This window comes from Oryzias latipes, chromosome 8 (assembly GCF_053564925.1).
Source record: "Oryzias latipes strain Hd-rR chromosome 8, Olatipes_Hd-rR_3.1".
Classification (NCBI taxonomy): Eukaryota; Metazoa; Chordata; class Actinopteri; order Beloniformes; family Adrianichthyidae; genus Oryzias; species Oryzias latipes.
The window spans coordinates 5,128,577-5,250,472 of NC_136244.1; the positions used below are offsets into that span (position 1 = coordinate 5,128,577).

General features: G+C 41.0%; 8 protein-coding genes, 3 long non-coding RNA genes and 1 pseudogene across 40 annotated transcripts; 8 read left to right on the forward strand and 4 right to left on the reverse strand.

Moving 5' to 3' along the window:
* The first annotated feature begins 26,284 nt into the window (after nucleotides 1-26,284).
* On the forward strand, nucleotides 26,285-31,318 carry LOC144994225 (uncharacterized). Of its 5 annotated transcripts, none has more exons than XM_078951284.1 (10): nucleotides 26,287-26,564; nucleotides 26,649-26,774; nucleotides 26,863-26,985; nucleotides 27,058-27,427; nucleotides 27,505-27,627; nucleotides 27,708-27,830; nucleotides 29,566-29,863; nucleotides 29,946-29,993; nucleotides 30,083-30,246; nucleotides 30,325-31,318. In XM_078951284.1, the coding sequence occupies exons 2-9, from the start codon at nucleotides 26,724-26,726 to the stop codon at nucleotides 30,165-30,167; spliced, it is 1,221 nt and encodes a 406-aa protein (XP_078807410.1). In that variant the 5' UTR covers nucleotides 26,287-26,564; nucleotides 26,649-26,723; the 3' UTR covers nucleotides 30,168-30,246; nucleotides 30,325-31,318. The 5 variants fall into 5 exon arrangements, with proteins under 5 accessions (XP_078807409.1, XP_078807410.1, XP_078807411.1 ...); XM_078951285.1 differs by having other exon boundaries at nucleotides 26,292-26,564; nucleotides 27,196-27,427; XM_078951283.1 differs by having other exon boundaries at nucleotides 26,285-26,564; nucleotides 26,863-27,427.
* A 321-nt stretch (nucleotides 31,319-31,639) lies between these two features.
* LOC144994234 (uncharacterized) lies at nucleotides 31,640-37,499 on the reverse strand. The gene is made up of 4 exons (XM_078951328.1): nucleotides 37,349-37,499; nucleotides 32,727-33,261; nucleotides 31,875-31,908; nucleotides 31,640-31,803 (listed from the first exon to the last, which is right to left on the reverse strand). Exons 1-4 carry the CDS (start codon nucleotides 37,350-37,352, stop codon nucleotides 31,708-31,710), a joined length of 669 nt encoding a protein of 222 aa, XP_078807454.1. The 5' UTR covers nucleotides 37,353-37,499; the 3' UTR covers nucleotides 31,640-31,707.
* A 1,128-nt stretch (nucleotides 37,500-38,627) lies between these two features.
* Nucleotides 38,628-44,357, reverse strand: LOC101157458 (low-density lipoprotein receptor). 19 transcript variants are annotated; one of them, XM_023958024.2, is made up of 11 exons: nucleotides 44,328-44,346; nucleotides 43,184-43,215; nucleotides 42,974-43,099; nucleotides 42,765-42,887; nucleotides 42,326-42,692; nucleotides 42,126-42,248; nucleotides 41,923-42,045; nucleotides 40,080-40,377; nucleotides 39,950-39,997; nucleotides 39,697-39,860; nucleotides 38,628-39,618 (listed from the first exon to the last, which is right to left on the reverse strand). In XM_023958024.2, exons 3-10 carry the CDS (start codon nucleotides 43,022-43,024, stop codon nucleotides 39,776-39,778), a joined length of 1,218 nt encoding a protein of 405 aa, XP_023813792.2. In that variant the 5' UTR covers nucleotides 43,025-43,099; nucleotides 43,184-43,215; nucleotides 44,328-44,346; the 3' UTR covers nucleotides 38,628-39,618; nucleotides 39,697-39,775. The 19 variants fall into 19 exon arrangements, with proteins under 19 accessions (XP_023813792.2, XP_078807423.1, XP_078807422.1 ...); XM_078951297.1 differs by lacking the exon at nucleotides 44,328-44,346 and adding an exon at nucleotides 43,557-43,696 and having other exon boundaries at nucleotides 42,974-43,070; XM_078951296.1 differs by lacking the exon at nucleotides 44,328-44,346 and adding an exon at nucleotides 43,525-43,656.
* On the forward strand, nucleotides 44,128-53,925 carry LOC144994229 (uncharacterized). 4 transcript variants are annotated; one of them, XM_078951313.1, is made up of 10 exons: nucleotides 44,128-44,269; nucleotides 47,350-47,667; nucleotides 47,791-48,161; nucleotides 48,284-48,360; nucleotides 48,431-48,546; nucleotides 48,645-48,793; nucleotides 48,878-49,242; nucleotides 49,434-49,624; nucleotides 49,692-50,034; nucleotides 50,151-53,925. In XM_078951313.1, the coding sequence occupies exons 7-10, from the start codon at nucleotides 49,048-49,050 to the stop codon at nucleotides 50,529-50,531; spliced, it is 1,110 nt and encodes a 369-aa protein (XP_078807439.1). In that variant the 5' UTR covers nucleotides 44,128-44,269; nucleotides 47,350-47,667; nucleotides 47,791-48,161; nucleotides 48,284-48,360; nucleotides 48,431-48,546; nucleotides 48,645-48,793; nucleotides 48,878-49,047; the 3' UTR covers nucleotides 50,532-53,925. The 4 variants fall into 4 exon arrangements, with proteins under 4 accessions (XP_078807439.1, XP_078807442.1, XP_078807440.1 ...); XM_078951316.1 differs by having other exon boundaries at nucleotides 49,509-49,624; XM_078951314.1 differs by having other exon boundaries at nucleotides 44,144-44,269; nucleotides 47,257-47,667.
* LOC144994227 (protein KRI1 homolog) lies at nucleotides 50,893-92,910 on the reverse strand (annotated as a pseudogene). Its single transcript, XR_013657661.1, has 12 exons — nucleotides 92,848-92,910; nucleotides 62,040-62,094; nucleotides 61,811-61,960; nucleotides 61,663-61,740; nucleotides 61,471-61,583; nucleotides 61,137-61,365; nucleotides 60,913-61,065; nucleotides 60,766-60,841; nucleotides 60,451-60,560; nucleotides 51,787-51,861; nucleotides 51,424-51,480; nucleotides 50,893-51,205 (listed from the first exon to the last, which is right to left on the reverse strand). The product of XR_013657661.1 is annotated as a protein KRI1 homolog (transcript).
* On the forward strand, nucleotides 62,089-63,586 carry LOC144994239 (uncharacterized). The gene is made up of 4 exons (XR_013657671.1): nucleotides 62,089-62,388; nucleotides 62,505-62,555; nucleotides 62,646-62,698; nucleotides 63,374-63,586. It is a non-coding gene; the product is annotated as an uncharacterized LOC144994239 (long non-coding RNA).
* On the forward strand, nucleotides 74,942-77,683 carry LOC144994222 (zinc finger protein 862-like). Its single transcript, XM_078951244.1, has 2 exons — nucleotides 74,942-77,037; nucleotides 77,310-77,683. Exon 1 carries the CDS (start codon nucleotides 75,041-75,043, stop codon nucleotides 76,793-76,795), a length of 1,755 nt encoding a protein of 584 aa, XP_078807370.1. The 5' UTR covers nucleotides 74,942-75,040; the 3' UTR covers nucleotides 76,796-77,037; nucleotides 77,310-77,683.
* On the forward strand, nucleotides 79,790-83,066 carry LOC144994226 (uncharacterized). Of its 2 annotated transcripts, none has more exons than XM_078951305.1 (6): nucleotides 79,790-79,900; nucleotides 79,985-80,130; nucleotides 80,225-80,348; nucleotides 80,540-80,730; nucleotides 80,798-81,140; nucleotides 81,257-83,066. In XM_078951305.1, exons 1-6 carry the CDS (start codon nucleotides 79,805-79,807, stop codon nucleotides 81,635-81,637), a joined length of 1,281 nt encoding a protein of 426 aa, XP_078807431.1. In that variant the 5' UTR covers nucleotides 79,790-79,804; the 3' UTR covers nucleotides 81,638-83,066. The 2 variants fall into 2 exon arrangements, with proteins under 2 accessions (XP_078807431.1, XP_078807432.1); XM_078951306.1 differs by having other exon boundaries at nucleotides 80,615-80,730.
* On the forward strand, nucleotides 89,831-96,081 carry LOC144994240 (uncharacterized). The gene is made up of 5 exons (XR_013657673.1): nucleotides 89,831-90,539; nucleotides 91,272-94,782; nucleotides 94,899-94,949; nucleotides 95,040-95,092; nucleotides 95,778-96,081. It is a non-coding gene; the product is annotated as an uncharacterized LOC144994240 (long non-coding RNA).
* On the reverse strand, nucleotides 93,432-94,134 carry LOC144994236 (protein KRI1 homolog). Its single transcript, XM_078951337.1, has 3 exons — nucleotides 94,057-94,134; nucleotides 93,865-93,977; nucleotides 93,432-93,759 (listed from the first exon to the last, which is right to left on the reverse strand). Exons 1-3 carry the CDS (start codon nucleotides 94,057-94,059, stop codon nucleotides 93,432-93,434), a joined length of 444 nt encoding a protein of 147 aa, XP_078807463.1. The 5' UTR covers nucleotides 94,060-94,134.
* Nucleotides 96,082-101,778: 5,697 nt separating the features above from the next.
* On the forward strand, nucleotides 101,779-106,488 carry LOC111947830 (uncharacterized). Its single transcript, XR_002873773.2, has 4 exons — nucleotides 101,779-102,039; nucleotides 104,996-105,125; nucleotides 105,862-105,898; nucleotides 105,971-106,488. It is a non-coding gene; the product is annotated as an uncharacterized LOC111947830 (long non-coding RNA).
* Nucleotides 106,489-106,974: 486 nt separating this feature from the next.
* On the forward strand, nucleotides 106,975-111,493 carry LOC105355355 (uncharacterized). Of its 3 annotated transcripts, XM_078951258.1 has the most exons (7): nucleotides 106,975-108,080; nucleotides 108,179-108,327; nucleotides 108,412-108,557; nucleotides 108,652-108,775; nucleotides 108,967-109,157; nucleotides 109,225-109,567; nucleotides 109,684-111,493. In XM_078951258.1, the coding sequence occupies exons 2-7, from the start codon at nucleotides 108,232-108,234 to the stop codon at nucleotides 110,062-110,064; spliced, it is 1,281 nt and encodes a 426-aa protein (XP_078807384.1). In that variant the 5' UTR covers nucleotides 106,975-108,080; nucleotides 108,179-108,231; the 3' UTR covers nucleotides 110,065-111,493. The 3 variants fall into 3 exon arrangements, with proteins under 3 accessions (XP_078807384.1, XP_078807382.1, XP_078807383.1); XM_078951256.1 differs by having other exon boundaries at nucleotides 106,975-108,327; XM_078951257.1 differs by having other exon boundaries at nucleotides 106,975-108,327; nucleotides 109,042-109,157.
* The last annotated feature ends 10,403 nt before the right edge of the window (nucleotides 111,494-121,896 follow it).

Sequence of the window (121,896 nt, forward strand, 5' to 3'; positions counted from 1 at the left end):
GGACACCGACAGATTCATCGGGCTGCAGAGATCCTGCAAACCAACCATCAATAAATAAAACTTTAATAAATTGTAAATCAAACAAATGAGCTTCCAGACATTTGGAACGTTGTCAATAAACATTCAGCTCACCTGTTCACTTGAGTTTAGTCGGTGTGCTCTGCTGCTGCGCGGCGTTCACCTGCTGCTCTGCATGCTCACTTCCACGCGTGTTAGACACGGTATTAAACAATCATGGACACGCTTTTGTTGAATTTCTTAAAGACTCTAAATGTTGTGTTTTGAATGGGAGGGTAAATCCAGAGAACGATGGCTTCACCTCTGTGTCCTTTAAGGGTAAAGCTGTGGTGGATTACATTGTCACCCCGCACACTGGTTTAAACGAATGTGTTGAATTTAAAGTTCTCACCTCTTTGGAGCTGATAAAAAGCAACGAGTCTGATCTGATGAATCTCATTGAGGACAGAAGTAAACTGCCTGATCATTCAGTGCTCTATTTGCGTCTTAAAACTATTGAAACAAATTTTTCAAATAATATGCAAGTTGGTTTCCAAAATAAAAAGTCAATTAGAAAACTGCCTGTTAATTTTCTGGAGTCAGAAGTCTGTTGTGAGTCTTCAGCTGAGGGAAGGTAAACCAACACAGGAAAATCTGAACCATTGTTATGGATGGTTTTGTGATGTTTCATATAAAGAATTGGATAAAAATAGACCAAAACAGAGATATAAAAGCAATAAAGGAATATGTAAAAGAAAACAACCTTACTAGAACAATGAACTGCAGAGTCTATGGGGAAAATTGTGTTTATCAGAGAAAAAGTATTTAAAATGCAAAGAAATGGTTCTGAAAAGAGAACTTCTTTCTGTGTTTAAAAACTGTCAGTCATTTTGATAAAAAGTTAAGATTATTTAAAAGACGTTTCAGGAGGGGTAAAGCTCTTCAACTACAACTGCATTTGCAAAATAATAAATCACAGTTATTTTGGAGGGAAATAAATAAACTCGGACCTAAAAGTAGAAGGCCAATTCTACATGAGATTTTAACAGACTCTGGAGAATCTGTTTTTCTAACAGAGCAAGTGTTAAACAAGTGGGAGTCAGATTATAAGAACTTGTTTACCTGTAATAGTAGTTCCCACTTGTTTGATGACCAGTTTTTTCTGAATATGTGCAAATCCAAAAAACTGTTTGAAGACAATAGTTTTAAAATTTCTCTGAACTACTCTGACAAAATAAATCAAGATATTACAATTGAGGAAGTTCTAAAAGTCACTGAGAAAACTATACTTCATAAAGCGGCTGGTGTGGATGAACTATCAAACGAGGTTCTTAGGTGTCCTAAATTGTTAAAAACTTTACATTGCCTCTTTAGATTCTGTTTTAAGAATGGCTTTATACCATCTATTTGGTATAAATCGATCATCAAGCCGATTCCAAAAACCCCTCAAGCAGACCCAAGAGTCCCTCTGAATTATAGAGGCATTAGCCTTCTGAGTACCGTGTATAAAGTGTTTTCTAGTATTTTAAATAATCGGTTATCTGAATACCTAGAAACAAACAAAGTCCTTGTAGAGAAGCAGAATGGATTCAGGAGAAATAGAGCGTGTATTGACATTATTTATGTTCTGTCCTCGGTGGTGAGAGCTAGACTGCAAGAAAGTAAAAGTACCTTTATTTGTTTTGTGGATTTAAAAAAAGCATTTGACTCGATAGATAGATATCTTCTTGAATATAAATTACTTATGTATGGCATTAATGGTCAATTTTATAAAGCAATTAAAGCTCTGTACAAGGCTCCATTAGCCTGTGTGCAGGTGAATGACCTAAAAACAGGATGGTTTTCCACACCATTTGCAGTTAAACAAGGAGATGTTCTTTCACCAACTCTTTTTGCTATCTATGTCAACGATTTAGCTGAAGAAATTAAGAAAACTAACTTGGGTATTGATATCAATAGTTGGAACTTGAGCATATTACTTTATGCTGATGATATTAATTTGATAGCGGATGAGGAAATAAAATTACAAGGAATGTTAAATACAATGAATGACTGGTGTAACAAATGGAGACTCACTATCAATAATGATAAAACACAAATCATTCATTTTAGAAAGCCTTTAGTACCTCAAAGTAATTTTCTGTTTTATTTTGGTAAAACTACTCTTATGTATACTGATACCTATAAATATCTTGGTTTTGTTTTTCATAAAAATATGATGTTCTCAGAAGGGAAGCAGCTGTTATCAGATTCTGCTGGGAGGGCACTTGGCGCTGTGATAAATAAGATGAAGCTCTGTCCTGAGTTGAGTTTTGACACGTTTAGTAAATTGTACGATGCCATGGTGGGATCTGTGATATTTTATTCTGCAGGAGTCTGGGGTTATGAAGACGCTCCTGAGTGTGATAAGGTTCAATACAGGGCAATGAGATATTTTCTGGGTGTACACAGGTTCACCACTAAAGCCGCCATTGAGGGGGACATGGGGTGGGAACCTTGTGTGATCAAACAAAGAGCAGAAGTTCTCAGATTATGGAACCGGTTGGTGACTTTACCTGCAGAGAGACTTGCACGTAAAATATTTGATTGGGATAGAGCTCATATTTATCCCTGGTGTAATGATGTATTTAACATCTGTGAACCTACAATCATTATTTTTTAATTGCTTGAAATGTAAGATAGATAATGTTAAGGAAACTTTAGTTGGTTATTATGAAAAAGACTGGAAAATGAAACTGCTTCAAAAACCAAAATTACGAACTTATTTGCAAATTAAGGACACATTTTCTGCTGAGCCATATGTTATATATAACTTAAAAAGAGGACAAAGATCCTTATGTGCTCAACTGAGAGCAGAAGTGCTCCCCCTACAGGTGGAAGTAGGGCGCTTTAAAGGCATTCCTGAGGAGGAAAGACTCTGTGAGGTCTGTGAGCTGCAAGTGGTGGAGGATGAATTTCATTTTTTGTTTTATTGTCCTTTGTATGAAAAACAGAGACTTTGTATGCATGACGTCATAGAAAAGAAATGTCCTGATTTGTTTTGGTTATCTGAAGACAAAATTTTACGTTGGCTTTTTGAAAATTAAATATTTTGTTTGGCAAATTTTGTCAAAGGCATGGACAAAAAGAATGGACACTTTGTATTCTGTTAGACTCTGATTAGGGGGGTTATTGGATTTTTTTTTGTGATGGGGATGTATCTTTATGTATTGTGTATTTTGTCTTTCAGTGTCATATTAGCCAGTGTGGGCTGGGCACATTAGTGCATGACACTCAAATCAATCAAATCAATCAATCAATCAATCCACAATAATCCTGTGAGTTTTTGCGACTTTAATCTCGAAACTTTATTTTGCCTTTTATCTCGACACGACAAGTTTTTTCTCGAAACTTTGGCCAGAGTTTTTTTCCTCACCGTGGCCCTAAAACTCCATCGTAAGTAAGGCATATATTTTCATTGTAGGTATTTTAGTTTTTCATTTTTTGAAGTTTATCCAATAATTATCTTTGGGACAATCAGTTAATTATAAATGTTATTCCTTCTGCGCCACATAGGATTATTCCACATTAAAAGCAATCTTTTAATATAGTAAGCAACCGACACACAGAAACTTTTCTTTGTGGTTCTTATCAGTTTGATCTTGAAGTTCCTAGAAGTTGTTGGTGTAAAAACCAAAAAAGGTCAAACAGTTTTCAAAGTCTGGATTGATCAAATAAATTGTGTGTATGATCAAGATATCCAGCTTTATGCACAATTCTGACGGCTGGCTTTTGAAGTAAACAGAGAGGATGCAGTGAACTCTTAGAATTATTTCTCCAAATTTCTATACAGTAGTGAAATATGGTCATGTTAAGGAGCAGTGCAATAAATATCTACCGTTGTATTCTAATATATGTTTAGGTTTATTTCTTTAGTTTCCCCACTGTCATATCTTAAGAGTTTTTCCTCTTCGTTCCCATCAGAGAGAAGGATTGAGTGTGGGATCCTTTCCATGGTGGATTTTTGTCTTCCCTGATTTTGCACTCTGGAATTCCTGCTGCCAACTCTGGATCCACGTTGACAAAATAGTAATTGAGGCTGTTTGCTGCTTCGTTGATGTCCTAGCTTTGACCCTTCTCATCTGTACAGTCATCTGGGTATGTTGGCTTTTTCTGTCCCATTGGTAAAGATGTTAGTTCATATTTCCCAAACTCGCTCCATGTTGCTTTTCATTTCATTCAGATTATTGAAGTACACTTTTTTTACTGGCCACCATGCTCTCACCTGCAAACCCAATCCAGGCGACGTAACAAGATCTTGATGGTCACTACTTTTAGAAGGGATTCTGAAAAGCTATTTATCTGGCTTGTCACTTAGAGCTTGTCTGCCATTGGGGGGGGGGCACAGCTGCGTTGGGGAACCATTTGATGGTTTGACCACCAATCCAACCCTTTTATGCTGAGTGACAAAAACAGGGAGGGTCCCATTTTTAGAGTTCTGGATTTGAACTCACGACTTTCCAGTCAATGGGCAGACACTCTTCCACAAGGCCACTGAGCTCCTACAGACCAGCTATATCCTGCAGGTGGGTTACCCACAGCCCTGCAGTGGAATGGCCTCAGGGAACAAAGACTGTTTCCCCGTTCTTTAGTTCTCTCTAAACTTTAACTGTAGAAGTCACTGCCTCTGAATACTGACTGATGGACAGATCTTTATTTTGTGGAAGGAAGTGGCTTTTTACACAATAAATTTCATGGCTTTATATCGTAAGGAATTACTCTACAGCTTGATTTGAAGTTGTGTTTTTTTCTTAACAGCAGTTTACAAGCATTTGCAGCCTTGGAACACAGATATGCCTTACTGCCTGGTATCTTAGCTACCAAATAAAACAAGTTTCTATTTAAAAATCCTACTGTCTGAAATCTCTAAAACTAAACTGATGAAATAAAAAAACACTACATGAAATATACTTCTATTATTTGATGTATTTAGATTGCTTTTAATATGGAATAATCCTATGTGGCGCAGAAGGAATAATATTTATAATTAACTGATTGTCCCAAAGATAATTATTGGATAAACTACAAAAGAAAGAAAAACTAAAATACCTACAATGAAAAGATATGCCTTACTAAATGTTGTTTTGGCAACTAAATAAAACATGTTCCCTTTAAAGGGCCTACTATTCCTAAATCTCTAAAACTAAACTCATTAAATAAATAAATAGAAATAAATAAAACTAGAAGGAGCTGCATTTCCAGAAGAAAATGCAGGGTTGAATGCTATAATGCTGAATGAAAGCTGAATTTGCTGAAGAAATGGCTGAACAGAGCTGAAAGAGCTCAACATTTTAAAAGTAAAATGGTTATAGTAGGTAAAAAACTGTGAAAAAAGTTAAAAAAAAAAGATTTCCTTTGTATTTCAATGAAGCAAAAATCCTGGAATATCTTTAAAAGTTAAAAGATTTGAAAAAAAGTCCTAGCAGGAATAAGCTGAAAAAGTTGAACATTGTAATAGTAGAATGGCTGAAATAGGTCAAAATTTGTAGGACTTAAGCATGAAAGCTGAAATTGTTGAAAAAATGGCTGAATTGTTGAAAATTTAAAGATGTTGCTAAAATGGCTAAAAGTACTAGCATTGGAATCAGCATCATCAACTGACTCCAAAAAAACACGTTGTTTGAGAGTATTATATTGGTAAAAGCTACATGTGCTAAGTTGATAGAAAATCCACTCTTTTCAAAATGGCGGCTTTTCTATTGATTTTATCTCCATAGCAACCATTTTATGTTTGGGTCGCCTGGAGATGAGGAACAAATCAACGTCGGTTTCAGATGAATCGGAAAAAGTAAACTTTTGGACGTCCTTAGCAACGAGCTTTGTTTGCTAACCACGCCCACATTCCTTATATGTCCAGATCCAGTGAAGTTCAATATGTTCAGTTCCAGCCATGGATGAAGTTTATTGCAACATTTGCTTCAGATTTAGTCAAAAAATGCCCACCAAACAGTAGGTTGTGTTGCCATCCCATAATAATTTCAAAACGTATGTTGAAGTCCAAAGCCTTGTGAGCATTTCAATGTTTGAACGGTGCCTCTAGCTGAAAGCTTGTTAAAGTTATAATGCTTGAAACCAACAAAGGTTTTCAAGGATTCTCCATGTATTTAAATGAAGCAAAAATCTTGGAAAATCCTGGAAAATCTTGGAATATCTTGAAAAGTTCAAAGATTTGAAAGACTAAAAGTCGTAGCTGAAATGAATAAGCTGAAAGGGTTGAACATTGTAATAGTAGAAGGATTAAAATACGTGAAAGTTTGAAGAAGTTTAAAATTGCCTCACATTTTGGCACAAAATGGCCGCCAAACTGTAGGTGGTGTTGCCATCCCATAATAATTTTTAAACCTTATGTTGAAGTCCAAAACCTTGTGAACATTTCAATATTTGAACGGTGTCTCTAGCCAAAAGAATGTTAAAGTTACAATTGTTTAAAGAAGCAAAGGTGTGGCCAATGGAGCAAAAAGATTGGAAAATCTGGGAATATCCGGGAATATCTGGAAAAGTTCAAGGATTTGAAGGACCAAAAGTCATAGCTGAAAGGAATAAGCTGAAAGGGTTGAACATTGTAATAGTAGAAGGATTAAAATACGTGAAAGTTTGAAGAAGTTTAAAATTGCCTCACATTTTGGCACAAAATGGCCGCCAAACTGTAGGTGGTGTTGCCATCCCATAATAATTTTGAACCTTATGTTGAAGTCCAAAACCTTGTGAACATTTCAATATTTGAACGGTGTCTCTAGCCAAAAGAATGTTAAAGTTACAATTGCTTAAAGAAGCAAAGGTGTGGCCAATGGAGCAAAAACATTGGAAAATCTGGGAATATCCGGGAATATCTGGAAAAGTTCAAAGATTTGAAGGACCAAAATGTCATAGCTAGAATAAGATGAAAGAGCTGAACATTTTCATAGTCGAACGGTTAAAATAGGTGAAAAATTGTAGAAGGAGTTTAACTGTGAATTTCTGAACGAAAAATTCTCCATGTATTTCAATGGAGCAAAAATTCCCGGAAAACCTGGAATATCTTAAAAAGTAAAAGGATTTGAAAAACCAAAAGTCATAGCAGAAATAAGATGAAAGAGATGAACATTTTAAAAGTTGAATGGTTAAAATCGGTTAAAAATTGTAGAAGGAGTTAAACGCCAAAAAACGGCGGAAGATACTATAATAAATAAAGAGAAACAGAAAAACAAAGGGTTGAATGCTTTACAGCATTCAACCAATCAAAATAATTAGGGACACAGTTAAATTTGATTAAAATCCTGTTGTTCTAAGCTTTATTTTCATGACAGTAAAGTCAAAACGTAAGAATAAATACCCAAACCCACAGGGATAAAAAGCTAAACTCATAAACTACAAAAAATGAAGAACTAAACTAAAAACATCTCTCTCTAAGCAGTGAAAACATGTCGTATGCTGCAATCAACATGAAAGCAGATGTACAGCCTACACTAAAACCGTACATCACTTTAGCAAATACAGATGTTTTCTGTGAACCACTGGCTGGTTGGGAAGAGTTCTTTCTGAGAAGTTCTTCCCTAAGTAAAGCGTTCTGTTTTCTTTCCTCTTCAAGTTCTTCCCTAAATAAATGGTTCTGTGTTGTTAACTCTTGAATTATTTGAGAGTTCAAATGATTAATTTGATTAAATTGGTCCTGTATTCTTTGCATTTCAAGATTATCAAAAGATTGAAAAAACATTTTTTCTTTTTGAATGAGTATCTTTGTCATTGAATTGAATTGAATTGAATGTGTTGTCTTGTCTCTCGTTAGCTCTTTATTTTTTGAGTCTCTTCCGTATCTTTTAGCTTCTCTTGCAATCAGAACATGTATAAACTGTCTTCGTTGACAATGTTTCTTGAGTTAGGATGTATGTCAAATGACATCAAATTATGTCATCAAAACCAGAATGAGTGTGTGTGATGTCATCAAAAAACTATCTGATGTCATAAAAACAGGAAAAGTATCATGGCCCTTTGCTGTGTGTGTGATGTCATCAAGATTTAAAAAAAACACCACAGCCTTGGTTAACTGTACTTCACACTGCAGCGGTTAGATAACGTTCAGGTGATGAATGACCTCGGTTCCCACATCAGACATCATCAGCTGATCCCACATCAGACAACACATGTATTTTAGACATCAAACTACTCTCTTCAGATTCCATCAGATTAGGTCACAAATCAAAGCTTTTTGGGAACTTCCTGCCCTTTCTCTCCCACTTCCCCTCTGCAGACTCCTCCCAGCAGTTTGTTTTCCTCCAAACTGTCTGCAGGTTCCTGAACAGATCTTCCAAAAGCCAGAAGGGATGCAGAGTCGTCTAGTAAGTTTAGTGAATTTTGTCTCAAAACCTTCCAGCTTAGGCTACGTTCACACTGAAGGCTGAAATGACCCAATCTGATGTTTTTTGCCCCATGCGACCTGTATCTGATCTTTTCATGACAGGCTGAACGACAGAGATCCGATCTTTTCAAATGCGACCCAGGCCACTTGGGTATCTGGTCCTGAATCCGATATGTATCCGATCTTTTGAAAAGCGACTGCTGTCTGAACGACCAGGCCACATGAATCTGACCCGTACGTCATCGATATGCTACAAACGTCATCATTCTGTGTTGAAGTAGGCGGGAACGAGAACATAAACATTAACCATGGTGGACGATGCTGCTGAGACCAGTCAGTGGAAGGGAAGCGAGGTCACCGATTGGATTCCTATTTGGGGTTTCACCCCTATTCAGGCCAAACTCTTGGGCTCTTATCGGAACCGGGCGGTTTTTGTAAATATTTCCAGCGAAATGGCCAAGCGTGGTGTTGACCCTTCCCTGCGATGACGTTTTTCTTTACGACCGTGGTCAAAAGCGCGGGGGACAGAAGGTGAATGCTCCCTCGGGGTTCACTTCCCCGGTCTGACCCTCACAATCTCCAGAGCAGGTTAATAAAGAGTCAATAGCATTTATTCTGGGGGAAACCTTCTTTTATCACAGTTCTCCTTCCTCCTTAACACACAACATGAATGCACATAAACACATAAACATCCCCATTCCACAACAGTGGGTACAGACGATCCCGGCTCCAATGCCTTCTTAAAATGAGAACATTGTAATTGTGCTGGCTCCTTTGTGAAAATAAATGTAATAATGCAAATGAGCTCAGCTGTTGACAAAGATAAAGTTGTCTATCTATCTATCTATCTATCTATCTATCTATCTATCTATCTATCTATCTATCTATCTATCTATCTATCTATCTATCTATCTATCTATCTATCTATCTATCTATCTATCTATCTATCTATCTATCTATCTATCTATCTATCTATCTATCTATCTATCTATCTATCTATCTATCTATCTATCTATCTATCTATGATTCATGCTTTTATTTTCAGTCGTTTAGATGATTGTAATGCCCTGCTCTGTGGTTTACCCAAAAAGCCTATCTCAAATCTACAACTATTGCAGAACTCAGTGGCACGAGGTCCAGAGGGCGGGAACACATGACACCGGTTTTTAAATCGCTGCATTGGCTTCCTGTGCATTTCAGGATTGATTTTAAAATTCTTTTAATGGTTCATAAATGTTTTTATGGTCTTGGGCCTTCTCATTTAAATGATATTCTTTTTAAATATGAGCCCTCGTGGACCATGAGGTCCTCCAGTGCGGGCTTCTCAGTTGTTCCTGAGGTGAGGACCAAAATTTATGGTGAGGCTTCGTTCTGCCATTACGGTCCTCACCTGTGGAACAGCCTGCAGGCTAGTTGGCTTTTAGTTTTAGTATAGGCTATTTATTTATTTCATTTCATTTTATGCATCGTATTCTCAATTTTATGTTTTTATATACATCTTATGTCTTTAATTTTAGTATCTTATCATGATTTTAGCTTTAGTATTTCTTGCAACGATCTTTTCTTCCAGGGCTTGCCGGCTTGGTCGGTGGTTGTTGCTGCAGTTGTCGCCCTTGCTGGGGCGGCTGGAGTCTTGAGTTTTGAGCCAAGGCGCACTTCCTCCTTGACAAAACTGCCACGGCACACCGGCATCCAAAAATGAACAAAGGAGAAACTCATAGTCTGTATTGATGGACAGTCCCTCCAATCTCACCTGCATTTTGGTGATAGTTGTGGCAGAAAAAGCTGGAAGTTGCTGCTGTTTTTTCTAAAAGTTGAGTTAGTTTTCTGTAATAATTTTCAACTACATCATGTAAAATTTCACCCTGGTAGTTGTTTTTCCTCCAGTTTATTAACATGCAAGTTTATGTAACCTCACAAAAAAAAAATCTTTCTACAAAGTGATTCATGTTTATATATATGTATTCTTATGTTGGTGCAAAGGAAACAGTAATTTTTGAACAATATGATCACAATAAGTTTGATAAATTTGACACAAAAACTAACATTAAGTTTTCTGTAGCAACACAAAAAGTGAACATTTATTTATTTGTTTAAACTTTATTTAAGGGACAGTGCACATTAATGAACATCTACCAACCAATGATAGGCGTAAACATGCTGGATTACAGCAATGATGCTTATTTGCATCCATAGTCCCTAGGCAGGAAACATAAAACAGGACAAAACAAAAGACAGAGTCACAGATACAATAAGAACACAAAAAGGTGGTACATTATGAGAGTTAAAAGTCCGTGGCTACAGGACTGGTTTGCTTTCAGCCACTGCTTGAGCTTTTGAAGGCCTGTAATGTTTGACACTCCCTGATGTACAGTGGAAGACTGTTCCAGAGTTTACTGGCCTTTACAGAAAGAGCGTTTTGTCCAAAGCCTGTTTTTCTGTATGGAACCTCACAGTCCCCTCGAGACGAGGCCCTCGTCCTGAGAGCGCTGTGAGCCCTTTTTTTAAAACAGTCAGACATGGGAGGCGGAGCAAGTCCATGTAACACCTTGTACATCAAACAAGCAAATTTAAAAAATTTAAAATTCTCAAAGCTTAACCACCTGTACTTTTTCAAGATATTACAAACATGGAATGACATTGGTTTTCTATCTAAGACCTTAAGTGATTTTTTATAAACAGTGATGAAAGTCAGGCAAGGAAAAAATCCCTGAACTTTTCTTTAAGCGATATGGCGGGCGTGGAGAAAATTTTTTTTTAAAATACATGGTCGTAGATGCATTCTGGTACATTCTGGCAGCTAGTTATTCACTTCTTAATCAAGAAACTAAGACTAATTGGAGCATCATGATTTGTCATTCAAACCCCTAGTTTGACTTGCCATTAAAGACTTGCTGGTCCTAAAAAAGAATTTGGATAATTGCTAAAAGTAACACAATCCTACAATCTATGCTTTTCCTTAAAGCTGCAAAACATACAATTGCTAAAATATAGTAACATCAAAGCCCCAAATGGCAAAAAGAACACCAGTAACTATGATGTTCCATGAAAGTACCTCATTTATTTGAAGCATTTCTGCTTTAGAAATACTGTTTTCTCAAACTATCACTGCATCAAAATATAGGATCTGCTTTAAACTATCTTTCTAAACATAATACAGAAATTCTTTAACACCACTACTTAGTAATCTGGGAAATATCAAAACAAACATACAAACAAAATTATTCATTGTAAACATTCTTTTTTAAGGGAGTGTGGGTGTTAGAGTTATATAATTATCATTTGCTTGCACACTATAATCTCCATAATATGATTGTCTCATTTCTATCTTTCAGTAAGAAAACAATGACCTGAAAAGTTCTGATTATAAGAGAATATGATGTTCCTGTTGTTTTTGATTAAATGACCCACATTCATGTCTGCAACCTTCAGTTTTCAATAAAAGAAAGCTTCATGCGTCAGGATGGCAGAACTCCTCTGTGACAGTTGGCGCTGTCACAGACCAATTCTCCTTCTGCAGAAGTCTAGCAAAAGTTCTCATCTCCTGTGTGGTTCTTCTCTTTATTAAGGAAAAAGTCAGAACCCTGACAGTGGGTCCAAACCACCAAATACTTATCTTTATAATTAATGACAATAATATGTTTTTTAGCAAAACTGAACTAAATAATGGTAATTAGGAATAAATACAAATAAATTAGATAGAGAAATGTATTCCAATGTTTCCGTTTTGATCAATGTGGTCGGTTATTTTGCATTCAGATCAAGAAAATCTATAAGGTGGGGTTTCAAACAATGTATAAGCATGTTTCATACCATGGTCCGGTTGAATACTCGATTCTGATTGGCTGCTGGGTGTTTATTAAAACCTGATTCTGGTCACCTATCTTAACTTATTGTATCACTGCGCCGGTTTCTTTAAAACAATCTTTTGCTTCATCATTTGGATAAAAACAAGGAGTAAGAGGAGAACTTTCTCTCTGAACTGATGCTTTATTCAACCCATCGGGACGATCAGCATATATATATCGCCGAATCTTGACTGCAGCGGTGGTGCTGCGCGACGCACTATGTGTTACGTGATGCGGCGCGATATAGTCCGTTTTTTGTGAGAAAAGCAATCCAAATCGGAAAAAAATAACAAATAGGACTAAAAACTGGTTGATATGTATTGCTTTTGTGAGTGCCCATGGTATAAGCGGGTTAATGGCCTAAGTGTGTGTTATTACTTTAACGCACTTCGCGGAGGCAACCGTCCGACGCGAAAAAAGTAATAATAACGCGCACTTCGTCAGCCATTACCCTTACTTAATCTCTGCATAATTTCCACCGTAACTAATTGTATTAGAATGGAGAGTGAAATTCTGAACAACAACAATTGTACTCACCTCCAACATTTGTTTTGCGAACGTACGTTGAAAAGAAATCGCCATATTTGTCTTTTTCCTCCATCCAAGACCACTTAAATTTGTATTTATCTTCTTCTCACAACTGAGGTCGTGACCACGCTCAATAATGATGATGCCCGCCATTATTTTAACACAAATTTAATCGCAAACTCTTCAGATTTGTTTGTGGAAGTTTAGCGTGGGTTCGCTGACCAAGTGGTACAGACAGAGCCAATCAGAGCCGTAAATGCATCCAAAAGCAACTAAAACGTCCCGTCATTGGACAATTCGGCTGGGAAGACAAGACAGCCGGGCCCATAGAGAAAGCGATCCACGGAGAAATATAGAAAATAAAGCGAAAATTCGCCAATTTCAGACATTTTTTTCATCCGGCGAGCGATTTGTCCGTAGAGATCAGGTCTTTATTTACCGGAAGATACGATCGGTTTGCTCGAAAACCCGGATTTCCGGGAATTCCCCGGAAGACTTTCATCACTGTATAAAGTGATTCTATGGTTTTGCTCGTATTTACACCTGTCAAGGACCAACATGTAATACAGTATTCAATATGTGATAGAATCATTGAATGCAAAAACATTCTAGCAGCTCCAAGTGTTATGAATGGTCGTATTTGTTTAAAATTATTCAAATTGAATTTTACTGTATTCGATATTTTTTTAATATGGCTCTTTAAGCCTAGAAGTGGAATCAAGGTGCGTCGCCTCAACCCAGACCTGCTGGATTTGTGCCCATTATAGAAGAGTATTTTTGCACATTAGTCACAATGAACAGAGTCCAGCTCCTTTCCATCTTTATGACAAACAATTGAGAAACTTCTCCAAATGTCAGACTTTCCTTGCTTAGCTTATGTGCTGTAAAAACCTCGTTTGAGGTTCTTTTCTACATCATCTAATGACATCTTCTCCATCATGTCGCGAGGCAACCTCCCTATCTCACAGTGTTTTTTTTAGCCGCCCATTCCCGCCCTCAGCAAAATTCAAACCCACCTGGATACTGCCCACCTGTGGATAAATTCTAGGGCATCCAGCATCAGGAAGCTACAAGTAGCCTATAATGAGGCCTAAGGATTTTATTCAAAGAGCCTCGGTGGTGGAGCACGAGCACTCCAAACCTGGAGCTGCTGTGTACAGTAGGCCAGATAGGAGACATGTCTGAGTAATCCCTGTACATTCAGCAGGAAAACTCTGAAAGAAGACGGGTCACATCTTCTTTCATCACTCAGGAGGGGGGGCATCTTCTGCAGAGCAGCCTTCGCATGTTTATTGCAGTAAATGGCTTTTTCTTTAAAATCCCTAATGATTAACCCCTCGATGGTCCTAACCCGGCTCACGGCAACGTAAACCTGCCCAGCAGCAAAGATCTTGTTAAAGGAGACCACAGCCTGGTCCACGGTCAGGCCTTGCACCTTGTGGACGGTACAAGCCCATGCCAGCTTGAGTGGGAACTGTCTCCTCATCCCCCCCTTTTTGAAAAGAGAACTCCCTTTAGAACAGAGCAGGAATGTTATCTGTTCAATGAGTTCACATCAGGGTTCCTGGAAGTTTCTTCAAGTTCAATTGAAGACTTTTTGAGACCTTTTTAGAAAATTCAGACCAATGTCTCTGCCTGTTTCCCAGGACCTCTGACAAAGAAAATGAAATCCTGTAATGTCCCTTCAGTAAATTCTTCAACAAACTAAACCACAGCACTTGTGAAAGAGGAACTAAATCCACATGGTTGGTCAACAGCATGTTTGCAGTCCAGCCAGGGGTCTGACCTGGGTACCACCTCCATGTTGTATGATGTCATCACCACCAGCTCATGTCACTGTCATTATTTCTTCATGTCAGGTGTGTTTGAGAGATTCTTCAGATTTATTTTTTAAATGACTTTTTCTCTTTTCCTGACAAGAACTGTGACACACAGAACTTTCCAGGCTCAGCCCTGACATTTTCCGACTTTTGAAGGCTTTTTCAGGTATAATGTCCACATTCCTAAATGTAATGTTTTTGAGACTTTTTAGGAGCCCACAGGAACCATGCTACACACTCACATCCACACATAACACAACCATGCTGAGAGTCTGCACTGCATGACTTTGGAGTGACCTGGTTCAGGATTGCACACCTCCCCGCTGTTCCCGTGTCACTGACACATGACTGTCCACAGGTGAAGGCCTGGGCCCTGGTCTGTGTGCTGCTGGGTATAGGAGGGGTCCATGTTCATTGTTAGATGGACAGATCTGAAGAAAAAGAATGGACAGAAATGACATTCATGTCCAGCCACAATATTTCTGAGATGACAATCTTTTCCGGTTCCGGGTTATGGCGAGACGCGTGGTCGCGGCTCTCTGCGGATACTATCTTCAAATTACTTAAGAAGTTGATTTTCACCAAAAAGAGAGCTGACCATGGCCCCTAAGAAAACCCAGGAATACGAAGACCTCAAAAAGACTCTTGATGTTATTCAATCACCGCTGAAATCTTTTATGGATCAGGTGTCGGCTAAGCTAACGCCACTTTGGGAAATGATGGAAGAGTTCTGAAGATTTCGGGCTCAAAACGAGCAACGAGAAAACCGGGTTGACATTCTGGAGAAAAGACTGGACGATGTGGAACAACAAGTAAGGATGAATAATGTCATTCTCACTGGATTACCGATCAAACCTCGAGCGAAGCTGAATGCAGCAGGAGCTAGCACTGCTAATGCTAGCGCTAGCATAGCGAGCGGTGGAGAATCTCTGGAGCAGCAAATACATTCATTTCTCACATCTAAAGGGATTTCCCTGGATCTCAACACCATTGAGACCTGCCACCTGCTCCCCAGGAGAAAGGAGACGGATAAACCAGCGATCCTCATCAGGTTTGTGAATCATAATGACAAGCTAGCTCTGATGACCCAAAGGAAACACCTGAAAGGTTCGGCTGCTTATCTGAACAACCATCTGACCAGAAGGAATGCTGAAATCTCAAAACATGCATGGCTTCTCAGGAAGCGTAAGCAGATTGAGAACACTTGGGTTAAAGGCTGCAGGATTTACGTCAAACCACTCGGTCCACCGGACCGGACCAAGGTTCTGGTTGTGAACACCATGAAGGACTTTGAGAAGTGTCTTTTCACGGTCGTCTGAAACAACATGGAGTAATAAACCAAAGAGCCAAATAATTTCAAGAAATATGACGCCTGGATTCCTCACTTTCTCTGTATGTCTGACGTCACCTGAATAACAGCAGAGCTCTGACATGCAGACAACTTGACCTCAACTTTCACCGCAGCTGATATCAGCTGAAGAAGGATATGGACCTGAATCTGGAATCTAATGTCTGCAGACATAACATGGAAGAGAACTATTAACTGTTTTGAACCCAGAAGGACAGCTGTTATTCAGTAGAAGAAGAAATGCCAACCTTGGACAATCGACAGATTATGGACCCTTTTATTTTCCCTTACAGCATTACTTTATTATATATATATATATATATATATATAAAGTAAAACAAATGATTAATCACTTATTGAAAACGGTTAAATTGATCGATATTTAATGATATTACTTCACTTGCTCCAAAAATTGATAAATTGATTCAAAAATCTTTCCTAATGTAACATAATTTTGCACATGTTTTTAACTTTTGATACTTGATGAAATTTAGCTATGAAAATTCCTGAAACAGTGTTATAATAGTATTATGTTTTAATCATATGAATGACTTTTATAAGTAACATAATCTGCATATATTTTAGATGACTGATCTGCATTTGCCATGTTGATTTCTGAAATAGTTATTTTTTTAATTCTGTCTAAAAAAAGCTAGGAACCAGATAATGATAAATCATGTAATAAAATGGTTATAGTATAACGGGGTGGGATTATAGAAGTTCGCTTCCTTCCACTCCCTTTCAAGCAATATTTATTAATATGAATAATTATCCTAAGTTTGATTAGTTACTGTATGAATGTATAACTGATGATTATATTGCTTTTGTGTATTATTTCTACTTAATTGCTTGAAATAAACCATTTCAAATCAAATCAAATCAAATCAAATCAAAACAATGGCAATTTCTAAAGAAAAGACACAAGTGTTGAACCAATACAGCAGTGAATTAGATATTTAGCAAGTGTGAATAAATTGTTAGTAATATTTGGGAATAATTAATATAAACTGTCCTTAAATCTATACTAAATGACTAAAAAGAGCCGTTTCAACATGAAATTGGTTTCTGCTTTTAAAAATTCTGCAATATTAGATATTTTTGTTACAGACTCTATGTTAATATAGTTACCATTTATGTTGATCTCACAAAGATTTACATATTTCATTTACATTTACAGGTATATTTAAATATTTACATATTTATAGGCTCAAAATTTAAATAGAAATCATTCTTCTAAACTACAATGATTATTTGCTTTTTTCACTCTGTAGTACATTTTGTTGTCCACTAGATGGTGCCAATGAGTACATGAAGCTCATATAGATGTATATTTAGGCAAACTTCAACTATACTTTAATATTGATAATTTAAGCACTGTACATCGTCATACTAGTGAGAAAAATAATAAAAGACTGAGAACTAATTGCCCAGGCGGTCATGATAAACTTTAATTGACATCACAGCTGTTTTCAGAATCACTCAGTCTGCCTATTTAACGGGAGACAATTAGTGACCAGGAGTACTTTGCCTGGAGTACCAGGCAAAGTACTCAGCGCATGCGCCGACCAATTAGCGGACGTCTTCACCAGTATCTTTAATCAGTCCCTACAACAGTGCAGTATCCCAGCCTGCTTCAAAACCTCCACCATAATTCCGGTTCTCAAAAAGTCAGCAGCAGACAGCCTCAACGACTACAGGCCAGTCGCCCTCACGCCTGTAATCATGAAGTGTTTTGAAAGACTGATAGCAAAACACATCAAAGATAATCTCCCACCCACCCTCGACCCGCTTCAGTTTGCCTACAAACCAAATCGCTCAACAGATGATGCTATTTCCACCACTCTTCACTCTGCCCTGAGCCACCTGGACCACCCAGGGAACTACGTTAGGCTGCTCTTTCTGGACTTCAGCTCAGCCTTTAACAACATCATCCCAGACATCCTGACAGAGAAACTGCTTCACCTGGGCCTTTCTTCCCCCATCTGCTCATGGATTAAAGACTTTCTGTCAGAACGACCACAATCTGTTAAACTTGGACCCCACCTTTCCTCCACCATCACCATCAGCACAGGATCACCACAAGGATGTGTACTGAGCCCTCTCCTCTTCACGCTCTACACATCGGACTGCACGCCAACCCACCCCTGCAACACCATCATCAAGTTTGCTGATGACACCGCTGTGGTCGGGCGCATATCAGGGGAAGATGAGACTCTCTACAGGGATGAAGTCAGCAGACTGGAAAAGTGGTGTTCAGGAAACAACCTCCACCTGAACACCACCAAAACGAAAGAAATAATCCTGGACTTCAGAAAGGGGAAAGTGGACCCGCCCCCACTTTATATAAATGGGGTCAGCGTGGACAGGGTTCACTCCATCCGCTACCTAGGTGTGCTGATCACAGAGGACCTCTCCTGGACTGCAAACACCACTGCGGCAGTAGGGAAGGCCCAGCAGCGTCTCCACTTTCTGAGAATACTCAGGAGGAACAACCTGGACAAGAAGCTGCTGGTGACCTTTTACAGAGCCACCATCGAGAGCATCCTCACGTACTGCATCACAGCCTGGTATGCAGGATGCTCGGCCGCAGACAGGAAGGCGCTGCAGAGGGTGATCAACACGGCCCAGAAAATCACCGGCTCCCCCCTGCCCAGCCTAGAGGACATTGCTAGCTCTCGCTACACGAGCAGAGTCAGGCAAATCATCAAGGACTCCCACCATCCAAACCACCACCTGTTCCAACTGCTACCGTCAGGCCGACGGTACAGATCCCACAAGGCTCGCACAAATAGACTAAAGAACAGTTTTTTTCCCAGAGCAGTCAACCTCCTAAATAAATGTGAATCCCACAAAAACTGTAACTCGTGCAATATCTGAAACCAATGTGCAATATTAACAATTCCCAGTGCAATATAATGCAATTTAGAATAGTTATGTAGCTTTGTACATATGTATATTTTCAGTTAAACACAATTGTATTGTTCTTTAGAAGATTATCTATTTTATTGTTTAAGCAGCTGGAGAGCACCAGAAATTTCGTTGTCACAAGTTTCTTGTGTTACAATGACAATAAAGGCTTTCTGATTCTGATTCTGACGTTGCTGTTTGGTGAAAAGGTGTGAACCAAACTGAACATGGACAACAGAAAGGAGATAAGTGTCCCAGGACATTAGAAACTAAATGATGGACAAACATGGTAAAGGCTATAAAACCATCTCTAAGCAGCTTGAAGTTCTTGTGACCACAGTGGCACATATTATTCAGAAGTTTAAGACCCACGGGACAGTAGCCAACCTCCCTGGACGTGGAAGGAAGAGGAACATTGATGACAAATTGAGGAGACGGATAGTTGGTGTGAAGAAACTGGATTTTCTAGAAAGGACTGTATTTTATTAGTTCGTAACCCCGTCAGTTTCTTACACACAGAAATAATGAATAACGATTCAGAGACAGTTACTTAGCTTTTGTGGAGGTTTTACTTCGCACAAACACGAAGGGGACAGACAGATGAACATGGTGCATTCATAGTCCGAACCAACGAGCTCAGGGATGGGGTTGGTATAAAAACCCTGCATTGGCATATTCAGAAGATCATCCGATGGACCTCGTGTGAAAATCACGCCCACAGGTTACTGCTGGAGAGAAGCTCCAAGGCTAAAGTGAAGATAAGTCTGAGGCCTGCTCAGCAGAAAACACATGCACAGAGAACAATAGTTTGGCTGTGCTTTCTTCAAATGTAATATAATTTTGAGATGACAATACATGCTCAGTGAATTAAGTTTAAACCATTAGTTAATAAAAGTTAAAGGCAGTTTCTAACTATTCTTTACAGTTGGACAGTATCCAAAGAGCCCAGAACAACCTCCAAAGACATTAAAGGTGAACTTCTAGATCAAGGTACATCAGTGTCAGATAACACCATTCGTGGTTGTTTGAGCCAGAGTGGTCTTCATGGGAGACGACCAAGGAGGACACCACTGTTGAAAGGAAATCATAAAAAAGCCAGACTGGAATTTGCAAAAATGCATGTTGACAAGCCACAAAGCTTCTGGGAAAATGATGAGACCAAACTGGAGCTTTTTGGTAAGACACATCAGCTCTATGTTGGTAGACTCAAACATGAAGCATCAACCAAAAGAACACTGCCCCTACTGTGAAACATGGAGGAGGCTCAGTTCTGTTTTGGGGCTGCTTTGCTGCATCTGCCACAGGGTGTCTTGAAGTTGTGCAAGGTCAAATGAAATCTCCAGATGATCAAGGCATTTTGGATAGAAATGTGCTGCCTTGTGTCAGAAAGCTTGGTCTCAGTGGCAGGTCATGGGTCTTCCAACAGGACAACCATCCAAAACACACAGCCAAAAAAACCCAAGAATGGCTGAGAGAAAAGCGTTGGACTATTCTGAAGTGGCCTTCTCTGAGCCCAGATCTGAATCCCATTGAACATCTGTGGAAGGAGCTGAAACATGCCATTTGGAGAAGACACCCATCAAACCTGAGACAACTGGAGCAGTTTGCTCATGAGGAGTGAGCCAAAATACCTGTGGACCGGTGCAGAAGGCTCATTGACAAATACAGAAACTGTTTAATAGCAGTGACTGTCTCAAAAAGTTGTGCAACAAAATATGAAGTAATGGGACCATCATTTTTGTCCAGCCCAATTTCATTAGTTTGTTTTATAATAATTCTGTTAATCAACAACTCAAAAGTAATGGCTGATTGTGATTATTTAATTTTCAATAAATTTTAATTTATTGTTACTTTTGAACGTTTCAAGTAATTTCAGTGAGCATTGAGGACTTTCTTCCTTTAACTGAGGGGTACCAACAATTTTGTCCACCACTCTTGGCACCATCTAGTGGACATAAAATGTACCACACCCCGAGTGAAACAGCTAATTATAATTGTGGCTCAAAATAAATGTTTTCTGTTTAACTTGTGAGCAAATAAATATGTAAATCTTTGAAGTTGAAACTGGCCCTTTTAGTTATTTAGTAATAAATAATTATTTCTGCAACATTTTTCAGAAACAAAAAAAAGTCTCAAACAAACATATGAGGGAGATTGAAGAGTAGGGATGGGTACCGTGCCCCGGTATTGAACCAGCCCCGGGGCCGCATTCTTCAAGACCGCAGTATCGTTAAGATCTGACCTGAACGGTTCTGCTATCGGTACTGGAGAAGTTACTTTTTCTTTTTTGTGTGTCCCACAAAATATAAGCGTTATCTGCCATATTTATCTCACCAAGTCAGTCAATTTTCCGTTAATTAATGATTATATTAATTTCGGTATTCTCGTTAAAGAGGAGAGCGTTGTCTGTCTATTTGTGTGCATGGGGGGCGGGGCTGTTGTTCAGACAGCACGCGCAGCGCGCGCACACACACAAGACAAGGCAGCACACACACAGTCAGTGGCGACACGTGAGCGCCCTAGACTAAGAACTAACGTTTCTGCGTAAAAATTATTAAGTTTGCCTACCATGCTGTCACCTTGATGACCGTATGTTGCACTGTTTGTGCAGAACAGGCTGGGGCAGCGGGAGGGAGGGGGGGGGGGGGGGGCGTTGCACGCAGAGCATACAACAAACAGGTAGAGAGGCGGGGCTTAGACTCACCGCTTATGATTCCAGACCCGCGACAAACTATCAGCTAATACTTAATAATAATTAATAACTAATGATAGTTGTCATCCGTAAAATTAATATCATTTATTGGGTTTACTGGATTTAAAGAAAAATAAATGGAGTTGGCAATAGAAAGGAGTCTGCATCAAAGTGAATTTGTTTCCATCATTTAACTTAACTTAACTTAACTTAACTTAACTTAACTTAACTCTGGTGTTTGACAGACAGAAAAGTCTATTCAAAGTTGTGGAAAATGGACAAAAGATCAAATGAAACATCACACTCATAAATAATAAAAACAATTAAATTAAATAATTAAATAAATATCCTGTCTGGAACATTCTCATGTATAAAGTAAAATGTTTTGCTAAAAAAAACAATGTTGTTGCATAATGAGGAAATAAAACACTTTATGTTCTTAATTTGTTATTTATTTATTTTTTTTCGTCCTCAAAAAGTATCGATAAGAGTACCGATAAGAGTACCGGATCGATAAGCAGTATCGATAAGAGTAGTAGTATCGTTAAAACCTTAACGATACCCATCCCTATTGAATTGCCACATAGTTCTTAGCTTATAAGTTGGACAATCAGATAGATTAGAAATCATTCAATCATCTTCTATTCCGTTTATTCCCTTTCGGGGTCACAGGGCTGCTGGAGCCTATCCCGGGCCCTTTTGGGTGAAGGCAGGGGACGCCCTGGACAGGTCACCAGTCTGTTGCAGGGTAAAATGTCCACAATCACACACCCATTCACTCTCACACCTATGGACAATTTAGAGTTGCCAATTAACCTATGAAGCATGTTTTTGGATGGTGGGAGGAGGCCGGAGACCCCAGAGAAAACCTGCACATGAACGGGGAGAACATGCAAACTCCACACAGAGATGCCCTCCCCCCCATTGATGCTGTGTTATTCATGTCATGTTCAGTCGAAAAATCTATATTCTAAATCTAAAGAGCAGGAAAGATGTCAGATTTTATCTGCCCCCAGCTGCTCAGGAACTTTGCAGAGCATCTCTGTGATGTACTCACATGTACACTGTAGTACCAAAAGTATACGCTCACCGGCCTGTACTCACATGAACTGAAGTGTCGTCCCAGCACTGACCCATAGAGTTCAGTACGGTGTGGATCCACCTCCTGCAGCGATTACAGCTTCAACTCTTCTGGGAATGATGTCCACAAGGTTGAGGAGTGTTTGGAGGAGTCCCTGACCTTTCTTCCTAAAGGTCATTGGTGAGGTCACACACTGATGTTGGTGGAGAAGGCCTGGTGTTCTATGGGGTTCAGGTCAGGACTCTGTGCAGGTCAGTCCAGGTCATCCCACCAGACTCTGACTTGTTGGAAGAGGAAGGGATCCAGTCCAAAGTGCAGCACCTGGCAAATGGAGCCCCCCCTTGAAGATTCTTAGAGGCAGAAACACACATCATGAAAACACAAACCTCCTCCAAATATCATTCCTATCAATTCAAAGAGAACAGCAGAGTGTACCTGTCCTCTGGAGCTGGAACAATGTTTGCTGAGGATGGTGCTGACTGTGGGTCCTGGATGGAGCTGAACGTCTGTGTGTAGCGTCTGGCCCAATTGTTCAAATCCGGCATCCTAACTCTGGAAAAGTCGACTCTGAGAGAATCCAGCAGCTGCAGGTTGATGATGACTGGAAAAGACAAACACATTTATCAAATACACACATTTCAGGTGTGTCTAAACACCTTCTCCTTCTGCAGTCTGTGTTCAACCTGAAACCCTCTAAAATCTGTCAAACAGAACAGAAGACAGTCTTTCCTTTCTATGTCGCATTTCATCTTTCCCGGTTTAGATCATTATTTCTGAGCGATTATGCTGCTTTTTTTAAACAGTGCATCCTGTTCTGTGTCCTGATTGGCTGGAGACCCTGTCAATCAATGTCCTCAGTCCGTGACATGTCTCCTGTGCAGAAATGCAGAGCTCTTCAGATCAGAAATCTGTGATCAGATCTTTGTTTTTATTCTAAGTTCCTGGACCTGATTTCTATGAAGGTTTGAGAATGTAAACAAGAGAAAAGGGTGAAAATGTACATGTCTGTGTGAGAAAAGTATATTTAGGCAGTGAGGAGTTTTACTGCCATAAAACATTTGTAATCATTCTCTGTGGATTTTACAGATCATGATTGTTCTTAGAACGTAAGTCCTGCAATGAACGAGGAACTCTGTACTGGTGAAAAGGTAACAGATATATGATTAGCTGCGGCAGAAGACAGAGAAATGAGCTTTTTTCATTATTACTGGATGAGAAACAGGCGCACAGAACATAACGCAGCTGCTCAAACTGTGAGACGCGTGATGAGCTCAAAGTTACTCCAGAATTATGACGGGAGAGGATCCATTATTTATGTTATTTTATTTTATTAAATCTATCAGTATATTTTTACTGAATTTTTGTCTTTGAATATCAAAGAGTGCTATTTAGTCATTGCTTTATTTTCTAAATAATGTTTATTTTGTTAAAAGGATCATGATTGAATTAAACTTTATACAGTAATTTACAACTCCTGAAGGAACCAAAGGGCTTCACGATTTAAAAACAAATGATCTAAAATGGGAACAAAAGTTTTAAACTAAAAATTTTAGAATGTTCTGTTTTAGAATATAAGTTTTCAATCCCAATGTTTTCATCTACATTCCATGTTATTGTCACTCCACGCATCTGCTCCTGCTCCGGGGCCTGTTGCACAAAAGTAGGATAAGGGATTAAGCCAGGATATCTTGGTGATCCTGGCTCAATTGATCCCCAATCCGGTTGCACTAAAGCTGGATAGGGGGCAGGAGGATATGTTATGGTATAAGTTACCATGGAGATTTATTCTGTGGAGCTAGCCTGCTCCAGACCAGGCTAAATTCCAAGATCTATTTAATCTCATCCCTAATGTCAGTCAGCTGTCGCCACAAATGGAAACCAATAGTTATTTCACTGCTCACTATACATTGTTATCACATATAACTAGACCCCCTGTCATTATTTAAACGTTTGTGATCATTAATTTCAATCATTTTGGATAAATAATGAGTTTTAGATGATGTTGCTATCATTAGATAATTTACAGTTTCCCATAGACTATAAGGCTATATATAAAATGATAGAATATTAGGGCCACAGAGGGAAAAAAAAGACAAGTCATAATATTGTAACCAGTTGTTTTAAAGGAGGACAGTTGTTAAAATGACAGATGTGGGGCATTTCGTGAAATTGTCCTTCAGTATGGTTTCATAAACGAAGACATGCTGATGTATCAGAATATGAAGTATCACATTTTCATAACTATCAAAACTGTAAAAAGAATATGTTGCTTTTCTGCAGAAAGAACCAGTCTCATAAATTTATGACTTTATCCTTTTTCCTCAGTGGGGCCCTAGTACTCTGTCATACAAAATAATACACATTCCATATGAATATGAAAACACAATGTGTAACATTATGTTCCTTTATTGAATAAGGACAAAACAAAGCAGGTAAACTACACTCAAAAACGTTCACTTTGAATGAACATAAAAAAATTATGGAAATGATTTCCACACGATTAGACAGCGTTACTTGAACAAAAATGAATCATATTGGTCCTACTTAATGTACTTAGGCTCAAACTAATAAATTTAAGTTGATTCAATCTAAATACTGCAGTTGGACCCAACTTTAAATTAATATTGTTGCTCACTCTCAAAAGATAAAAGTTGATCCAACTTAATTGAATCACTCTAATTGGTCACACCTCATTAAATTAAGTTTATTCAACTTAAATTTGTATGACTACCTAACACAATTCATGTTGACATTACTTAATTTTTTGCTTTAATTTTATTTATACATCTGACAATGATAAGGTTTTCCAAAGTTTCAACCAATGGGTCTTTTAATTTTCACATCAAAGACATGAAATGCGCAGTAATATCCCACATGACAAGACAGGAGTTCAAATAATGCAAATTCTGTTTTAAGTTACCTGAACAGTTTACCGCACAAGGGGTTTGGTCATCATCCTCTCCCACACTCTAACTCATGGTGCAGAAAAGAAATAAACATATCAGTTTAAATCACTAGTTAAAACAGAGTAAAACAGCTAGACAATAAAACCCATGGACAAAAACTCACACTTAGACCCCAATCTGCCCAGATAGACAAAGAAAATGGAATCCCACAATTCCTTGCGATTACTAATTCATCCAATTTAACGGTATCATATTGGATCAACATGATTGAAATGAGTAACTTTTAAATGGAATATTTTTATGTACGATCGACATGATTCATTCACGTAAGATTAACAAACATAACATTTTCTGGTTGAAATGACAAGTCACATTTTCATAAAATTAATTGGCTGGTAATTTCATTAAAAAAATCTTGAGTGTGCTTTATCACTGTGGCGGTGTTGCCTTTCTTCTTAATTATATCTTTTATCTCCTCGTATGCCTCCATGAGGATTTGTGCTTCCGACGGGGAAAGGTACGCGGCTCTAGTTGCCATGGTAAATCAGTTTATCTGTGATCTGTGGAGGGGTCTGTTTGAGTGAGCCGTGAGCGCGCACCTATCCAGGATTGGTTACACCTGGCTTGATGAATCCGTGTCTGCTCATCCTGGCTTGGTCTTTTTGCAACCGATTAAGCCTGGACGCACATGTTTTGGATTCATTGAGCTCAGCTCAGTCATTTATCCCGGATGTCTTAATTCTACTTTTGTGCAACAGGCCCCTGTATCTCACATGTCCTCTCATTTCAGTTTTCTTGACCTTCCCTCAGTGTGTTCACCTGCCCTCCCTGATGTGCGCACCTGTTTGTAATTTTTTAATCAATCCTCATGCTTATAGTCTGCGTCTCCCCTGCCCTTGTTGCCAGATTGTTTTGTGCTGTTCACAGAGTTACATTAATCTTTTGTCTTAAGAGCGAAGTAACAATTAAATTCGAGTTTTCATTGGAAAATCCTGCGTCCTGCATTTTGTGTCCACCTCGTATCCTGACAGAGCCCTGCAGATACTAAGATAAGCAGCTAGAGGTACTGATATTTGAAAAAGCATTTGTTGTTTTCTGCAAGAACTACGCTAAAACAGAGGTTTTTATTTTACGTTGTGAATTGCAGATGCATTAACAACATGTGGACTCGGCCAGTTCCAGTGTGGAAATGGGAGATGCATCACGATAAGATGGATATGTGATGGCGGCGTCGACTGTGGAAATGGCACCGATGAACTTCCAAGCACCTGCTGTGAGTATCCCATGACATTACAGCGTCTCCGCCCCCTAGAGTGTATGAGCTGCCTTTTTTTTGTGTATTTTTTTTTTTATATCTATAGTGGCAAGAACATGTAAACCTACAGAGTTCAATTGTGGAGACCGCTTTCACCTGTGTTTACCGAGCTCCTGGCTCTGTGATGGTAAAGCTGACTGTGAGAACAGAGCTGATGAGAGGGGCTGTGGTAGGCTTGCACTTCATCTTAATGCACATCTGCGCTCGTCTGCCTCTCTCTGACCTCTCAAACACTAAACAGTGTTTAGCCTCAGACTTGCGCTGCGAGAATGGCCAGTGCGTCTCAGCTTCCTTTGTGTGTGACGAAGATGAGGATTGCGATGATGGGAGTGATGAGGCCTCCTGCCCTCCCATCACCTGCAGCTCTGCATCCTTCCAGTGCAACAACAGCATCTGCATCCCTCGCCAGTGGGCCTGTGACGGTTACAACAACTGCCCTGATGGCTCTGACGAGTGGCCCCAGAGCTGCCACGCCGAATCCCCCGTGACGCTCGCCTCTCATCAGTGCCACTCGATGGAGTTCCACTGTGGCAGCGGAGAGTGCATCCACGGCAGCTGGAAGTGTGATGGAGATGCTGACTGCTTGGATGGATCTGATGAAGCTGGCTGCAGTAAGTTTGTGGTTCCAAACGTCATGTCCTGCATTTCTTCACTGCCCCTTTACTTACTACAGTCGCTTTGCCCTTAGCTCGCTCCACCTGCCGTCCAGATGAGTTTGAATGTGGCGATGGAACCTGCATCCACGGCAGTCGCCAGTGCAACCAGCAGTACGACTGCAGAGACACGACTGACGAATCCGGCTGTGTCAACGGTAAGAGGACCCTCCCACGCTCCATAGTCCCACTGAAAAGCTGTACCTTTTTCACTCATCATTTCATTTGGCTTGCACAGTGACCCGCTGTGAGGGCCCGGACAAGTTCAAGTGCCGCAGTGGGGAGTGCATAACCATGGAGAGAGTGTGTGACAGCAAACGGGACTGCAGGGATTGGTCAGATGAGCCTCTTCGGGAATGTGGTGGGTGCAGCTTTTCACAACTTTCTGGTTAATTACTAGTTTATGCATTTACCTCGGGTCCTGCGTGTCCTTAGAGTTGTAATTATATCCTCATAAAAAGGCCTCTTTTTCTTTGCAGGCTCTAACAAATGTCTTTACAACAATGCTCTCACATTTGCAATAGCAAATGTGCCTGCAATTGGTAGCAGGCACCACATATTTTTATAGAGGCATCTGATTATTTTTTACTTTTATTTTAGTTTTTTACTTGAATAACTTGCAGTATAGAAAAAATAGCATGAAAAAAGAAAATAAGATGATGAATAGGCCTGCACAATATAGCGCAAATTTATCGCTATCGCAAAATCCAGCTTTGTAATATGCACATCGCAAAAGACGGCAAATATTGCAATAAATCGTAAACCTTGAATGTGTTTAAAAAATCTAATGGCAGCTTGAACCATTTAACAAATTAAATAAATCCCATTATGCATTTGACCAATCAGATGGAGGCCTATTATGTTAGATGCTTGTCACCTATGTCGACGAGGGTCATTTGGAGTATAAATTTTAAAGTGTTTCAATGAAATGGGAATGGTTATTTGGTTATTTTGCTATTTGTCTATATACCGCAAATTATATCGTTATCGCAATTTTAATCTCTAATATCGCATATCATGAGTTTTCCTCATACCGTGCAGCCCTAATCAAGAACATGTTAAAAAAAGGTAGCCTAAAAGTCTATGGGATTTTGGCATCATGACACCAGCAAGTACTTCCTGGGAGAACGGCCAAGATGGCGTCTGCGTAGGTACGTACCTTCTGAGCTCCTGCAAAAGTTATCGGACATAACATCTATTTTGGAATCATGACACCAGCAAGTACTTCCTGTTTGGAAAACCGGGGGGACGGGTCACCTAGTCCAGTTCTCATATACAGTCAATGATCCATACCCAGTCTTGCAATGGTTGTAATGCAGTTTTGTGCATTTTATTGTTTCATGTGGAGATTACTTTTTGCACACAACCAGGTTCTCTGTGCTCAAAATTGGGGGTCAAATCTGGCTCTTACCCTTTAAAACCAGAGCTGTCACCGGTGACAGGAAAATAAACACACGCTCTTTGACCTGTCGCAGATCTTCAACCGTTTACGCAATTAATGGAATTCTAACAGATTCTGTTCGGCACAGAGAGAAGAGAGGCGTGCTTCTCTCTGCATGCAGCACCTTACATTAGTGAATAGTTTACGCAATTAACGTAAATCAGCTGAAAATAGCACAAACAGTAGTTTGCATGATAACGTTCAATTCGCTCAAAAATACCAGCTAAATACGAGCTTTAGCTGGTATTTTTGTTAGAACTGAGCGACTTTACGAGCTAAATCGGGACAAGGAAGTGAAGACTTTAACCACTTCTCATTGGTCAGACTGATGACATGTGATTAAGCCCCCCTAGAATGATTGGTGGAGACAGTTAAAGGGACGGGACTTTTCCAAAATACAGCTGAAGCTGCAGCTGAATCGTACCGTCATTCTTATCAAAATGTCTTTAATAAAATAAACGCAAAGAAAAAGTATTTCACGATCTTTTCTATTCCTAACTCCTCAATGTTTTATCAGGGCCTGTTTGGATGAACAGAGCTGAAATCCTGGAGATGGGAAATGTGTTTAGATCAGTTAATGAGGGCAATTTCTGGTTGAAAAACACTGTGGTAGATGATTTAAATAATGAATTCATGTAATGTTTTTGCATTTCAGAGGCACCAACACCTGCAGGACCATCGCAGTCAGAATCTCCATCCGCCTCCACAACCCGTCTGCCTCTCAGGACGTCACCTAGAGCCACGTTGAATCCCAGACTCCACCACAGCAGCGCCGGTGGTGATCACCAGTACCACCCCCAGGGCTGTAACCCACACCACCCCAAGGTCACAGACACAGAGGACCACCAAGCCTTCAATCAGGAGCACCATACCACTCCCAAAGACCACTACTCCCAGGCTGATCGATCTGAAAGTCCTGCAGACCTTCACAGAGGCTCCAACCACCTCTCTGGGTAAGCTGTCAAAGCAGTTCATCTGCTGACGTTTCGCATTGACTTCTTTCTCAGCTGTACATAACAATCCTTTCCCTTTTAGAAAGCAAACGTGGGCTTGGTGTGACTCTTTACTCGGTCCTCCCTCTGGGTGAGTTGTTGCAGCAGCTGCCGAAACACTGAGCTGTTGCTCACCCTCAACATGTGACGTCTTACCCCCAATATCTGTTCATCCAACAGCGGTTCTCTCTCTGTTGGCTGTTGGTGGCGTGCTGCTGTGGAGGAACTTCAGGTTGAGAAGCTCCAACACCATCCACTTTCATAACCCTGTTTATCAGAAAACCACAGAGGACCAGGTGCACATTTGGAAAAGCAACAGCCTTGACGGTTACTCCTACCCAAAAGTAAATGTTACAAAAACTTTGTAGATACCGCCCTGCAAAATACTTTATCTAACATTCTTTTCTTTGCTTTTTGATCAGAGGCAAGTTGTGAGCGTGGACGAAGAAACCGACAATCCCACCTTCACTGAAAACTGAATGCTGTCATAAGGTGGATTTGATGATGATGATCAGCGTTTTTACCTCAAATGAACAAAGAGGTGAAGCCTGAATGTTCCAACCACTGAATCCTCACAAACAGATGGTTTGTCTGCAGCGCAACAAGTTTTAATCCCACAAGAAAACATCTGAATGCTCATCAAACATCATTAATTTCTCAGGTTGATTTTTCCTCTCTTGATGTTCAGACTCTGATAGTTGATGAGGGGAAAAGTCTTATGTTGCTGATCAGGGAACAGTTTTGGTTTATACACAACAAACCACTTTTCTTTTTTCAGACGAAGATGGATAAATTGTATTTTTAAAGCACATGAAGTCAAAGATGAATGTAACCTCACAGAAAACACTCATCATCATGTGGTTGTGCCTTGATTATACCATCCTCTGTCTGGGCTCCCAGATGTTCCCTCTGCATCTGTAAGAGCTTCCACTCTCCACATGCTTGTCGGTGGATTGGACAGAAACCTTTAAATGATTCTTTTTTCATGTTGTTAAAAAGCTTTGATGCCACCAAACCGCTGTACCGTGGCACATGTATTTGTGTCCCCGTCATGCCAGCATTCCTGTTCAAATGGCTCTTGGGTCTCCCCGGTGTTTGCGTGTTTGGCTTTTTTTCCCCTTCAAATTCTCCTTGTCTGGGAACAGGTACAGGGAGGCAACAACACCCCCCCCCCCCCCCCCCCCCTTTGGATCTGTATTTGTGTTGTGGGAGTAAATAAGCATGAATGGTTGAAAAGTGAGGGTGAAACAACGGACGAGGGTTTCTGGGTTTGTCAGCTTGTGAGGACTAAACGGCACATGAATTCTGTTTCCATTCAGCTTGTAAATATGTTTATAAGTGTACAGAAATGTGTTCTGTACTGGTTTTGTTAATGATTGAATGTTCTGTAAATAAATGCTGCTATTTATTATAGAATTTGATATTTCTGGTTTTATCGTGGCTGCACGGTTGAGCAGTGCTTATCGCGCTTGCCTGACATAGAAGACCTCTGGTTCAAGTCCCGGCTGGTGGACCTGGAACAGGACGTGCTCTGTCCAAAAAACATGCTTCATAGGTTAATTGGTTACTCTCCTCTTTTCTTTTTCTTTTTTTTTGGTCCATGTGTGGATGGGTGTGTGTGTGTAATTGTGGCCCTGTGACAGACTAGCGTCCAGGGTGTGCCTAGCCTTTGCCCACAAGTGGTTGGATAGGCTCCGGCAGCCCGTAACCCCGAAAGGGACAAAACGGATATGAATGTATCAAATAAGAATAAATTTAATTAAAGTAAATGTCAAAATAATTAAATTGAATAAATAAATGAAAAACTATGAGGGGCGCAGAAAACGCCAAAAAATGATAATGGCCGCCCCCAGCAGGAGAGGCCAGAGAAGGTCCTCCGGCCTTGGTGGTCGGATGCCATCCTAGAGACAAAAAAAAAGTAATCAGGCATCAATTTTAATAGCAGAAGATGACTGACTACTGCTAGACCCACCGGCACTCCTGGACCCCTCGGCTCGTATTGTAGTCTAAACAAAGTAGACAAAGTTTTCAGTTAATACAAAATAGTTTTCATTCCAAAATGATTCAGAACATGTAAGGTGGTAAATGCAGCTGAAAATCAGAGCTAAAGAGCTGCTCACGCCCTCATGAATCAGTGAAAATGAAGACACAAGGACAATGTTTTGAAATATGTTTGTATAGATTATAGAAAACAAGAAAGCAAATGAAAATTAACAAAGTCAAATAACATTACTTTGAAAAAGTTGATTAACAAACATTACTTTTTTTAAATATACTGTAGCATTGCAACACAAAAATAGGATTGACATTTCACTGTTGGGATAAAAGACAGTAAATGCTTCCAAATTAGACACCAATATTAATGGTCCAGTATTTCATTATGTTTCCAGGTGAGCACATAATAGTTTGATTTGTATGTATTTGGTTTTGCACAACATTTGTGGTGAATGATATATTAGATGACTACAAATATGCCGGTGATTTCCGATTACTCAGGTGTGTGGCTGATTACAGCTAGTGACAGCACAAAGAGGGGGAGACAGAGCCAAACAAGAAGGGAGGATATTACGGAATTTCAGAAGGTCTTCCCTATTCTTGGAAAGTGTTACGATATCAGCCTCAACTAAGAAGCCGTTGTCCATCTGAACGTGGACAAACACACAAATTTGAGAAAGTAAGTAAAACCCTGATTGATTTTGTAAATACTCTAATTTAACGCTGAGTATTACAATACAGTATGACATTTAACAGCAACCGTTAAAAATCCAGATAACCTTGTTAACCAAGTTCAACAAGAAGAAAGTCAGGCGGGAAGTCTACTTACTGCAGGGTTAAGATATATCTTCCCCCCTGGTCCTCACGGGGAGGGTGTTCTTGCAGGGCCCCCGCCTCTTCACGTGGAGGCCGTTCCTGGTTGGCCCCCGCCTCCCCGCGTGGAGGCCATTCCTGGTGGGCCCCCGCCTCCGCGCGCTGAGGCCATTCCTGGTGAGCCCCCGCCTCTTCACGTGTAGGCCATTCCTGGTGGGCCCCCGCCTCTTCACGTGTAGGCCATTCCTGGTGGGCCCCCGCCTCTCCGCAAGGAGGCCATTCCTGGTGGGCCCCCGTCCCTTCATGTGGAGGCCGTTCCTGGTGGGCCCCCGCCTGCACGTGGGGAGGCCACTCTTGCAGGGCCCCCGCCTCCACGCGGGATGGCCGCTGCTGCAGGGCCCCCGCCTGCACGCGGGGAGGCCGGTCCTGGTTGGCTCCCGGCTCTTCGTGGCGTCGCCGCTCTTGGTCGGCCCCCGCCTCTTCGCTCGGAGGCCTTGCCTGGTGGGCCCCCGCCTCTTCGCGGACATTCTTCACATTCTGTGAATTCATTTCTGAAAGACAAAATCCAGATGTCATTTTTTTCATACTCTGCTGGCAAGGATGGCGGATGCATAAGTATGTTAAACGTGGTGGATTTTCAAGGAAAATGATTAAACCAGTGCTTAGACCAGTGCTTCTCAATTATTATTGTTTCGCGCCCCCCCCCCCCCCCGACCCCACACACACTTGCGCGGCGACAATATATTAGATTAGTATATACAAAATTTGCGTAAGTGTACCTAAAATTGTATCATTTAACATTAACAAAAGAAAAAATGTATATAAATGCACTTTCAACAAATATTAACTTTATTTTGCCACACAGAAACCCTGTTGTAGTTTAAAACAGAAAGAAGCTTAACGTGCCAGAAATAAAATGTCAGTTCTTATTCAAACTAGAGACATTTTGACCAACTGAACCATTTGATACTGAGAAAAATAATTCAATCAATAAATAATACTAAATTCACACTTTTATTTCAGACTCAGATGTGGTCCATAGGAAAAAAAAGATACAAATACAGTATACATAATAAAAAGTAAAAAGATATAAATTAAAAGGAGTATAATCGCTGTATCCAGTGTTTCCTCAGGGCAGAAGTGTAGCGGCATGAGCTTCTTTTGGGATCAGTCAGAGACATGATAATTGAGTTCTTAGATTTGTCCAGGTGTTCCATGAGGCTGTACGTTAGCTTACGCAGTAGAGCTTCACAGGTGGTGGGGATGTGAGCATCCACAAACAGCTGACTGGCTCTGTACCACCTGGGCACCTGTAGCAGAAGCCTAAAAGCATCATTATAGGCTACTAAGAATTTGCGGAATGTCCCACGTCCATAGTTCCACCAAAGAGGGGCCGTATACAGAGGAGTGCAGTAAGCTCTGAACAGCGAACACTTCAATTGAAGTGAACATGCACTGAATTTTCTCATCAGCACATTTGCCTGAGCATAGAGTTTACAGTACTGTCTCTGAATGTCTCTAACATCATTAATGAAATGTCCAAGATATTTGATAGATGAGGTTTGTTCCAGAGTCGTTCCACAAAGCTTAAAAACAGGAAAGTTTACATTTCTGTCATCTTTGGTCCTTACAATCATTACTTTGCTTTTAGAGGGATTGTAGTTTATATCAAAGTCTCTGCCATAGTCAGAACAAACTTTTAAAAGTGTTTGTAACCCAGCACTGTAGGGGCTAAAAATGACAAGGTTATCAGCATACATGAGATGGTTAAAGGTTTGACATCCAACAACACACCCAGTTTTGCACAGATTCAGATTAGTGGATAGGTCATGAATACACACATTGAATAGAAATGGAGAGAGGATCCCCCCCCCCCTGTTGAACACCATTGCTTACATAAAAAGGCTCTGATAAGACATTGCCCCATTTGACTACCATTGTTTGATTAGCATACCAGAAAGCCAGGAATCGTACAAGATATTTGGGCACTCTTCGATTAATTAGCTTCTGAAAAAGCTCGAGGTGGTTGACCCTGTCAAAGGCCTTAGTGGCATCAATAAAACACAAAAATACAGATTTATTCAGATGCAGGTATTTCCCAACTATTTCCTGTAATGCGTAAATACACATATCAGTGCCGAGGCTTTTTTTAAAACCAAATTGATTCTCACTTGTTAAAAGATGCACTTCGAGTCTAGTCAATAAAACATATTCTAAAAGTTTTGAAATGTTGCTGGAAAGGGCAATCGTCGGTAATTCAACAGACTATTTAAACTGGCAGTCTTGTCTTTGATGACAGGAATCAATAGAACTGAGAGAATTGAATCAGGCAGGACTCCATGGGTTAGAAAGCCAGTGAAACACATGGCCAGCAGGGGCAGTAATTTAAAACTTGAATATTTTAAATGCTCGACTGAGATGTCATCTAGACCAGTGTTTTTCAACCAGTGTAGTGTGCCGCGGGAGATGGTCAAGTGTGCCGTGGAAAATTGCCCTACTTCACTGATCTAAAAACATTTTCCATTTCCAGGAAATCAGCTCTTTGTTCATCCAAACAGGCCCTGATAAAACACTGAGTAGTTAGGAATATAAAAGGTTATAAAATTACTTTTTCTTTGTGTTTATTTAATTCTATTAAAGACATTTTGATAAGAATGACGGTACCGCGATAGCTTCAGCTATAACTGTGTAAGGAAAAGTCCCGCCCTTTTAGCTGTCTCCGACAATCATTCTTGAAGGCTTAATCACATGTCATCAGTCTGACCAATCAGAAGTGCTTAAAGTCTTCACTTCCTTGTTCTTAATTCTGCTGATAAAGTCGCTCAGTTCTAACAAAAATACCAGCTAAAGCTTGTATTTAGCGGTGTAGCTTTCCACAGAGTCCGGTGTCAGACCGTGGAACAAGTGAACAAAACAATGAAGCTCAGACACGCGAGTCTTTCTGCCCTTTTTTGGCAGTTTTCACACTACATCTCCCATGATGCATTGGCTTAAAGGGACAGCGCACAATGAGTCGTCCTTGTGAAATGTCTTGAAACCACAACAAACAGTTTCTAAATTTTTCTAATTTAACTTTTATTTCATCTCTTAGAAAAAAACACCTGTAACTTCCTGCTTTTTCTGCCACAATTATCATAAAAATCCACGTGAGATTGAGAGGGGGGGGCTGTAGATCAATACAGACCATGAATTTCTGCTTTTTTTTTTTTTTTTTGGACGCTGGTGTGCCGCGGGATTTTGGTCAAGGTTAAAGTGTGCCGTGGCTCAAAAAAGGTTGAAAAACACTGATCTAGACCACATGCTTTGCCTTCTTTTATCTTTGAAATTGCATCTTGAATCTCACTTGCACGAATAACCATTGTGTCGGTAAAATCCACATTGTCAATAGAAACTGCATGACTTTTTACTGAATTAAGCAGGTCAGAGTAATGCTTACGCCATAAATCAGCAAATTTTATCAGCACCACATACACCTTCAATGTTGGATGGCAATGAAGTTTTACGATTGTTCACAGCATTAACTTCCTTCCAGAATTTATGGTTATCATTTTTTTGTAGACCTCTGGCCAGAGAGTCTGCTCTCATCATGTTTTCTTGCCTTTTGATAATGCGAAGTGAATATTTAAATCTCGCAGTAGTCATTTTCTTGCTCTCAAACAAGGCACCTTGTCGAGGCTTCCCAGCTTCATGCCAGAGTCTGAAAGCATCCCTGGCTGCAGCATGATGTTCAGCTACAAAGTCATTCCAGCCTGGCTTGACAGTCCAGCTTTTATGACTCCTGCTTCGTAGGCAAAGACTACTATCTTTTACAGCTTTGACTATATTTTCATAGAGTTTACACAATTCATCACAATGAGTAGTATTTTTGCAGTTTGGATCACAGAATGCCAGTGCATCCCTGGGCAATTTTACAGCCTGCAGCTGAGCATCGGTGGTTGCTGTGTATTTATTGATGTCCTCATTTGTAACTTTGGACCAATCAAGTTTATCTGTAAGAGCGTTATTTTCTTTCATCACAAGAGATGGTACATTTGCCACATTTAAGGAGAAGACTACTGGTATGTGATCTGAGGTAGCTAAATTATACAGGATTTCTATGTTTCTCAAAGAAGCATGAGCATCCAATGTAAATTGATCTGAAACATTAACACAGCAGAACAAAAAAATGTAACGTTTTTAGTCTGAAGAAATAGATAAAAACATTGTGCTGATTTTTTGTCTAAATGATGAGCAGCTCCCTTCCGCGTGCCCGGGAGTCAGAGCCCACACTACCCCTCCCCTTTCGTTCTCATTCGCGCAGCTGCGTGTGACACGAGACAGCCAGGAGCAGCTTCACGAACAGGGATTCACAGGTTTCAGTCTGTTACAAACTCTGTGATAGAACAGATGATAGGAACCGAATAGGAATCAGATTTATTTCTAAGCACTGAGCCGCTGTCACGTTAAATGACAGCGGCTCAGTGCACATGTAATACGGGACAATTGCCCGTATTACCTGTGCCTAAAACCGCCACCAACGCCCCCCCCCCCCCCCCCCCCCCCCCCCCCCCCCTGGCCCCACTCTATTTGAGAAGCACTGATTTAGACCCACATACAAGTACGGAAACAGATCATCTTTCACAACAAGAAGTGTCTTACCCATGTCGCCTGATGACAGTTTTTGACCAGTTGAGAATTGTAAATGAAAAAAACTACAGTTGCTAAGGACTTTTTTGATAAATGCAGTTGGACACAGTGACTGTTAAATAAATACATTTCCATCCGTTTTCCTGAATGTTAAACTTACCCGTTTGTAATCGGAAATCACCGCCATATTTGTAGTCATCTAATACATCATTTACCACAAATGTTGTGCAAAACCAAATAAATACAAATCAAACTATTATGTGCTCACCTGGAAACATAACAATGAAATACTGGACCATTAATATTGGTGTCTAATTTGGAAGCATTTACTGTCTTTTATCCCAACAGTGAAATGTCAATCCTATTTTTGTGTTGCAATGCTACAGTATATTTAAAAAAAAGTAATCTTTGTTAATCAACTTTTTCAAAGTAATGTTATTTGACTTTGTTAATCTTCTTTTGCTTTCTTATTGTTTTCTATAATCTATACAAACATATTTCAAAACATTGTCCTTGTGTCTTCATTTTCACTGATTCATGAGGGCGTGAGCAGCTCTTTAGCTCTGATTTTCAGCTGCATTTACTACCTTTTATGTTCTGATAAATCATTTTGGAATGAAAACTATTTTGTATTAACTGAAAACTTCATTGTCTTTGTTTAGACTACAATACGAGCCACCGTTTGAGCCGAGAGCCGAAAGAGAGCCGGCAGATGTAAGGGTCTAGCAGTAGTCAGTCATCTTCTGCTATTAAAATTGATGCCTGATTACTTTTTTTTTGTCTCTAGGATGGCATCCGACCGAGGCCTGAAGACCTACTCTGGCCTCTCCTGCTGGGGGGCGGCCTTTATTATTTGCTGGCATTTTCTGCGCCCCTCTTGATTTATTGTTTTTATTTATTTAATTATTTTGACGTTTACATTTTTATCAATTTAATTTATTCTTATACATCGATACATTCATATCCGTTTTGTCCCTTTCGGGGTTACGGGCTGCCGGAGCCTATCCAACCACTTGTGGGCAAAGGCTAGGCACACCCTGGACGCTAGTCTGTCACAGGGCCACAATTACACACACACACACACACACCCATCCACACATGGACAAAATAAAAAAAAATAAATAAAAGAAAAGAGGAGAGTAACCAATTAACCTATGAAGCATGTTTTTTGGACAGAGCACGTCCTGTTCCAGGTCCACCAGCCGGGACTTGAACCAGAGGTCTTCTATGTCAGGCAAGCGCGATAAGCACTGCTCAACCGTGCAGCCACGATAAAACCAGAAATATCAAATTCTATAATAAATAGCAGCATTTATTTACAGAACATTCAATCATTAACAAAACCAGTACAGAACACATTTCTGTACACTTATAAACATATTTACAAGCTGAATGGAAACAGAATTCATGTGCCGTTTTGTCCTCACAAGCTGACAAACCCAGAAACCCTCGTCCGTTGTTTCACCCTCACTTTTCAACCATTCATGCTTATTTACTCCCACAACACAAATACAGATCCAAAGGGGGGGGGGGGGGGGGGTGTTGTTGCCTCCCTGTACCTGTTCCCAGACAAGGAGAATTTGAAGGGGAAAAAAAGCCAAACACGCAAACACCGGGGAGACCCAAGAGCCATTTGAACAGGAATGCTGGCATGACGGGGACACAAATACATGTGCCACGGTACAGCGGTTTGGTGGCATCAAAGCTTTTTAACAACATGAAAAAAGAATCATTTAAAGGTTTCTGTCCAATCCACCGACAAGCATGTGGAGAGTGGAAGCTCTTACAGATGCAGAGGGAACATCTGGGAGCCCAGACAGAGGATGGTATAATCAAGGCACGACCACATGATGATGAGTGTTTTCTGTGAGGTTACATTCATCTTTGACTTCATGTGCTTTAAAAATACAATTTATCCATCTTCGTCTGAAAAAAGAAAAGTGGTTTGTTGTGTATAAACCAAAACTGTTCCCTGATCAGCAACATAAGACTTTTCCCCTCATCAACTATCAGAGTCTGAACATCAAGAGAGGAAAAATCAACCTGAGAAATTAATGATGTTTGATGAGCATTCAGATGTTTTCTTGTGGGATTAAAACTTGTTGCGCTGCAGACAAACCATCTGTTTGTGAGGATTCAGTGGTTGGAACATTCAGGCTTCACCTCTTTGTTCATTTGAGGTAAAAACGCTGATCATCATCATCAAATCCACCTTATGACAGCATTCAGTTTTCAGTGAAGGTGGGATTGTCGGTTTCTTCGTCCACGCTCACAACTTGCCTCTGATCAAAAAGCAAAGAAAAGAATGTTAGATAAAGTATTTTGCAGGGCGGTATCTACAAAGTTTTTGTAACATTTACTTTTGGGTAGGAGTAACCGTCAAGGCTGTTGCTTTTCCAAATGTGCACCTGGTCCTCTGTGGTTTTCTGATAAACAGGGTTATGAAAGTGGATGGTGTTGGAGCTTCTCAACCTGAAGTTCCTCCACAGCAGCACGCCACCAACAGCCAACAGAGAGAGAACCGCTGTTGGATGAACAGATATTGGGGGTAAGACGTCACATGTTGAGGGTGAGCAACAGCTCAGTGTTTCGGCAGCTGCTGCAACAACTCACCCAGAGGGAGGACCGAGTAAAGAGTCACACCAAGCCCACGTTTGCTTTCTAAAAGGGAAAGGATTGTTATGTACAGCTGAGAAAGAAGTCAATGCGAAACGTCAGCAGATGAACTGCTTTGACAGCTTACCCAGAGAGGTGGTTGGAGCCTCTGTGAAGGTCTGCAGGACTTTCAGATCGATCAGCCTGGGAGTAGTGGTCTTTGGGAGTGGTATGGTGCTCCTGATTGAAGGCTTGGTGGTCCTCTGTGTCTGTGACCTTGGGGTGGTGTGGGTTACAGCCCTGGGGGTGGTACTGGTGATCACCACCGGCGCTGCTGTGGTGGAGTCTGGGATTCAACGTGGCTCTAGGTGACGTCCTGAGAGGCAGACGGGTTGTGGAGGCGGATGGAGATTCTGACTGCGATGGTCCTGCAGGTGTTGGTGCCTCTGAAATGCAAAAACATTACATGAATTCATTATTTAAATCATCTACCACAGTGTTTTTCAACCAGAAATTGCCCTCATTAACTGATCTAAACACATTTCCCATCTCCAGGATTTCAGCTCTGTTCATCCAAACAGGCCCTGATAAAACATTGAGGAGTTAGGAATAGAAAAGATCGTGAAATACTTTTTCTTTGCGTTTATTTTATTAAAGACATTTTGATAAGAATGACGGTACGATTCAGCTGCAGCTTCAGCTGTATTTTGGAAAAGTCCCGTCCCTTTAACTGTCTCCACCAATCATTCTAGGGGGGCTTAATCACATGTCATCAGTCTGACCAATGAGAAGTGGTTAAAGTCTTCACTTCCTTGTCCCGATTTAGCTCGTAAAGTCGCTCAGTTCTAACAAAAATACCAGCTAAAGCTCGTATTTAGCTGGTATTTTTGAGCGAATTGAACGTTATCATGCAAACTACTGTTTGTGCTATTTTCAGCTGATTTACGTTAATTGCGTAAACTATTCACTAATGTAAGGTGCTGCATGCAGAGAGAAGCACGCCTCTCTTCTCTCTGTGCCGAACAGAATCTGTTAGAATTCCATTAATTGCGTAAACGGTTGAAGATCTGCGACAGGTCAAAGAGCGTGTGTTTATTTTCCTGTCACCGGTGACAGCTCTGGTTTTAAAGGGTAAGAGCCAGATTTGACCCCCAATTTTGAGCACAGAGAACCTGGTTGTGTGCAAAAAGTAATCTCCACATGAAACAGTCTATTTCAGACTCAAAACCATATTTTTCTGTAAAAATCAGCAGACATCACAGGAGAACATCAGGTCGATTGGATTGGAGGATTTTGTTTAATCATACCTCCATGTTTCTGTTTCAAAGATTTGGAAAAAATGCACAAAACTGTATTACAACCATTGCAAGACTGGGTATGGATCATTGACTGTATATGAGAACTGGACTAGGTGACCCCTCCCCCCGGTTTTCCAAACAGGAAGTACTTGCTGGTGTCATGATTCCAAAATCCCATAGACTTTTAGGCTACCTTTTTTTAACATGTTCTTGATTAGGGCTGCACGGTATGAGGAAAACTCATGATATGCGATAGAGATTCAAATTGCGATAACGATATAATTTGCGGTATATAGACAAATAGCAAAATAACCATTCCCATTTCATTGCAACACTTCAAAATTTATACTCCAAATGACCCTCGTCGACATAGGTGACAAGCATCTAACATAATAGGCCTCCATCTGATTGGTCAAATGCATAATTGGATTTATTTAGTTATTCAAGTAAAAAACTAAAATAAAAGTAAAAAATTATCAGATGCCTCTATAAAAATATGTGGTGCCTGCTACCAATTGCAGGCACATTTGCTATTGCAAATGTGAGAGCATTGTTGTAAAGACATTTGTTAGAGCCTGCAAAGAAAAAGAGGCCTTTTTATGAGGATATAATTACAACTCTAAGGACACGCAGGACCCGAGGTAAATGCATAAACTAGTAATTAACCAGAAAGTTGTGAAAAGCTGCACCCACCACATTCCCGAAGAGGCTCATCTGACCAATCCCTGCAGTCCCGTTTGCTGTCACACACTCTCTCCATGGTTATGCACTCCCCACTGCGGCACTTGAACTTGTCCGGGCCCTCACAGCGGGTCACTGTGGAAGCCAAATGAAATGATGAGTGAAAAAGGTACAGCTTTTCAGTGGGACTATGGAGCGTGGGAGGGTCCTCTTACCGTTGACACAGCCGGATTCGTCAGTCGTGTCTCTGCAGTCGTACTGCTGGTTGCACTGGCGACTGCCGTGGATGCAGGTTCCATCGCTACATTCAAACTCATCTGGACAGCAGGTGGAGCGAGCTAAGGGCAAAGCGACTGTAGTAAGTAAAGGGGCAGTGAAGAAATGCAGGACATGACGTTTGGAACCACAAACGTACTGCAGCCAGCTTCATCAGATCCATCCAAGCAGTCAGCATCTCCATCACACTTCCAGCTGCCGTGGATGCACTCTCCGCTGCCACAGTGGAACTCCATCGAGTGGCACTGATGAGAGGCGAGCGTCACGGGGGCTTCGGCGTGGCAGCTCTGGGGCCACTCGTCAGAGCCATCAAGGCAGTCGTAACCGTCGCAGGCCCGCTGGCGAGGGATGCAGATGCTGTTGTTGCACTGGAAGGATGCAGAGCTGCAGGTGATGAGAGGGCAGGAGGCCTCATCACTCCCATCATCGCAATCCTCATCTTCGTCACACACAAAGGAAGCTGAGACGCACTGGCCATTCTCGCAGCGCAAGTCTGAGGCTAAACACTGTTTAGTGTTTGAGAGGTCAGAGAGAGGCAGACGAGCGCAGATGTGCATTAAGATGAAGTGCAAGCCTACCACAGCCCCTCTCATCAGCTCTGTTCTCACAGTCAGCTTTACCATCACAGCGCCAGGAGCTCGGTAAACACAGGTGAAAGCGGTCTCCACAATTGAACTCTGTAGGTTTACATGTTCTTGCCACTATAGATATAAAAAAAAATACACAAAAAAAAGGCAGCTCATACACTCTAGGGGGCGGAGACGCTGTAATGTCATGGGATACTCACAGCAACTGCTTGGAAGTTCATCGGTGCAATTTCCACAGTCGTCGCCGCCATCACATATCCATCTTATCGTGATGCATCTCCCATTTCCACACTGGAACTGGCCGAGTCCACATGTTGTTAATGCATCTGCAATTCACAACGTAAAATAAAAACCTCTGTTTTAGCGTAGTTCTTGCAGAAAACAACAAATGCTTTTTCAAATATCAGTACCTCTAGCTGCTTATCTTAGTATCTGCAGGGCTCTGTCAGGATACGAGGTGGACACAAAATGCAGGACGCAGGATTTTCCAATGAAAACTCGAATTTAATTGTTACTTCGCTCTTAAGCCAAAAGATTAATGTAACTCTGTGAACAGCACAAAACAATCTGGCAACAAGGGCAGGGGAGACGCAGACTATAAGCATGAGGATTGATTAAAAAATTACAAACAGGTGCGCACATCAGGGAGGGCAGGTGAACACACTGAGGGAAGGTCAAGAAAACTGAAATGAGAGGACATGTGAGATACAGGAAGTAACAAAATAAAAGCTGAAACAAAACCCACTCTCACCCTGGCTCCAATACCTCACAGGCTCGACATACTTAGCCATTTGTTTGCTGGCCCGGTGTAGGTACAATAACCGTTTGGCCTGGAACATCCATTCGGGGTCCTTCAGGGTCCTGGGACTAATGCTGACGTCACATTATGTGATTGGCTGTCCGTTGTCCCGATGACGTGTCAGATAGTGATTGGTCTGGACAAAGTACGACGAAAATATTATGACGTCTGCTGTAAACAAACAAAGCTCCGTTATAGAGCGACATTGTCTTCTAAACGTGCTTTTATTATTGTTATGATTATTATTGAATGCATGTTTGCTTATAGTTTTTATAATCCCTTCGCCCAGTGCTTTATTATTGGCAGAATGGACCCGGAAGCACAACATCTAGCCGTACTAACAACATTTTCAGCCATATTGGCTGAACTTAAGCTGGAATAACAAGCGGATTGTGGCAAAATCCTTTTATAAAAATTACAAAGAATATTGTCAGACACAATTTATGAAGGAAAATAACTTTAGGTTACAAAACGGAATGTGACATTAAAATATGTAGAGCCCGAGCAGATCTCCCCTCTACGTAGTTTGTCCAAGTTGGGCTACCGTAGTGTGACGTTTCCTTCAGTAAATAGGACCCCGAACGGTAGTTCCAGGCCGAACGGTTATTGTACCTACACCGGTCCAGCTCGCTCGAGCAGTACGGAGCACAAGACTTTATCTCTGACTCGTCCGCTCGGGCCACTAAAATATCTAACGGTAATATATTTTACACCTTTTTCAATAAAGTATATTTTGCGAAAACGTGTAGATGTACCTCGTCTTCATCGCTTTGAAAGTTTGACATCCGCTATGATTGTTTTGGTCACGTGGTGCGGACCGTGCTCACCACGTGACCAACAGCGAACTGTGTTCACGCTTTTTTTTATTGATGCAGAACAAAAGTGACATACAGCAAAAGAACAAGGAACAATAAACTGTACATCAAACGTTCAAAATAAACGCCAGGGTATATACAAGCAAGAAAAAAAACTTAAATTATACAGCTGAGCAAGTGTAACCGGCAGGTATGCCTGTGACAGAGGCAGTGGCGCCACCAGGGGGTGGCCAGGGGTGGCCACGGCCACCCCTCTCCGACACCTGGCCACCCCAGTGGCCACCCCAGTAGCCACTATAAGCTGTGGTAGCATCAGTTGTGCGTTTCATCCCAAATGCACAGCCAGCAAGCGGCAAGTCGCTCTGATCACCTAAACCGGCCCACACCCCCTCCCCTCCCTGCTGCCTTTGAGTGCGCAGACATCTACAGAGGAGCCGCTGGACGCAGAATGAATAAGACGCGTGGTTCACTTCCGCGTTCGAACCCTCAGATCCTCCGGGCCGGTCAGACAAAAGAACCAGTCTCAGTCACTAAAGATGAACTTTCTTTATTACTTTTTCCTTAAGTCCAAAACGGCGACTGACCGCGCGTGTATGCGCTCCACACCCTCACACGCGCTATCCCCCCTCTCTTCCTGCTTCGCGCGAGCACCGGTTTCAGCACGCACACACACGCGTGCGCGCGAGAGCGCACGCACGCACACACAATCACACATCCCAAAATGCTACGTTTCTTTTCCTGTTAAATATTTTCCGTGGGTCTTTAACAATCTGTTTACTGTACTTTAGATCTGGATAGATAGATAGATAGATAGATAGATAGATAGATAGATAGATGACTTTATTAATCCCACAATGGGGAAATTTCATTTATCTATGGCAGCAACACGACATTCAGAAATAATCGGTATAATATAACATCAATAAAGGACATCACAAATGACATTTATATTAAATAATTAAAAATATCACTGAAAATTATTATGAAAAATTATTATCAAAAATTAGATTCTTATTACATAAAGAAATAAATATTAAATAAATACAGCTGCAAAGGTGTAAAAAACATGCGGTCTGCAAAACATGTAAACCCGGTGTGCAAATACTTGGTGCAAATACGCCACATCATCAGCGGCGGTGGATGTGTCATTACTTTTTATTAATAATTAAAAAAAGGATGTCCCTGTCACAAGCCACTCATTTTCATGGCACTATTTAAGCACTGGTTGTTGTGTTACCGCAACATTTTGATGTGTTTTTGTTTCCACAGAGTTACCTATAGTCATTAGTTGATGCTTGTGTCTGTCCATTTTCAGAGAATGAAGAGAAATTCAACATATATTCTTATTTTAAGAATAAAAGTGCAGCAGGAGTGAAAGAGATGGTAGGGGAGCAACAGAGGAGTAGTGAGGAGGAGGAAGATGAGACAGAGCAGCATGAATGACAGAAGAGAATAAGGAAGACAAAGATGAGACGGCATCAGAGGAGGGACAGTCAGCATCATTGGTCAGAGAAGCAAGGCAGAACTCAGCATAAGGGGCTCCACCTGTTCCTGGACCAACAGGTGAAGTTAGAATTATGTTACCCTAATAATAAAAACGTTTCATGATTATAAGTCTGAATAGAAATGTCTACAGATATAATTAATAATTAGAATGATATTTTTATTATTATTTCAGAACAACAGATTTTATTTTTTGTTCATTATAGATATCTCTCATTCAAGAGCCGAACACCCCAAGCAGACACACCAAAGCATTAAATATAAACAAAAAAAATATATATATATATCAGTAGTAGTATCTACTAATGGTATCTACTAGTATCTATTAGTTATTATACTAGTAGTATCTACTATAAGTTCATGTTCTACAAAATATCAGTAGGCATTTATCTTTCTGTTGGTTTTCTAAAGGTTGTTTTACTACGTTTGGTAGAATGAATTTTAAAAATATAGCTTATGGTTTTTGTGTGCCACCCCAAGATTTAATGTGGCCCCCCACTGGCCACCCCCATGAAAAATTTCTGGAGGCGCCACTGGACAGTGGGCTGGCTTGACACCAGTGAAGATGTCAGTCTTTCAGGTTGTGGAAGCCTGCAGGGTTGAGCGTTAGACCCTCTTTCAGCTTCCTCCTCTCTCCGACTCCTCACAGCCCAGATCCTGTGCGTCTGTCTTTTTATGTCCCCTTTTTCCAGGGCACGCCTCTCCTCTCCGACCTGCACAGGGGATTTTTATCAGGGCGATATGCAAACTGTCAGATCGCCACAGTATGTGCATGCACATGTTTTTAAAGGCCTAGATGAGGATTTATAAAAGAACAATAAACATATAATATACAGCATTTTGCAAAGAAGTTGCAAAGATATTTGAATTAAACACACTTTGAAGTCTTGCCAGCACCCAAAAATGTCCCCAATATTTTGTAAACAAAGTTTTATACAGTGGGTATTGTCACCAATATCAAACTCGTCAGGTCAGCTCTGGTGATTTGATTGTTCCTTTTTAAGATCTAACTGTATGAGAAGAACCATGTTGTTTAGATCTTCTGTTGCATGGAATCAAGTGTCTGTAAGGACAAGGCTCATTAGTAACAAATATCATTTCAAAAAGATTTTAAAACTAAGAAACATGGACTACTTACAATAACTAACAATTTGAATGATTTGCTGTTATGAAATGTATTATTGTTGATGTTGATATGTTGCTATGTGTCTTGATATGCTGGTACAAAAATGACATTTTTTAACTTATTTTAACATGTGAAGCTTTTAAGGTAAATATGTTGAATTAGTCACTGTATTTTTGTGAAATCATTTTCGGTGTTTGTGAAATTGGTAAAATGTATGTATTTTTTGCATATGGACCCCAGGAAGACTAGCGACCACTTGTGGAAGGTAATGGGGCTCCAAATAAATAAACAAATAAACCCTGTGTAACCACCTATTACTCTTCTATGACACAGACTATATCACAAGCCAAGATGGCAACTCTCATCCGGGTCACAAACCCAAATGCCCCAGCACATCGCCAGCAGGCCAATTTTTGTGGCTTCAAAATTGGGCGGTTTGTATCAGGAGACCAAAAAAGTCTTCCCTCAACTTCCACCAGAGCTGCTCCATCAGTTCACCGCCCTGGGCCATGCAGAAAAACTGCTGTGGGCTGAAGGGATCTCTTCACCATCCCATCAGCAGTGTCTGGGAAGGCTGGTGTTCCCTTTTGGGCAGTACAAGAACGCCCCTTTCCACTGGCTTGTAGCCAATGATGTTGGATACCTGAATTTGTAAGTATTTAACATTAAAATGACCTTTTATGTACTCTACACAACCTTTCACATGCAATGTTAATGATGAATGACACAAATATGTCTGCATTAGACTAAACTTATCGAAATTTCCACCTGCAGCCTAGTTGACAAACACAGAGCGGAGTTGATTAACCCCACTGGAAAAGGAGACATAGGAAACCAGTGGATAAAAGACTGCCTGACGGAGTACGCAGAGAGTTTCCCTCAAGTCTCCATGTTCCTCGAGGCCAACATAGACCGGTGCATCTATGGCCAGAAAGGATTTGAAGACCACACCTTTCAGGAGATGTAGGAGCTCCACTGGCAGTATGCATCCCAAAAGGACAGGCCAGACAAATTTAGCTCAAAGGAGAGGGAGATGATACAAAAAGCAAACAGCTCGGTGAGGAGATGGTTGAACACACTGCTGACCCACATCACCAGCGTGCAGATGAAGAGGTTCCGAAAATACATCACAGAAAAAGGAACAAGTAAGTGTTGTGGCCCTAGACGGCCCAAAAGCAAAGAACGTGTTTGATTTGCACATTGGTAATGTTTCACGACTGAACTTTACAGAGTTTAATGAAATAAAACATTTGCTTTCCTACTGTAGCAACAGCTGAAAATGGGCAATCCATCTGCATGTGCTGCTGATGCTGAGCTGATGGCTGCATTATCAGGCTGTGGAAGGTAAGACACTAAGAGAGTTAAAGAAAAATAAGTACATGTCTTTCTTAATCCCAAATTTTTACTTTCTTAGATTTAGTGACGTCTCAGGAGTCCGAGAGTGCAAGCCAAGGCAGTAGTCGGCCTACTGATATTGTTTCAAAAGAATCCCAGCCCACAAAAAAGCCAAAGCAGAAGTCAGCCAGCCGGGTCAGGTCATCCTCATTTTCCCCCCCGGAAAGAGATGACTGCCTCATCTGCATCTTCCTCCCAGCCTCAGATTTCCTCATCTGCCCCCTTTCATCCAGAGAGGACCTCTCCATCTCTATCCTCCCAGATTAAGATCAGTGGTGCGAGGCCCATGCTGCACTCAGCATCTGTTCTTCAGACCAGTGGGTTGGCCTCCACATCCCAGAGTCACGTTACTCCTGTGGAACTGCCTCAGAGTGACTCACCTGTAAGTTAGTAAATATGACTACTTTAAATCTCTTACATTTAATTCAAACTAGATCACATGTTCTGTATATAATTTGCGATGCAGGTGGAGTTCGAGGGTTGGGTGCGCCTGTGGGAAGACCCCAATAGCATCCTGCCTGCTGACGTCAACTGGCTGAAGGGGGACACAGAGAGAGGACTGTTCACAGCCGTTCAGATATTTAAAGACGTTTTCTGGCCATCTGAAAAGGAGAAGGGTGAAGAAAATCAGACCGGATGTGGTTTTACCCTCCGGAGCCTCCTGGTTTCATCAGCGGTGCTCTGCCAGCTCCACGCCTCTTTTTCAGGAGCCGCGTCTTTGTCTGGCGTCCTGTGGGAGCGTGGAGGTACTCTCTCAAGTGTCCTTGGGGTGATACCTGTGCAGGTGCAGGGCGAGATGTGCACCTCTACAAGTCTGGCTACCATCATCGGGTACGACTCACCTTTTTTTTCTCCTTTTTTTTTTTAAGCAGAGGTGATCAAGACAAAAGATCCAATACTAATGTCCTTTAATGGCTTTCTATACAGCTTTAGTTTTGTTCTGTTTAGTAGGTAAATATAGCCTCCAAGAGGAACACATCTGACATTGCTCAGCTTTGCTTCACGTTTTCTGATCTCTGCAGGTGCGGCACATATGTGACGTATCCAGCTGGTACACAATGCTGACTGAGGTTTTGTTTTGTGGACCGTGCACGAAGGCAACCAGAAATAAAGAGGGGGGCACAGTGGGGCGCTGGCTTGCATGGGATCTTCTCATTCTGTCCCAGCTCAGCGAGGCTCATCCAGCCATGTTCCCTGCAGTTCTCACCTGCAAGTGAGTGTGCCCAGCAGCATGTGAAAGAATTTTAAATGAATCATCTGATGACTCTCTCTTCTCCAAGGCGCGGCGTGGACAAGAACGTTGTTCGCCTTCTGTGGGACAGAACAGAGGGCAACACCACGGTGAAGGTGTGGCGGCAGGTCCAGGAAAACCCCCATGAAGAATATCTTCATCGTAAGGACCTGTACACCACCCTTCTGATGAGCACCGTGGAGCCGCGTGGCATTGTTTCCTCTTTGGGGCACACCTTCCGCCCTCCCCCTCCCCCTCCCTCCAGAGAGTTAGCCTCCACACGACTCCTGCGGCACGCCTTTCTGTTGGCAGAGGCCGACAATGTGCAGCACTACAGGAACCAGATCCTCTCCACCTTTGGCACTGTGCTGAAAATGGATTCCACCAAAAAAGTATTTCAAAGTTTCACTGTATTACCATTTCAGACATATTGCAGTCATTTTCACAACTTATGATGAAATACACCTCATATTGCTGGGGTTTGATGACAAACGATGGCATGTTTCAGGTGGTTAAGAAGCTGTCTGGAGAGGCTCATGGGTCAGCCGAGTGGTTCACCAGTGTTGGGAACGAACACTCCCAAATTGTGACCTTCGTGCTGACCTGCGAGGAATTCACAGACAAGCTTTGGCCTACGTTTCAAGGACTGAGAGGTTTCAGCGGGCCAATCAACCGGCTCCGAAGATCCTGTACATTGATCGGGGGTGTTGCCGCGCTCAAGGCCCAACAGCAGTGGAGACTTTGTTCCAGCCTTGGGTTGACCGTGGGATGGTGGTTCGTCTGGACATCTTCCACTGGATGCACCAGTTCGACGCAGCCATCCAGACCAACAGCCACTCCAAATGCGCTGCGTTCAAGCACTGGCTGGGGCAGTTCTGGCTTACAATAAAAGCGACCTGGATCTGCTGATAAAGGCTGTCAGGGCTAAGGGGGAAGCCTAGAAGTCTTTGTCGGATGACTGCGTTATTCAGCAGCACATCTCAAGGGAGCAGCTGAAGCCAGGGCCGACCCTGGTCTTCCGGGGGCCCTAAGCGAAATTTAATGTGTGGGCCCTCCAACTGATCAGCAGCACCAACAAAACGCAACTGTTGTTGTAATATAACTGAGATCTCTCTATTAATAGATTTTGTGAATGGATTATTGTTGCTGCTGAAGAATTGAACACAGTATACTGACTGAGTGTTGGATGCACATTTAGTGTTGGAAAACCAATTTTAAAAGTGAAAAGAAAAAAACATGAATGACAAATGTATATATATTTTTTTAATGTAACTTTAGGCACTTAGCAAATGACATTCCCAAACTCCAACTTATTAAAAACACCAACTTAATAGAAAATCAAATAACGATAAAACAATCCAAAATAAAGAACACAGCAGCTCAATGAGGGGGTTTCTGGAAAGTCAAAGTCTTTATCAGTATGAAAAGGACCTCTTTGCACCAAATCCATTCTTACTGGATCAGAGAGTGCGGTTGGCCATTCAGCTGGACCAATTGGATTTGAGGTTGGAGGAATTTTGGATCCAGTTGGTTCCTCTTCCAGACACGCCTCTCTTGGAGCCTCTGGAACATCAGAGACAGAACTTCAACAGCAAACAGTGAAAAGTCCAATCAGTCCAACATTCCAATCAAATCTACAGAACAGTTGCTGTGATGCTGGTAGCAGAAGGTTGGAAAGAAGTGCCTTCACTGTGTGTGTGTGCAAATGTATGACTATTTTTCAAGTAGTAATGAAACAATTAGTTTGATTTAGGTTCCATATTGGGTGGATTTGAACTTACCAGCAGCAGCATCAACGTTGTCCATTTCAACAGTAGATGTGGTGACAGGAGTTTCTTCTGCAGATAAAAAACAAGAATCATTATTGTACAATAATCAATGATAAAGCTAATAAAATAACTACAGCAGAATACTAATAATAGTTTAGTGGCTCATTTAAAATCTATGTGCAGGTTTTTTCACAATTTCATGATCCTTTTATATATTTATGAGAGATTTATTGTTTGATTGTGTATTTGCACAAGATCATATTTATTTATTTAAATATGAACAACTCGGGATTCCATACTCTTCAGCTGCTGTTTATGAAAAAGGGGTTATGCAGAAACTGTTGTTTTAATTAATTTACATGCGGTTAAAATGACCTGAGATGACGTCTTCAGTGATGTCAGGAACATCTTGGGATGTGGACGCTGCACAACCTCCAGCACTATTTGATACTTTTTGAGAGCAGAAGAAACTGTGAAAAACATCATCATTATGTAAAACCAAAACTGCCAAATACAAATAAAAAAATAATTGTACCCATTTATAAATAATTAATGTGAACACTAATTTCAGTATAAATGGAAATATAAGCATTTATACACTTCTTTACCTATTATTTTGTATGTTCATAATTTTAAAATCAGTACATTTAATTTGTTTGTCATTTATAAATGAGAACCTGTGAGGAAACTGGATTTTCTAGAAAGGACTGTATAAAATTTTAGTTCGTTACCCCGTCAGTTTCCAGCACACAGAAATAATGAATAATGACTCAGAGACAGTTACTTAGCTTTTGTGGAGGTTTTACTTCGCACAAACACGAAGGGGACAGACAGAAGTACATGGTACATTCAAAGTCCGAACCAACGAGCTCAGGGATGGGCTTTGGTATAAAAACCCTGCATTTGCATATTCAGAAGATGGTCTGAGGATCTTCGTGTGAAAATCACGCCCACAGGTTACTGCTGGAGGGAAGCTCCAAGGCTAAAGTGAAGATAAGTCTGAGGCCTGGTCAGCAGATAACATGCACAGAAAAAGGGAGGATGAGAAGAAACTGTGAGGACAATAGCTTGGTTGTGCTGTCTTAGGATGCAATATAATTTTGAGATGACAATACATGCTCAGTGAATTAAGTTTAAACCATTAGTGTAATAAAAGTTAAAGGCAGTTCCTAACTATTCCTAACATACCCCCCTGTTTGTCATATCAAAATTATATGTGTAAAGACAGCAGAACTCCTGTCATCATCAACCAAATACCATTTCACAAATATTTTCAGTATAGGCAGCATATCGGCTCTGCATCGAAAACAAAAGTGTAGAGGTACATGTAAATACAAAAGAAAACATAAAATCAACGTGAATAAATGAGCACATCAGAGGTGGTAGGTGATACATGAGTGTTGATGCGAAAACCTCCAGGGCTAAACTTATACCATCTGTGTGAAACTTTCATTGAGCAGTCAGGGAGGGCAAAACTCATCAACGACTCTGTGCCCTTCAGCAGTCATCCGTAAGGATACGCATGCATCACCAGTCCAAACCTCGGCACAAAATCATTAATTAAAGTTACATAGAACAAGAAACAAATTAAGAAATAAAGAAAAATAAAGAAAATCAAATCAAACAAAAGAAAAACAATAAAATAAATCTGTAAAGACCAGTTTCAACCACGAGCGGATGCGAATCAGGTTAATTGTAGGCATAATGCTGATAGAGTCGGCCTGACAGCGATCATTCATTTGACACATGGAATCAAACAGGTGACGAAAATAAAAAATAAAAACAAGACACAGAGAACCGGAGTGACTAGTTTTATCAGTACACTCCACCAGAAGTAAACCAATAAAGTGGGGACCCAGACCAGTAGGCATCAGTCATCTGAGAAGAAATGTGTGATTTAAGGGCCTTGACCTCACTGATGATGTGAGTGAGATCTCCAGAGGAAGAGGGAATAAAAGTACAAGATGAAACCACGAGCAACAGCTGGACCCATGTTAGCTGGTTCGAAGCTCACTGTAGCTGGAAGAGAGCAGTGCTAGAGGAAACACACCAGGGAGCGCCCCTCGCCAGGAGTAGTGTCACACTGCGGCGGCTCCGTAGTTGGACTTCAACCAGGGGTGCGTCTCAAAATGTCAGTCTTGTAGGCTCTCAGCAATTTACAGTGGCTTACGTGAATCCAGGAGGGTCAGTCAGCAATGTGTACTGCGGTTGGCATGGTGAGGAGAACCTTGAAGGGTCCTGTCCACCTCAGGTGTGACCAATCAGTCCGTTAAATGGTCTTCAGGGTAAAGCAGGTCACCGACAGGGGCCTTCTGGTCGGGATTCAGAGTCTGTGGGGAGGAGAGAGCTGGAGGCAGACTCAATGCGTTCCTTTGTTCTCAAAGCTTTCTTCAAACAATCATGTAAATCATCAATGGTGTCAGTAGAGCCAGGCATGAGAGTAGAGAAAAAAAAAAATCAGGAAAAAAAAATAAAAGAAATAAAAATTAAAAAATAAAAATTGTGAAAAAAAAACACATCGAAAGTGAAACAGACAAGAACTGCGTCTCATTTCAACAGCAGCATGAACAGGCTGATAACAGTTTGACTAATGCTAATGCTTGGACGGAGGGGAGTGGAGCATACTGCATGTGATTCTGGAGAATTCGCACAAGAGAATCACAGGTGACATTGTTTCAACTATCAGCCGCTCAAGCAGCTGCAGCTTACAGCGAGTGAGTGAGGGTGGGGGGCTGATCAGGTCATAAGGTGGTGAGGTCCAGGGAGAGAAATAATTTCGCTAGAAACAGAAACTAAATGTCCCGAAAATTTTAACCTGTGCTTGGGCCAGCTGGAGTTTAGTTTTACCGCACTTATTGTCCTGAGAGTTGAAACTTAGAAAGATTAGCAGACATGTCCATTAAAAAAAAATGTAAGGATGAGTTAGTGAACCAGAGATCCTTAGGAATGCTTTTAAGGGGTCAATCCTGATTTACAAGCAGAAAAAATGCAGGGACCTGAGAAGTGGGGTCAGAAGGCTGCAATCAAACTTTTTATGAACAGGGGAAAGTGAACTAAAAAAGAGAAATCGGCATGTTTATTCATGAGGGAGGTGTGTCCTGCACAAAATGATCCACTACTGCTTTATAAGAAATGATAATGTCTATAGCTTTTTTCTGAACATCTACCTTAGTCCATGTCCTAAACATTAAAATACACACTAAAATACACAGTAAAACACAGTAAAACACATCCTATCATTATTCGGAGAGCAGAGAAAGCTGTTATATCTGCTTACAACGGAGAAATCACCCCTCCTTTCTGCGAGTCCTCATCAGCCTGTCTGCAGATCAGAGGCACGCGCACTCTGATCTATGAAGCTGTTCCCCCTCCTACTGCTCTGTCCTGCACTCTGATCTGCTTAACTTTCTATGAAATCCATAATCTTTAACCCATTTATCCAAATACTTGATTAATGTCTGCTCCTGACTTTCCACATACTTCCAAACTGTATGAAAAGTTTTCTGGACCTGATCAATGTGCCGTCTTTCTTTTTAGTGAGATTTTGTGAATGAGCCCCACCCATGTAACCCGTTTTATGGATTCTCCAGCGCTGAATCTAATCAGCAGAAAAAGCTTGGAGAATCAGAAAAGAAACCTAATTATTTGTCAACTGAGTCACTATTTTGTTTTAGAACGAGGCATTAAACAAAGCAATCATGAGGCATTAATAAAAGCGAGCACACCCCACAGAAGCCGTCGCAGAAAGCACAGTCAGACACAGACAGAGACATAAAAAACGTTACACACACATGAATTCCCCGGAGCTTCGTTTATTCCCAAACGTCGGTTCACAGAGTCATCGACGCGTCTTCGCCGTTTTGGAAAGTCATGTCCGACCTCATTTTGGAAACTTGGGTAACAGAATTATTTTAGAGTTTTCCATTGGAAATTACGACAAACGGGATCGTTTATGTGCAATCTTCACCTCAGATCGATTAGCATTTTACGTAAATGATTCGCGAATGCACAGAAATACTGGATAATGTAAAAATACGGCCCCAACATCCTCCAAACTTACCTTGTGACTGATGTTGAAGTTCTTCCTCTTTTTCCAGCTCCTGATGATAAAGTATCTTTGGCATGAAGTTCTCTTGTTGTCGCTTTGATCAGTGTGACAAAATGCAGTCGTTTTTTTCTTTTTCCCAGCTTTATTGAAACAAAATGGGCTAGTAAATGCACACTATGCCAGGCTTAGATGCAATGATGTTGACCAATCGTTGCTAAGAATGGCGTAACGTCATTAATTGGGTTGCCAGATTGGTTCAGGTGTGTTGACAAGGTGGATCATTAAAGTGCAGGCCACTTTCTTTTGCACAACATTCAGAGCTATGAAATGGGTTGCCAGATTTGGGTCTTTTTTTATTTTTGTCGCCACTTCGGGGCCCTGGTGGTGACGGGGGCCCTACGCGGCTGCGTAATTTGCGTATAGGGAGGGCCGGCCATGCTGGTGACCTCGGCACATATCTGTTACTGAGGGCAGGAACCAAGCATATTTCTGCAGTACAATATACATGCATATATAGAATCCATTAAATGCATAATAACAAAAACATAGACAATATAATAGAACCCCTGTAATGCATAATGAAAAGATCATAGAAAATCATATGGAACCCCTGTTCACCTCAACACCAGGTACAAAAAAAGGACATCATGTACAGAGCCTGTGAAAGTATTTACCCCCCCCCCCCCGAACCTTTCAACATTTTGCCACATTTCAGGCTTCAAACACAAAGATATAAAGCTGTCATTTTTTGTGAAGAATCAACATCAAGTGGGACACAATACTGAAGTGTAATAAAATTTATTGGATGTTTCAAACTTGTTTAACAACTAAAAACCTGAAATGTTGGACAAAATTATTCAGCCCCATTTACTGTCAGTGCAGCAAAGTCTCTCCTCGTGTTCAAGTGAGGATCTCTGAATGATCCAAAGTTTGACCTAAATGACTTAATGAGGATAAATAGAATCCACCAAGGTCTCCGTATCAATACACCTGATATGTGTCTCAGAGAGAGCATCATGAAGAACTAGGAACACACCAGGCAGGTTCCAGAAAGTCCTTAGCAACCGTTGCTGTTTTTTTACATGAAAAATTCTTAACTGATCAAAACTGACATAGCAGGGTCGAGTGAGCAGGGATCGCAGGTACCAGGATCGACATGGGTAAGCAGAACACATTTATGTTGTGGAAGATGATGGTCTGTTTCTGATTGGACGATAGAATGGGTACCTTAAAAAATAATGCCTGGGGGGTATTCCAGAAAGCAGGTTATGCTAGCTCCCATGGTAAGTAACATATTGTAGTATCACCGGGTTCTGTTGCTTTGTTGATGTTCTATTAGATGCTAAATTGCTCTGTTGATTACGGTGAACAGTGGGCGTGGCAGGAGCCGGGAGGAAAAGCCGCGAGACTAGGGCTGCATTTACCCTGCAGGTCTTGATGCCCAAATTCGATTTTCTGACTGATTTTCTGACAATATCCGATTTTTTTGATGACCCGCTTACATTATCTTTTAAAAGTGACCCGTATCCGATTTTTGCATTTATACTTTACAATGCTGAAACTATCAAACATAGACGTTCTGAGGACAACGTAACGTAGCAGCATTTCCGCCTTCCGCGGACCTGAGCACTGACCGCACGGATTAAAAAAATTATGAGCGAGCAGGCCCTTAATAATAATCATAACAGTAATAAAAGCACATTTAGAAGATGCGTGTTGGTCCAAACGGCAAACGTTTAGCATGGCGAAACCCTCCCCTTTTTGTTGTGTTTCTATTTTGTGAATCAATGCGGTTGTCATGGAGGCAACAGTGATGGAAGGAGGCGTTGCCTTGGGTGCTCCAGGATGAGGCAGGAGAGGGGATGCGCAGGAGAGGAAAAAGGGGGGCTGCTCTGCCAGTTTATGTGCTCTCTCTGAGTTTTGAACGAGGAAGTGTTTGCAGACATTGTGCTTTACTAACAGTTTGATCCAAGCAAAGAAATAAACGGCTTCTAGCCTGTTCCAGAGCAACGGTGTCCCGCTTCATTAGTTACCGTTTGCGTCCTGACCGGGACCGGACCGGAAATAACAGCGGTTTGAAGCCTGAGGCTGAAAGGTAACACGCTGATGGGGCTGTTCTGCAGTTATGTGAGGGTTGTAGGGACACTTAACCCTCTTAGGTGGGGGCAGTGTAGCGACCAGGGGGTTATCCCCGCCTCCAGCGCCTAAGGCTCATGGGAAGTGATGAGTTTTGGGGTGAAACCTTGAGTTTAGAAGGCTGGAAGTTGAACTAACATCCATCCTGTTTTGGCTGTTTGAGAAACTTAATAAATAAACTAAATAAGCTTTTTGCTCTAAAGGAGATATTGTCTCTCTTTCTGATCAATCCGGCCTGAGACTGACCGGGATTGTGCAGTGTATGGGGCACAATTAGCTCTCCAAAGAAGCCTCTTCATGAGCAGCTCAGCTGTTGCTTCCCCGCTCAAGTGTTGGTTAGGCTGGATTGTTATAATACTTTTGCATCCACCATCCTTGCCAGAGTATGAAAAAATGACATCTAGATTTTTGTCTTTCAGAATCAAACACAGGCAGCTGCCCCCCAGAAACATCAAACTCCAGGCGCCTGGAGGAGCCACAAGTGGCTCCACAACCATCAAACTCCAGGCGCCTGGAGGAGCCACAAGTGGCGTCCCAGCTCTCTGTTCAGTAAGTAGACTGCCTGAAAATTAAAAAGCATTTCTAATAATCCATTTTAATTGTCAAATTAGACATTTCTAAATGAATTATGCTACACATTTAGCAGAGAACATTTTGCGGGAGCCGCTTTTGCTTGTGTTGGTTTGCGGCGCCTTCCGTCCGTGAAACCAGGGTTCGAATCCGGGCTGCTCCCTGTTCCCTTCTCTACTTCTGTGCCGGTCCCAAGCCCGGTTGCTTTGAGAAGGTTGCGTCAGGAAGGGCATCCGGCGTAAAACATTGCCAAGTTTACCATGTTCACTGTGGCGACCCCTGATGGGAAAAGCCAATAGAGTAAGAAGATTTAGCATGGAACATTTTGAAAATGAAATGTCAAATACTATTTTCATTATCATTTTAATTAAGTGACAGAATAAGCAGTGTTAAGGAAGGAAATGAAAAAGCATTTTGGCGGATTACTTTATCATTTTAATTTTGAGTCAAAAATGCAGCTTCATTTTGAAAAGGAAAAAGCATTTCTGGTTTTTACTTTACCTTACAATCGCTTCCATATCTTTACTTATTGTTTTCTATAATCTATACAAACATATCTCCAAACATTGTTTGTCCTTGTGTCTTCATTTTCACTGATTCATTAGGGCGTGAACAACATCAGATGTGTCACAAGCCTCTGCCCTGTTCTGGTGAATCATTTTGGAATGACTATTTTGTATTAACTGATAACTTCATTGTCCACTTTGTTTAGACTTACTTACACGACCTATCGTGAGGAGCCGCCGAACGTAAGTGTCTAGCAGTAGTCAGTCCTCTTCTGCTATTAAAATTGATGCCTGATTGCTTTTTTTTGTCTCTAGAATCCCATCCGTCCGGCTACAACAGTTGTCAGAGGGCTGGTGATGACCTGCCTGGCGGGGGCCGCCCTCACGGCATGTCTTATGATGATCCGCTGGTACCGGCACGTGCCTTAATGGTTATCCACTGCTCCCTCTAAGCTACAGGACATGAAAACTTGAATTAGGAATAAAATAAATACATAAAAATTTATTTGGAGCTATTTTTCAATGTGAGTCAGTGAATGTGACTGGTGACTAACTGCTCCAGCCTATTATGCGGTTCACGTACGTAATGACGCAGGTAAACAACGTCACTGACAGCCTCCTTTCATGCCGCGACCAGTGTTTTGGAGGGAAGACACGTGAGTGAGTACCGTTTACGTCGACCCTTTATAACGATGGCAAAACGAACGATCAGCGGCACGTCCTCTCACCGAGCCAAAGTAAAAAAGACATGTGATTCTTTTAAGATAGAATGGCTGTCGGAGTATGTACAAATAGAAGGAAAGGCTGTGAAACTGGGTGACATTTTTTCGTTTTCGAGCGAGAAAGGCTTGCTCTGCAAGACGTGCTGCGAAGCCAAAATAGCAAGCGAGTTTTCGGAGGGAAAAGTGTGGACGACATGGAAGCTAGATTATCTCAAGCGTCACATTCAGCACAAAAGTCATTTGAAAGCAGTGGAAATTGTAAAAAGATGTAAGCTGGGAATGGGGATCGGCACGTTGTTGGGGGAGAGCTCCAAAAACAGAGAGCAGAGGATCGAGCTGTCACTCATAAATAAATCCAACCCCGAGCAAGTTAAAATTCTCATTGACAATATTCTGCTAGCCATCAACATGAACGCCTCCATGCTGTCAGTTCAACAAATTCATGATCACATGGCAAAGTATGTGAGTCTACCAGAAAGCTGGCGAAGCAAAAATTATGCCTTTGAGTTTGTGAATTCCATCAATCAAACAGTGCAGAATGAGACGATGTGTAAAATAAAAAATGCTCCTTGGCACACCCTGATTGTAGATGAGAGCACAGACATAACAGTACACAAAATGCTAGTCCTGTATATTAAATACAGAGAGGAAAACAGCGTCAACCATGCAACTGTGTTTGCTGGCTTAATCCAGCTGAGATCATGCACCGCTCAGGATATTGTACAAGCAATACGTCAGTTTTACACCAAGCATGGGCTGGATATGCAGAGAATGGTGATGCTGACCTCCGATGGTGCCTCAGTAATGTTGGGAAAGCGCAACGGAGTGTGACATGTGACCTTGAGTGCCCACTACCCTCAAAGCAACGGGGAAGCAGAAAGGGCTGTGAGGACCATCAAAGCCCTCCTGAAGAAGGGGGAAGATCCACACAAAGCTGGCAGATCCTCCATCTTCATTTTCCTCTCCTTCTTAATCTTCTTGGATGCAGAGTGTTGGCTGGGGTGCATGAAACACCACTGCCAGCCCATCTCTGCATTGATGAGAAACGCTGACTCACAATAAAGTCTTCGTCATCACAGTGAGGTCCAGACGCCTCCCCGTTGTAGTCTTCCTCTGCATAGTCCTCCTCTTGGTCTTCTCCAGTCCAAGTGTCCCAATTCCAGCGATCTGAGGTAAAAACAAAACATGAATCCGATTTAGAATTGATTTTTGTTTTGTTTTACGTGAGAAACATCGATTTTCTTTAATCTGAATCACAAACTACAATAAATCAGACACATTTGACTGTAAAACAGCAGTAAAACTATGGAAAGACACACACAAGCACAGCAGGAACCTCTAATTCCAGCATGCTGATCTTGTATTGGTTTACCTTCCATTTCATCATCATCCTCAAACTGCGGCTTCTCTTCTTCCTCCTCGCCGTAGTATTCATCGCCAAAGAATTTCTGCAAATAGACTCTACAGTAACTGAAAGGCTAACAGAGGGATTGGGGTTCCAATCGACTCATCCGCTCACCTGCATGAGCCGATCGTGATGCTTCGGATCAAAGTCTCCCTCCAGGTCCTCCTGGCTGAAAGCCAGCTGCTCGTTTCCCGTCAGCTCCTGCAGCTGCTTCAGCTTCTCCATGATCTCGTTCCTCTTCAGCTGCTTGCGCTTCTGCCCCTTCTCCTGCAACCATCACCATCAGCCAGGAGGTTTGGTTTCAACTCTGGAAGACTCCCATCGACTCGCTTCCAAACCTTTTGCTTCCTCTCTTTCACTTCCTCTCTCTTGCGCTTCCTGGAGTCGTCCTTGGAGCGCACGGCCGTGGCAATTTTCCGGGGATAGGTCTTCACGCGTTCCGAGTCGGGCTCTTCGAAGCGGAAGTTGTAGCTTCTCTCAAAGTCTTCCTGGCGTTCCAGAAAAGACTCGCCCTCCTCCTCAGAGTCATCCACGTCCTCCTGAACCACCTCATCGTAGGTCGGGATCCTGAAGGCATCCAGATTACATCATTTAAAAAAAAAGAAATAAATCCAAAAGTTCTGACATTTCTCCAACTAAAACGAAACAGAGGAGCTCTTCTGTGGAACACACCGCTCTTCATCATCATCCTCTTCGTTCAGGTAGCCCTTGTTAAGCACATAGTCTCGGAGGAAGCGCTCCTTCTCCTCCAGCTGCGTGTTGTTCCAGTAGTCTCTTAAGTACTTCTGTCTCCACAGAAAAAGCACAAACATGAGCTGGATAGTCAGAGTCCTCCGCGCGTTTCTTCATCCTGATCAAACTCACCATGTCCTTCACCTCCTCTCCCCCCTCCAGCTCCGCCTAACCTGTCAGCCACTCCACAAAGTCTGCCTCCTCTTCATCCTGAAACAAACGCAGCTCGGTTTTGTTTCAGCCACAGGGAGACGTTCACAGACGGGGCTTCCCATCCGACCTTCTCCTCCTGCGTCTTCATCCTCCTTGTCAGCAGCGTCGACTTCTGTCAATAAAGAGTGAGCAGGAGCGCTGGACGCCTGTAGAAGCTTTCAGCTCACCTGGCTTTCAGCTCCCGCTGCTCCTGGATGTAGCTGGGAGAAGCCGCTCTCTGCGAAGGAGGCGCAGAGAAATATTTATTTACCTCTTTACTCTCTTTAACTCCTGAATCCAAACACTTCAAGTCAAACCTGTCTTCTCTTTGCAGCTTCCTCTTCATCGCTGTCGTCGTCATCTTCGTATTTCCTGCAAAATGAAAACATTTTTACTGAATGACCCGTTTCAAATGCAACACCGAGCTGACACGGTAAACCCCAGACGTCTGCGGACTGTGCGGGCGGGTCAGCGTCGCTCAAGTAACTTTCGGTTTTTTGACCATGGCGCCATAGTAATCATATGCATGTTAAGAGAGTCTTTGCCGCTTGCCATATTTCTGTTCTCCTTTTAGAGTCTAACAGGAAGTCAGAACCGAAGGAGCATCAGACTTTGAATGCCCATAAGCAACTACTTTGTACAACTACAGGACACCTGGCCATACAGGTAATATTACAAAAAACTTTTCAAATCATTTGTAATATATGTAATAAAAAATAAATAAATATCAATCTACATCCATGAGTTAATAAGGAGTTGAAAAACAACCTTTGTTTTTCAAGAGCATGGCACATTCTGACTGCTAATCTGGACCCCCACCCCCAGCTGACAACGTAAGACCAAATGATTAGGTTCAATTTGTCACAAGATTTGGTTGGGTGGTCGTTTGGTTTTATTCTAAATTTTTAATTGGTATGTTTCAGGTGCCACAACATGAGATGGATGTGGAGAAGTGAAGATGATCAAAGAGTATGAGGTATCTTATGATCATCATGACCATATTTCAATGATTGACTAACCTTGTAATATGGTTTTTACTTGTGATATTTTATTGAAGGTAAAATATTCTTTACACGTGATTTTTTTAAAAGAGAAAATAGGTGCATATTTTTTTCTATTAGGTTTTTAACTGATTTTTATATGCATTTTATTCTCTTACCCTTTTTAAATTATCTTTAGCTGTTGATGAATTATTACTGTTATTTTAGGAGCATAATTTTATTTCAGTTATACCTTTTTTTCCCCTGATTTGATCCCCGTTTCTTTTTTTGTTTTTTTTTTGGCTCCAGTGTTTTTCCTCCCATCGGGACATTTCACACTAGGAATAGTTCTGGTTTACCATCACAGTTGCTGTCCCATTGACAGCTCCAGCCTGGTGACTGGAGGGCTCTGCACCACTATGTGCCCAGGCCAGGGTTGTGGGTGTTGACTCTTGGCGTGTACGGCCCCCAAACATGTCTTTGTCTCAGGGTCAGCCCCTGTGAACAATGTTGTGTGACATGAAATAAAAAAAAAATTGTCATATGACTATTGTTTAAATGAAACTAAATTAAGTATACTTTTAATTTTAACATTTTTTACTCTCTTGGCCATTTGTTTTTCTTGAGATCTATTCTTAATTATTTCTAATTACAGTTTTTTTTCTTCTCAGGATGTCAGCCGAGAAGCAGTGAAAGAGGACTGAACTAATCGCTTCAAGATTGTCTTGGTCCTTCCCAATGAAACACAGGACAACCAAGACCCTGTGTATGGGTCAGTCATCATTGAGGGCCCAGAATTTGAAAAATTTAAACATGCATTTGAATTTATTGTTAAATTTTTTTTAAATTCTACACTGTTTTACTTTTGCAGTTGATACTGATCTCTGTACTTCCCTTTTGGCATCCATCTTCTAGACTTATATATATGTTCACTGTTTGGAAATTTGCTAACAAGAGATTATATGGCTGTGTCTGTGTGCAATGTTATGTAGATGTTTTATCTATGCGACTTCTAATGTTAAATAAACATATCTTTCAAATATTCCTTAAGCTGCAAGTATGCGTTTTGTTTTGTCTAGAGACAGCAGAACTGGATGTAGCAGAGATGAAGGGTGCTGAGGTTCTCCTTGGGAGGGACCTGGATGGATCAGGAATGAGCACATCAGAGGGGCAGTACTTGTCAGAGGTTTTGCAGATAGAGTCAGACAGATGTTTTGGGCATGTCCAGAGGTAGAAAGATGCTGAGTCTAGAGCTGCCAGAGGTCTAGAGGAAAATCAAAGACATGAAGGTAGCTGCTGTTAGAGGAGAGGATGCAGAAAAAAAAAGGGTTAGATGGAGGAAACTGATTGGTTGTGGCGACCCCTGAAGAGGAAAACCCAAAAGAAGAAAAAATGAAACTCAGTAAATGTCATATTTGGCGTATTTAGTGCGTCTTTAGCAATTTCAGATTTGGGAAGCAATTGTTTTGGGGTGATACACATCTTTGTTTTCCAAATAAATATCTCACAGTGTGCTTTACAAATGTAAACAATAATATCCCTAACATACAGGAAAAGGTTCACTTTTCCCCACTGTGGAAAAGTGGCAGAAGACTTTGGAAAGGGGGCAAGTTTCTCTTCACCATGGACTTACAGATGCAGAAAAATAAAAAATTAAATAAATAAAAGTAAAAACAATCTGAAGATCTTGATTATAGGCTTACCCAGGGGGGTATTCCAGGAAGCAGGTTATGCTAGCTCCCACGGTAAGTTTGAGGCTAAGGAAGTTGATAACCTCAGTTTTCGGTTCCAGAAATGGAGGTATGTTTCAGGGTACGTCAAGTTGCCATGGCAACTCATGCTCTGAACATAACCTGGTCGGGAGCAGGTTTAGTTGAAGGTTAGTTTGTTTACAGAGAGGGGAAGCAGCATGCCGTGTCCATTTGAAGATGATTTAGTGGATGAAGAAGCTCAGATGATACTTTTTTCACCGTGAGAGGGTGATAAGACCACATATGGATGTTGGAAAATTTAACTTTTTTACTTTGATCTAACTTAGTTATTTGCTTCAGTTAAGATAAATCATTTGTTTTTTTAAGTCAGCTTAAAAATAACACGTAGCTTTCAGACAGTTATTTTACTTTCATTCAAATTAATTCAATTAAGTAGGTGTAACTTTGGGGCTGCCGTTAGATCGGCACCGCAAAGGATTCTGGGATATCATTCCCTTTGCCTGTCTGGACGGATTTGGGTTTAAGTGTGGGTTTTTGACCAAATGTGTTTAGTTGTTTGGCTGTTTTACTGTGTTTTGCCGTGTTTTGCTGATTTATTTTCTCATACTGTGCTTAAGTCTCTGCACCATGAGTAAGAGTGAAGGAGAGGATGATGAGTTTATATAGCACCCCTACCGAGTATTTCTGTAATGATAATGACGGATGATTCTTTAATGAATTTATGCACTACGTGCCAGGGGTTGACATAGCCCAGAAATTTGCACTGGCCCACAGGGCCAGTAGTTTTTGAAACTTACTGGCCCTGCCTGAAAGTTACTGGCCCGACACAGCGCATAGCGGGACCCGCCGCTCCGCAGGTGCTTGCAACTTTAGGGGGGTCTGGGGGCATGGCCCCCCGGAAACTTTTAATATGGTACAATTTGGTGCATTCTGGTGACATCACTTATTTCTACACTTTTCAATGACTGAAAATAGACCATATCAAACTTAAATCTGCTCTAGTCTGTTTTAGATGTTTTGAAGAGAGCACTGCAGTGTAGTAGTTAACACTAGTTAAGAAGTTTTCATGGTGCTTTTAACGGCAAATATCGCAATAAATCATAAACCTTAAATGTGTTAAAACAATCTAATGGCAGCTTGAACCATTTAACGAATCAAATAAATCCCTTAATGCATTTGACCAATCGGATGGACGCCTTCACATTGTTGACCAATCAGATGGAGCCCTGTTATGTTAGATGTTTGTAACCTATGTCAACGTGGGTCATTTGGAGTATAATTTTTAAACTGGGAATGGTTATTTGGTAATTTTGCTGTTTGTTTATATACCGCAAATTATATCGTTATCGCAATTTTAATCTCTGATATCGCATATCACGAGTTTTCCTCATATTGTGCAGGTCTAACTGAGATCATTCAGCTAACTAGAAATACTTACTGCTTACAGTGTTGTAAAGAAAAACAAAATTAAGTAGTTTAACATTCTACTGCATTTGAGTGTGAGATTCCGGTATTTGGAGTTGCCTTTGATTCTTTGACATTCTGTTTAAAGCTTAGTGGATACAGTTTCATCTTCAATGCATTCATTAAATATCTTGCTGTCCATACTACTAATTATACCCATTACTCCATCCAACATATTCCTATCTATTCCTGCCATGTCTTCCACATCTCTGACATGCTTCAGTCTCTCTTCAGTGACGGTGTCGGATTTATAATCAAATGTAATAATAACCCACTGGCTTGTGCCTTCGTTGTTGCTGTTTAACATTGTTTTGTATTGAATCGTTACATTCAATAAAGTTTGAAAGGGTTAGGGTTAGTGAGCGCGTGCCGCGTGGTGCTCGGCAGTGAAAGCCGAGCGCGCGCAGGCGGGAGAGAAGGAGAAGTGATCAAAGGTTTCCCATAGAAACCCTTGAAGTTTGAACACAGGACTAGCAGAAAAACTAAATTATGAAGACGAGGTAAATCTACACGTTTTCGCAAAATTTACTTTATTGAAAAAGGTGAAGAATATATAAACCGTTAAATATTTTAGTGGCCCGAGCGGACAAGTGAAAAGTAAAGTCTTGTGGTCCGCACTGCTCGAAAAACAGGACCGGGCCAGCGGACAAATGGCTATGTCGAGCCCTGCGTGCATTTTTTACCGTCCTTTTTATTATTATAAAAATGGACATATCTGCCGGCTCATACTTAGACATATGAGAGATCAAGAAATATAATTATTTAAGATGGAAAAAATATTAAATGAATTGGAGTAATATGACATGTAGTTAGATAATACATAAATTTGAGTTGTATAAACAATTATTGAGTTTTATAGACGTAAGAAATTAGGTTGATTAAATTTAACTCAATTATTTGTTACTAATAGAAGTATTTCATTTAAGGTAGCAAAATTGGATAAGTTATATATATATATATATATATATATATATACACGTCACAAGGAAAATGGAAATAAGATCAGAAACTTGTGCAGATACTTTGTTCTTCTACTACAAGCAGAAACTCTCTTTTGCGGATGCTGCCGTGTTACTGTTTTGATGGACGTATAATCTACCTACGCCGTCTTTAAAATCTCAGACTCCGTCTCACTAAAGTATTGCGCTCTCTCTGGTTCTCCGCGCGTTTCCATGGTGACTCCGGAAATCGGCAATCTATTGAGAATGTCTTTATGTACCTTCTGTGCACGTGCATTAACCCAGGGTTATACTAAGTCGAGCGTAATTACGCCAACTCATATCCGGTCTTTTGGAACCGACATACCCAGAGTAAGCAAGTTCAGGCGGATTTCAGCCAGAGTTCAGGCTTAAAGTCAGGTTAGTTTAAACATGCTTCCTGGAATACCCCCCTGTACTCATGAATTAGACTCATCTTCCCCCAGGTACCAACAAAGTGCTCTGAGAACTGCTTCCCTTTTCTGATGAACATTGCTTGTGGTCTGTAAAGGAAAAATAAATAAATGTATCACTATAAAACTTAATCTAGTATATTTTGTCCAGTCATCCTAGTGTAACATTGACCCAGTTATTATATCACAGACTCAAATATCTATGCAAAAATACTATTAAAAAAATAGACACTTGCCAAAAGTGAAGCATTAACTTATACTTCAAAAGCCACAGTCCAGTCTAACAAAACTTCCAGCCACTTCTACACAAAGATTTAAAGCCTTCTGGGGTCACATTTTCAGCTTTAGTACAAGTTACACCTTTACTTCCTGCAAGAAGACTCCTAAGTACATTGAGTGGGACCAATATGATTCATTTTTGTTCAAGTAACGTTGTCTAATCATGTGGAAATCATTTCCATAAGTTTTTTATGTTCATTCAAAGTGAACGTTTTTGAGTGTAGTTTACCTGCTTTGTTTTGTCCTTATTCAATAAAGGAACATAATGTTACACATTGTGTTTTCATATTTTAATGGAATGTGTATTATTTTATATGACAGAGTACTAGGGCCCACTAAGGAAAAAAGGATAAAGTCATAAATTTATGAGGCTGGTTCTTTCTGCAGAAAAGCAACATATTCTTTTTACAGTTTTGATAGTTATGAAAATGTGATACTTCATATTCTGGCACATCAGCATGTCTTCGTTTATGAAACCATACCGAAGGACAATTTCACGAAATGCCCCACATCTGTCATTTTAACAACTGTCCTCCTTTAAAACAACTGGTTACAATATTATGACTTGTCTTTTTTTTCCCTCTGTGGCCCTAATATTCTATCATTTTATATATAGCCTTATAGTCTATGGGAAACTGTAAATTATCTAATGATAGCAACATCATCTAAAACTCATTATTTATCCAAAATGATTGAAATTAATGATCACAAACGTTTAAATAATGACAGGGGGTCTAGTTATATGTGATAACAATGTATAGTGAGCAGTGAAATAACTATTGGTTTCCATTTGTGGCGACAGCTGACTGACATTAGGGATGAGATTAAATAGATCCTGGAATTTAGCCTGGTCTGGAGCAGGCTAGCTCCACAGAATAAATCTCCATGGTAACTTATACCATAACATATCCTCCTGCCCCCTATCCAGCTTTAGTGCAACCGGATTAGGGATCAATTGAGCCAGGATCACCAAGATATCCTGGCTTAATCCCTTATCCTACTTTTGTGCAACAGGCCCCTGTTCACGTCGTCTGCGGATGTAAGTTAGTGAAACTCACCCACACCCCCGCTTGCTTTCCTCCCACGTTTTTCTACACAGAGAGCGTGATTATATCGTCGCTATGCAGCACCCGAGCGCGCAGTTTGTCAACTTCACGTGGCGTATTCGTTTAGAGAAACCAGCGAGAAGAGGGGGGGGGGGGGGGGGGGGGGGGGGGTGTCAGATTGTGCCCCGGTCAACTGCCCTACTGCTATAAGAGAGCTGCCTTTACATTTGCGGTGATAAAGTATCACTATAGTGCCAAAAACGCGGCATCTAGCTCTGCTCTACGGATTAGTCTGAAAAACAAGCTAGCTAAAGCTTAGCTATACTCAAGCATGATGCAAAATGACTAATTTGCTGGCTAAAAACAAAACTACGAGGCATTGTTAAGGCTAGTAACTTTGTGGACCAAGGTCAAACAATTGTAAAAGATTAAAGTCAAGTAAAAAGACAAAAAAAAGTTTGAAAACGTTACTTACCAAACCCAGGCAACTTCGATCAACCCGCTCCCTTTTCTGTCTGCAGTGATACTAAGGCACGCGCTTCTGATCTTAAAATGGCGGGTGCATGGTGTGCGCATGCGCAAATTAGATGACGTCATTGCAGGTTGGATGAACATAATTTTTAAAGTTATATTTACAATTTAATAACGTTGTTTTTAAAAAGAAAAAATATGTTTGACTTACTTAAATTAATTAGGTATAACCGAAAAATGTGATTAAAATAATTAAAGTGAACTAAAAAGATATTTGAAGCATTTACTAGAGGCCAGAATCACTTTTTTTAGTGGACAGTTCAGCTTCACCACAACAGTCAGGAAAACGGATGGAAAAGTATTTATTTAACATTCTGTCATGTCACTGTGTCCAACTGCATCGATCAAAAAGTCCTTAGTGTAGGCCATGTGATGTTTGTTGTGTTAATTTCACCAAAATTGCTTTTTTATCTTTAATTTGTTATTTGCATGCGAATGTTTTAAGCGGAGACTTTTATTTTGATGGTTCGCTACTTCCTGTTCTTTCGCGGCATTCTCCTCAGTCCCCCATGAGAACTTCTAAGAGTAGGTAAGCCGTAGACGTTACTCGCACTAGTTTGACTGAAAAGAGAGTTTAAATTTTAAAACATAGAAAAACAATGTTCATAACTTAAAACTCTTCTCACGCCTTTTTTGTTTTTGCCAATCATGTGAAAAATGTTAAGGGTAAATGCAGCATTCAGAAGTGTGTTAGTGTTAGCAAGACTTAAGCTAACTTGCAGCATGGTCTCATGTGTGTCTGTGGGTTTTTTTTTTTTTTTGCCTTCCCTCAGGTGAGTGTTGGAGTGAGACCAGAAATAAAAACACATGTGCTGTATTTATTTTAGCATTAACACAGTAAAATCCCTCATTCTGGATGGCAATGATGACTTATTCATCTGAAAACACAACGCAGAAGACTTTAGCCGGCGCTGCACGCACCCCACAGCAAAAGTCTGCCCCAGCTACATTAGCAACCGCCGCTGTGCTTTTACATTAACAATTCTAAATGGATAAAAACTGTCGTAGCATGGTGAGGGTCGACACATAGCCTGTTGGATCGCTCATAGCTCAAAAAGATAACATAGGTGACATGGGTAAGCAAGATACACACACTTCCTGTTGTGGAAGATGGTTTGTTATTAACTGCTGCTCAGTGACAGTTGTTGCACAATCCCATCCTTCAGATCCTTTATTTACCAGTTTACACTAAATGGTAATGAACTCTCCCAGTAAAGAATACATTTACAAAGTGATTTCTCAATTTTTTTTAATCTAAAATCTAGTACTAATAATTACATAGTTAACAGTTGGTCTATAATTTTTCTTTTTTCAACAAACAGCAGTTTTCCTTATTACTTTAACTTGATGTTCCAAATTCCATATTTTGTTTTAGTGACAAACAAAATAAGATTTTTTTTGAAACTGTAGAAATAAAGAGAATATAGCTCTTATCTAAACAGACCATAGTATTGTAACTTGCCCATGTCTCTTCCCACTCGTGTTTTGTTACAACCTAATTAAAATAAATGTACTTTTTCACTTTGGAAACTCTGGTGAGCAAACTGTTCCTCCCAAATTAGGCCGGTCTCCAATAAAAGTCAACCTGAGCAAAGGTCGTATGAAGCTGGCTGTTTGTTTGCTGAGTATTGGGTGAGCAGTGATGTTTTATGGTTGTCTCTATAAGGCATCTGTATTCATATCAGGTCATGTTGTCATGGTGAGCCAGAGGACGCATTACAGGAAAATCTGCATCCACTGAACAAACCACATCAGCGATGCTGCTTCAAAAGTACAAAGCAGTGACCACTACAGTAAAGGATGAGTGTTCTGGTCAGTTGAAAGCAAAGCCTATAATAAATTAAAGTTAACAATGAATCTAGAAAGGACATTAAATAAACTGGAGGAAAGACAACCTCATGATGACACGTATCTTCAGCTGCCCCACAACAGTCAGGAAAACGGATGGAAAAGTATTTAATAGTCCGTCATGTCACTGTGTCCAACTGCATCGATCAAAAAAGTCCTTAGCAATTACATTAACAATTCTAAACGGATCAAATCTGTCGTAGCTGGGTGAGACACAGGTGACATGGGTAAGACACTTCTTGTTGTGGAAGATGGTCTGTTTCTGATTGGACGATTGAATGGGTACCTTAAAAAAATAATAAGAAAAAAGTGCGTGAATCTGGCCTGGGGGGTATTCCAGAAAGCAGGTTATGCTAGTTCCCATGGTAAGTAACATATTGTAGTATCCCCGTGTTCTGTTGCTTTGTTGATGTTCTATTGATGCTAAATTGCTCTGTTGATTACGGTGAACAGTGGGCGTGGCAGGAGCCGGGAGGAAAAGCCGCGAGACTAGGGCTGCATTTACACTGCAGGTCTTGATGCCCAAATTCGATTTTCTGACTATATCCGATTTTTTTAATGACCCGCTTACATTATCTTTTAAAAGTGACCCGTATCCTATTTTTGCATTTATACTTTACAATGCTGAAACTATCAAACATAAACGTTCTGAGGACTACGTAACGTAGCAGCATTTCCGCCTTCCGCGGACCTGAGCACTGACCGCACGGATTAAAAAAATTATGAGCGAGCAGGCCCTTAATAATAATCATAACAGTAATAAAAGCACATTTAGAAGATGCGTGTTGGTCCAAACGGCAAACGTTTAGCATGGCGAAACCCTCCCCTTTTTGTTGTGTTTCTATTTTGTGAATCAATGCGGTTGTCATGGAGGCAACACAGTGATGGAAGGAGGCGTTGCCTTGGGTGCTTGGTTGCTCCAGGATGAGGCAGGAGAGGGGATGCGCAGGAGAGGAAAAAGGGGGGCTGCTCTGCCAGCTTATGTGCTCTCTCTGAGTTTTGAACGAGGAAGTGTTTGCAGACATTGTGCTTTACTAACAGTTTGATCCAAGCAAAGAAATAAACGGCTTCTAGCCTGTTCCAGAGCAACGGTGTCCCGCTTCATTAGTTACCGTTTGCGTCCTGACCGGGACCGGACCGGAAATAACAGCGGTTTGAAGCCTGAGGCTGAAAGGTAACACGCTGATGGGGCTGTTCTGCAGTTATGTGAGGGTTGTAGGGACACTTAACCCTCTTAGGTGGGGGCAGTGTGGCGACCAGGGGGTTATCCCCGCCTCCAGCGCCTAAGGCTCATGGGAAGTGATGAGTTTTGGGGTGAAACCTTGAGTTTAGAAGGCTGGAAGTTGAACTAACATCCATCCTGTTTTGGCTGTTTGAGAAACTTAATAAATAAACTAAATAAGCTTTTTGCTCTAAAGGAGATATTGTCTCTCTTTCTGATCAATCCGGCCTGAGACTGACCGGGATTGTGCAGTGTATGGGGCACAATTAGCTCTCCAAAGAAGCCTCTTCATGAGCAGCTCAGCTGTTGCTTCCCCGCTCAAGTGTTGGTTAGGCTGGATTGTTATAATACTTTTGCATCCACCATCCTTGCCAGAGTATGAAAAAATGACATCTAGATTTTTGTCTTTCAGAATCAAACACAGGCAGCTGCCCCCCAGAAACATCAAACTCCAGGCGCCTGGAGGAGCCACAAGTGGCGTCCCAGCTCTCTGTTCAGTAAGTAGACTGCCTGAAAATTAAAAAGCATTTCTAATAATCCATTTTAATTGTCAAATTAGACATTTCTAAATGAATTATGCTACACATTTAGCAGAGAACATTTTGCGGGAGCCGCTTTTGCTTGTGTTGGTTTGCGGCGCCTTCCGTCCGTGAAACCAGGGTTCGAATCCGGGCTGCTCCCTGTTCCCTTCTCTACTTCTGTGCCGGTCCCAAGCCCGGTTGCTTTGAGAAGGTTGCGTCAGGAAGGGCATCCGGCGTAAAACATTGCCAAGTTTACCATGTTCACTGTGGCGACCCCTGATGGGAAAAGCCAATAGAGTAAGAAGATTTAGCATGGAACATTTTGAAAATGAAATGTCAAATACTATTTTCATTATCATTTTAATTAAGTGACAGAATAAGCAGTGTTAAGGAAGGAAATGAAAAAGCATTTTGGCGGATTACTTTATCATTTTAATTTTGAGTCAAAAATGCAGCTTCATTTTGAAAAGGAAAAAGCATTTCTGGTTTTGACTTTACCTTACAATCGCTTCCATATCTTTACTTATTGTTTTCTATAATCTATACAAACATATCTCCAAACATTGTTTGTCCTTGTTGTGTCTTCATTTTCACTGATTCATTAGGGCGTGAACAACATCAGATGTGTCACAAGCCTCTGCCCTGTTCTGGTGAATCATTTTGGAATGACTATTTTGTATTAACTGATAACTTCATTGTCCACTTTGTTTAGACTTACTTACACGACCTATCGTGAGGAGCCGCCGAACGTAAGTGTCTAGCAGTAGTCAGTCCTCTTCTGCTATTAAAATTGATGCCTGATTGCTTTTTTTTGTCTCTAGAATCCCATCCGTCCGGCTACAACAGTTGTCAGAGGGCTGGTGATGACCTGCCTGGCGGGGGCCGCCCTCACGGCATGTCTTATGATGATCCGCTGGTACCGGCACGTGCCTTAATGGTCATCCACTGCTCCCTCTAAGCTGCGCGCGTGCGCAATAGCGCACTGCTGACACTCTCCGAGCACAGAAAATCTAGGCGGCGCACAGGTAAGAAAAAAAACTTGAATTCAAAATAAAATAAATACATAAAAATTTATTTGGAGCTATTTTTCAATGTGAGTCAGTGAATGTGACTGGTGACTAACTGCTCCAGCCTATTGATGATGATTGATGATGATGATTTATTTATTTAAGTGTCATGCACTAATGTGCCCAGCCCACACGGGCTTATATGACACTAAAAAACAAAACAAAATACACAATACATAAAGATACATCCCCATCCCAAAAAGAATCCCATAACCAATAACCCCCCTACTCAGAGTCTAACAGAATACATAGAGTCCATTCTTATTATCCATGCTTTTGACACAAAATTTGCCAAACAAAAGATTTCATTTTCAAAAAGCCAACGTAAAATTTTGTCTTCAGATAACCAAAACAAATCAGGACATTTCTTTTCTATAACGTCATACATACAAAGTCTCTGTTTCTCATACAAAGGACAATAAAACAAAAAATGAAATTCATCTTCCACCACTTGCAGCTCACAGACCTCACAGTGTCTTCCCTCCTCAGGAATGCCTTTAAAGCGCCCTACTTCCACCTGTAGGGGGAGCACTCCTGCTCTCAGTTGAGCACATAAGGATCTTTGTCCTCTTTTTAAGTTATATATAACATATGATTCAGCAGAAAATGTGTCTTTAATTTGCAAATAAGTTCGTAATTTTGGTTTTTGAAGCAGTTTCATTTTCCAGTCTTTTTCATAATAACCAACTAAAGTTTCCTTAACATTATCTATCTTACATTTCAAACAATTGAAAAATAATGATTGTAAGTTCACAGAGGACAGAATGTTAAATACATCATTACACCAGGGATACATATGAGCTCTATCCCAATCAAATATTTTACGTGCAATTCTCTCTACAGGTAGAGTCACCAGCCGGTTCCATAATCTGAGAACTTCTGCTCTTTGTTTGATCACACAAGGTTCCCACCCCATGTCCCCCTCTACGGCGGCTTTAGTGGTGAACCTGTGTACACCCAGAAAATATCTCATTGCCCTGTATTGAACCTTATCACACTCAGGAGCGTCTTCATAACCCCAGACTCCTGCAGAATAAAATAACACAGACCCCACCATGGCATCGTACAATTTACTAAACGTGTCAAGACTCAACTCCGGACAGACCTTCATCTTATTTATCACTGCACCCTATTATGCGGTTCACGTACGTAATGACGCAGGTAAACAACATCACTGACAGCCTCCTTTCATGCCGCGACCAGTGTTTTGGAGGGAAGACACGTGAGTGAGTACCGTTTACGTCGACCCTTTATAACGATGGCAAAACGAACGATCAGCGGCACGTCCTCTCACCGAGCCAAAGTAAAAAAGACATGTGATTCTTTTAAGATAGAATGGCTGTCGGAGTATGTACAAATAGAAGGAAAGGCTGTGAAACTGGGTGACATTTTTTCGTTTTCGAGCGAGAAAGGCTTGCTCTGCAAGACGTGCTGCGAAGCCAAAATAGCAAGCGAGTTTTCGGAGGGAAAAGTGTGGACGACATGGAAGCTAGATTATCTCAAGCGTCACATTCAGCACAAAAGTCATTTGAAAGCAGTGGAAATTGTAAAAAGATGTAAGCTGGGAATGGGGATCGGCACGTTGTTGGGGGAGAGCTCCAAAAACAGAGAGCAGAGGATCGAGCTGTCACTCATAAATAAATCCAACCCCGAGCAAGTTAAAATTCTCATTGACAATATTCTGCTAGCCATCAACATGAACGCCTCCATGCTGTCAGTTCAACAAATTCATGATAACATGGCAAAGTATGTGAGTCTACCAGAAAGCTGGCGAAGCAAAAATTATGCCTTTGAGTTTGTGAATTCCATCAATCAAACAGTGCAGAATGAGACGATGTGTAAAATAAAAAATGCTCCTTGGCACACCCTGATTGTAGATGAGAGCACAGACATAACAGTACACAAAATGCTAGTCCTGTATATTAAATACAGAGAGGAAAACAGCGTCAACCATGCAACTGTGTTTGCTGGCTTAATCCAGCTGAGATCATGCACCGCTCAGGATATTGTACAAGCAATACGTCAGTTTTACACCAAGCATGGGCTGGATATGCAGAGAATGGTGATGCTGACCTCCGATGGTGCCTCAGTAATGTTGGGAAAGCGCAACGGAGTTGCAGCTTTATTAAAGCAGCAAATACCACACCTAACTGAGCAACACTGTGTGGCCCATAGAGAGGATTTGAGCATTGACGATGCGTGGAAAGACCTGCCTTTGATGCGCGACGTGGAAACTTTTCTTAGAACGGTTTATTCCACTTTCTCTAGATCCACTGTAAAGAGGGGAAAATTTGATGAGCTAGCAAAGATTCTAGATGAGGATACTCTGTCATTCAGGCCTCTGAACGAAGTGCGGTGGTTGTCACGGGACCAAGCTGTAAAAGCTGTTCTGAGGAACTACACAGTGCTGGAAGAATATTTCGAGAGAGAATCCAGTGAAAACGGAGATCCTGTGGCAAATTACTGTTATAAAAAGCTGACAGATCCAAAATTCAAATTTACTCTCACTGCTCTGGGAGATGTTTTGGGGGAGCTGGCACATCTGTGTCTTTCTTTTCAAAAACGCAACCTAACTGTGCTGGAGGGACACTGCTTTGCAAGAGCAAAAATTGAGAAGCTGCGCTCCCAATACCTGACAGAGGGAAAGGATGTTAGGTGGAGTGACCGTGTCAAAGAGGCAATGAATGCCTTATCAGCTGATGGCAGAAATACTGGTGAGATCCTTCGTTTTATTTGTAAGCTTTGTGGTCACTTGGATGCTCGTTTTCCAGAGGATGAGTTAAAGGAGTGGTCTGCATTGGACATTGAGGCATTGAGCTCAGACATCAGTTTTGAGTACGGAGCAGCAGACATTGCCACACTGGCAAAGAAGTATGAGGCCATTCTCCACCAGCCACATTCTGTGGAGGTCATTAACAGTGAATATGCTGAGGCAAAATATAATGAGGCAAAAACTGAAACAAGGGTCAATCAGCACATTTTCAGACATGGTGGCTGCAACACTAAAATGTGAGGAGCTAAAACACATCTCACAGCTTGTGGATATTTGTGCTACATTTCAAGCATCCAGCGCAGATTGTGAAAGAGGATTTAGTTTAATGAATCGGATCAAAACAGCATCCAGAAATCGTCTTGAAGTGGATCATTTGGACCAGCTGATGCGCATAAAGTCAAAGCTGCAAGCAGACGAGGCCATCGACCTGGACAAGGTGTACAACCATTGGAGACGTGAGAAGGACAGACGGGAAAATTAAGGTGAATTTTTTTTTTCTATTCTTTTTAGCTTATTCTAGTCTCATTTAATATGAATTTATTATGAATTTTGATAGTGAAATGCTTTAACCATGAGTAGTATATGCTAATTAAAACTGCATAAATTCTGTAAATTATTTGTGGGTGTCACTTTGGATTATCACTACTAGTAATTATAAATTAGAGTCAATGGAACATGTCATTCCGCAAGATGTGAAAGTTTAAATGTGAACAAAATTTTTATCTCTAAAAGATATATGTCTCTATTCTTCCAGAGCAGGAGCCCTGCCCTGACTCCAGAAGGAGGACCTTCATACCCATTTTGAAAAGGGACAGGGGTTTCCAACTGGGACAATCTGTGCACTTAAATAAAGGTTTTATTACAGAAATGTAAATGCATACCCTTTTTTTTCTCTTCCTTTAACATATTTCTAATTTTTAAATGCCTAAGTGGTTTGTGTTTTTATTTATTTATTTATTTTTATTTTCTGTATTTGACTTGGCCTCTTGGGGGTTGTTGAAGGGGGTGGGTGGGACGGGTTGACATTCGAGTGTTTATTTTTTACACATTGCTTTTTTCTGACATTTCATTATACACTCTGTATGTCTGTTTAATACAAAAAAATGTTAAATAAATAAAGTTATAAAAGACAAAGAAATGTAAATGCGATCATTTTGATTCTTTTAACAAACTTTAACTTGGACGAATGCTATGTCAGCATGACATTAGTGTGAAGGTCTGATGTTGCTCACATTGGTCCATGGGACAGCTCACGGAGTTTGTATGCTTGCTCAGACTCGTGAAAAATTAGAGGGAACATTGGTTATAACTATTAATTAATTTTTTTAAAATTTTATTAAAAACGTTCCTAAAATATTGATACTGGACTCTTCACATTTCTCCGCTCTGATTTACCTTTTGATCCCACGGCTCCCGGTTGAAACAATGGTCACTGTTGAGACGAGACAGGAGCTGCTCCTGAGGGAAGCTGTGAAAGGCTGCTCAGTTACAAGTCTGCAACAAGGAACGAACAGCAGCAGACTTTCAGCAGCACAGCTTAACCTTTCAATGAGCAGAAGACTGGGTGGAGGTTTACAAAGCTCCAGTTCAGGCGCTGTGATTTCCTTGTGGTAAGGCTGGGCGATATGGCCTGAAAATAAAATCTCTGGTTTTATTTATTTTTTAATCGATCTTCAATTTTTTCTGACCCCCTACTTAAGGAAAGCAATAAGTACAAACTGCAGACAACTTAAAGCAGATTTTGCTTTTATTTAATCAAACGCAAGACAAATGTAACCCCCATTTCTGTGATGAATAATAAATAAATGAACACACTCTTGGAATCAAACAGTGGTGGTCAAACAGGTATGTTATGTCTTATGTGTAACTCAAACAGTGGAAGAGTGCTTATGGAATCCAAATCAGATGTTGATGTTGAGGCTAGCACTGCTAACCGACCGGGAAGCAGGAGGAAAACTCGGCGCATTTGTAGCGGCCTTCTTCAAAAGTTAAAAAAGGGACCCCTCGCGGAAAAAAAGGTTAGGCTGTTGACATCTCGATTATTTGAAGCCTCAAAAGCATACTTGAGGTGTGTAGAAAAAAAAAAAAGGATAAATGTGCTTTAAAATAATATGTTACTGCTCTGTGGAGCCTCAGGAAACATGTCTCCACGCCATGGTGTCCAACAGAATCTAAACTGTTCTTGAATCTTTGCTAAATGACTACAAAGTCCAGTTTCAACTTGAAATTGGTTTCTGCTTTTAAAATTCTGCAACATTAGTAATTTTTTACAGACTCTATGTTAATATAGTTACCATTTATGTTGATATCACAAAGATTTACATATTTATTCATTCATTAGTTAAATAGAAATCCCTTCTTCCAATAATTCCTTTTCCCACTTTGAGTGTAGTACATTTTTTTGTCCACTAGATGGTGCCAAGGAGCAGATGAAGCAGATACTTGCAACATTTAATATTTTCACGGCCAATTTTTAAAACTATGTTGAGTGATGCGTGATGCATGCACATGCGTCTGCAAGTGCATGTGCACATGCGTGTGCGTAATTGTATGTGCACATGCATGCATGTATGTGTATGCACGCGTGTGCACATGCATGTACGTAAACGTATGTGCATGCACGTGCTTTTAAAGGCCAGATGAGGATTTATAAAAGAATAATAAACATATAATGTACAGCATTTTGCAAAGCAATTACAAAGAATTTGCAAAGATATTTGAATTAAACACACTTTGAAGTCTTGCCAGCACCCAAAAATGTCCACAATATTTGGTAAACAAAGTTTTATACAGTGGGTATTGTCACCAATATCAAACTCGTCAGGTCAGCTCTGGTAATTTGATTGTTCCTTTTTCAAGATCTAACTGTATGAGAAGAACAGTGCTGGTTAGATCTTCTGTTGCATGGAATCAAGTGTGCTAGTACAAAAATGAAATTGTTTTAACTTATTTTAACATGTGAAGCTTTTAGGGTAATATTCATTCATCTTCTTGACCGCTTTTCCCTTTCGGGGTCACGGGGTTGCTGGAGCCTATCCCGGCCACTTGGGCGTAGGCAAGGGATGCCCTGGACTGGTCGCCAGAAGTCAGCCAGCCGGGTCAGCTCATCCTCATTTTCCCCCCCGGAAAGAGATGACTGCCTCATCTGCATCTTCCTCCCAGCCTCATATTGCTTCATCTGCCCCCTTTCATCCAGAGAGGACCTCTCCATCTCTATCCTCCCAGACTAAGATCAGTGGTGCGAGGCCCATGCTGCACTCAGCATCTGTTCTTCAGACCAGTGGGTTGGCCTCCACATCCCAGAGTCACATTACTCCTGTGGAACTGCCTCCGAGTGACTCACCTGTATGTTAGTAAATATGACTACTTTAAATCTCTTACATTTAATTCAAACTAGATCACATGTTCTGTATATAATTTGCGATGCAGGTGGAGTTCGAGGGTTGGGTGCGCCTGTGGGAAGACCCCAATAGCATCCTGCCTGCTGACGTCAACTGGCTGAAGGGGGACACAGAGAGAGGACTGTTCACAGCCGTTCAGATATTTAAAGACGTTTTCTGGCCATCTGAAAAGGAGTAGGGTGATGAAATCAGACCTGATGTGGTTTTACCCTCGGGAGCCTCCTGGTTTCATCAGCGGTGCTCTACCAGCTCCACGCCTCTTTTTCAGGAGCCGCGTCTTTGTCTGGCGTCCTGTGGGAGTGTGGAGGTACTCTCTCAAGTGTCCTCGGGGTGTTACCTGTGCAGGTGCAGGGCGAGACGTGCACCTCTACAAGTCTGGCTACCATCATCGGGTACGACTCACCTTTTTTTTCTCCTTTTTTTTTTTAAGCAGAGGTGATCAAGACAAAAGATCCAATACTAATGCCTTTTAATGGCTTTCTATACAGCTTTAGTTTTGTTCTGTTTAGTAGGTAAATATAGCCTCCAAGAGGAACACATCTGACATTGCTCAGCTTTGCTTCACGTTTTCTGATCTCTGCAGGTGCGGCACATATGTGACGTATCCAGCTGGTACACAATGCTGACTGAGGTTTTGTGTTGTGGACCGTGCACGAAGGCAACCAGAAATAAAGAGGGGGGCACAGTGGGGCGCTGGCTTGCATGGGATCATGTCATTCTGTCCCAGCTCAGCGAGGCTCATCCAGCCATGTTCCCTGCAGTTCTCACCTGCAAGTGAGTGTGCCCAGCAGCATGTGAAAGAATTTTAAATGAATCATCTGATGACTCTCTCTTCTCCAAGGCGCGGCGTGGACAAGAACGTTGTTCGCCTTCTGTGGGACAGAACAGAGGGCAACACCACGGTGAAGGTGTGGCGGCAGGTCCAGGAAAACCCCCATGAAGAATATCTTCATCGTAAGGACCTGTACACCACCCTTCTGATGAGCACCGTGGAGCCGCGTGGCATTGTTTCATCTTTGGGGCACACCTTCCGCCCTCCCCCTCCCCCTCCCTCCAGAGAGTTAGCCTCCACACGACTCCTGCGGCACGCCTTTCTGTTGGCAGAGGCCGACAATGTGCAGCACTACAGGAACCAGATCCTCTCCACCTTTGGCACTGTGCTGAAAATGGATTCCACTAAAAAAGTATTTCAAAGTTTCACTGTATTACCATTTCAGACATATTGCAGTCATTTTCACAACTTAAGATGAAATACACCTCATATTGCTGGGGTTTGATGAAAAACGATGGCATGTTTCAGGTGGTTAAGAAGCTGTCTGGAGAGGCTCATGGGTCAGCCGAGTGGTTCACCAGTGTTGGGAACGAACACTCCCAAATTGTGACCTTCGTGCTGACCTGCGAGGAATTCACAGACAAGCTTTGGCCTACGTTTCAAGGACTGAGAGGTTTCAGCGGGCCAATCAACCGGCTCCGAAGATCCTGTACATTGATCGGGGGTGTTGCCGCGCTCAAGGCCCAACAGCAGTGGAGACTTTGTTCCAGCCTTGGGTTGACCGTGGGATGGTGGTTCGTCTGGACATCTTCCACTGGATGCACCAGTTCGACGCAGCCATCCAGACCAACAGCCACTCCAAATGCGCTGCGTTCAAGCACTGGCTGGGGCAGTTCTGGCTTACAATAAAAGCGACCTGGATCTGCTGATAAAGGCTGTCAGGGCTAAGGGGGAAGCCTAGAAGTCTTTGTCGGATGACTGCGTTATTCAGCAGCACATCTCAAGGGAGCAGCTGAAGCCAGGGCCGACCCTGGTCTTCCGGGGGCCCTAAGCGAAATTTAATTTGTGGGCCCTCCAACTGATCAGCAGCACCAACAAAACGCAACTGTTGTTGTAATATAACTGAGATCTCTCTATTAATAGATTTTGTGAATGGATTATTGTTGCTGCTGAAGAATTGAACACAGTATACTGACTGAGTGTTGGATGCACATTTAGTGTTGGAAAACCAATTTTAAAAGTGAAAAGAAAAAAACATGAATGACAAATGTATATATATTTTTTTAATGTAACATTAGGCACTTAGCAAATGACATTCCCAAACTCCAACTTATTAAAAACACCAACTTAATAGAAAATCAAATAACGATGAAACAATCCAAAATAAAGAACACAGCAGCTCAATGAGGGGGTTTCTGGAAAGTCAAAGTCTTTATCAGTATGAAAAGGACCTCTTTGCACCAAATCCATTCTTACTGGATCAGAGAGTGCGGTTGGCCATTCAGCTGGACCAATTGGATTTGAGGTTGGAGGAATTTTGGATCCAGTTGGTTCCTCTTCCAGACACGCCTCTCTTGGAGCCTCTGGAACATCAGAGACAGAACTTCAACAGCAAACAGTGAAAAGTCCAATCAGTCCAACAGTCCAATCAAATCTACAGAACAGTTGCTGTGATGCTGGTAGCAGAAGGTTGGAAAGAAGTGCCTTCACTGTGTGTGTGTGCAAATGTATGACTATTTTTCAAGTAGTAATGAAACAATTAGTTTGATTTAGGTTCCATATTGGGTGGATTTGAACTTACCAGCAGCAGCATCAACGTTGTCCATTTCAACAGTAGATGTGGTGACAGGAGTTTCTTCTGCAGATAAAAAACAAGAATCATTATTGTACAATAATCAATGATAAAGCTAATAAAATAACTACAGCAGAATACTAATAATAGTTTAGTGGCTCATTTAAAATCTATGTGCAGGTTTTTTCACAATTTCATGATCCTTTTATATATTTATGAGAGATTTATTGTTTGATTGTGTATTTGCACAAGATCATATTTATTTATTTAAATATGAACAACTCGGGATTCCATACTCTTCAGCTGCTGTTTATGAAAAAGGGGTTATGCAGAAACTGTTGTTTTAATTAATTTACATGCGGTTAAAATGACCTGAGATGACGTCTTCAGTGATGTCAGGAACATCTTGGGATGTGGACGCTGCACAACCTCCAGCACTATTTGATACTTTTTGAGAGCAGAAGAAACTGTGAAAAACATCATCATTATGTAAAACCAAAACTGCCAAATACAAATAAAAAAATAATTGTACCCATTTATAAATAATTAATGTGAACACTAATTTCAGTATAAATGGAAATATAAGCATTTATACACTTCTTTACCTATTATTTTGTATGTTCATAATTTTAAAATCAGTACATTTAATTTGTTTGTCATTTATAAATGAGAACCTGTGAGGAAACTGGATTTTCTAGAAAGGACTGTATAAAATTTTAGTTCGTTACCCCGTCAGTTTCCAGCACACAGAAATAATGAATAATGACTCAGAGACAGTTACTTATCTTTTGTGGAGGTTTTACTTCGCACAAACACGAAGGGGACAGACAGAAGTACATGGTACATTCAAAGTCCGAACCAACGAGCTCAGGGATGGGCTTTGGTATAAAAACCCTGCATTTGCATATTCAGAAGATGGTCTGAGGATCTTCGTGTGAAAATCACGCCCACAGGTTACTGCTGGAGGGAAGCTCCAAGGCTAAAGTGAAGATAAGTCTGAGGCCTGGTCAGCAGATAACATTCACAGAAAAAGGGAGGATGAGAAGAAACTGTGAGGACAATAGCTTGGTTGTGCTGTCTTAGGATGCAATATAATTTTGAGATGACAATACATGCTCAGTGAATTAAGTTTAAACCATTAGTGTAATAAAAGTTAAAGGCAGTTCCTAACTATTCCTAACATACCCCCCTGTTTGTCATATCAAAATTATATGTGTAAAGACAGCAGAACTCCTGTCATCATCAACCAAATACCATTTCACAAATATTTTCAGTATAGGCAGCATATCGGCTCTGCATCGAAAACAAAAGTTTAGAGGTACATGTAAATACAAAAGAAAACATAAAATCAACGTGAATAAATGAGCACATCAGAGGTGGTAGGTGATACATGAGTGTTGATGCGAAAACCTCCAGGGCTAAACTTATACCATCTGTGTGAAACTTTCATTGAGCAGTCAGGGAGGGCAAAACTCATCAACGACTCTGTGCCCTTCAGCAGTCATCCGTAAGGATACGCATGCATCACCAGTCCAAACCTCGGCACAAAATCATTAATTAAAGTTACATAGAACAAGAAACAAATTAAGAAATAAAGAAAAATAAAGAAAATCAAATCAAACAAAAGAAAAACAATAAAATAAATCTGTAAAGACCAGTTTCAACCACGAGCGGATGCGAATCAGGTTAATTGTAGGCATAATGCTGATAGAGTCGGCCTGACAGCGATCATTCATTTGACACATGGAATCAAACAGGTGACGAAAATAAAAAATAAAAACAAGACACAGAGAAGCGGAGTGACTAGTTTTATCAGTACACTCCACCAGAAGTAAACCAATAAAGTGGGGACCCAGACCAGTAGGCATCAGTCATCTGAGAAGAAATGTGTGATTTAAGGGCCTTGACCTCACTGATGATGTGAGTGAGATCTCCAGAGGAAGAGGGAATAAAAGTACAAGATGAAACCACGAGCAACAGCTGGACCCATGTTAGCTGGTTCGAAGCTCACTGTAGCTGGAAGAGAGCAGTGCTAGAGGAAACACACCAGGGAGCGCCCCTCGCCAGGAGTAGTGTCACACTGCGGCGGCTCCGTAGTTGGACTTCAACCAGGGGTGCGTCTCAAAATGTCAGTCTTGTAGGCTCTCAGCAATTTACAGTGGCTTACGTGAATCCAGGAGGGTCAGTCAGCAATGTGTACTGCGGTTGGCATGGTGAGGAGAACCTTGAAGGGTCCTGTCCACCTCAGGTGTGACCAATCAGTCCGTTAAATGGTCTTCAGGGTAAAGCAGGTCACCGACAGGGGCCTTCTGGTCGGGATTCAGAGTCTGTGGGGAGGAGAGAGCTGGAGGCAGACTCAATGCGTTCCTTTGTTCTCAAAGCTTTCTTCAAACAATCATGTAAATCATCAATGGTGTCAGTAGAGCCAGGCATGAGAGTAGAGAAAAAAAAAAAAAATCAGGAAAAAAAAATAAAAGAAATAAAAATTAAAAAATAAAAATTGTGGAAAAAAAACACATCGAAAGTGAAACAGACAAGAACTGCGTCTCATTTCAACAGCAGCATGAACAGGCTGATAACAGTTTGACTAATGCTAATGCTTGGACGGAAGGGAGTGGAGCATACTGCATGTGATTCTGGAGAATTCGCACAAGAGAATCACAGGTGACATTGTTTCAACTATCAGCCGCTCAAGCAGCTGCAGCTTACAGCGAGTGAGTGAGGGTGGGGGGCTGATCAGGTCATAAGGTGGTGAGGTCCAGGGAGAGAAATAATTTCGCTAGAAACAGAAACTAAATGTCCCGAAAATTTTAACCTGTGCTTGGGCCAGCTGGAGTTTAGTTTTACCGCACTTATTGTCCTGAGAGTTGAAACTTAGAAAGATTAGCAGACATGTCCATTAAAAAAAAATGTAAGGATGAGTTAGTGAACCAGAGATCCTTAGGAATGCTTTTAAGGGGTCAATCCTGATTTACAAGCAGAAAAAATGCAGGGACCTGAGAAGTGGGGTCAGAAGGCTGCAATCAAACTTTTTATGAACAGGGGAAAGTGAACTAAAAAAGAGAAATCGGCATGTTTATTCATGAGGGAGGTGTGTCCTGCACAAAATGATCCACTACTGCTTTGTAAGAAATGATAATGTCTATAGCTTTTTTCTGAACATCTACCTTAGTCCATGTCCTAAACATTAAAATACACACTAAAATACACAGTAAAACACAGTAAAACACAGTAAAACACATCCTATCATTATTCGGAGAGCAGAGAAAGCTGTTATATCTGCTTACAACGGAGAAATCACCCCTCCTTTCTGCGAGTCCTCATCAGCCTGTCTGCAGATCAGAGGCACGCGCACTCTGATCTATGAAGCTGTTCCCCCTCCTACTGCTCTGTCCTGCACTCTGATCTGCTTAACTTTCTATGAAATCCATAATCTTTAACCCATTTATCCAAATACTTGATTAATGTCTGCTCCTGACTTTCCACATACTTCCAAACTGTATGAAAAGTTTTCTGGACCTGATCAATGTGCCGTCTTTCTTTTTAGTGAGATTTTGTGAATGAGCCCCACCCATGTAACCCGTTTTATGGATTCTCCAGCGCTGAATCTAATCAGCAGAAAAAGCTTGGAGAATCAGAAAAGAAACCTAATTATTTGTCAACTGAGTCACTATTTTGTTTTAGAACGAGGCATTAAACAAAGCAATCATGAGGCATTAATAAAAGCGAGCACACCCCACAGAAGCCGTCGCAGAAAGCACAGTCAGACACAGACAGAGACATAAAAAACGTTACACACACATGAATTCCCCGGAGCTTCGTTTATTCCCAAACGTCGGTTCACACAGTCATCGACGCGTTTCAACCGAACCTTTCCCTAAGTCGCGCACACAGCCTGCGACGTAACCGAATCTGTTCCTAAGCTACACACTTCTCCCTGTCATCACCCGTGAAGGAGGACACATGCACCCGCAGCAGGCTGACCGCAAGCGCTCCTGTGGTCAGCGTGCACGCGCAGCACTGTTACTGCACGCGGTTCTCTCTGTTCTTCCCCAAAAGATGATGCGCCCACACACAAGACACAGACACAGTCAACATAAAACCTTAGCAAGTAAAGAGAGGACAGACTTTCTGTGTGGCGTACTCACTTCAAGCAATGAACCCCGTTATTTGATGAGGGTCCGACACGACGTCGGGGGCATCGCCGGATCCAAAGGGCGAGGGCCGCTGATCCTGAAGGCGGATGTGTCAATACTGAGACTGTGATCTCAGACCATGCATGGTTTTCGGGCAACCCCCCCCCCAGGGGTTCCAGCGATGTCCAGGGCGCGCGCCGGCCAGCTCGAAAGGACCAAATGTGAGGAAACTGGATTTTCTAGAAAGGACTGTATAAAATTTTAGTTCGTTACCCCGTCAGTTTCCAGCACACAGAAATAATGAATAATGACTCAGAGACAGTTACTTAGCTTTTGTGGAGGTTTTACTTCGCACAAACACGAAGGGGACAGACAGAAGTACATGGTACATTCAAAGTCCGAACCAACGAGCTCAGGGATGGGCTTTGGTATAAAAACCCTGCATTTGCATATTCAGAAGATGGTCTGAGGATCTTCGTGTGAAAATCACGCCCACAGGTTACTGCTGGAGGGAAGCTCCAAGGCTAAAGTGAAGATAAGTCTGAGGCCCGCTCAGCAGAAAACATTCACAGAAAAAGGGAGGATGAGAAGAAACTGTGAGGACAATAGCTTGGTTGTGCTGTCTTAGGATGCAATATAATTTTGAGATGACAATACATGCTCAGTGAATTAAGTTTAAACCATTAGTGTAATAAGAGTTAAAGGCAGTTCCTAACTATTCCTAACAGAACCTTTATTTCTTATTTGGCAGTTTTGATTCTCCATAATCCATGCCAATGCAAGATTTTAAGACACATTATTGAAAAAGTCAGACTACCTGACTGTCTATAACAGATAAACAGCAGTTTTTTTACTGAAACCGGAAAATGCAGAACGCATGAATGTGTGTTAGAAAAACAATGAAACAATAAGATAACGTGAGTTAAAACCTTTTTCAGCCATCATCACCGTTGTCATTATTTACTCCTCTTCGCCGTTTTGGAAAGTCATGTCCGACCTCATTTTGGAAACTTGGGTAACAGAATTATTTTAGAGTTTTCCATTGGAAATTACGACAAACGGGATCGTTTATGTGCAATCTTCACCTCAGATCGATTAGCATTTTACGTAAATGATTCGCGAATGCACAGAAATACTGGATAATGTAAAAATACGGCCCCAACATCCTCCAAACTTACCTTGTGACTGATGTTGAAGTTCTTCCTCTTTTTCCAGCTCCTGATGATAAAGTATCTTTGGCATGAAGTTCTCTTGTTGTCGCTTTGATCAGTGTGACAAAATGCAGTCGTTTTTTTCTTTTTCCCAGCTTTATTGAAACAAAATGGGCTAGTAAATGCACACTATGCCAGGCTTACATGCAATGATGTTGACCAATCGTTGCTAAGAATGGCGTAACGTCATTAATTGGGTTGCCAGATTGGTTCAGGTGTGTTGACAAGGTGGATCATTAAAGTGCAGGCCACTTTCTTTTGCACAACATTCAGAGCTATGAAATGGGTTGCCAGATTTGGGTCTTTTTTTATTTTTGTCGCCACTTCGGGGCCCTGGTGGTGACGGGGGCCCTACGCGGCTGCGTAATTTGCGTATAGGGAGGGCCGGCCATGCTGGTGACCTCGGCACATATCTGTTACTGAGGGCAGGAACCAAGCATATTTCTGCAGTACAATATACATGCATATATAGAATCCATTAAATGCATAATAACAAAAACATAGACAATATAATAGAACCCCTGTAATGCATAATGAAAAGATCATAGAAAATCATATGGAACCCCTGTTCACCTCAACACCAGGTACAAAAAAAGGACATCATGTACAGAGCCTGTGAAAGTATTTACCCCCCCCCCCCCCCCGAACCTTTCAACATTTTGCCACATTTCAGGCTTCAAACACAAAGATATAAAGCTGTCATTTTTTGTGAAGAATCAACATCAAGTGGGACACAATACTGAAGTGTAATAAAATTTATTGGATGTTTCAAACTTGTTTAACAACTAAAAACCTGAAATGTTGGACAAAATTATTCAGCCCCATTTACTGTCAGTGCAGCAAAGTCTCTCCTCGTGTTCAAGTGAGGATCTCTGAATGATCCAAAGTTTGACCTAAATGACTAATGAGGATAAATAGAATCCACCAAGGTCTCCGTATCAATACACCTGATATGTGTCTCAGAGAGAGCATCATGAAGAACTAGGAACACACCAGGCAGGTTCCAGAAAGTCCTTAGCAACCGTTGCTGTTTTTTTACATGAAAAATTCTTAACTGATCAAAACTGACATAGCAGGGTCGAGTGAGCAGGGATCGCAGGTACCAGGATCGACATGGGTAAGCAGAACACATTTATGTTGTGGAAGATGATGGTCTGTTTCTGATTGGACGATAGAATGGGTACCTTAAAAAATAATGAGCAAAAAGTGCGTGAATTTGGCCTGGGGGGTATTCCAGAAAGCAGGTTATGCTAGCTCCCATGGTAAGTAACATATTGTAGTATCACCGGGTTCTGTTGCTTTGTTGATGTTCTATTAGATGCTAAATTGCTCTGTTGATTACGGTGAACAGTGGGCGTGACAGGAGCCGGGAGGAAAAGCCGCGAGACTAGGGCTGCATTTACCCTGCAGGTCTTGATGCCCAAATTCGATTTTCTGACTGATTTTCTGACAATATCCGATTTTTTTGATGACCCGCTTACATTATCTTTTAAAAGTGACCCGTATCCGATTTTTGCATTTATACTTTACAATGCTGAAACTATCAAACATAGACGTTCTGAGGACAACGTAACGTAGCAGCATTTCCGCCTTCCGCGGACCTGAGCACTGACCGCACGGATTAAAAAAATTATGAGCGAGCAGGCCATTAATAATAATCATAACAGTAATAAAAGCACATTTAGAAGATGCGTGTTGGTCCAAACGGCAAACGTTTAGCATGGCGAAACCCTCCCCTTTTTGTTGTGTTTCTATTTTGTGAATCAATGCGGTTGTCATGGAGGCAACAGTGATGGAAGGAGGCGTTGCCTTGGGTGCTTGGTTGCTCCAGGATGAGGCAGGAGAGGGGATGCGCAGGAGAGGAAAAAGGGGGGCTGCTCTGCCAGTTTATGTGCTCTCTCGGAGTTTTGAAAGAGGAAGAGTTTGCAGACATTGTGCTTTACTAACAGTTTGATCCAAGAAAAGAAATAAACGGCTTCTAGCCTGTTCCAGAGCAACGGTGTCCCGCTTCATTAGTTACCGTTTGCGTCCTGACCGGGACCGGACCGGAAATAACAGCGGTTTGAAGCCTGAGGCTGAAAGGTAACAGGCTGATGGGGCTGTTCTGCAGTTATGTGAGGGTTGTAGGGACACTTAACCCTCTTAGGTGGGGGCAGTGTAGCGACCAGGGGGTTATCCCCGCCTCCAGCGCCTAAGGCTCATGGGAAGTGATGAGTTTTGGGGTGAAACCTTGAGTTTAGAAGGCTGGAAGTTGAACTAACATCCATCCTGTTTTGGCTGTTTGAGAAACTTAATAAATAAACTAAATAAGCTTTTTGCTCTAAAGGAGATATTGTCTCTCTTTCTGATCAATCCGGCCTGAGACTGACCGGGATTGTGCAGTGTATGGGGCACAATTAGCTCTCCAAAGAAGCCTCTTCATGAGCAGCTCAGCTGTTGCTTCCCCGCTCAAGTGTTGGTTAGGCTGGATTGTTATAATACTTTTGCATCCACCATCCTTGCCAGAGTATGAAAAAATGACATCTAGATTTTTGTCTTTCAGAATCAAACACAGGCAGCTGCCCCCCAGAAACATCAAACTCCAGGCGCCTGGAGGAGCCACAAGTGGCTCCACAACCATCAAATCCCAGGCGCCTGGAAGAGCCACAAGTGGCGTCCCAGCTCTCTGTTCAGTAAGTAGACTGCCTGAAAATTAAAAAGCATTTCTAATAATCCATTTTAATTGTCAAATTAGACATTTCTAAATGAATTATGCTACACATTTAGCAGAGAACATTTTGCGGGAGCCGCTTTTGCTTGTGTTGGTTTGCGGCGCCTTCCGTCCGTGAAACCAGGGTTCGAATCCGGGCTGCTCCCTGTTCCCTTCTCTACTTCTGTGCCGGTCCCAAGCCCGGTTGCTTTGAGAAGGTTGCGTCAGGAAGGGCATCCGGCGTAAAACATTGCCAAGTTTACCATGTTCACTGTGGCGACCCCTGATGGGAAAAGCCAATAGAGTAAGAAGATTTAGCATGGAACATTTTGAAAATGAAATGTCAAATACTATTTTCATTATCATTTTAATTAAGTGACAGAATAAGCAGTGTTAAGGAAGGAAATGAAAAAGCATTTTGGCGGATTACTTTATCATTTTAATTTTGAGTCAAAAATGCAGCTTCATTTTGAAAAGGAAAAAGCATTTCTGGTTTTGACTTTACCTTACAATCGCTTCCATATCTTTACTTATTGTTTTCTATAATCTATACAAACATATCTCCAAACATTGTCCTTGTTGTGTCTTCATTTTCACTGATTCATTAGGGCGTGAACAACATCAGATGTGTCACAAGCCTCTGCCCTGTTCTGGTGAATCATTTTGGAATGACTATTTTGTATTAACTGATAACTTCATTGTCCACTTTGTTTAGACTTACTTACACGACCTATCGTGAGGAGCCGCCGCACGTAAGTGTCTAGCAGTAGTCAGTCCTCTTCTGCTATTAAAATTGATGCCTGATTGCTTTTTTTTGTCTCTAGAATCCCATCCGTCCGGCTACAACAGTTGTCAGAGGGCTGGTGATGACCTGCCTGGCGGGGGCCGCCCTCACGGCATGTCTTATGATGATCCGCTGGTACCGGCACGTGCCTTAATGGTTATCCACTGCTCCCTCTAAGCTACAGGACATGAAAACTTGAATTCGTAATAAAATAAATACATAAAAATTTATTTGGAGCTATTTTTCAATGTGAGTCAGTGAATGTGACTGGTGACTAACTGCTCCAGCCTATTATGCGGTTCACGTACGTAATGACGCAGGTAAACAACGTCACTGACAGCCTCCTTTCATGCCGCGACCAGTGTTTTGGAGGGAAGACACGTGAGTGAGTACCGTTTACGTCGACCCTTTATAACGATAGCAAAACGAACGATCAGCGGCACGTCCTCTCACCGAGCCAAAGTAAAAAAGACATGTGATTCTTTTAAGATAGAATGGCTGTCGGAGTATGTACAAATAGAAGGAAAGGCTGTGAAACTGGGTGACATTTTTTCGTTTTCGAGCGAGAAAGGCTTGCTCTGCAAGACGTGCTGCGAAGCCAAAATAGCAAGCGAGTTTTCGGAGGGAAAAGTGTGGACGACATGGAAGCTAGATTATCTCAAGCGTCACATTCAGCACAAAAGTCATTTGAAAGCAGTGGAAATTGTAAAAAGATGTAAGCTGGGAATGGGGATCGGCACGTTGTTGGGGGAGAGCTCCAAAAACAGAGAGCAGAGGATCGAGCTGTCACTCATAAATAAATCCAACCCCGAGCAAGTTAAAATTCTCATTGACAATATTCTGCTAGCCATCAACATGAACGCCTCCATGCTGTCAGTTCAACAAATTCATGATCACATGGCAAAGTATGTGAGTCTACCAGAAAGCTGGCGAAGCAAAAATTATGCCTTTGAGTTTGTGAATTCCATCAATCAAACAGTGCAGAATGAGACGATGTGTAAAATAAAAAATGCTCCTTGGCACACCCTGATTGTAGATGAGAGCACAGACATAACAGTACACAAAATGCTAGTCCTGTATATTAAATACAGAGAGGAAAACAGCGTCAACCATGCAACTGTGTTTGCTGGCTTAATCCAGCTGAGATCATGCACCGCTCAGGATATTGTACAAGCAATACGTCAGTTTTACACCAAGCATGGGCTGGATATGCAGAGAATGGTGATGCTGACCTCCGATGGTGCCTCAGTAATGTTGGGAAAGCGCAACGGAGTGTGACATGTGACCTTGAGTGCCCACTACCCTCAAAGCAACGGGGAAGCAGAAAGGGCTGTGAGGACCATCAAAGCCCTCCTGAAGAAGGGGGAAGATCCACACAAAGCTGGCAGATCCTCCATCTTCATTTTCCTCTCCTTCTTCTTAATCTTCTTGGATGCAGAGTGTTGGCTGGGGTGCATGAAACACCACTGCCAGCCCATCTCTGCATTGATGAGAAACGCTGACTCACAATAAAGTCTTCGTCATCACAGTGAGGTCCAGACGCCTCCCCGTTGTAGTCTTCCTCTGCATAGTCCTCTTGGTCTTCTCCAGTCCAAGTGTCCCAATTCCAGCGATCTGAGGTAAAAACAAAACATGAATCCGATTTAGAATTGATTTTTGTTTTGTTTTACGTGAGAAACATCGATTTTCTTTAATCTGAATCACAAACTACAATAAATCAGACACATTTGACTGTAAAACAGCAGTAAAACTATGGAAAGACACACACAAGCACAGCAGGAACCTCTAATTCCAGCATGCTGATCTTGTATTGGTTTACCTTCCATTTCATCATCATCCTCAAACTGCGGCTTCTCTTCTTCCTCCTCGCCGTAGTATTCATCGCCAAAGAATTTCTGCAAATAGACTCTACAGTAACTGAAAGGCTAACAGAGGGATTGGGGTTCCAATCGACTCATCCGCTCACCTGCATGAGCCGATCGTGATGCTTCGGATCAAAGTCTCCCTCCAGGTCCTCCTGGCTGAAAGCCAGCTGCTCATTTCCCGTCAGCTCCTGCAGCTGCTTCAGCTTCTCCATGATCTCGTTCCTCTTCAGCTGCTTGCGCTTCTGCCCCTTCTCCTGCAACCATCACCATCAGCCAGGAGGTTTGGTTTCAACTCTGGAAGACTCCCATCGACTCGCTTCCAAACCTTTTGCTTCCTCTCTTTCACTTCCTCTCTCTTGCGCTTCCTGGAGTCGTCCTTGGAGCGCACGGCCGTGGCAATTTTCCGGGGATAGATCTTCACGCGTTCCGAGTCGGGCTCTTCGAAGCGGAAGTTGTAGCTTCTCTCAAAGTCTTCCTGGCGTTCCAGAAAAGACTCGCCCTCCTCCTCAGAGTCATCCACGTCCTCCTGAACCACCTCATCGTAGGTCGGGATCCTGAAGGCATCCAGATTACATCATTTAAAAAAAAAGGAATAAATCCAAAAGTTCTGACATTTCTCCAACTAAAACGAAACAGAGGAGCTCTTCTGTGGAACACACCGCTCTTCATCATCATCCTCTTCGTTCAGGTAGCCCTTGTTAAGCACATAGTCTCGGAGGAAGCGCTCCTTCTCCTCCAGCTGCGTGTTGTTCCAGTAGTCTCTTAAGTACTTCTGTCTCCACAGAAAAAGCACAAACATGAGCTGGATAGTCAGAGTCCTCCGCGCGTTTCTTCATCCTGATCAAACTCACCATGTCCTTCACCTCCTCTCCCCCCTCCAGCTCCGCCTAACCTGTCAGCCACTCCACAAAGTCTGCCTCCTCTTCATCCTGAAACAAACGCAGCTCGGTTTTGTTTCAGCCACAGGGAGACGTTCACAGACGGGGCTTCCCATCCGACCTTCTCCTCCTGCGTCTTCATCCTCCTTGTCAGCAGCGTCGACTTCTGTCAATAAAGAGTGAGCAGGAGCGCTGGACGCCTGTAGAAGCTTTCAGCTCACCTGGCTTTCAGCTCCCGCTGCTCCTGGATGTAGCTGGGAGAAGCCGCTCTCTGCGAAGGAGGCGCAGAGAAATATTTATTTACCTCTTTACTCTCTTTAACTCCTGAATCCAAACACTTCAAGTCAAACCTGTCTTCTCTTTGCAGCTTCCTCTTCATCGCTGTCGTCGTCATCTTCGTATTTCATGCAAAATGAAAACATTTTTACTGAATGACCCGTTTCAAATGCAACACCGAGCTGACACGGTAAACCCCAGACGTCTGCGGACTGTGCGGGCGGGTCAGCGTCGCTCAAGTAACTTTCGGTTTTTTGACCATGGCGCCATAGTAATCATATGCATGTTAAGAGAGTCTTTGCCGCTTGCCATATTTCTGTTCTCCTTTTAGAGTCTAACAGGAAGTCAGAACCGAAGGAGCATCAGACTTTGAATGCCCATAAGCAACTACTTTGTACAACTACAGGACACCTGGCCATACAGGTAATATTACAAAAAACTTTTCAAATCATTTGTAATATATGTAATAAAAAATAAATAAATATCAATCTACATCCATGAGTTAATAAGGAGTTGAAAAACAACCTTTGTTTTTCAAGAGCATGGCACATTCTGACTGCTAATCTGGACCCCCACCCCCAGCTGACAACGTAAGACCAAATGATTAGGTTCAATGTGTCACAAGATTTGGTTGGGTGGTCGTTTGGTTTTATTCTAAATTTTTAATTGGTATGTTTCAGGTGCCACAACATGAGATGGATGTGGAGAAGTGAAGATGATCAAAGAGTATGAGGTATCTTATGATCATCATGACCATATTTCAATGATTGACTAACCTTGTAATATGGTTTTTACTTGTGATATTTTATTGAAGGTAAAATATTCTTTACACGTGATTTTTTTAAAAGAGAAAATAGGTGCATATTTTTTTCTATTAGGTTTTTAACTGATTTTTATATGCATTTTATTCTCTTACCCTTTTTAAATTATCTTTAGCTGTTGATGAATTATTACTGTTATTTTAGGAGCATAATTTTATTTCAGTTATACCTTTTTTTCCCCTGATTTGATCCCCGTTTCTTTTTTTGTTTTTTTTTTGGCTCCAGTGTTTTTCCTCCACATTTCCTCCACATTTCACACTAGGAATAGTTCTGGTTTACCATCACAGTTGCTGTCCCATTGACAGCTCCAGCCTGGTGACTGGAGGGCTCTGCACCACTATGTGCCCAGGCCAGGGTTGTGGGTGTTGACTCTTGGCGTGTATGGCCCCCAAACATGTCTTTGTCTCAGGGTCAGCCCCTGTGAACAATGTTGTGTGACATGAAATAAAAATAAATTGTCATATGACTATTGTTTAAATGAAACTTAATAATTAATTAAGTATACTTTTAATTTTAACATTTTTTACTCTCTTGGCCATTTGTTTTTCTTGAGATCTATTCTTAATTATTTCTAATTACAGTTTTTTTTCTTCTCAGGATGTCAGCCGAGAAGCAGTGAAAGAGGACTGAACTAATCGCTTCAAGATTGTCTTGGTCCTTCCCAATGAAACACAGGACAACCAAGACCCTGTGTATGGGTCAGTCATCATTGAGGGCGCAGAATTTGAAAAATTTAAACATGCATTTGAATTTATTGTTAAATTTTTTTTAAATTCTACACTGTTTTACTTTTGCAGTTGATACTGATCTCTGTACTTCCTTTTTGCATCCATCTTCTAGACTTATATATATGTTCACTGTTTGGAAATTTGCTAACAAGAGATTATATGGCTGTGTCTGTGTGCAATGTTTTGTAGATGTTTTATCTATGCGACTTCTAATGTTAAATAAACATATCTTTCAAATATTCCTTAAGCTGCAAGTATGCGTTTTGTTTTGTCTAGAGACAGCAGAACTGGATGTAGCAGAGATGAAGGGTGCTGAGGTTCTCCTTGGGAGGGACCTGGATGGATCAGGAATGAGCACATCAGAGGGGCAGTACTTGTCAGAGGTTTTGCAGATAGAGTCAGACAGATGTTTTGGGCATGTCCAGAGGTAGAAAGATGCTGAGTCTAGAGCTGCCAGAGGTCTAGAGGAAAATCAAAGACATGAAGGTAGCTGCTGTTAGAGGAGAGGATGCAGAAAAAAAAAGGGTTAGATGGAGGAAACTGATTGGTTGTGGCGACCCCTGAAGAGGAAAACCCAAAAGAAGAAAAAATGAAACTCAGTAAATGTCATATTTGGCGTATTTAGTGCGTCTTTAGCAATTTCAGATTTGGGAAGCAATTGTTTTGGGGTGATACACATCTTTGTTTTCCAAATAAATATCTCACAGTGTGCTTTACAAATGTAAACAATAATATCCCTAACATACAGGAAAAGGTTCACTTTTCCCCACTGTGGAAAAGTGGCAGAAGACTTTGGAAAGGGGGCAAGTTTCTCTTCACCATGGACTTACAGATGCAGAAAAATAAAAAATTAAATAAATAAAAGTAAAAACAATCTGAAGATCTTGATTATAGGCTTACCCAGGGGGGTATTCCAGGAAGCAGGTTATGCTAGCTCCCACGGTAAGTTTGAGGCTAAGGAAGTTGATAACCTCAGTTTTCGGTTCCAGAAATGGAGGTATGTTTCAGGGTACGTCAAGTTGCCATGGCAACTCATGCTCTGAACATAACCTGGTCGGGAGCAGGTTTAGTTGAAGGTTAGTTTGTTTACAGAGAGGGGAAGCAGCATGCCGTGTCCATTTGAAGATGATTTAGTGGATGAAGAAGCTCAGATAATACTTTTTTCACCGTGAGAGGGTGATAAGACCACATATGGATGTTGGAAAATTTAACTTTTTTACTTTGATCTAACTTAGTTATTTGCTTCAGTTAAGATAAATCATTTTGTTTTTTTAAGTCAGCTTAAAAATAACACGTAGCTTTCAGACAGTTATTTTACTTTCATTCAAATTAATTCAATTAAGTAGGTGTAACTTTGGGGCTGCCGTTAGATCGGCACCGCAAAGGATTCTGGGATATCATTCCCTTTGCCTGTCTGGACGGATTTGGGTTTAAGTGTGGGTTTTTGACCAAATGTGTTTAGTTGTTTGGCTGTTTTACCGTGTTTTGCCGTGTTTTGCTGATTTATTTTCTCATACTGTGCTTAAGTCTCTGCACCATGAGTAAGAGTGAAGGAGAGGATGATGAGTTTATATAGCACCCCTACCGAGTATTTCTGTAATGATAATGACGGATGATTCTTTAATGAATTTATGCACTACGTGCCAGGGGTTGACATAGCCCAGAAATTTGCACTGGCCCATAGGGCCAGTAGTTTTTGAAACTTACTGGCCCTGCCTGAAAGTTACTGGCCCGACACAGCGCATAGCGGGACCCGCCGCTCCGCAGGTGCTTGCAACTTTAGGGGGGTCTGGGGGCATGGCCCCCCGGAAACTTTTAATATGGTACAATTTGGTGCATTCTGGTGACATCACTTATTTCTACACTTTTCAATGACTGAAAATAGACCATATCAAACTTAAATCTGCTCTAGTCTGTTTTAGATGTTTTGAAGAGAGCACTGCAGTGTAGTAGTTAACACTAGTTAAGAAGTTTTCATGGTGCTTTTAACGGCAAATATCGCAATAAATCATAAACCTTAAATGTGTTAAAACAATCTAATGGCAGCTTGAACCATTTAACGAATCAAATAAATCCCTTAATGCATTTGACCAATCGGATGGACGCCTTCACATTGTTGACCAATCAGATGGAGCCCTGTTATGTTAGATGTTTGTAACCTATGTCAACGTGGGTCATTTGGAGTATAATTTTTAAACTGGGAATGGTTATTTGGTAATTTTGCTGTTTGTTTATATACCGCAAATTATATCGTTATCGCAATTTTAATCTCTGATATCGCATATCACGAGTTTTCCTCATATTGTGCAGGTCTAACTGAGATCATTCAGCTAACTAGAAATACTTACTGCTTACAGTGTTGTAAAGAAAAACAAAATTAAGTAGTTTAACATTCTACTGCATTTGAGTGTGAGATTCCGGTATTTGGAGTTGCCTTTGATTCTTTGACATTCAGCTTAAAGCTTAGTGGATACAGTTTCATCTTCAATGCATTCATTAAATATCTTGCTGTCCATACTACTAATTATACCCATTACTCCATCCAACATATTCCTATCTATTCCTGCCATGTCTTCCACATCTCTGACATGCTTCAGTCTCTCTTCAGTGACGGTGTCGGATTTATAATCAAATGTAATAATAACCCACTGGCTTGTGCCTTCGTTGTTGCTGTTTAACATTGTTTTGTATTGAATCGTTACATTCAATAAAGTTTGAAAAAAAAAAGTAGTGAGCGCGTGCCGCGTGGTGCTCGGCAGTGAAAGCCGAGCGCGCGCAGGCGGGAGAGAAGGAGAAGTGATCAAAGGTTTCCCATAGAAACCCTTGAAGTTTGAACACAGGACTAGCAGAAAAACTAAATTATGAAGACGAGGTAAATCTACACGTTTTCGCAAAATTTACTTTATTGAAAAAGGTGAAGAATATATAAACCGTTAAATATTTTAGTGGCCCGAGCGGACAAGTGAAAAGTAAAGTCTTGTGGTCCGCACTGCTCGAAAAACAGGACCGGGCCAGCGGACAAATGGCTATGTCGAGCCCTGCGTGCATTTTTTACCGTCCTTTTTATTATTATAAAAATGGACATATCTGCCGGCTCATACTTAGACATATGAGAGATCAAGAAATATAATTATTTAAGATGGAAAAAATATTAAATGAATTGGAGTAATATGACATGTAGTTAGATAATACATAAATTTGAGTTGTATAAACAATTATTGAGTTTTATAGACGTAAGAAATTAGGTTGATTAAATTTAACTCAATTATTTGTTACTAATAGAAGTATTTCATTTAAGGTAGCAAAATTGGATAAGTTATATATATATATATATATATATATATACACGTCACAAGGAAAATGGAAATAAGATCAGAAACTTGTGCAGATACTTTGTTCTTCTACTACAAGCAGAAACTCTTTTGCGGATGCTGCCGTGTTACTGTTTTGATGGACGTATAATCTACCTACGCCGTCTTTAAAATCTCAGACTCCGTCTCACTAAAGTATTGCGCTCTCTGGTTCTCCGCGCGTTTCCATGGTGACTCCGGAAATCGGCAATCTATTGAGAATGTCTTTATGTACCTTCTGTGCACGTGCATTAACCCAGGGTTATACTAAGTCGAGCGTAATTACGCCAACTCATATCCGGTCTTTTGGAACCGACATACCCAGAGTAAGCAAGTTCAGGCGGATTTCAGCCAGAGTTCAGGCTTAAAGTCAGGTTAGTTTAAACATGCTTCCTGGAATACCCCCCTGTACTCATGAATTAGACTCATCTTCCCCCAGGTACCAACAAAGTGCTCTGAGAACTGCTTCCCTTTTCTGATGAACATTGCTTGTGGTCTGTAAAGGAAAAATAAATAAATGTATCACTATAAAACTTAATCTAGTATATTTTGTCCAGTCATCCTAGTGTAACATTGACCCAGTTATTATATCACAGACTCAAATATCTATGCAAAAATACTATTAAAAAAATAGACACTTGCCAAAAGTGAAGCATTAACTTATACTTCAAAAGCCACAGTCCAGTCTAACAAAACTTCCAGCCACTTCTACACAAAGATTTAAAGCCTTCTGGGGTCACATTTTCAGCTTTAGTACAAGTTACACCTTTACTTCCTGCAAGAAGACTCCTAAGTACATTGAGTGGGACCAATATGATTCATTTTTGTTCAAGTAACGTTGTCTAATCATGTGGAAATCATTTCCATAAGTTTTTTATGTTCATTCAAAGTGAACGTTTTTGAGTGTAGTTTACCTGCTTTGTTTTGTCCTTATTCAATAAAGGAACATAATGTTACACATTGTGTTTTCATATTTTAATGGAATGTGTATTATTTTATATGACAGAGTACTAGGGCCCACTAAGGAAAAAAGGATAAAGTCATAAATTTATGAGGCTGGTTCTTTCTGCAGAAAAGCAACATATTCTTTTTACAGTTTTGATAGTTATGAAAATGTGATACTTCATATTCTGGCACATCAGCATGTCTTCGTTTATGAAACCATACCGAAGGACAATTTCACGAAATGCCCCACATCTGTCATTTTAACAACTGTCCTCCTTTAAAACAACTGGTTACAATATTATGACTTGTCTTTTTTTTCCCTCTGTGGCCCTAATATTCTATCATTTTATATATAGCCTTATAGTCTATGGGAAACTGTAAATTATCTAATGATAGCAACATCATCTAAAACTCATTATTTATCCAAAATGATTGAAATTAATGATCACAAACGTTTAAATAATGACAGGGGGTCTAGTTATATGTGATAACAATGTATAGTGAGCAGTGAAATAACTATTGGTTTCCATTTGTGGCGACAGCTGACTGACATTAGGGATGAGATTAAATAGATCCTGGAATTTAGCCTGGTCTGGAGCAGGCTAGCTCCACAGAATAAATCTCCATGGTAACTTATACCATAACATATCCTCCTGCCCCCTATCCAGCTTTAGTGCAACCGGATTGGGGATCAATTGAGCCAGGATCACCAAGATATCCTGGCTTAATCCCTTATCCTACTTTTGTGCAACAGGCCCCTGTTCACGTCGTCTGCGGATGTAAGTTAGTGAAACTCACCCACACCCCCGCTTGCTTTCCTCCCACGTTTTTCTACACAGAGAGCGTGATTATATCGTCGCTATGCAGCACCCGAGCGCGCAGTTTGTCAACTTCACGTGGCGTATTCGTTTAGAGAAACCAGCGAGAAGAGGGGGGGGGGGGGGGGGGGGGTGTCAGATTGTGCCCCGGTCAACTGCCCTACTGCTATAAGAGAGCGGCCTTTACATTTGCGGTGATAAAGTATCACTATAGTGCCAAAAACGCGGCATCTAGCTCTGCTCTACGGATTAGTCTGAAAAACAAGCTAGCTAAAGCTTAGCTATACTCAAGCATGATGCAAAATGACTAATTTGCTGGCTAAAAACAAAACTACGAGGCATTGTTAAGGCTAGTAACTTTGTGGACCAAGGTCAAACAATTGTAAAAGATTAAAGTCAAGTAAAAAGACAAAAAAAAGTTTGAAAACGTTACTTACCAAACCCAGGCAACTTCGATCAACCCGCTCCCTTTTCTGTCTGCAGTGATACTAAGGCACGCGCTTCTGATCTTAAAATGGCGGGTGCATGGTGTGCGCATGCGCAAATTAGATGACGTCATTGCAGGTTGGATGAACATAATTTTTAAAGTTATATTTACAATTTAATAACGTTGTTTTTAAAAAGAAAAAATATGTTTGACTTACTTAAATTAATTAGGTATAACCGAAAAATGTGATTAAAATAATTAAAGTGAACTAAAAAGATATTTGAAGCATTTACTAGAGGCCAGAATCACTTTTTTTAGTGGACAGTTCAGCTTCACCACAACAGTCAGGAAAACGGATGGAAAAGTATTTATTTAACATTCTGTCATGTCACTGTGTCCAACTGCATCGATCAAAAAGTCCTTAGTGTAGGCCATGTGATGTTTGTTGTGTTAATTTCACCAAAATTGCTTTTTTATCTTTAATTTGTTATTTGCATGCGAATGTTTTAAGCGGAGACTTTTATTTTGATGGTTCGCTACTTCCTGTTCTTTCGCGGCATTCTCCTCAGTCCCCCATGAGAACTTCTAAGAGTAGGTAAGCCGTAGACGTTACTCGCACTAGTTTGACTGAAAAGAGAGTTTAAATTTTAAAACATAGAAAAACAATGTTCATAACTTAAAACTCTTCTCACGCCTTTTTTGTTTTTGCCAATCATGTGAAAAAGGTTAAGGGTAAATGCAGCATTCAGAAGTGTGTTAGTGTTAGCAAGACTTAAGCTAACTTGCAGCATGGTCTCATGTGTGTCTGTGGGTTTTTTTTTTTTTTTGCCTTCCCTCAGGTGAGTGTTGGAGTGAGACCAGAAATAAAAACACATGTGCTGTATTTATTTTAGCATTAACACAGTAAAATCCCTCATTCTGGATGGCAATGATGACTTATTCATCTGAAAACACAACGCAGAAGACTTTAGCCGGCGCTGCACGCACCCCACAGCAAAAGTCTGCCCCAGCTACATTAGCAACCGCCGCTGTGCTTTTACATTAACAATTCTAAATGGATAAAAACTGTCGTAGCAGGGTGAGGGTCGACACATAGCCTGTTGGATCGCTCATAGCTCAAAAAGATAACATAGGTGACATGGGTAAGCAAGATACACACACTTCCTGTTGTGGAAGATGGTTTGTTATTGACTGCTGCTCAGTGACAGTTGTTGCACAATCCCATCCTTCAGATCCTTTATTTACCAGTTTACACTAAATGGTAATGAACTCTCCCAGTAAAGAATACATTTACAAAGTGATTTCTCAATTTTTTTTAATCTAAAATCTAGTACTAATAATTACATAGTTAACAGTTGGTCTATAATTTTTCTTTTTTCAACAAACAGCAGTTTTCCTTATTACTTTAACTTGATGTTCCAAATTCCATATTTTGTTTTAGTGACAAACAAAATAAGATTTTTTTTGAAACTGTAGAAATAAAGAGAATATAGCTCTTATCTAAACAGACCATAGTATTGTAACTTGCCCATGTCTCTTCCCACTCGTGTTTTGTTACAACCTAATTAAAATAAATGTACTTTTTCACTTTGGAAACTCTGGTGAGCAAACTGTTCCTCCCAAATTAGGCCGGTCTCCAATAAAAGTCAACCTGAGCAAAGGTCGTATGAAGCTGGCTGTTTGTTTGCTGAGTATTGGGTGAGCAGTGATGTTTTATGGTTGTCTCTATAAGGCATCTGTATTCATATCAGGTCATGTTGTCATGGTGAGCCAGAGGACGCATTACAGGAAAATCTGCATCCACTGAACAAACCACATCAGCGATGCTGCTTCAAAAGTACAAAGCAGTGACCACTACAGTAAAGGATGAGTGTTCTGGTCAGTTGAAAGCAAAGCCTATAATAAATTAAAGTTAACAATGAATCTAGAAAGGACATTAAATAAACTGGAGGAAAGACAACCTCATGATGACACGTATCTTCAGCTGCCCCACAACAGTCAGGAAAACGGATGGAAAAGTATTTAATAGTCCGTCATGTCACTGTGTCCAACTGCATCGATCAAAAAAGTCCTTAGCAATTACATTAACAATTCTAAACGGATCAAAACTGTCGTAGCAGGGTGAGACACAGGTGACATGGGTAAGACACTTCTTGTTGTGGAAGATGGTCTGTTTCTGATTGGACGATAGAATGGGTACCTTAAAAAAATAATAAGAAAAAAGTGCGTGAATCTGGCCTGGGGGGTATTCCAGAAAGCAGGTTATGCTAGTTCCCATGGTAAGTAACATATTGTAGTATCCCCGTGTTCTGTTGCTTTGTTGATGTTCTATTAGATGCTAAATTGCTCTGTTGATTACGGTGAACAGTGGGCGTGGCAGGAGCCGGGAGGAAAAGCCGCGAGACTAGGGCTGCATTTACACTGCAGGTCTTGAAGCCCAAATTCGATTTTCTGACTATATCCGATTTTTTTGATGACCCGCTTACATTATCTTTTAAAAGTGACCCGTATCCTATTTTTGCATTTATACTTTACAATGCTGAAACTATCAAACATAAACGTTCTGAGGACTACGTAACGTAGCAGCATTTCCGCCTTCCGCGGACCTGAGCACTGACCGCACGGATTAAAAAAATTATGAGCGAGCAGGCCCTTAATAATAATCATAACAGTAATAAAAGCACATTTAGAAGATGCGTGTTGGTCCAAACGGCAAACGTTTAGCATGGCGAAACCCTCCCCTTTTTGTTGTGTTTCTATTTTGTGAATCAATGCGGTTGTCATGGAGGCAACACAGTGATGGAAGGAGGCGTTGCCTTGGGTGCTTGGTTGCTCCAGGATGAGGCAGGAGAGGGGATGCGCAGGAGAGGAAAAAGGGGGGCTGCTCTGCCAGCTTATGTGCTCTCTGAGTTTTGAACGAGGAAATGTTTGCAGACATTGTGCTTTACTAACAGTTTGATCCAAGCAAAGAAATAAACGGCTTCTAGCCTGTTCCAGAGCAACGGTGTCCCGCTTCATTAGTTACCGTTTGCGTCCTGACCGGGACCGGACCGGAAATAACAGCGGTTTGAAGCCTGAGGCTGAAAGGTAACACGCTGATGGGGCTGTTCTGCAGTTATGTGAGGGTTGTAGGGACACTTAACCCTCTTAGGTGGGGGCAGTGTGGCGACCAGGGGGTTATCCCCGCCTCCAGCGCCTAAGGCTCATGGGAAGTGATGAGTTTTGGGGTGAAACCTTGAGTTTAGAAGGCTGGAAGTTGAACTAACATCCATCCTGTTTTGGCTGTTTGAGAAACTTAATAAATAAACTAAATAAGCTTTTTGCTCTAAAGGAGATATTGTCTCTCTTTCTGATCAATCCGGCCTGAGACTGACCGGGATTGTGCAGTGTATGGGGCACAATTAGCTCTCCAAAGAAGCCTCTTCATGAGCAGCTCAGCTGTTGCTTCCCCGCTCAAGTGTTGGTTAGGCTGGATTGTTATAATACTTTTGCATCCACCATCCTTGCCAGAGTATGAAAAAATGACATCTAGATTTTTGTCTTTCAGAATCAAACACAGGCAGCTGCCCCCCAGAAACATCAAACTCCAGGCGCCTGGAGGAGCCACAAGTGGCTCCACAACCATCAAACTCCAGGCGCCTGGAGGAGCCACAAGTGGCGTCCCAGCTCTCTGTTCAGTAAGTAGACTGCCTGAAAATTAAAAAGCATTTCTAATAATCCATTTTAATTGTCAACTTAGACATTTCTAAATGAATTATGCTACACATTTAGCAGAGAACATTTTGCGGGAGCCGCTTTTGCTTGTGTTGGTTTGCGGCGCCTTCCGTCCGTGAAACCAGGGTTCGAATCCGGGCTGCTCCCTGTTCCCTTCTCTACTTCTGTGCCGGTCCCAAGCCCGGTTGCTTTGAGAAGGTTGCGTCAGGAAGGGCATCCGGCGTAAAACATTGCCAAGTTTACCATGTTCACTGTGGCGACCCCTGATGGGAAAAGCCAATAGAGTAAGAAGATTTAGCATGGAACATTTTGAAAATGAAATGTCAAATACTATTTTCATTATCATTTTAATTAAGTGACAGAATAAGCAGTGTTAAGGAAGGAAATGAAAAAGCATTTTGGCGGATTACTTTTTCATTTTAATTTTGAGTCAAAAATGCAGCTTCATTTTGAAAAGGAAAAAGCATTTCTGGTTTTTACTTTACCTTACAATCGCTTCCATATCTTTACTTATTGTTTTCTATAATCTATACAAACATATCTCCAAACATTGTTTGTCCTTGTTGTGTCTTCATTTTCACTGATTCATTAGGGCGTGAACAACATCAGATGTGTCACAAGCCTCTGCCCTGTTCTGGTGAATCATTTTGGAATGACTATTTTGTATTAACTGATAACTTCATTGTCCACTTTGTTTAGACTTACTTACACGACCTATCGTGAGGAGCCGCCGAACGTAAGTGTCTAGCAGTAGTCAGTCCTCTTCTGCTATTAAAATTGATGCCTGATTGCTTTTTTTTGTCTCTAGAATCCCATCCGTCCGGCTACAACAGTTGTCAGAGGGCTGGTGATGACCTGCCTGGCGGGGGCCGCCCTCACGGCATGTCTTATGATGATCCGCTGGTACCGGCACGTGCCTTAATGGTTATCCACTGCTCCCTCTAAGCTGCGCGCGTGCGCAATAGCGCACTGCTGACACTCTCCGAGCACAGAAAATCTAGGCGGCGCACAGGAAAGAAAAAAAACTTGAATTCAAAATAAAATAAATACATAAAAATTTATTTGGAGCTATTTTTCAATGTGAGTCAGTGAATGTGACTGGTGACTAACTGCTCCAGCCTATTATGCGGTTCACGTACGTAATGACGCAGGTAAACAACGTCACTGACAGCCTCCTTTCATGCCGCGACCAGTGTTTTGGAGGGAAGACACGTGAGTGAGTACCGTTTACGTCGACCCTTTATAACGATGGCAAAACGAACGATCAGCGGCACGTCCTCTCACCGAGCCAAAGTAAAAAAGACATGTGATTCTTTTAAGATAGAATGGCTGTCGGAGTATGACTTTCAGCAGCACAGCTTAACCTTTCAATGAGCAGAAGACTGGGTGGAGGTTTACAAAGCTCCAGTTCAGGCGCTGTGATTTCCTTGTGGTAAGGCTGGGCGATATGGCCTGAAAATAAAATCTCTGGTTTTATTTATTTTTTAATCGATCTTCAATTTTTTCTGACCCCCTACTTAAGGAAAGCAATAAGTACAAACTGCAGACAACTTAAATCAGATTTTGCTTTTATTTAATCAAACGCAAGACAAATGTAACCCCCATTTCTGTGATGAATAATAAATAAATGAACACACTCTTGGAATCAAACAGTGGTGGTCAAACAGGTATGTTATGTCTTATGTGTAACTCAAACAGTGGAAGAGTGCTTATGGAATCCAAATCAGATGTTGATGTTGAGGCTAGCACTGCTAACCGACCGGGAAGCAGGAGGAAAACTCGGCGCATTTGTAGCGGCCTTCTTCAAAAGTTAAAAAAGGGACCCCTCGCGGAAAAAAAGGTTAGGCTGTTGACATCTCGATTATTTGAAGCCTCAAAAGCATACTTGAGGTGTGTAGAAAAAAAAAAGGATAAATGTGCTTTAAAATAATATGTTACTGCTCTGTGGAGCCTCAGGAAACATGTCTCCACGCCATGGTGTCCAACAGAATCTAAACTGTTCTTGAATCTTTGCTAAATGACTACAAAGTCCAGTTTCAACTTGAAATTGGTTTCTGCTTTTAAAATTCTGCAACATTAGTAATTTTTTACAGACTCTATGTTAATATAGTTACCATTTATGTTGATATCACAAAGATTTACATATTTATTCATTCATTAGTTAAATAGAAATCCCTTCTTCCAATAATTCCTTTTTCCACTTTGAGTGTAGTACATTTTTTTGTCCACTAGATGGTGCCAAGGAGCAGATGAAGCAGATACTTGCAACATTTAATATTTTCACGGCCAATTTTTAAAACTATGTTGAGTGATGCGTGATGCATGCACATGCGTCTGCAAGTGCATGTGCACATGCGTGTGCGTAATTGTATGTGCACATGCATGCATGTATGTGTATGCACGCGTGTGCACATGCATGTACGTAAACGTATGTGCATGCACGTGCTTTTAAAGGCCAGATGAGGATTTATAAAAGAATAATAAACATATAATGTACAGCATTTTGCAAAGCAATTACAAAGAATTTGCAAAGATATTTGAATTAAACACACTTTGAAGTCTTGCCAGCACCCAAAAATGTCCACAATATTTGGTAAACAAAGTTTTATACAGTGGGTATTGTCACCAATATCAAACTCGTCAGGTCAGCTCTGGTAATTTGATTGTTCCTTTTTCAAGATCTAACTGTATGAGAAGAACAGTGCTGGTTAGATCTTCTGTTGCATGGAATCAAGTGTGCTAGTACAAAAATGAAATTGTTTTAACTTATTTTAACATGTGAAGCTTTTAGGGTAATATTCATTCATCTTCTAGACCGCTTTTCCCTTTCGGGGTCACGGGGTTGCTGGAGCCTATCCCGGCCACTTGGGCGTAGGCAAGGGATGCCCTGGACTGGTCGCCAGAAGTCAGCCAGCCGGGTCAGCTCATCCTCATTTTCCCCCCCGGAAAGAGATGACTGCCTCATCTGCATCTTCCTCCCAGCCTCATATTGCCTCATCTGCCCCCTTTCATCCAGAGAGGACCTCTCCATCTCTATCCTCCCAGACTAAGATCAGTGGTGCGAGGCCCATGCTGCACTCAGCATCTGTTCTTCAGACCAGTGGGTTGGCCTCCACATCCCAGAGTCACGTTACTCCTGTGGAACTGCCTCCGAGTGACTCACCTGTAAGTTAGTAAATATGACTACTTTAAATCTCTTACATTTAATTCAAACTAGATCACATGTTCTGTATATAATTTGCGATGCAGGTGGAGTTCGAGGGTTGGGTGCGCCTGTGGGAAGACCCCAATAGCATCCTGCCTGCTGACGTCAACTGGCTGAAGGGGGACACAGAGAGAGGACTGTTCACAGCCGTTCAGATATTTAAAGACGTTTTCTGGCCATCTGAAAAGGAGTAGGGTGATGAAATCAGACCTGATGTGGTTTTACCCTCGGGAGCCTCCTGGTTTCATCAGCGGTGCTCTACCAGCTCCACGCCTCTTTTTCAGGAGCCGCGTCTTTGTCTGGCGTCCTGTGGGAGCGTGGAGGTACTCTCTCAAGTGTCCTCGGGGTGTTACCTGTGCAGGTGCAGGGCGAGATGTGCACCTCTACAAGTCTGGCTACCATCATCGGGTACGACTCACCTTTTTTTTCTCCTTTTTTTTTTTAAGCAGAGGTGATCAAGACAAAAGATCCAATACTAATGCCTTTTAATGGCTTTCTATACAGCTTTAGTTTTGTTCTGTTTAGTAGGTAAATATAGCCTCCAAGAGGAACACATCTGACATTGCTCAGCTTTGCTTCACGTTTTCTGATCTCTGCAGGTGCGGCACATATGTGACGTATCCAGCTGGTACACAATGCTGACTGAGGTTTTGTTTTGTGGACCGTGCACGAAGGCAACCAGAAATAAAGAGGGGGGCACAGTGGGGCGCTGGCTTGCATGGGATCATGTCATTCTGTCCCAGCTCAGCGAGGCTCATCCAGCCATGTTCCCTGCAGTTCTCACCTGCAAGTGAGTGTGCCCAGCAGCATGTGAAAGAATTTTAAATGAATCATCTGATGACTCTCTCTTCTCCAAGGCGCGGCGTGGACAAGAACGTTGTTCGCCTTCTGTGGGACAGAACAGAGGGCAACACCACGGTGAAGGTGTGGCGGCAGGTCCAGGAAAACCCCCATGAAGAATATCTTCATCGTAAGGACCTGTACACCACCCTTCTGATGAGCACCGTGGAGCCGCGTGGCATTGTTTCCTCTTTGGGGCACACCTTCCGCCCTCCCCCTCCCCCTCCCTCCAGAGAGTTAGCCTCCACACGACTCCTGCGGCACGCCTTTCTGTTGGCAGAGGCCGACAATGTGCAGCACTACAGGAACCAGATCCTCTCCACCTTTGGCACTGTGCTGAAAATGGATTCCACCAAAAAAGTATTTCAAAGTTTCACTGTATTACCATTTCAGACATATTGCAGTCATTTTCACAACTTATGATGAAATACACCTCATATTGCTGGGGTTTGATGACAAACGATGGCATGTTTCAGGTGGTTAAGAAGCTGTCTGGAGAGGCTCATGGGTCAGCCGAGTGGTTCACCAGTGTTGGGAACGAACACTCCCAAATTGTGACCTTCGTGCTGACCTGCGAGGAATTCACAGACAAGCTTTGGCCTACGTTTCAAGGACTGAGAGGTTTCAGCGGGCCAATCAACCGGCTCCGAAGATCCTGTACATTGATCGGGGGTGTTGCCGCGCTCAAGGCCCAACAGCAGTGGAGACTTTGTTCCAGCCTTGGGTTGACCGTGGGATGGTGGTTCGTCTGGACATCTTCCACTGGATGCACCAGTTCGACGCAGCCATCCAGACCAACAGCCACTCCAAATGCGCTGCGTTCAAGCACTGGCTGGGGCAGTTCTGGCTTACAATAAAAGCGACCTGGATCTGCTGATAAAGGCTGTCAGGGCTAAGGGGGAAGCCTAGAAGTCTTTGTCGGATGACTGCGTTATTCAGCAGCACATCTCAAGGGAGCAGCTGAAGCCAGGGCCGACCCTGGTCTTCCGGGGGCCCTAAGCGAAATTTAATGTGTGGGCCCTCCAACTGATCAGCAGCACCAACAAAACGCAACTGTTGTTGTAATATAACTGAGATCTCTCTATTAATAGATTTTGTGAATGGATTATTGTTGCTGCTGAAGAATTGAACACAGTATACTGACTGAGTGTTGGATGCACATTTAGTGTTGGAAAACCAATTTTAAAAGTGAAAAGAAAAAAACATGAATGACAAATGTATATATATTTTTTTAATGTAACATTAGGCACTTAGCAAATGACATTCCCAAACTCCAACTTATTAAAAACACCAACTTAATAGAAAATCAAATAACGATAAAACAATCCAAAATAAAGAACACAGCAGCTCAATGAGGGGGTTTCTGGAAAGTCAAAGTCTTTATCAGTATGAAAAGGACCTCTTTGCACCAAATCCATTCTTACTGGATCAGAGAGTGCGGTTGGCCATTCAGCTGGACCAATTGGATTTGAGGTTGGAGGAATTTTGGATCCAGTTGGTTCCTCTTCCAGACACGCCTCTCTTGGAGCCTCTGGAACATCAGAGACAGAACTTCAACAGCAAACAGTGAAAAGTCCAATCAGTCCAACAGTCCAATCAAATCTACAGAACAGTTGCTGTGATGCTGGTAGCAGAAGGTTGGAAAGAAGTGCCTTCACTGTGTGTGTGTGCAAATGTATGACTATTTTTCAAGTAGTAATGAAACAATTAGTTTGATTTAGGTTCCATATTGGGTGGATTTGAACTTATCAGCAGCAGCATCAACGTTGTCCATTTCAACAGTAGATGTGGTGACAGGAGTTTCTTCTGCAGATAAAAAACAAGAATCATTATTGTACAATAATCAATGATAAAGCTAATAAAATAACTACAGCAGAATACTAATAATAGTTTAGTGGCTCATTTAAAATCTATGTGCAGGTTTTTTCACAATTTCATGATCCTTTTATATATTTATGAGAGATTTATTGTTTGATTGTGTATTTGCACAAGATCATATTTATTTATTTAAATATGAACAACTCGGGATTCCATACTCTTCAGCTGCTGTTTATGAAAAAGGGGTTATGCAGAAACTGTTGTTTTAATTAATTTACATGCGGTTAAAATGACCTGAGTTGACGTCTTCAGTGATGTCAGGAACATCTTGGGATGTGGACGCTGCACAACCTCCAGCACTATTTGATACTTTTTGAGAGCAGAAGAAACTGTGAAAAACATCATCATTATGTAAAACCAAAACTGCCAAATACAAATAAAAAAATAATTGTACCCATTTATAAATAATTAATGTGAACACTAATTTCAGTATAAATGGAAATATAAGCATTTATACACTTCTTTACCTATTATTTTGTATGTTCATAATTTTAAAATATGTACATTTAATTTGTTTGTCATTTATAAATGAGAACCTTTATTTCTTATTTGGCAGTTTTGATTCTCCATAATCCATGCCAATGAAAGATTTTAAGACACATTATTGAAAAAGTCAGACTACCTGACTGTCTATAACAGATAAACAGCAGTTTTTTTTACTGAAACCGGAAAATGCAGAACGCATGAATGTGTGTTAGAAAAACAATCAAACAATAAGATAACGTGAGTTAAAACCTTTTTCAGCCATCATCACTGTTGTCATTATTTACTCCTCTTCGCCGTTTTGGAAAGTCATGTCCGACCTCATTTTGGAAACTTGGGTAACAGAATTATTTTAGAGTTTTCCATTGGAAATTACGACAAACGGGATCGTTTATGTGCAATCTTCACCTCAGATCGATTAGCATTTTACGTAAATCGCGAATGCACAGAAATACTGGATAATGTAAAAATACGGCCCCAACATCCTCCAAACTTACCTTGTGACTGATGTTGAAGTTCTTCCTCTTTTTCCAGCTCCTGATGATAAAGTATCTTTGGCATGAAGTTCTCTTGTTGTCGCTTTGATCAGTGTGACAAAATGCAGTCGTTTCTTTCTTTTTCCCAACTTTATTGAAACAAAATGGGCTAGTAAATGCACACTATGCCAGGCTTAGATGCAATGATGTTGACCAATCGTTGCTAAGAATGGCGTAACGTCATTAATTGGGTTGCCAGATTGGTTCAGGTGTGTTGACAAGGTGGATCATTAAAGTGCAGGCCACTTTCTTTTGCACAACATTCAGAGCTATGAAATGGGTTGCCAGATTTGGGTCTTTTTTTATTTTTGTCGCCACTTCGGGGCCCTGGTGGTGTATAGAGTCCTATACTGTTCATAATTAAATAAATAAATATTTGATTAAATAAATAAATGTGACCTCATGCAAATACACAACCAACCAATAAATCTCTCATAAATATATAAAAAGATCATGAAAAGGTGAAAAACCTGCACACTGATTTTAAATTAGGCATTATATTATTCAATATATTTCATTTTGCTTTAAAAACTTGTTTATTATTTTAAAACAGCATTTTAAAATATTCATTTTTTATCATGTGGAATATTATTATAATTCTTCTTTTTTCAGAACCTTAGATTTCAAAATCAATGTTTTCCAAAGTAGCTTTGTTTTTATTTCATGTTGCCGTTTTTCACAATGGCGTGTTTATTTCATGAAGAGCTTTTTCAGCAGAATGGGTCTATCTGTCAATCAGTGAAGGTGGGCGGGATCTAAACGCTCATTGGCTGATCCATGGAAATCGACTCTTAATCCTCGATAACCGCTCTGACTGCGGTGTTCCAGTCAGAGAGATGACATATTTGAGCGATGTCTGCTTTGCTGACATTAGAGATCAAATAGAGACAAACAGTCTGTCTGCTGCAGAAGATGAAAACATGGACGACTCTGTTTTTGTAGTTGAGGGTTTGTGTGGACCAAAGGAGCTGCGGTCGTCCACATCTTGAAGTCCCCATTTGAAACACTCCTGACTGTCACGTCATTCACTCAGCTTTCCTTTGCTCTGCAGCTAACAGCTCTGCTGTCTGAGCTCACAGATCCAGTCTGACGTCATCATGCCTTATGTCGGCTCGCAGGAGGCGAGCTGGCGGACCGAGAATCAGACCAGGCAGCAGCGGATAGCGGAACAAGCCTGCTCGGGCCTCCTGAACCTTATGATATGTTATATATTTTCATTGAGACAATGATTATAATCAGGTCAGATTTTCCCCTCTCGGGGAAAATGTTGAACCTTTCCTGCGAAAGTTTCTCTTTCTGGTTGTAAAACGCAGCGGAGATCCGGGGTTTGATTTGGGATCACTTCCCCGTTCAGACCTCTCAGAGCTGGTTATTAAAAGAATCAGTCTCTATACTTTGGATATACTTTTTTATTATTACTTTTCCGGCGAACTGAACAACAGACCCTTAACTTAACTTGCGCTCACACACACACACACACTTTTTGCGCTGGGCTCTCTGATTTATACGTAACAGACATAGTCTGAATGCAGGAGCTGAAGACTCTCTGGGACTATCTCATGAACTCAAACATGGAAACATTGTTGTGGAACTATTCCAAATAAATAAACCTGATCTCTTAACATTCTCCGTGAGCATTGTGCATCCATGCATTTTAAGTGAGATAAACACAGGCAATCGCTCCAAGTGGCTATCAGGCTAAAGCATTAGCTGCTAGCTCCTCCCACACGCGGCATGATGTGTTTAATGAACTCCAGTTCACAGAAGTTTTGTGAAAGTCCAACAGCCACTCAGCCTAACTTAGGCCACTACTAGATGTTCATGAGAAGATGAAAATTGCAGAACCAACCACAAAATCACCCGAATTATGCACACTCGCCCAAAGCCACTTTTATCCGAAAATTTAGAACCAAAACTGCCCAATTTCTGGTAACACTGTGGATGTGTTGAGGTGCACACTCCCCCCTAGTGTTGAGGAGTGGGCATCGACGGGGTGCTGCTGCTTATGTCTGAGTAAAAGGAATAGCCAATCACAAAAGTGTCTCCGCCTTGTCTGGTTTGATTGACAGATAGACCCATTCTGCTGAAAAAGCTCATGAAATAAATACGCCATTGTGAAAAACAGCAACATGAAATAAAAACAAAGCTACTTTGGAAAATATTGATTTTGAAATCCAAGGTTCTGAAAAAAGAAGTAGAATTATAATAATATTCAACATGAATAAAATGAATATTTTAAAATGCTTTTTTAAAATAATAAACAGGTTTTTAAAGCAAAATGAAATATATTGAATAATATAATGGCTAATTTAAAATCAGTGTGCAGGTTTTTCACCATTTCATGGTCTTTTTATATATTTATGAGAGATTTATTGGTTGACTGTGTATTTGCATGAGGTCACATTTATTTATTAAATCAAATATTTATTTATTTAATTATGAACAGTATAGGACTCCATAGTGGTGACGGGGGCCCTACGCGGCTGCGTAATTTGCGTATAGGGAGGAACTTGTAATATAGAATGTGAAAACTTGTGCGTCAAAAATCTGCATCTGTGTGTAAAAATCGTCTGCTGTGAACTGACAAATTTCCATTTGCATGTGTTCATTTAGAGATACAACTTCAAATCTGTGATTACAACTGCTCAAATGTGCTTCTACGTGTGCTCGAATCTGCTGGCACAAATCACAAGTGCGCTACAACTGCGCTCTGAATTCTGACATATTCCTTGCGAGAAACTTTTTTTTTTTTTTTTTTTTTTTATTTGAACTTTAAACATACACATAATAACAACACACAAAGAAGAGAGAGAAAAAGAAAGAAAATAACTAAAACAAAATATATAGAATTGTAGTTTACAATACTAGGGATTGTGATACAGCTTGTGATCTTCAATGAAAATACACAGTTTTATTGCATTTTTGTTTTTCATCAATGTCAGAGATTTAAAATATAAACTGATTTCTTTAAAAAATGTATTGAATAACGGTTTGTTTTTTAAGAATCTGCACTTGTGAATGAAAAATTTACCAGATATTAACAAGGTATTGAATGTCAAATCAAATAGATTATCACCAGAAACTACTCGAAATAATATAATATGCTTTTGTAAGTGAATAGAAATAGGAAAGGGAAACTTTGAAGAGCACCAAAAAAAGAAATCCTCCCAAAAACTGTAAACATACATACATTCAAAGAACAGATGATCAAGTGTTTCAATATTTGTATCACAAAAAGAACAGTTATTTTCTGGAAAACCAAAACGTATGTGTAACAGTTCTTTGCACGGATAGACTGCATTCATTATTTTAAAATGGATTTCTTTGTATTTTGGGAAAATTGGATATTTAATGAACTGAGACCTCAACTTGCTTATTTCCTCTCTTGTGTAATGCTGTGACATAGAATGATTTTTGTCAGATGTTGGAAACAGTTCTCTAACAAATAAAGATCGTATAAATGAGTTTGGAAGTTTTGAATTAACCGGTCGACCATCAAACAACAGAGAGGGAAGCTGAACTTGAACATTTTGAACCAAACTGGAGGACATTTGGATCAAAGTCTGAGGGATTGCTTTGATCACATTGTTATTTTGTTTTCTATCATTTAATTTAAACTTACTGGAAAAAGTTTCAAAAGAGATAATGTTTCCATTGTCATTCATAATATGTAGTAATGACCAAATGCCGTTATCAAACCAACTTTTGTAAAATATAGATTTGTTTCTACATAACACATACCGACAGTTCCATATGGGAGTATTATGTGGACTAAAGTTATGTTTGTATATGAGTTTCCAGTACAGTAACACCTGCTGATGATAAGTAGAAAGTTTAATAGGAAGTTTTCTGTAGTCAAAGTCACATTTTAGAAGCAACTCAATGCCCCCTAGATGAGACAAAATGTTTGAAGCAATATGAAACCAAATATTTCTTTTATTTTGCAGAAAAGACCTAAGCCAATTTATTTTAATCATACCATCCAAACTTTCAAAGTCTATGGCTTTAAGTCCACCTGCACTGTAATCCTGAATTATTGTTCCATTTTTTATGTAATGTGTTTTGTTTTTCCAGATGAAGTTGAAATTGGCCTGGTTTATTGCTTTCCTTGCAGATTTAGGAATTGGGAGTGAATATGCTGGATAAATGAATCTGGATAAACATTCTAATTTAGTTAAAAACACTCTGCCCAGAATAGAAATGTCTCGCTGTGACCACATGTTTAAATTGGCTTTACATTTTTCTAAAGTTTTCCATAAGTTCATTTCCTCCATTGTTTTGCTGTCTTTGCTGATATGAACACCAAGATATTTCACAACAGTCCTAACAGGTATGTTATGAATTACTGACTGATCAGAATGGTGAACTGGCAATAATTCACATTTGCTGAGATTTAGTTTTAAACCAGATGCTTTAGAGAAGAAATCCACGGTCTGAATGATCTCTGGGATTTGATGACTGTCCTTCATGAATATGGCCGTGTCGTCTGCCAACTGAGTGATGGCTAACTGTTCTCCCAGAACATTGAGTTTACCGAAACCAGAGTTTTTAATAAGTATTGATAACATTTCTGTTGCTGTTATAAAAAGTAACGGTGAAATTGGACAGCCTTGTTTAATGCCATTGTTAATTAAAAACCTAGGAGAAATGCCATTTGGTAAAATAACTACACTGTTTGTATCATTATAGATTGTTTGAACAAAACTTATGAAATTAGGTCCAAATCCAAATATTTCTAAAGTCTGAAACATAAATTTGTGTTCAACCGTGTCAAAGGCTTTGAAGAAATCCAAAAATAAAATGAAGCCATCATCTTCAATTAATTGATTATAGTCAATCAGATCAAGAACTAACCGGATATTATTGTGAATTGAACGTCCTTTTAAGAATCCTGATTGTGTGTCTGAGATGATCTGATTCAGTCCTGTTTTTAATCTAGATGCATAAATGTTGGTTAAAATTTTATAATCACTATTAAGGAGGGATATTGGCCTCAAATTATCAATTAGCCTGGCGTCTTTCCCAGGTTTAGGAATCAGGGTGATGACGCCCTGCTTCATGGTAGTTGGAAGGATGTTAAACTCAGAAATTTCCTTTATGACCAACAGAAACTAAAAATTCTGTTGATTTTCATTTGTTAACCAAAAATCCAACCTAGATTTGGCTGATCCGTCCGGTTTAAACCAGGTGAACGCTCGAACATCAGGATTATCACGGCGCCAGACATCAGAAACATTTAAATCTCTACATAAATGAAGAAGAACTGGATTATAATGATGATTTTGAAATGCTGAGGGAAATCTGTCAATGTATTCATTTTCAACCATATTAAAATCACCTCCAATGATGAGATTATTGCTAGGATATCTTTGGTTTAGCTCTTTAACAGAATTTGTAAAATCTGAAAACATGATTTTGTTTTGCGCTGCAGAGTTATATCCATATACATTTCCCAGAATAATAAATTTATCATCTTTCATAAAAACGCAAATCAACCAGTGACCAGAACCATCTCTTTTTGTAACTAAAAGCTTGCCAGAAAAACTATTCAGTAATATAGCGACCCCTGCTGACCGATTGGTGCCATGAGAGAAAAGGATTTTATCTCCCCACTGATTGGCCCAAAACTTTTCATCAGTCTCGTTGGAGTGAGTTTCTTGTAAACAACAACATTGAACTTTTTGGTTTTTGCAAAATAAAAAAAGTGATTTTCTTTTAATAGAATTCCTAATACCCCTAGTATTTAGCGAAATGAAAGACCACACAGAACTTAAAGACATAAAATAAAACACAGAAGGATGTAAACAAAAAAAACAAAAAAAAAAAAGAGAAAATTTAAGATAAAAGAAGCTGGTGTCTTAAATTAAGGGTTAGCTGCGCCCCTAACTATTTACTAAATATGCAACTGAGAATTTTACCATTGATGATTTTCATGAAAATGTTTCACTGGAGAACAGTATAAATTGTTATAACAAATTATATAACATATTAATTAAAACCTTTCGCATCTTAGAAAAAATACTTTAAAAAAAAGGTAAAATGTAAAAATAGAGGATAAAATACTTAACTCAGATTTGCTCTATTATGTAAACAAAATGACTCAAATGTTAAAACTTAGAATAACTAGAATAAAAAACAATTTAAACAAAACGATATGAACTCTTTAGTGCAAAATAGGTAGGTCACCTCCTTGTAAATATTTCACTCCACAGTGACTCTAGTCCCGTTGATGAATCCCACATGGCCCCTGTAATAGACGTTCTTCCCTTCTGCTCGGGCCCGCTCCATCTTGGGCCAGACGGCCGCTCGAGCTTCTCGGTCTGCTTTGCTGAAGTCCTCCTTGAAGCGGATCCCCAGGTCTTTGCAGGTCTGGCAGTTCTTGGTGATCTTCCAGAAAGCATCTCTATGGCGCCTCGTGACGAACTGCAGGATCACCTGGCGATGTCTTCCTTCCTCTTTCCTCCCCAGTCGATGAACCGTGTCCACCGTTGTGTCCATCACGTCTGCCCACTGTGGTGCGATTTTGGACAGGATTCCAACCACATGTTCCCTGATGTTCTCGTCATCTTTTTCTTTCAGTCCATGAATTTTCAAGTTCCATCTTCGTTTGTATCTTTCCAGATCGGCAACTTTTTCCTTCAGTTCCAGGTTCTCCTTCACTATCCTTGGGATTTCTCTTTCCAACGTTGCGATCTTCGTTTTGCAGTCTTTTATTTCAGCCGCGTTCATCTCAACGAGCCGGGAGATGTTTGCCACCATTACGGTGTTTTCACGCAGCTGACTTCCAAAATCTTCTATTTTGGACGTTAGCCTTTCAATTGCAGCCAAAATAGCATCTTCAGATCTGGAAGTAGACTCCTGTCCCGCTTTCACCTTCAAAGGTGGTCCCGTGGACTTTGTGGGAGTAGGTGGTGGTTTCCTTTTCCCACTAGAAGCGACGTCCATCTGGGAATAGTCATGCTCGCTCATCATGGCCGACGGCTGCAAAGTTGGAGCTTGCTTCGGACTTGTTTTTTTCGTCGCCATTAAGCAGAAAAAGGGGAACTCACCAAGATGTTTTTTTTTTCCCAAAACGAAGATAAAGTTAACGCGCAACTGCTCTCCAGTCAAACCGTTCTCTCTCAGTTTTCAAATTCTGACATTTACCATGCAGATTGGGGCAAAAGGCGAGAGCTTAGAGAGAGACGTCCGCTCAGTCCGCCATCCCAGCCGGCTCCCCCCACACCCCCTTGCGAGAAACTGATCTGTGTCCGAAAATGGAACTGGGGGGGAGGGAGGGTAAGAAGAGGCGGAGTCAACCAATCAGAGTGCAGGATTCAGAGGACTGAATAGAGGACTAGAAAGATCTTCACAGATTCGGACTTCCTGCTTCAATAACAATAACTCTTCTGATAAACGTTCAAATGTGACAGCAAGTCTCTCAATCATTTTTTTTTTGTTAACACAGAGAGTGAACTAAAATTGCATTTCTATGATCTCTTTGTGCTTTAAATGCAGACATGCAGCTACACGGCTGCGACGGACCGTCAGCAGGAAGATCATCTTTGTTGTAGCAGGACAACAGAGCAACTAGCAAGTTGTCTAGTTGCTTTCCATCATCTTCAGTCCCCAGAAGACGTGGAGGCTCTGATATTGAAAGTTTCCAAAGGTTTTGGAGCAGCAATGGAGGACAAACTGTCTAAGTTTTCTGAGACATTGGACAAAATCTCCACCACACTGGATGACCATTCAACACGCATCACAGCCGTGGAGCAGAGGGTTTCAGATGTGGAGGACGAAGTTACAGGACTAGGGAAGCGGCTGGTGGACGCAGAAAAGAAAATCGCTCATCTGGTCAGCTGCGTGGATGATTTAGAGAACAGAAGCAGACAAGACAACATTCGAACTGTCAACCTGAAAGAAGGCATAGAGGGTGCAAACCCCATTCAGTTTTTCAAAACTTGGTTGCCCTCATTTCTCGGTCTGGATAAGAGACCAAACGCGATCACGCGCGTCAAGCTGGACCGGGCACACACAGGAGCCTCGGGCCGCGGGAAGGCTGGCGTCCGCTTATAATCAAGCTTCCCAACTCAAGTGACAAGCAGCGGATCATGCCAGCGGTGAAAGCGGCACCAGTGCTGGAATACGACAGCCAGCGGATTTCTCTTCAGCGGTGCGCGAAAGGAGGCGCGCTTTCAACGATGTGTGTCGCGCGCTCATTGAGAGAGGAATCCGCTTCAACATGCGTTTCCCTGCCACACTTGCGCTAAAGCACCAAGGCGTTGAGCACAAGTTCTCTTCTTCAAAAGATGCAGAGGCTTTTGTTAAGACTTTGGGCTGAGGACATAACGGACTCACTGACCAACAGGGCCCACGTAAGTGCCTCTTGTTACAGAGACATGAAAAACAAGTTATGCACAAGTGTGTTTGTCACCTAAGTGCGTCCACACACAGGTATGACGGGGGTTCTTAAATTCTTATTTATGGCTAAGGGTGGTCATAATATGTTTAGGTGGGTGGAGCAGGAGTGGGATAAAAACCTTTTTTTTCCTGTGGAGCAGAAGCAACTTTTGGCTGCATCGGGGGTCTCCTTACAATTTCAATTTGTTTTTTTTTATTTTTATTTCTTTGGACAGTGTACAGTTGTAATCGCTACACCACTCCTTTTTGTTTTTTTCTTTCTTTCTTTCTTTTTTTTTTTTAGATGTCTGTAATTGTTCTTTGGCCATCACTGTTTGATGGTAGTGTTTTTGCCAGCACAGCAGATCCAGGTACTGTTTTATTTTTTGAGAATGTTTTCTTTTCTCCTTTTCATGGTGCTTTACTTCATGCTGGACTGATGATTGTGTGTAATGAGTAACACAAAAATATTAACCCTTAATGTTAAGGGAATCAATCACGTTATCAAAAGGCGTAAAACTCTCACTTTGCTTAAAAAAGAATAGGTGCAAATTGCCCTATTACAGGAAACTCACCTAACTGATCATGAACACTCAAAATTAAAGCGCTACTGGGTGGGGCAGGTTTTCTATTCTTCCTATAATTCTAAAAGTAGGGGTGTAGCAATACTCATTCATAAAAACGTACCTTTTACTGTGGAAAAAATTGTTAAAGATAGAGAGGGGTGTTACGTAGCAATAACTGGAATCTTGTATGGTGAGCAAATATTGCTCGGTAATGTATATGCTCCAAATGTATGTCAGTGCATTTTATTCAAAATTTCTGGCAGAAGTTTCACCCATTTGTCCCTCTCATGTTCTAAGAGGAGGAGATTTTAACACAGGTTTGATGCCCAGCTCTGACTACAGCCCACCTAAGACCCAGTCACTCTCTAACATGGTAAAAAGCAACAAATGGGCTATGTAATGATCTGGGTCTCTTTGAAGCCTGAAGGATTTGTAATCCAAATGTAAGGGATTTTACATTTGTCTTTTTCTAGAATTGACTTTCTGTTTGTCTCCAGATCTATCCTGGATAAAACCCATCTATGTTCCATTAATCCATGTGTCTTGTCAGATCACTCCTCGGTCTTTATAGAATTATTACCACCTTATTATGATCTTTTATCAAGACAGTGGCGTTTAAACCCATCACTTCTAAGTGACCCTGTATTTATAACATATTTGGAAGACCAATGGGATTTATATATCACCACAAATGATACACCAGAGGTTAGTGCATCTGTTCTGTGGGAAGCTGGCAAGACATTTCTTAGGGGTTGCATAATTTCTTTTACAGCAGCAAAGAAGAAGAACAGTCTCACCAAACAATTAGATCTGGAACATCAAATTTGCACTCTGGAGAGAGACTTTA

Bases quoted from the DNA above. Each gene is read 5' to 3' on its own strand.
- LOC144994225 (XM_078951283.1), top strand. From the start codon at position 26,724: ATGGCGGCGTCGACTGTGGAAATGGCACCGATGAACTTCCAAGCACCT. The intron at 27,831-29,565 runs GTGGGTGCAGCT...TTTGCATTTCAG, and splicing joins TGAGCCTCTTCGGGAATGTG to AGGCACCAACACCTGCAGGA. The intron at 29,994-30,082 runs GTGAGTTGTTGC...TTCATCCAACAG, and splicing joins TTACTCGGTCCTCCCTCTGG to CGGTTCTCTCTCTGTTGGCT.
- LOC144994234 (XM_078951328.1), bottom strand. The intron at 31,909-32,726 runs GTAAGTAGACTT...TACTTTGTTTAG, and splicing joins AGATATATCTTAACCCTGCA to ACTACAATACGAGCCGAGGG. The intron at 31,804-31,874 runs GTGGGTCTAGCA...TTTTGTCTCTAG, and splicing joins CGAGGGGTCCAGGAGTGCCG to GATGGCATCCGACCACCAAG.
- LOC101157458 (XM_023958022.2), bottom strand. From the start codon at position 43,024: ATGGCGGCGACGACTGTGGAAATTGCACCGATGAACTTCCAAGCAGTT. The intron at 42,888-42,973 runs GTGAGTATCCCA...TTATATCTATAG, and splicing joins TGAACTTCCAAGCAGTTGCT to TGGCAAGAACATGTAAACCT. The intron at 39,861-39,949 runs GTGAGTTGTTGC...TTCATCCAACAG, and splicing joins TTACTCGGTCCTCCCTCTGG to CGGTTCTCTCTCTGTTGGCT.
- LOC144994229 (XM_078951313.1), top strand. From the start codon at position 49,048: ATGTGGTTTTACCCTCCGGAGCCTCCTGGTTTCATCAGCGGTGCTCTG. The intron at 49,243-49,433 runs GTACGACTCACC...TGATCTCTGCAG, and splicing joins AGTCTGGCTACCATCATCGG to GTGCGGCACATATGTGACGT. The intron at 50,035-50,150 runs GTATTTCAAAGT...GGCATGTTTCAG, and splicing joins AAATGGATTCCACCAAAAAA to GTGGTTAAGAAGCTGTCTGG.
- LOC144994222 (XM_078951244.1), top strand. From the start codon at position 75,041: ATGGCAAAACGAACGATCAGCGGCACGTCCTCTCACCGAGCCAAAGTA.
- LOC144994226 (XM_078951305.1), top strand. From the start codon at position 79,805: ATGCTGCACTCAGCATCTGTTCTTCAGACCAGTGGGTTGGCCTCCACA. The intron at 80,131-80,224 runs GTAGGGTGATGA...CCTCTTTTTCAG, and splicing joins TTCTGGCCATCTGAAAAGGA to GAGCCGCGTCTTTGTCTGGC. The intron at 80,731-80,797 runs GTGAGTGTGCCC...CTCTTCTCCAAG, and splicing joins CCTGCAGTTCTCACCTGCAA to GCGCGGCGTGGACAAGAACG.
- LOC144994236 (XM_078951337.1), bottom strand. The intron at 93,760-93,864 runs GTGTGTTCCACA...GGATGCCTTCAG, and splicing joins GAGGATGATGATGAAGAGCG to GATCCCGACCTACGATGAGG.
- LOC105355355 (XM_078951256.1), top strand. From the start codon at position 108,115: ATGACTGCCTCATCTGCATCTTCCTCCCAGCCTCATATTGCCTCATCT. The intron at 108,328-108,411 runs GTAAGTTAGTAA...TTTGCGATGCAG, and splicing joins TGCCTCCGAGTGACTCACCT to GTGGAGTTCGAGGGTTGGGT. The intron at 109,158-109,224 runs GTGAGTGTGCCC...CTCTTCTCCAAG, and splicing joins CCTGCAGTTCTCACCTGCAA to GCGCGGCGTGGACAAGAACG.